The sequence below is a fragment of the Lithobates pipiens genome, unplaced genomic scaffold (assembly GCF_037356315.1).
Source record: "Lithobates pipiens isolate NorthernLeopardFrog02 unplaced genomic scaffold, aLitPip1_a1.2 Scaffold_16, whole genome shotgun sequence".
NCBI classification, from domain to species: domain Eukaryota; kingdom Metazoa; phylum Chordata; class Amphibia; order Anura; family Ranidae; genus Lithobates; species Lithobates pipiens.
Window position 1 is genome coordinate 286,245,491 of NW_027507748.1, and position 144,179 is coordinate 286,389,669.

Here is a 144,179-nt window from a genome sequence, read left to right on the forward strand (position 1 = left end):
GGAGTCTGGTGGCTCAAAAAGAGGTGAATCGCATACTTGTCTGGGCAGAGAAGCATGTTCCGTGTCTTTCTGCAGTCTTCATCCCAGGAGTGGAAAATTGGCAGGCGGATTTTCTCAGCCGCCAGCAGTTGTGCCCAGGAGAATGGGCTCTGCACCCCGATGTGTTTCAGAACATATGTCACAAGTGGGGTACTCCGGACGTAGACCTGTTTGCATCCAGGTTCAACAGGAGGCTGGACAAATTTGTGTCAAGGACAAGAGATGCACTTGCTCAGGGGTCAGATGCTCTGACAGTTCCCTGGGATCAGTACAATCTGATCTATGCCTTCCCTCCGAGCCCGCTTCTGTTGCGGTTCCTGGGAAGAGTCAAGAGGGAGACAAAGTCGGTCCTTTTGGTGGCCTCAGCTTGGCCCAGGCGACCATGGTACGTGGAAATCATGAAGTTGGCAGTAGGCAGGCCATGGACCCTCCCTCTCCGGCCAGATCTGCTCTCACAGGGTCCAATCTACCATCCTGCTTTACGCAGTCTGAATTTGACGGTTTGACTGCTGAGACCCACATTCTGAGAGACCGTGGCCTTTCGGGGCCAGTCCTTTCTACTCTGGTCAATGCCAGAAAGCCGGCCTCCAGGCTTATTTATTACAAGATCTGGAGGACATATGTTTCCTGGTGTGAACTCAGGAAATGGCATCCTAGAAAGTATGTCATTAACAGAATCTTGGCCTTTCTCCAGTCAGGCCTAGAAATGAATTTGGCCATAAGCACTATCAAGGTGCAGATTTCGGCCCTGTCAGTATTTTTTTCAAAAGCCGCTTGCATCACATTCCCTAGTACGGGCTTTATCCAGGGGGCCATGCGGACAAAACCGCCAGTTAAACCTCCGGTATGCCCATGGGATCTGAATTTGGTTCTCTCGGCCTTACAGGGGCAACCATTTGAACCTTTGCATCTGGCGTCTTTAGTTCTCCTGACTAAAAAGCTGGTCTTCTTAGTAGCCATATCTACGGCTAGAAGAGTATCAGAGTTGGCAGCTCTTTCCAGTAAGGAGCCGTATTTAATTATCCATAAGGACTGGGTGGTCATGCGTCCCAACAGGTCCTTTCTACCTGAGGTGGTTTCGGGTTTCCATTTGAATCAGGATGTAATCCTACCATCCTTTTTTCCGGACCCTCAGTCCACAGAAGAACAATCTTTACACACTTTGGATGTGGTTAGAGCAATCAGTATTTATCTTCAGGCAACTACTCAGATAAGGAAAACTGATTGCTTATTTATTCTGCCGGAAGGCCCTAGAAAGGGCCAGGCGGAGTCAAAATCCACTCTCTCAAGGTGGATCAGACAAGTTATTTCTCAGGCCTATGGTTTAAAGGGGAAGATTCCTCCTTTTCGGGTGAAGGCGCACTCTACTAGGGCTGTTAGTGCTTCTTGGGCAGTGCATCACCAGGCCTCCCTGGCTCAGATCTGTAAGGCTGCGACTTGGTCATCAGTCCACACATTCACCAGATTCTATCAGGTGGATGTCAGAGGGCAAGAGGATATCGCCTTCGGGCGCAGTGTACTGCAGGCTGCAGTTTAGGTCCTCCGGTCCCTGGCGGTCTATATTTATGATCTGTGTCTCCCTCCCCTCAATCTGAGCATTGCTATGGGACATCCCACTATGTAATGAGCTCCTGTGTCCCGTGATGTATGATCAAGAAAATGGGATTTTTATATACAGCTTACCTGTAAAATCCTTTTCTTGAGAGTACATCACGGGACACAGGGCTCCCGCCCCTCTTGGGTTTTTTACGTGGTTTCTTATTGCTTTGCTACAAAACTGAGGTGCCTCCCAGATGGGAGGGGTTATATAGGGGAGGAATTCTCCTTAATTGGGGTCAACCAGTGTCCAATCACCAGAGGTGCCTATATAACCCACTATGTAATGAAGCTCCTGTGTCCCGTGATGTACTCTCAAGAAAAGGATTTTACAGGTAAGCTGTATATAAAAATCCCATTTTTTTTAATTCTTTATCTATAATGTAATCTTTTTTCCCCCTCTAGAACTTGGCCGGGATAAATAGATATCTGAGGAGTAAGCAAATATGGTATACATTACATCTTTAATGAAGGATACCAAAGATCATCATTGAATGGGAATCCATATATTCTTTATATGTATAAGATGTGATTATTTTTGGATGTAGGCTTATAATGAAGGGGTTAACATTAAATTATTGTGATTACATTGATTAGGTGATCTGGGCCATACAAATGAGCGGTATACCCTTGATTGTTGTATTTATGTTATTGTGTGTAGTAGGATATTACACAAGCCAGATTCAGCCTGACAAATAGCAGTTGCTTGCTCTGAACTGTACAGTGGCTACTGCTATTACTGCTATGTAATTATTCCTTAAATTGCATTAAAAGAAGATTTTGCATTGTAAGCACGAGTCCCATCATTTTTTCTTATACTGGCCGCTATGTAAGCAGCCTTATATAGTGTAAGGTGTGGACTTAGTCCCCCTGAGCCATGATTGGCCAAAGGCACCCTGTCTTTGGCCAATCATAGCGCGCTCTGTTGAGAGAGCCATAATTGGCCAAAGCATGCAGATCGGGTGTATGCTTTGGCCAATCGCCATACAGAAATCCACTGCGATCTTGCATTGCTTTATGGGGTGCGCTGCGGCACTCAAATTTCCTGCGAACGTCCCATAATGTTCGCTGTTCTGCGAACAGGCGAACACCTGATGTTCGAGTTGAGCTGTTGCCAGTCGTAACCGTTGGCAACAAACGTGAGTATACCCCTAAGTAAAAATGTCCAAATGTGGCCCAATTAGCCATTTTACCTCCCCGGTGTCATGTGACCCATTAGTGTTACAAGGTCTCAGGTGTGAATGGGGAACAGGTGTGGCACCTCATAGCACAGAACTGAGGATCTGAAAAAAATTATTTTTGCTCTACATAATGTTGGCCTAGGCTATAAGAAGTTTTCCAAGACCCTGAAACTGAGATGCAGGACGGTGGCCAAGACCATATAGCAGTTTAACAGGACAGGTTCCACTCAGAACAGTCCTCACCATGGTCAACCAAAGATGTTAAGTGCATGTGCTCCATTGCTGCAGAGGTTGAAGAAGTGGGGGGGTCAGCCTGTCAGTGCTCAGAACTTATGCCACACACTGCATCAAATTGGTCTGCATGGCTGTCGTCCCAGAAGGAAATTTTTCAACCAAAACACTGCGCTATTCTTATATATATATAAAAGATATGAAAACAGCTGCTAACACACCACCAAGGTATAAAGTGTGACGTGATAAATGTTATATAAAAGTGTAGCGCTTCAAAAATGTGGCGTTTTTTCTGCCAACCTTATAAAAATATATATGTATTCAGTAAATATTCCCAGTGTGAAATAGTGCACACACCATACAAAATCTCATGTGGATATTACTTGCTATATATACAAATATATAGCTGAAAATTATTTCTATAAAGAAAAGAAAACAACGAAAAAATAGATCAAGAAATTAGGAAATCCAAATGTGGAAATAGCAAAGTCTCTTATATATAATGTCCGTGTATAATCCACAAATGTGTAGAAAAGATCCTACACCTCCTTCATAGAAAATCGTGCAGTCACCACGTGATGTTCCCTCCACCTAGCGAAATGGACGCTTACCGGATTTAGTGGATCCACTCAAATTTATATTTGGAGGATCACACATGGGACTTCACTGCAGCCTTGTTTTATACCGAAAAGCGCTTAGTCTTCTGTACACATGTGAGTTCAATATTTTTTATTAAATTTTTTATACGAAACGGAATTACACTATTGTGGTGCCTGCTTTTCTTTATATGTGCTCTACTATCCCTGTGGACCTGTATGGCTGGAGATAAGTTACCTCTTAATATATGAATGGAGTAACCATATTTGAAATCCCTCTGGAAAACACACTGTTGAAGGAGTCTGCATATATATATGAGCCTATGTGATCCTCCAAACATAAATATGAGTGGATCCACTAAATCCGGTAAGCGTCCATTTCGCTTGGTGGAGGGAACATCACGTGGTGACTGCACGATTTTCTATGAAGGAGGTGTAGGATCTTTTCTACACATTTGTGGATTATACACGGACATTATATATAAGAGACTTTGCTATTTCCACGTTTGGATTTCCTCATTTCTTGATCTATTTTTTCGTTGTTTTCTTTTCTTTCTAGAAATGATTTTCAGCTATATATTTGTATATAGCAAGTAATATCCACATGAGATTTTGTATGGTGTGTGCACTATTTCACACTGGGAATATTTACTGAATACATATATATTTTTATAAGGTTGGCAGAAAATACGCCACATTTTTGAAGCGCTACACTTTTATATAACATTTGTCCCAGAAGGAAGCCTAAAGATGATGCACAAGAAAGCCCGCAAAAAGGTTGATGAAAACAAGCAGACTAAGGACATGGATTACTGGAACTATGTTCTGTGGTCTGATGAGACCAAGATAAATGTATTTTGTTCAGATTGTGTCAAGCATGTGTGGTGGCAACCAGGTGAGGAGTACAAAGATAAGTGTGTCTTCCCTACAGTCATGCATTGTGGTGGGAGTGTTATGATCTGGGGCTGCATGAGTGCTTCCGGCACTGGGGAGTTACAGTTCATTGAGGGAACCATGAATGCCAACATGTACTGTGACATACTGAAGCAGAGCATGATCCCCTCCCTTTGAAAACTGGGAAGCAGGGCAATATTCCAACATGATACTGACCATAAACACACCTCCAAGACAACACTGCCTTGCTAAAGAAGCTGAGGGTAAAGGTGATGGACTGGTCAAGCATTTCTCCAGAACTAAACCCTATTGAGCATCTGTAAGGCATCCACAAACAGAAGGTGGAGAAGCGCAAGGTCTCTAACATCCACCAGCACTGTGATGTCGTTATGGAGGAGTGGAAGAGGACTCCAGTGGAAACCTGTGAAGCTCTGGTGAGCTCCATGCCCAAGAGGGTAAAGGGAGTGCTGGAAAATAATGGTGGCCACACAAATATTGACACTTTGGGCCCAATTTGGACATTTTCACTTAAGAGTGTACTCACTTTTGTTGCCAGCGGTTTAGACATTAATGGCAGTGTGTTGAGTTATTTTGAAGGGACAGCAAATTTACACTGTTATACAAGCTACACGTTCTTAAAAGACCTCCCCATAGGAAAAATCCCGGCAGACTCAGCCACAAAGTATTATAAGCTATTTGCAGAGATGCTCCAATCTTCATTTCTCAAAGCATTTAATTTGCTTTCCCCCTCAAACACACTTACGCAAGGATTTCTGGAGGTATAGAATCTACCCCTTCATCCCAAGGGATTGCTGGAGATGCCACAAAGAAAAGGGAACCCTTTTACATATTTGGTCGATGTCGAATCACATCTCAAGTGACCTCCTATGACCTTGACCTCTCCCAAACCCAGTTCCTCCTCCATCACTCCCCTCGACCACACAGCACATATCATAAATCCTGACAATGCATATGATCAATGCTGCAAAATAATGTATCCCCATGCACTGGGGTACCACCCAAGTACCCACAATCAGAGAGTGGCTACACAAAATAAACAAAACTGCAGGGAGGGAGGAGTTACATTCACAAGACACATCTTCTAAATTTTTTGAAAAAATGGACATGCTGGACACACTACCGGACTACACCTGCATATTCCAGAGTTCTCGGACCTTCACTATAAGGTAACGGGGACAATGAAGATAAACTCCACATGCCTCCCCAAATAGGAATGAGATACAACAAACAAGAGGAGAGGAGATTGAATCGAGAAAGAAGACAAGGGGCTAACAATAAAACGACGCACAAAATCCAACCCACTCTCTCGATCTCCTCTCAAACTTGACCAGTTGTACGTGACACCAAACACAGGAACAGAAACTTCCACTTTCCCCCAAAATGGAGGGGAGGAGTCAGAAACAGATAACCGCCCCCTCTTTCTCCCCCTTTTTTTCCCCCTCCACCCACCTCTTCCTTCCCTCCTGTCCCTACCTCCCTCCTACCCCTCAACCTCCCTCCTACCCCTTTAACCTTCCCCACCCTCCCCAAAATAAAAAATAAAATAAAAAATTACTACCTCGACCCCTCATTTTTACATACCCCCATAGAACAACAACCTCAATTACGCACAGATTCTCTACAAGACAGCACTTCGCAGCTCCAGTCTCTCTACCGAACTCGATTAGGCTCACTATTGAGTATGGGACTTAATACCCTAAGCATCCTAAGCGTGTTTAGCCCACACTGACCACACATAACAGAAGCCCTTCCAACTACCCGTAACAGTCTCCCTCTACAGGCAGACATCCGGAGAAACCAGAGCTAGATTAAAACTATACCTAGACCCTACCCCAAAAGAGAGCACGACAAAACATATTGGATCCTCTCACAGGGTTGGAGAAACCGAGAGACTTGTTGATGGTTCGGCATAATCTATGTAGAAATGATAATACTTATCTGTGTAACACAGTTTTTGCTGTTCTGATACCTGTATGTATAAATATGTCATCTAAGATTTATGTGCAAGTTATTATCACAAAATAAAATAAAAAGAATTAAAAAAAATACAGTTGGAAGCTAGCATCATCAAGATTGAGGAGGAATAAGATAGGCAGTCTCCAAGGAACCCCACATCCATAGCAAATTCAATCAGTTTCATCAGCATCAGGTGCTTGATAGCTGCTGATACAGGACTGATTATTTTTTATAAATGTGAGCCTATCAACGGAGTCTGTGGACAGGCGCACTCTTTGATCCATTCCAAAACCCTCCAGCATGCTGGATGCCAGACAGACCAGTAGATCGATTGCGTATTGAGCAAGTTCTGTCCAATGGTCCATCCTCAAGACCCAGAAACCCAGTGGATGTTCTGTTGGAAAGGTCTCCAAGTCTGCTCTTGCCCCTAGATATTCCTGCACCATATAATGCATATGATGGCAATGGTTGCTTGAAGCAATCAGACCTTGGCACTGATTACTGAATTTTTTTTAAAGGCATCAATCAGCCAGCCACCTTCTCAACCGCTCTTCCTCTGACTGAACAAAGCCTCGGCAACATGTTGTCCAGCACCAAGAAAGGGTAACCTCCCAGGGTCTGGAAATGCGTTACACAAATCTTTCTTCAAGACCTCCTGAAGATGTTTCATTTTCTGTTCCCTCTGTGAAGGCAGGATGAATTCTGCAACTTTACCCTTGTAACATGAAACAAGAAGAGTTGCCAGCCAGTATTGATCCCTCTCCTTGATACCACAAATCCTAGGGTCCTTTCGCAGGGTTTGCAAAATTAGGGAGGCCATGCAGCGTAAGTTTGCAGAGGCATTCTATTCTGAGTCCTCTAGGTCACTAAGGATCACATGATCCATAACTACCTCCTCCCAGCCATGTTCAACTCCTTGGATTTCTGGGGACTGAAACCCATCCCTTGAAGACTGCTGCTGACTGCTGCTGACACAATCCTACTCCTCCTCCTCTTCTTCCTGTGTGTTCGGTGGGCCCACAGGAATGCTATCTGGATAAAAGGGGCCTTGAGAGGAAAGGAAGTCCTCTTCCTCTCGCTGTTCTGCCTTAAGTGCCCTGTACATGATTCCACGAAGCATGTGCTCCAGCAGGAAGACTAGAGGGACAGTGTCACTGATGCATGCATTGTCGCTGCTCACCATTCTTTTGGCCTCCTCAAATGGTGACAAGACAGTGCGTGCATCCTTGATCAGTAGCCACTGCCATGGCAAAATGAAGCCAAGCTCCAATGACCCTGTCTTGGTGCCATATTTGCACAGGTAATCATTGATGGCCCTCTGCTGTGTGTGCAGCTGCTGCAGCATTGCTAATGGTGAGTTCCACCTGGTGGGCATGTAAAAAATGAGGCAGTTGGTGGGCAGGTGGCATTCCCTTTGAATGTCAGCCAGCCGAGCACTGGCATTGTATGACCGACGGAAATGACCACAGACTTTTCTGGCCTGCCTCAGGAGATCTTGTAAGTCCAAATTCAGGACATGTGCCAAACATGGGTTATGTGTCCCTGTCGGAGGAGAGAGAGAAGATTGGTGCCATTGTTGCATTTAACCATTCCTAGCTGAAGCTGGCATGGCGTCAACCACCTCTGAGCCTGACCCTGCAGAGCTGATAGAATCTCTGCCCCAGTATGGCTTCTGTCCCCTAGGCAAACCAACTGGAGGTGGAACAAGCTCCAACAACACTGAACACTCTGCTGGCAGCTGGGAAGGATGCAGGGCAGTTACCCAGTGCGCTGTGAAAGAAAGGTAACGTCCCTGTCCATGCCTACAGTGAGAAGATTTTTAGGATCATTAAAAAACACCGGCCCTTGTTAAAGAGATCTTATCCTCAGATTGAAATCTTTCAACATACCCCTATGAAGGCTTATCGACACAATAAGACCCTGCGGGACTGGCTTGTTAAATCCAAATTCAGGGGTATCAATGAATCACCTAAGATGACATTTCTTGGTAGTAAAAGAAATGGCTGATATCCTTGTTTGAACTATATACAATGTAACTTACTTCTCAAAGGTGATTGCTTCATACATTCTGGATGTGGAGATAAAGTCATAATTAATGGCTTTTATACATGCCAATCGTCTTACGTTATTTACATTCTTTTGTGCCCATGTGGCCTGATATACGCTGAAGAAATAACCCAGAAAATCAAAGATAGAATAGCGCAGGTGGGTTTACCAGTATCTAAGCATTTTGCTGAGAAAGGACATAGTGACTCTGAACTAAGGTTCGTGGTCTTGGAAGAAATCACCCGGGATAGACGAGGAGGTGACAGGATCATGAGGCTGAAAAAGAGGGAGGTTTGGTGGATTAACAGATTAGATTCATTAAGCCCGAACGGTATGAATAAGGATTATGACTTTTATCTGTTTCTCTGATGCACTGGTCATGATTAGCTCATTTTTATTTTTTAATTCTTTATCTATAATGTAATCTTTTTCCCCCTCTAGAACTTGGCTTGGATAAATAGATATCTGAGGAGTAAGCAAATATGGTATACATTACATCTTTAATGAAGGATACCAAAGATCATCATTGAATGGGAATCCATATATTCCTTTTATGTATAAGATGTGATTATTTTTGGATGTAGGCTTATAATAAGGGGGTTAACATTAAATTATTGTGATTACATTGATTAGGTGATCTGGGCCATACAAATGAGCGGTATACCCTTGATTGTTGTATTTATGTTATTGTGTGTAGTAGGATATTACACAAGCCAGATTCAGCCTGACAAATAGCAGTTGCTTGCTCTGAACTGTACAGTGGCTACTGCTATTACTGCTATGTAATTATTCCTTAAATTGCATTAAAAGAAGATTTTGCATTGTAAGCACGAGTCCCATCATTTTTTCTTATACTGGCCGCTATGTAAGCAGCCTTATATAGTGTAAGGTGTGGACTTAGTCCCCCTGAGCCATGATTGGCCAAAGGCACCCTGTCTTTGGCCAATTATGGCTCTCTCAACAGAGCGCACTGTGATTGGCCAAAGCATGCAGGTCGGGTGTATGCTTTGGCCAATCGCCATACAGAAATCCACTGCGATCTTGCATTGCTTTATGGGGTGCTCTGTGGCACTCAAATTTCCTGCGAACGTCCCATAACGTTCGCTGTTCTGCGAACAGGCGAACACCTGATGTTCGAGTTGAGCTGTGGCCAGTTGTAACCGTTGGCAACAAACGTGAGTATACCCCTAAGTAAAAATGTCCAAATGTGGCCCAATTAGCAATTTTACCTCCCCGGTGTCATGTGACCCATTAGTGTTACAAGGTCTCAGGTGTGAATGGGGAACAGGTGTGGCACCTCATAGCACAGAACTGAGGATCTGAAAAAAATTATTTTTGCTCTACATAATGTTGGCCTAGGCTATAAGAAGTTTGCTAAGACCCTGAAACTGAGATGCAGGACGGTGGCCAAGACCATATAGCAGTTTAACAGGACAGGTTCCACTCAGAACAGTCCTCACCATGGTCAACCAAAGAAGTTAAGTGCATGTGCTCCATTGCTGAGGAGGTTGAAGAAGTGGGGGGGTCAGCCTGTCAGTGCTCAGAACTTATGCCACACACTGCATCAAATTGGTCTGCATGGCTGTCGTCCCAGAAGGAAGCCTAAAGATGATGCACAAGAAAGCCCGCAAAAAGGTTGATGAAAACAAGCAGACTAAGGACATGGATTACTGGAACTATGTTCTGTGGTCTGATGAGACCAAGATAAATGTATTTTGTTCAGATTGTGTCAAGCATGTGTGGCGGCAACCAGGTGAGGAGTACAAAGATAAGTGTGTCTTCCCTACAGTCAAGCATTGTGGTGGGAGTGTTATGATCTGGGGCTGCATGAGTGCTTCCGGCACTGGGGAGTTACAGTTCATTGAGGGAACCATGAATGCCAACATGTACTGTGACATACTGAAGCAGAGCATGATCCCCTCCCTTTGAAAACTGGGAAGCAGGGCAATATTCCAACATGATACTGACCATAAACACACCTCCAAGACAACACTGCCTTGCTAAAGAAGCTGAGGGTAAAGGTGATGGACTGGTCAAGCATTTCTCCAGAACTAAACCCTAATGAGCATCTGTAAGGCATCCACAAAAAGAAGTTGGAGAAGCGCAAGGTCTCTAATATCCACCAGCTCTGTGATGTCGTTATGGAGGAGTGGAAGAGGACTCCAGTGGAAACCTGTGAAGCTCTGGTGAGCTCCATGCCCAAGAGGGTAAAGGGAGTGCTGGAAAATAATGGTGGCCACACAAATATTGACACTTTGGGCCCAATTTGGACATTTTCACTTAAGAGTGTACTTACTTTTGTTGCCAGCGGTTTAGACATTAATGGCAGTGTGTTGAGTTATTTTGAAGGGACAGCAAATTTACACTGTTATACAAGCTGTATACTCACTACTTTACATAGCAGAAAAGTGTAATTTCTTCAGTGTTGTTACATAGTTACAAAGTTACATAGTAGGCGAGGTTGAAAAAAGACACAAGTCCATCAAGTCCAACCTATGTGTGTGATTATATGTCAGTATTACATTGTATATCCCTGTATGTTGTGGTCGTTCAGGTACTTATCTAATCTAAACTATTGATGTTCCTTGCTGAGACCACAGCCTGTGGAAGGGAATTCCACATTCTTTCCGCTCTTATAATAAAGAACCCTCTACATAGTTTAAGGTTAAACCTCTTTTTTTTTATTTTAATGAGTGGCCATGTGTCTTGTTAAACTCCCCACAATAGGGATAAAAAGTTGTATCCCTATTGTGAGGTCACCAGTATGGTATTTGTAAATTGAAATCATATCCCCTCTCAAGCATCTCTTCTCCAAAGAGAATAAGTTCAGTGCTTGCAACCTTTCCTCATAACTAATATCCTCCAGACCCTTTATAAGCTTTGTTGCCCTTATTGTTACTTGCTCCATTTCCAGTACATCCTTCCTGAGGACTGGTGCCCAGAACTTGACAACATACTATATAGGTGCGACCAGACCAGAATCTTGTAGTTGATCCCCTTTTTAATGCTTGGCAATATTCTGTTTGCTTTGTTAGCAGCAGCTTGGATGCCATTGCTGAGCCTATAATCTACTAGGGCCCCCAGGTTATTTTCCATCCTAGATTCCCCCAGAGGTTCTTCCCCCAGTGTATAGATTAGATTCATATTTTTGCCACCCAAATGCATTATTTTACATTTTTCTACATTAAACCTCATTTGCCATGTAGTTGCCCACCCCATTATTATTTATTATTTGGAGAAGTTTTGCCCTGCTTAGCTTAGTACCATCTGCAAAGGCAGAGCTTGAACTGTTAACTCCATCCTCCAGGTTGTTTATGAACAAATTAAATAGAATTCGTCATATGAAAAGATATAATAAACTATTTACAAAAATGTGAGGGGTATACTCACTTTTGTGAGATACTGTACATACAATAGAAGATTGCAAAAAACATTGCCTGTTCTGATGAGTCTCGATTTCAGCTGCGACATTTAGATGGTAGGGTAAAAATTTGGCATAAACAACATGAAAGCATGAATCCATCCTACCTTGTATCAACGGTTCAGGGTGGTGGTGGTGGTGTAATAGTGTGGGGAATATTTTTTTGGCACACGTTGGCCCTTTAGTACCAATTGAGCATTGTTTAAAAGACACAGCCTACCTGAGTATTGTTTGTTGCTAACCATGTCCACCCCCTTATGACTACAGTTTACCCATCTTCTAAAGGCTACTTCCATCAGGATAATGTGCATGTCACAAAGCTAAAATCATCTCAAACTGGTTTATTGAACATGACAATGAGTTTACTGTACTTCAATGGCCTCCGACAGTCACCAGATCTCAATCCGACAGAGCACCTTTAGGATGTAGTGGAATGTGAGATTCGCAGCATAAATATAAAGCCAACAAATCTGCAGGTACTGCATGATGCTATCATGCCAATATGGACTAAAATCTCTAAACAATGTTTCTAACACCTCGTTGAATCTATGCCATGAAGAATTAATGCAGTTCTGAAGGAAAAAGGGGGTCCAAACCGATACTACCTAATAAAGTGACCAGTGTGGGTGTGTGAATATACATACATATACATACATATATATATATATATATATATATATATATATATATATATATATATATATATATATATATATATATATATATATATATATATATATATATATATATATATATACAGTATATGCGCAATTTGAATGAATTTGTGAACAAACACTTCTCCATATTTACTGTCTTTTAATTCTGCCTGCAGTTCACCTTTGAATGCACACATGTATCCATACATCTGACATTATACCTTGGTTAGGATACCAATTGGGAGACACAGCCTCCCAGTAGAATTCTTTGTTTTTGACAGCAATTTTTCAAAGTTTTGTACAAGCACAAAAAGTTATATATTTCTGGACTGGGAGAGGCATCTTATATTTTGTGCATATACAGTAAATCTTGTCCTCGGTTTTTGTTAGTTGAATATGCATATACTTCAGTATGATTTATTTTCAAATCCTTCAAGAACATTTTCAGGCTATACATTTTTTTTTTTTGTAAATGCTGATTAAAGTTTAAGATCTCCATTCAAAAAATTGGATTTTTATATACAGCTTACCTGTAAAATCCTTTTCTTGAGAGTACATCACGGGACACAGGAGCTTCATTACATAGTGGGTTATATAGGCACCTCTGGTGATTGGACACTGGTTAACCCCAATTAAGGAGAATTCCTCCCCTATATAACCCCTCCCATATGGGAGGCACCTCAGTTTTGTAGCAAAGAAATAAGAAACCACGTAAAACCCAAGAGGGGCGTGATGTACTCTCAAGAAAAGGATTTTACAGGTACGCTGTATATAAAAATCCCATTTTTTGAATGGAGATCTTAAACTTTAATCAGCATTTACAAAAAAAAAATTTCTTGATCAAACATCACGGGACACAGGAGCTTCATTACATAGTTGGATGTCCCAAAGCAATGCTCAGATTGACGGGAGGGAGACACAGATCATAATTATAGACCGCCAGGGACAGGAGGACCTAAACTGCAGCCTGCAGTACACTGCGCCCGAAGGCGATATCCTCTTGCCCTCTGACATCCACCTGATAGAATCTGGTGAATGTGTGGACTGATGACCAAGTCGCAGCCTTACAGATCTGAGCCAGGGAGGCCTGGTGATGCACTGCCCAAGAAGCACTTACAGCCCTAGTAGAGTGTGCTTTCACTTGAAAAGGAGGAATCTTTACACTATAGGCCTGAGAAATAGCCTGTCTAATCCACCTTGAGAGAGTGGATTTTGACGCCGCCTGGCCCTTCCTAGGGCCTTCCGGCAAAATAAACAAGCAATCAGTTTTCCTTATCTGAGCAGTTGCCGAAGATATATACTGATTGCTCTAACCACATCCAAAGTGTGCAAAGATTCTTCTTCTGCGGACTGTGGGTCCGGAAAAAAGGATGGTAGGATTACGTCTTGATTCAAATAGAATCCCGAAACCACCTTATGTAGAAAGGACCTGTTGGGAAGCATGACCACCCGGTCCTTATGAATAATTAGATACGGCTCCTTGCTGGAAAGAGCTGCTAGCTCTGATACTCTTCTAGCCGTAGATATGGCTACTAAGAAGACCAATTTTTTAGTCAGGAGAACTAATGAAGCCAGATGCAAAGGTTCAAATGGTTGCCCCTGCAAAGCGAGAGAACCAAATTCAGATCCCATGGGCATACCGGAGGTTTGACTGGCGGTCTCATCCGCATGGCCCCCTGGATGAAAGCCCGCACCAGGGAATGCGATGCAAGTGGCTTCTGAAAAAATACTGACAGGGCCGAAATCTGCACCTTGATAGTGCTTATGGCCAAATTCATTTCTAGGCCTGACTGGAGAAAGGCCAAGATCCTGCTAATGACATACTTTCTAGGATGCCATTTCCTGAGTTCACACCAGGAAACATATGCCCTCCAGATTTTGTAATAAATAAGCCTGGAGGCCGGCTTTCTGGCATTGACCAGAGTAGAAAGGACTGGCCCCGAAAGGCCACGGTCTCTCAGAATGTGGGTCTCAGCAGCCAAACTGTCAAATTCAGACTGCGTAAAGCAGGATGGTAAATTGAACCCTGTGAGAGCAGATCTGGCCGGAGAGGGAGGATCCATGGCCTGCCTACTGCCAACTTCATGATCTCTGCGTACCACGGTCGCCTGGGCCAAGCCGGGGCCACCAAAAGGACTGATTTTGTCTCCCTCTTGACTCTTCCCAGGAACCGCGACAGAAGTGGGCTCGGGGGGAAGGCATAGATCAGATTGTACTGATCCCAGGGAACTGTCAGAGCATCTGACCCCTGAGCAAGTGTATCTCTTGTCCTTGACACAAAATTGTCCAGTTTCCTGTTGAACCTGGATGCAAACAGATCTACGTCTGGAGTACCCCACCTGTGACATATGTTCCGAAACACATCGGGGTGCAGAGCCCATTCTCCTGGGCACAACTGCTGGTGGCTCAGAAAATCCACCTGCCAATTTTCCACTCCTGGAACGAAGACTGCAGAAAGACACAGAACATGCTTTTCTGCCCAGACAAGTATGCGATTTACCTCTTTTTGGGCCACCAGACTCCTGGTACCGCCCTGGTGATTGATATAGGCATTGTCGGACTGAACCCGAACAGGGAGACCTCTTAGTCTGTAAGACCACTTTATGAGAGCCATATAAATTGCCCAGATCTCCAGGAAATTTATGGGCAATAGCTTCTCGATCGCAGACCATTTCCCATCCGAGCACGTCTCCTCCAACACTGCTCCCCAGCCTGTCAGGCTGGCATCTGTCGTGATAATCTTCCATGGAAGAGGAAGAAAAGTTTTGCCCTTCAGCAAATTCTTGGTTTGTAACCACCAGATGAGACTCCTGCGTGTCCCTGGGGATAGACGCATAGGAAGATCCAAGGATTGGGGCTTCCTGTTCCAAGCCGCAAGGATGCATCTTTGCAGAGGCCTTGAGTGGAACTGGGTGAATGGGACGGCCTTGAAGGAGGCGACCACTTTCCCTAACAGTCTCATGCACAACCGAATGGGGAAGATCTTCTGCCCAGAATTAGGTGCACCTGATCCCTGAGCGGTGTCGATGATCATACCCAGGTATTCCAACCTGGTGGCAGGCTGTAGGGACGACTTTTCTAGGATTATGATCCAACCTAGGCGTTCCAGGTGTTCTAGCGTTCTAGTGATGCTGTGGTTCAGGAACGCTACTGTTTTCTCCATGAGAAGCAAATCGTCTAGATAAGCCATGACGGCTATACCCTGAGCTCTTAGGTTTGCCAAGAGAGGGTCCAGAATCTTTGTGAAGACTCGAGGGGCCGTAGCAAGCCCGAACGGCAAGGCCACAAATTGAAAATGGCGGCCTTCTACTGTGACCCTTAGAAATTTCTGGTGTGTGGGAAAAATTGGCACATGGAGATATGCATCCTTGAAATCTATTGATGCCATAAACTCTCCCCCTTGCAGGGAGGAGATCACAGTGCGGATTGACTGCATTCAGAAGGACCGGATGTGTAAAAACCAGTTCAGATCCTTCAAATCTAGGATAGGTCTGACACTTCCATTTAGCTTTGGAACGGTGAAGAGATTTGAGTAAAACCCTGAACCCTATTCTTTTGGGTCCACTTCTACTATCACCCCCTGGGATAGTAAGTGATCTAAGGCCAGAAATAGCGGTTTTTGCTTTACTGGATCCCTGGGGATCCTTGACCTTAGAAAGCGAGAAGGTGGAATCTCCTGAAACTCTAGCCTGTAGCCCAGAGATACAGAAGAGATCACCCACTTGTCCCGGATCTCTTCCCGCCAGGCTCCTTCCCCCCACTCGGCCGAGCGGGGGCGCCCCTTCACAAAGAAGCTTTTGGGCTCTGCTTGGCAGGCTTTCGCCCCCAAGTCTTTTTCTGCCCCTGGGCCCGGCCCTGAGCCTTTCCTGTAGAGGAGGGTTGAGAAGGCCGTCGCCACTGCTTAGAGCTTGATGCTCCGGGAGAGAGAGCACGCCTGAATGAAGGACGTTTGCTCCTTTTGACTGGAAGGAGAGTAGATTTACCCCCTGAAATTTTTTGGACGAATTTATCTAATTCTTCTCCAACCAAACGTTCCCCTTTAAACGAGAACCCAATCAAATGCTTTTTGCATGACAGCTCAGCTGCCCAATTCTTTAGCCATAGGGCCCTTCGCATGTGTACCAACATGAGGGACAAACGTGATGCTTGTTGGACAGAATCCAAAATCGCATCAATCATGAAACACAGAATATGAGGCATCTCTGCATACTTCTCTACTTCCTCGCTGGGAAGGAGCCCAAGCATCTGCTTAACCTGTTACTTGAGGAACTGGCACAACCCCACGGCTGCGACTGTAGGTTGCACTACAGCGCTAGCCATGGAAAAAGAGGCTTTTAATAAGGTTTCCAGCTTCTTATCAGTTGGATCTTTAAATACCTGCGCATTATCCAAAGGACAAGTCAGGTTTTTACATCCCGATAAACTGTTTGCTCCTCCTAAAAGGTTTTCTATGCATTATCCTCTGGAGGAAAGTTTCACCAAGAAGTGGGGGGTTCCACTTCTTGGTGAAACTTTCCTCCAGAGGATAATGGATAGAAAACCTTTTAGGAGGAGCAAACAGTTTATCGGGATGTCCCCAATCCTCATACAACAATTCATCCATTAAGGGATGAATTGGAAAGGAATAGGCAGTCTGTGGGGCTTTCCTGACTCCCAGGGAAGAAACAGGGGCCGTAGCGACTTCAGCAGTAGGCATTCTGAATGTGGTACGCATCAATTCAGTATAATACTGCACCTGTTTTCTGAGCGCCTGGGAGGAGGGGACTCTCTCCTCTTCCTCTGAATCATCCGACTGCTCCTGATCCCTGTCCCAAGACAGGGATCTCTCCTCATTTTCAGAAGAATCATCTGAGAGAGGAAATCCAGCAGAGGGAGGGGATCTACCCCTTTTCCTGCTATCTTTCAGGGAAGCAGAAATAAAATTCATTATTCTCCCTTCAAAACCCTCCAATGTAGCCCTAAGGGAGTCCTCAGTGACATAAACCGGGGCTGAGACATTAGGAGAGGCTGCAAAACCTGACAGGAGCACTGACTTGGCTTGAGAGGCTGGCTCCAGTCTTGCAGGGGGAGATGGTAACTTACAGGCACTTTTAGAACCCCTGGACCTAGGCGGTGATTTACCAGTGCCTTTGCTACCTTAGCTACAAGTGCAATCACTGTTGTGCTTAAAGTCTCACAATAAATATATATGCTTAAACTGCACAACCTGATGCTGAGTAGGTGTCTAAGGTTTGCCTGGATCCAATCCCCTCGGATGCTTACTGCCCACAGCTCCTATGTCTCGCACTCACAGTCCCCTGACGCTCTGGGCTTTTTAAATCTGCCGCCTGGCACCTGCGCAGTACAGCACTGTGCACACTGACGTGCTCGGCTCACAACCACACTCCCCCCTCCTCCATTAGGCCGGGAACACACCCAGCGCGCGTGCACACGCGTGTGCACGAGGACCGCGGGATCCAGGGGGGGAAAGGAGAACTCCACTGGAGCTGCGTAGGACCCCCAGACTATGTGGGACCCCTGTTTTACCTTGATGTGGCAGGGACTGCAGTGGAGACGTGAGACAGCTGGAAAACCAGGCTTCACTGAGCGTGTGTACTAAAAAGGCATGCAAGTATGCATCAGGCTGCTCTTACTCCCTCTAGTGGTGGAAACCAGGTAAGACATACAACTACTCAAAATGAAGAAATCCATCATAAAATTATATATAGAGGATTAACTTCCCTTACCTGTCCTCACCGCAGGAATTGCTGAAACAGACAAATTCCAGCCTTCACCCATTACGGCGGGCAGTGTTAGCCAACCTTCAGGTTTATCTGGGGCTCTTTCTCGGAAGAGCCTCTTACCTGGACCATGTAAAAGACTCTGCCAGAAACTTTTGTGCGCTCTCTATAAACAGTACACCAAGTCTGGTTTTCCCAGAGCCCAGTCTTCCAATAGGAGAGGACTTACAGGCCAAACCTCGTTTCTTCGGCCGACGAGGCCCGGGTACCATACCATCTTGGGAGTCAGATATCGGCCCGAGGTATGGATCCGGTTTGTTGTAGCCCTTAGGCCCCCGCAGGGACCTGCACAGAGCTAAAGTTTTACCTGACCAACCACCATAGACACTGGCGAAAAAACTGAGGTGCCTCCCATATGGGAGGGGTTATATAGGGGAGAAATTCTCCTTAATTGGGGTTAACCAGTGTCCAATCACCAGAGGTGCCTATATAACCCACTATGTAATGAAGCTCCTGTGTCCCGTGATGTATGATCAAGAAAGACTTTTTCTGATTTTTATGTCTGGGATCTTGCCGTGTCCTAGACATCTGTACATCTGCAGTAATGACGGGCATCATAAGGATTACATTCAAACTATTTAGCATACTTGGCATATATTTCTTCATAACAAATTAGAAATTTAAATGAGGAGAACCTAATAAATTATATGAGTTCCAGTATCTCCTAAATTTTATGTGTGTGCCTATTCAACTATAATGCACCAAAAAAGAAGGAAGCTAAAAAAAGGCATGATTCTTCCAGCAAGATGCTATTAAAGATATAACCCTTTGCCACATAAAATCTAAAAGTGTTGTCAAAATATCCCCAGAAAGAGCAGTACCTACAGTATGTACACAATATAAATTATCACCATCTGTATATGATACTGCTCAGGCTCAGGTTCCGTGGCAACATGGTGTGCCGCAAAGAGTCCTCAAGGGTGCCACAGCAAAACTAGAAAGCTCTGCTTCCAAAATTGCAACAAGTAACAGGCAGAGAGAGACAGAGCTCTCAGATCCATGCCAAAGATGTGTGTGTGTAAAATAGGCCAGTGATTCAGTGAAACTCTCCTCTCCCATGCTTTATACCTTTAAGAAGCCACAGTGGCAGCTGGTGAAGTTTTAAGATGGTGGTGCGTCAGACCCCGACCTTCCTTTTTGACCCCTCCCTCTTCTCAGAGGCCCTACCCACTCCTTATAGTCTCCACCCACTCCGTTCCAACTTTCTTTTTTCTGTGTATCTGATGCCAGGTCACCAGGCTGAGGGTGACGAGTTTCAATAGCAGCCTTACTGAATATGGGGCATCTTTTAACTTTTGAATAAATAAATGTCCAGCTTAAAAAAAAAAAAAAAAAAAAAAAATTATGGGTTATAATAATAGGGAAAGCTCTTAAGATGCAAACAATTAGTATCACTACTAGATTTAGTTTTAATGACATTCCTTCCTAATAATGCTCTTTTATAGCCTATCAAAAAAGTTTTTGTTTTTTTGTTTTTTTTTAAAGCTGGACACTTATTCATTCAAAAGTTAACATGCCATATTCAGTAAGGCTAGGCAGGCTGCTATGCTATTGAAACAAATATTTTTTATAACATTCAATTACAATATGACTTGATTAGCAATTGTTATTTTTTTTTATTTGCCATTGTTTTTCTCATGAAATTGGTGTTACACTTTTAGTGATCATATTAGATTTTTGTCACATTTTCAACTCATTTTACATTATCTTACATTTTGCACATATTTTTAATATTGATATACTTAATGTACATTATGATTATTATAATAACCCCCATTTAGTATCACCACAACTACAAACTACTAATATGGACCCCCACCCTGCAACCATCTAAAAATATATACATGCCAATATTATAAATGTATAAAATAAAAAATACATACATTTTTCAAGAATATTATATATATATATATATATATATATATATATATATATATATATATATATATATATATAATATTCTTAAAAAATGTATGTATATAAAGTGTAACGCCACTCTCATGAGAAAAACAATATTATATATATATATATATATATATATATATCCACACACACACACACACACATGTGTATGTTGCACTGACCCCCGAAGGAGCTGCTAATTTTAATTCTTTTACGTCTAACGTTACTATTCCAACGTGTCCGTCACAGGGGTCCCATTGGAAAGTTGTTCACAGATGTCAGCTCCAAACACTTAGTCTTTTTCTTCCAATGCTTTTATTAACAAAATCAAATAGAGGGATGGCTGGTTAGGGGAGATTTGGGTACCTTGCATTGCAGATCATGGGTACTTCTTTGATCCAGAGGCAACAACTTCCACAAACTGGATCTAGCAACCACCGGATAGGCATCTCTCATTGACCTAGCAACCGGTGTGATGCTCGGTCATAGTCTCTGCTACAGACTTAGCAGTACAGAGTACAGTAGAATCGTTGTACAATCCTCTGTTATAGGATTGTGTAACCAATAATTTTTGCAAAGTCAAAGTACAGTCACACAGTACAAGTTTCTTTCAGCCAAGCTGGCAATACTGTGAGGTAGATGACTCAGGATGCGTGCTCCAATTGAGTCTCCAGGCTCTTCTTGAGATACCAGCCTTGTTGCTCGATCCTCTCCAAGAAAAGTCCTCTCCTGGTTTCTCCAATTGCTTGGCTTCTCCCTGCAGGCAAGACAGCACAAGACCACCCCTGGACCAGTAGGCCCCAGAACTCCTGGGACTACCTTCAGGGACGAGGCCTCAGGCCAGCTGGCCCTGAGACAATCAAACTGCTATGGCACACCTTAGGCCAGGAGGACCATCAGGTCAGAGAACTCCGGACAACGGTGTCTGTCCCTTAAGTACCCTGTTCCAGAATGCCCAGCAGGTAAAACACTCCCACTGGGCTGTTTTCCAGGCAAAGAGGTAATCAATACACACAGCCTTTTGCATTTCCAACACTGAACGATGATGAGAGCGCCACCCACGGCCAAGTGGAAAACTACACAACCCAGCTGAACTGGAACAGAAACCTGAAGTTTAAGACAATAAGTCTGAGCTACAGCTCAGACAAACCCAAATTTACACCTATAGCGTCTGCCCATTAGGAGCAGGGCGCTATACATACACACACACACACACACACACACACACACACACTATCCCACAAAAGTGAGTACACCCCTAACATTTTTGTAAATATTTTTATTATATCTTTTCATGTGACAACACTGAAGAAATGACACTTTGCTACAACGTAAAATAGTGAGTGTACAGCTTGTATAACAGTGTAACAGTGTAAATTTGCTGTCCCCTCAAAATAACTCTTTATTTTATATATATATATATATATATATATATATATATATATATATATGACCTATTAACTGTTATATTCCTTTGTAATGCAAACTTAGACTAACAATGTACCCTGTGCCTCTTGGAAAACAAACCATGCTGTTTGAAAACTATGAGTATCAAACATTATCCCTGTATAACAACACATACGGCCATAAAGAATTATATCATACAGAATAATACATTGTCCAAAATAAAACAGTCCGAATATGTGTAATAAATAATCTATTTATATCTTTCTTAGAACAAAAAAAACCTTCACCACCCTCTGCGATCCTCTGAATTTTCCATATTCTGTCTTTTAAGAAAAAAAGTGCAGCAAGCAATATCCACCTGCTATATATACACACATATATTTTAAGTGTATGTCCAGAATTAGAAACCCCTGTGATAGAGAGTTGGAAACAAAACAATATAATTGCATCAGATTAAGGCTGGGTTCACATATATACAAATTGGATGTGTTTTAAACTGCATCCATCTCACATGATATGTGAATGTGACCGGCACTCAATGGAGCCATTTTACACATGTCCGGGGTGACAGCAATGTGGTTTCAAAAAAAGTCCTGTGCATTTTTGGGTCCGGTTCAGGTGAGAATTCAGGCAAAATTCTGAAACTGAATCCCACCTGAACTGGTGAACAGGAACGCACCGGACCCCGTACTGCAAACCGTAGCCACACATACTGCATGTAAACCTGACCTAAGTCGCCATGTTCTGTGGTGTAACAAAAGGTTACATCGGGTAAATTAATTTACAAGTGTCAATAAATATGTTAAGCCCAGCAAAAACATTTGGCAGTTAATGGGAGTATAGGAGGGGAAAGATAAGACTAGCAAATGCATGGTTGCAGTGTTTTAAAAAAAAAAAAAAAAAAGATCTGTCACTTAGGACTTTTAAGGTTTTTTTTCACAGGAGTCTCAATTCACTTGGGTGGACCACAGCTAATGATTCCCTAGAAGGTAGGGCAAAAAAACAGGATATAGGTGGTTTCTTCAAATTCCTACTGCATAAGGCAGAGAACACTCGGGAAAGAATATTGGTGTCCAAGTGTATTACTGTAGGTCCCAACCAAGACAATCCAATGCCATTGCTCCAAAAAAATACATCACACTATGCATGCCTTACATCACACGTTTCATTTGTTATCTCTATGCTGCCTCCCACTGCTTTTCCTCCCATTTTATATGTGGTTAAGTGACTAGAAGAATCCTTGTACTCTTTGATGCGTATGCCACATAGTTCTGTGGTTTGCTGTCTTTGTAGCTTCTCATTTATCACTATTATGTGTAGCTATTTTGTCACTAGAAGCTGGGACTCTCTATTGACGTTAAATAAAAACCGATGTGTATTTTTAGGGAACACATATTTATTTTTGCCATTGTTTACTTTACAGGCACTTTTAACATGCTGGGCTCTATTCACAAAGTAGTATCTACCGCTTTAAGAAATGCAGCAATATACCGCATATCGGTTTTCCAAAAAAAGGTTTTCATCCACTAAAAAACGCTTCTGAAATACCACATGCAGTATTTTCACAAAATATGCTGGATTTATCCTATCTGAAAAAGTTAATGGTATCACAGTATATATTGATCTTTCCGCGGACACTCTTAACACCAGACGAGACAAGATATCTTTCTAATGGGGTCACCCTACTGAATTGATTATCATTTACCAAGGAACATATGGTGCATTCTTTTGACACAGGCATAAAACTCCTGAAAGACTGGAACATTCTGTTGCCAGATGCTCTGATACCAAACAAACCAGCCCCAGCTAAAATATCAGATCTTAATCCAGGTTTATCAGGTCTTAATCCAGGCTACACACCATTACCTCTTTTAACTTTATACCTGGAGAACCTCACACCTCTGGTTCTACCTCACCAATGGTGCTTGAAAGGACCCCTCAGCGGACTGTATTCCTTTTTTTTCCTTACTCCCTCGCCTTGCAATAGAGTTTCCTATTGCACATGGCTTGGTTTTTGCTCTGAGTTTTTTATTTTGTTTTTTAAAGTTTTTTTGAACCATCTTTTTTTAAAACCTTCCTAGCTTCTCTACGGCACATTACTACCAAGGCTGAACTTCATGATGTACTGTACCGTGTCAAGCTCTAAATTATGGAAGCACTTCCTTTACATTTATTATCATCCAGTACAAAACTTGGACATTCATGATACCTTGGTTCCAACATACATCAGGGAGAGATATTTATTGCATCTCTCTTTGGTATGGGAACACAGGGATATCATATTTCTTCGAGACCCCACTTCCTTAAGCAGTCTCCTCCGAAACTCTGCCTTAAACACTTTCAATAAATATTTATGGCTAATGCGGACAAGAAGAAAGCAAGTGTGATGATAGCCATGAAGGACTCTTACATTCCAGCTTAAATCTTCCCTAATTGATAGCAATGGTACATTTATTATTTTGCCTTGTGATATTGATAATGTGTTATATACCTTGGTTAATATTTATGCTCCCACTGTGAAGCAGACTGCCTTCTTGAGAAAGCTTATCAAACAAATTGACCTATGCCATGCAAGTTATTTAATTATGGTGGGTGAATTTAACGCTGTTGCTGATCCCTCTATTGACATCAATTCTAAATCTAGAAGGCCCTCCATCTGTCTGAATGCACCTTTTCATGAGCACGGTCTGTTTGACACTTGGAGATGTCCACATGGTGCTGAGAGAGACTAATCCTTTTTGTCCACCTCACATTGTTTACTTTCAATAGATTTTTATTAACTTTATCAAAGATAACATGTTGACACTGGTACAGAAAAACTGGTGAAGACATAAAAGAAGGTTAATAACAAATAACAGTTGCCAAAAACTCTGTATTATATGTCAAAGTCCCACATGTTCTTGATGGAGTGTCTATCACAACCTCATAAAAGGGAGGAAGAGATGACACCCCCTTTCTAGCACCTCTTAAGGGATCTATCTGTGCCTGTGCCTATCTGTGTCTATCTCTAGAGGGAGTCAACCCCCCCTAAAGATGGTAAATTAAGAAATAGGATTGATATTGGTTTTAATTTAGTTTAAAACATTTTATTGAGTTTTGAGAAACAGAACAGAAATAAACAATTGTGGACGCAGCCGCCAGATGTAGTTTACAACAAAAACGTATCCAAGGTCAGGAACATTCAGGTAAGAAAATGACAATCAAGGCACGTAAATTAGGTTAAGTAGTATAAGTTACAGTTATCTAGTGATATATATATATATATTATGCAGTAACGATAACATTTGTATTTATTTCCGTATTTATAACACATATCAGAGTGGATAGGGTGCCTTAAGTTATATGACAACATGGGATTCATTCTGAATACTTGTATATTCCGTTACTGACAGGCATATTGTGTGGGTTCCTATAATCTGGGACGAATAGCAAGAGGCTGTAGAACCTCTTGTACAACCTTATTTTGTCAGTGTATGGACTAGGCAATCCTTGAGTGTTTTATTAGACCCATCATGGTAGAGAATAAAACAGAACTTCTACTCCTATGGGCTATTAAGTGGAGATTCGGGACCCTGGGATTCCACTCCCCCTCCCTCTCACCCCTACTGGGATCTGACTGTGAGAGGGGTTGGGAGCCCCAAAAAAATTATAAGGTATATAAATAATTACCTCGTCCCATTGTTAGTGAATAATGACAGCCCATCCGTCAACTAAAGATTGTGACATGAAAGGTTTGATTGTAACTATGTCAGTGAAGTTTAGAGACAATATAAGGGTTATCCAGAGTTGCTGCCAATTGTTAAGTATGAGGGAGGGTATAGGAGGCTGGTTATAGGGAATATAAAATAGTGAGGTACAGATGTCAAATAAGCATATCCTGAAGCAGGTAAGTATGGGGGGATCACCCCCCAGGTCAAGCTATTGGTTATGTAGAAGTGTTTTGTATTCCTCCGATTGTTGAATCTGCAGCCAGCAGGCCCGTGTATTTTGGAATTTATGTGAGGTTTCTTTGGCTTGGTGTATTAGGGCTTCCATCTCTGCAATTCTGGATACCCTCTGCAACCATACTGCGACGCTAGGAGGGGTGGTTGATTTCCAGTGCATAGGGATGCAAAGTTTTGCTGCATTAATTAAGTGGTGCACGAGGGACTTCCTGTATTGTCTTTGGGGTAAAGAGGTGTGGTGAAGCAAGAATTGAGCTGGAGTAAACGCTGGCGCGTATGTCGTGATTTTCGTGATGAGGCGGTTAACTGCGACCCAAAAGGGTTGGATTCGGTTGCATTCCCACCAGATGTGTAAGAGAGTTCCCCTGGCTCCCTCACACCTCCAACAAGTGGGTGGGACCTGGGGATAACATTTGTGTAGCGATCGGGGGTTCTGTACCAACGTGAGTATATTTTGTAACCGTTTTCTTGTATCGACACGTTTAATGAGCCTTTGTGTATATTTAGCCAAATATTATCCCAATCCTCTTGAGTTAATGTTATGTTTAGGTCTTGTTGCCATCTCTGGACGTAAGGGTTTTCCGATTTAGAGGGCGTTGGGGATAGCATGGTGTATAGTTGGGAGATGAGATGTTTAACAGGGTCCCTGCTATTGCACATGGTTTCAAATGGGGTGAAATCTCTGCTCCATTGTTGTGATGTGGACGTCTGAAGTAAAAAGTGGCGGATTTGAAGGAATTGAAAAAAAGATAATTGCCATTCTGGAAATCGGGATGTGAGGGTGGAGAAGGGGATCAATTCCCCCTTGTCGAAGAAAGCTCCTGCCTTCCTGGCGGTGAATGCCTTATCAAGAGTAGTTGGACAATTATGCAAGCCCGGAGGAAAATCTGGGTTTCCATCCAGCGGGGTCATTGAACCAGGAGTTTGAGCAATGCGCGTCTTCTGGCAGATACGACTAAAGGTGTGTATAGTTGGGCCTATTAGGGGGTGTTGTAAGGTGTCTGAACGAAAGTTGATCCAGGGTAGGTGGTATATTGGAATTGAGGAAAAAGCACTCTCCAGTCTCACCCAAGCTTTAAAGCGGAAGTAAACCCATCGATCTAACAGTTTGAAAAAACAGTTACATTCCCGGCATGCCGGAAATGTTAACTGTCACATTGGTTGTGCTCTCAACCAAACTGTCAAACCATCCAATGGCTGGTGTCATAACTGATCACATGTGCAGCTTCATGGCAGTAAAAGATTAAAGAGAGGCCAAGATGGCAGCTTCCTTGGCTGAAAACGATAGGAGGGTTTACTTCCACTTTAATGTCAGCATGTACGTGCCAGTCAACTATTCTGGACAAGAGGCACGCCCAGTGATACTTCTGTAGATCTGGTAGCCCTATTCCCCCCTGCCCAATGGGTTTTACTAAGGTGTCCCATTTGATGCGGGGAGGCTTGTCCGCCCACAAGAATTTTAAGCAAATACTTTTGTACGTGGAAAAAAATGTTAGGGGAAGTTTAATAGGGATTGTCTGTAGAAGGTATAAGAGTCTGGGAAGGGCGTTCATTTTCAGAATCGCCGCTCTACCAAACCAGGAAAATGATTGTTTATGCCAGAGTTCGAGGTCCTGTCTGAGGGTGTTAAGAAGTGGTAAAAAGTTTCTGGGGTATAAGTCACCCAACTTGGCCGGAAGCTGTATACCCAGATATGTGATGGAATACGACTCCCAACTAAAAGGAAAATTGGCTTTACATAACTGTACAGTATCTTCTGATAGAGTGATATTAAGGGCTTTAGATTTGTTGATTTGGAGATTGGAAATTTCTTTGAACAGGGAAAAGTCCTGTAATAAATTGGGTATTGTGGTGATCGGTTCTGTGAGGAACAGGAGCACATCATCGGCGAATGCCACTACTTTGTGTTGGATATCTTTAACCTGTACCCCTTTGACAGGTGGATTTTCCCTGATTCTTTGGAGCATTGGTTCCATGGTGAGGACGAAAAGTATGGGGGAGAGAGGAGATATTGGTTTTAATTTAAGACAGTATCAGAATAGACCAGTATTGATTACAAAGTGTATGTGGGTTGGTTCTGAAAGTGGATGTTCTAGAGTCGGGTCAAGAGACCCAACCAGCTAGAAATAACTTGTATTAATTGTGATGTAAATCACAGGTGTGATGGAAACTGTGCCCATATTAAAAGGACGTAGGTGCACTCCATGTGACAGCAATACTCAGGCGCCCCGACTGTCTGCTGTGAACCAGAGGAGGTCGTTTATGTAGGTGTCTATTGGTTAGAAGGTGTTAAGCTGAAATTCAGGGCACTGGTCAAACCGCGGACCCAAAGGGATAATATAATCTTCAGTGACGGTGCGATACCCGGTCCCCTACATGGATCCATGGGAGGGAGAGAGGACAGGTGGCAGCGATATTTATTTAGTCCAAGGTTCCCATATAGGGTCATGTTTGGCAACAGTATCCAAAAGGATGCTTGTTGTCTTTTCCTGAGTCATTATCCATGAAATTTTCCATTTGCCCAAGCCTGCAAGCAAACTTCAGTATCTTTCACCTTGGTTAATCGTCAATTTGGTTCCAACTAGGATAACATTGTGACGTGGAATACTCTATTCCAGAGTCCTCTGATCTTGGGACAGTCTCACCATGTGTGTAGCATCAACCCAATGTGTCCGCTATTTTCGGATATAGAGCCCCCTGTCCAGCCACCACTGAAATGCCATGATGTCTACACCCAGGGGAAAAAGGTGGTTTCGAAAAATGGGTGAAAGTGGTTGCCAATGTAAAATTAGGAGTGGGTTCTTTTTGAGGGAGTCCCATAGATTAATGGGTGGGACAGTGTAGGAGCCATAAGGGCAGGTTTGTCTTTGGTAGGACACCAGAGGAGAAAATCTAGAGTGTATTGAGGAATTGCCTGGCGCTCCATATGTACCCAGTCTGGGTGTGCTATTTCAAAGTAAATGACAGAGATTTGAGTAAACTGAGCTGCTTGATGGTACCAAATAAGGTCCAGCAATCCAATTCCTCCCTGAACCCTGATTTGAAAAAGGGTCCTCTTGGCAACCCTATGCCCTTTATTGCCCCACACAAAGAGGAGTATCTTGGATGCAAATTGCTTGATCTGATCCCTAGGGATCTGGATGGGTAGTGACCTAAACAAGTATAGAATGCATGGTAATAGGGTCATTATAGCAGATTCCACTAACAACCTAGAAGGCCCAATTTCTCAAAAGAAATGGGACATTGTAATAAAACAAATAAAATCAGACAAAAGCCCTGGCCCAGATTGCCTCTCAGCTGTCTACGACAAAACTTTTGCGCAAACACTTAGCTCCCCCTTCCTGAAGGCCTTCAACTCCAATCCCCTCATGCATGCTTGAATGCTTGAACGGTCACCCCCAAAGAAGGAAAACACCCCTCACAAGCTGCAAACTATAAACCGATATCGTTACTTAGTATTGACATCAAATGCTATTGCCACTCCTTAAGTAGAAACAGAATCACACTTACAGTAATCATATGGCAGTCTGTCCGCTGATAGCAGTTTCCAGGTCCTAGAGGGAGGACGTACAGACTGCTGCTTGCTGACGCATTTCAAAGGTATCCCTTCTTCCTCAGAAGGCTCTGTGGAAGAAGGGATACCTTTGAAATGCATCAGTGGGCAGCGGTTCATACATCTTCTCTCTAGGACCTGGAAACTGCTATCTGTCAGAAACCATGAAACAGACTGAGACAGAAGTACAATAAAATCACACTTGTTTATTATTAAAAATAAAAAGGTAAATAGAAAAAAGCGTAGTCAAGCATAGCCAGAGTCCAGTAGCCAGATCGGGTAGTCAGCCAGTCCAAAGTTCATTAACCAGATCGAGTAATTAGCCAGGCCAGAAGTCAGGGATCCAAGGAGAGCAACTGCAAGCAGGATAAGAAGCCAGGAGGGATTTCAGCAAGCCAGACTTGAAACAAACAGCAGGAGATGGTTCCTGGTGATGTGAGCAACATGAAGGCAAAGGAAAAAGTGAGCTGGAAGGCTTTAAATAGGCAGGTCAGACGAGCATCATCGGGAACAGCTGGTAACTGTGGAAAGAGAAGAGAGCTGTCAGTTAGCTGACAGCTGAGCGGCCAGCCCAAAGGAGGAAGGGCTAAGCCAGCCCTGACACTATCAATGGACAGACTGCCATATGATTACTATAAGTGTGATTCTGTTTCTACTTTTGTGAGTAGTTTTTAACTATGTTTTTTGAAGAAATATACTAAAGGATAATGCACTAGGCTGGAGCGCCCCCTCTCGTTTTGTTCTCTGTTTGACTACTAGGATATCCCTATCCTGGAGGGCAGCAAAGTCAAAATGCATTGTCCATTGTGAACCTTTGGATCATCTAGTTAACACACCTGAGCGCAAGAGTATTTGTTTTTGTTGTATTTCCACTCCTTCCTTCAATTATTTCCCATGACCAAGTAGGCTTTATCCCTGGTGAAGCTGGGGACAACACCATAAAAGCTATTATTCTACATCACCAGATAACATCATCAAACCAAAAAGGCTTCTTTCTCTCCCTGGATGTGGAGAAGGCATTCAACATGGTGGTATGGGACTCCCTGAAAGTTGTTCTACAGACCATGGGCATAGGTCCATACATGCTCATTCTATCTTTGTATACTAATCCCACAGCCAGAATAAGAGTTAATAATACGCCGTTGAATGCCTTCCCCATCCACAACGGGATGAGACAGGGCTGCCCCTTATCTCCCATTCTCTTCATACTGACTCTTGAACTGTTTCTCTGCAACTTAAGAAATAACCCTAATATCCAAGAGATCCAGGCTAGTAAGAAAGAATTCAAACTCGTAGTCTTCGCAGTAGATATTTTAGTATTCCTCACTAAACCACTCACCACACTACCCGTCCTACTAGAGGAATTCTAACACTTTAAAATTAAAAAAAACACTCTCCAATCTCAAAATTAACTTTTCTAAGTCCTTTGCTCTAAATATATATCTACCACAACACCTAGTGGACAAATGCAAAGATAACTTCCCATTCCACTGGAAATCAGGCTTGATCACATACCTAGGAATCCCCGCCAAACTAGCTGATCTGTACACAAAAAAAAAAAAATTTTAATCCTAAACAAGCTGACAATGGACTTTAAAACCTTGACCAATGTTCCCCTGGTTGGCAGGACAGCAATATTAAAAATGAAGGCCTTATCAAGAATGCTGTACATAATACAGACGGTACCTATACACATACCACCAGCCTTCTTCAAAACTTACAAAAGCCTTGGCTCTAAATTTCTCTGGGGAGGACACAAACCTAGGATAAGCTACGCACAGCTCTCTTTACCCAAAAACCCAGGAGGGATAGGTCTCCCAGATCTTCTAAACTACTACATAGCAGTATACCTGACCAGAATAATTGACTGGAATATCCATGCACCCAACAAAGACTGGATCGGTCTAGAAGCATCTTTTACAGGCTATTCCCTTAAGTCTCTACCATGGACACTAGAATGTCATAGCCCTCTTGTGTAAACACAACTCTGTATGATCCGTACCAGGCCCACTGACCCTGATAAAAATTAACCCAGATTTCTCCCCAGGCATGAATAATCATTTATTAACAGAGTACTGGTCAGATGACCAAATTTTTGCCTAAGTGGATAAACCCACCATTCCCCCATGGATGTACCTATTGCCCTTACATTACCTAGGATACTTGGACAAAAATTCTTCCTGCTCAAGACAGCTTACATCTTTCGAAAGGCTTTGTGCACAAAATCCCCCCCCCCCCCCCCATAACCTCATATCCATCATTCACATCTATCCATCATTCACATCTATATATGTAAGAGATAAGGGACCTATCCTTATCTCTTACATCGGAAGAGTGGGAATAAATGTACCTTAATATCCATAAGGGCTCTGTTAATGTTTCCACACAAGAAAATGGATACAAAATCCAATCGCGTTGGTATCGCACACCAGCCCTATTGCACAAATTTACACCAACAATTCCAGAAGTTTGCTGGAGATGTCACAAAGACCTGCCCACGTATCCAAACCTTCTGGAAGGAAGTACAACGTATCACCTCTCAGATGACGTTCTATGATTTTGAATTATCTCCAGCTCAGTTTTTTCTACACTACTCTCCTCTACCACACAAATCCTACCACAAATCACAAGCAATGCAGCAAAGCAATGCATCCCAATACACTGGAGATCTCCCAACACTCCCTCAATCAAAGAATGGTTTAGTAGAATAAAAGAGATTGCTGAAATGAAAGAACTGATTCATATTGCACGGGATACCCCTAATATATTTGGAAACAAATGGGCGTGCTGGATACACTTCCAGACAAAAGTGTAATTCTCTCAATTAAATACTTAACCTACCTAAACATTGGAGTTTCCCTACTCTATACCCGGCTAACCAGAGTAGATGCTTATAATTTGAAAATAAAACATGTAATCCCACTCCCTTAAGGGCCGTCCCCCTCCGTGGAAATAAATAAGTTCCCGGGGGGAACTATACACAAAGAATCTATCCTCGAGGAGGAAAGAAAGAGACGGCCAAACTTAACCACCCTCTCTTTTTTTCTCTTTTCCTTCTTTTTTCTTCTTCTCCCTTTTCTTCTTCTCCCCTCCAAGCTATTTTGGGAAAAACACCTTGCATATTCCATATAAGATCCTCTTCCCATACTCCACATACACCCTGACCTTCACAGGAACCTGCCCTCCTAGTTTAACCAACTTCATACTTCATTAGACTCTTACATGTGCATTAATCTTTCAAAGGAAATTGACTATAGTCTATATTAGGGATGAGCGCGGTGTTTGACTCGAACGCATGTTCGACTCGAACATCGGCCATTCGTCTGTTTGGCAAATTCAAAACTTTGTGGACCGTTCGTGCCACACGAATTTGGTGCGAACTGTCCACAATGCACTACGCCATCGCAGTGCATTTCTGGCTCATGATTGGCCAAGCATGCACTGTGACCCCGCATGCTTGGCCAATCACAGAGCCGACAGTGAGGAGAGCCATGTCCCACACTAAATAAGGCCACCAGCGCAGTGGCCTTGTGTAATGTGTTCCAGCATGCAGGGAAACAGCAAGATAGGCAGGGACATTGTGTTCTTTTCTCAGGCATTTGCAGGAGTTAAAGTGGGTGTTGTGTGCCTCCAGCACAGTGTACACTATAGCTACCCTTTTGTGCTTGTGTTCTCTAATACAGGCATCTGCAGGAGTTAGTGGGTGTTGTGTGCCTCCAGCACAGTATACACCTATATCTACCCTTTTTTGTTGGTGTTCTCTAATGCAGGTATCTGCAGAAGTTAGTGGGTGTTGTGTGCCTCCAGCACAGTATACATCTGTATCTACCCTTTTATGCTGGTGTTCTCTAATACAGGCATCTGCAGGAGTTAAAGTGGGTGTTGTGTGCCTCCAGCACAGTATACACCTGAAGATACCCCTTATTTCTTGTGTTGTCTGTTGCATATCTTGCATATTAGCCTTTAAAATTAGCACTTTTGATTTCGAATGTTCAAGTCCCATAGACTTTAATAGGGTTCTAAAGTTTGTACAAATTTTCGGTCCATTCAAAGGTTCTGGTGCGAACCGAATCGGGGGGTGTTCGGCTCATCCCTAGTCTATATAATTAGATCAGACTGAATTTCCAAAGGAGCGGACCTGCCCATAGACAGGCGGATTAGGTCCGCCGGACTATGGCGGGAGTCCGCCATACTTTTGAAATGAGCGGACTTGCCCACACACAGAGAAAAGTCGGTCAATTTTGAACGCGGCTCCAGGTAGACGGGACTAGCGAAGGAAGTCAATGTCGCCGCATTTGGCGGCAAGATTGAGAAGTTGCTGCCCATGTCTCCTGGTATGGACTTAAAGGGGAAGCCCTATGCCGAAAAAACGGTGTGGGGGTACCCCCCAAGGTCCATATAAGACCCTTATCCGAGCATGCAACCCAGCTGGTCAGGAAAGGGGGTGGGGACGAGCGAGCAGCCCCGCCTCCTGAGCCGTAACAGGCCGTCTGCCCTCAACATGGGGGGTGCTTTGGGGAAAGCGGGGCCCTGCGGCCCCCCCACCCCAAAGCACCTTGTCCCCATGTTGATGAGGACAAGGGCCTCTTCCCGACAACCCTGGCCGTTGGTTGTCGGGGGCTGCGGGCGGGGGGCTTATCAGAATCCGGGAGCCCCCTTTAATAAGTACAATGTACCCCAACCCATTCACCTGGTGAAAAAAAAAAAAACACACACAAGGGTTTAAAATAATTTATTGCACAGCTCCGGGGGTCTTCTTCCATCTTGGGGGGTCTTCTCGATGGGCTCCTCTGCTATTTCCTGCTCTTTTGCTAGCTCTTTTACTAGCGGAGGAGCCCCGCTTTCTTCTCCGTCGCCACCCGGGGGTCTTCTTCCGACTTCGGGGGTCTTGTCCCCCTCTTCGGTTGTTCTTGTCGGGTTGCCGGGCCCTTGCTCGTGTCCTCGTCAACATGGGGACAATCTGCTTTGGGGTAGGGGGGCCGCATGGCCTCCCTTCCCCAAAGCTCCTCCTCATGTTGAGGGCACCCGGCCTGGTATTGCTCAGGAGGGGGCGCTCGTTCGTCCCCCACCCCCTTTCCTGACCGCCCGGGTTGCGTGCTCGGATAAGCGTCTGTTATGGACCTTGGACGTAGGGTCTGATACGGACCTTCGGCGTAGGGCTTCCCCTTTAAGTCCATACCAGGTGATGGGGCCAGCGACGTATCAATCTCACCGCCAAAGGCGGCGACATTGACTTCCTTCGCTAGTCCCGGCTACCTGGAGCTGCGCTAAAAATGAACGGACTTTTATCTGTGTGCGGGAAAGTCCGTTCATTTCAAAAGTCCGGTGGACTAGCACACAGACGGCCGGATTGTTCGCTGGACTCGCAGTCCGGCGGACAATTTTTGAGTCAAAACTATTTTCTAAGTCCGCCAGACTTTTGGGAAAAAAAGTCCGCCGGAGCCCACACACGGGCGGATTGCCCGGTGGACTCTGGTCTGATCGCGTGTATGTGGCATAAGTAAGACACAATCTATGTACCTCCCAGTATACTTATCTCAAATGTTATCCTGTAGGCATGAGCCATTTAATTTGTGGCAGGACTTGAGACTAGATTTATTGAGATAAGGTTTATGCATTGTCAATTGGATTATAACTTTACGTTTGCCTTATTCTACTTATTTTCGTTGTACAATCTCTGTTTGAACTACATGTACATTACTTGTTATTTTATTGCATAAATAAAAACATTTGTGAAAAAATATATATACATATCAGACTCATATCCTCGATGAGGGTCTGGATTGTTAGTCAAAGGAGACCCCATGTAAAAACACAAAAGAAAGATCACAGGATCCTCCTCAAAAATCTTTACCTGACTCTTATCCAAGCATGCAGCCTGGCTGGCCAGGAAAGGTGGGCACGAGTGTACAACCTCCGCTGAACACAATACCAGGCTGCATACCCTCAACATGGGGGATACCTTGCCAGGGAGATGTTGTTGAGACCAAAGTTCTCTTCCCCACATCCCTGGTCTGGTGGCTATGGGGGTCTGCAGGAAGGAGCTTTAACAATAAGCTTTAATGATAAGGGGGCCCCAAATATATATCGCCTTCCCAAAAGTAAAATATTAATGAAGACATTTGCAAAGTTTTTGAAAATTTCTGTTTGAAAAAAAATGCAAAAAGGTTTTTTACAATGTAATCCATCATCATTTATGTCAACCAACAGTGCAAGATCCAGCTCCAAAAGAATTTCACTGACTGATGGTCCTGTCTGATCTTGTTGCTAACTGGAATCAACTGACATCTCCCAAGTAAAAAGTAAACAAAGGGAGGGGGTCTCCAGGTTTCAATCAACTTCTGTTGAAGGAGTCAAGTGGAAAATTGTAGGCCTAATAATAAATGCATCCAATCAGATGCACTCGCTGTTTGGGTATTCTGACAGCTGCAGGTGCCAGTTCTCAGAATACAATAACCAACAGAGTAGATTCCTCCATCTGTGCTGTTTAGAGTGGATAAAGGAAATCTTTTAAATGTCTCCTGCTCTGCCCATGTGTATGGGTAATAGAGATGATCTGGGTTGAGATTCACTCTTGGTCTGAACTCACCATCCGCGGAATGCTGTTTCATGATCACATCCCCACTAGCCCAATGAGCTGCAGGTAGAAGATTCCTGCCCCATAGCTTCACATATACAATTGGGTAGGGATATTAGGGTAATTTATATGTGAGCTCATTGGCCATGCAATACAGCTAACTTCTAGGTTGAGACTGAACTGTTGATGGCCAACTAAAAACACCATTAGCATGCTGTAAATCCATAGCAAGAGGAGAAAAAGTATACAAGAGAACAAATAAGATAGTCAATGTCAATAAATTAGCTTACTCCATCAAGGGGACAACAGAACTCAACAGTACTTGTCAAGTGTTCTCCCAGACTAGCACCACATTGTGCTAACCATGCGAGGGATTGAGATGGCACCTGTTGCAACATCACTGTGCCGCTTTAACTGCCAATTGTGCGGTCGTGCGACATGGCTCCCAAACAAAATTGACGTCCTTTTTTTCCCACAAATAGAGCTTTCTTTTGGTGGTATTTGATCACCGCTATGGTTTTTACTTTTTGCGCTATAAACAAAAAAAGAGCGACAATTTTGAAAAAAAAGTGTATTTTTACATTTTGCTATAATAAAGATCCCCCAAAAATGTATACATTTTTTTCCCTCAGTTTAGGCAGATAAGTATTCTTCTACTTATTTTTGGTAAAAAATAAAATAAAAATCACAATAAGCGTTTATTGATTGGTTTGAGCAAAAGTTATCACGTCTCTCACGTATCTCGTGATACGTGTCACGTATCTCTAGCCGTAAATCAGACTCATGTTGCTGCTTTTCAAGGTTGAGCACTCTATGATCTACTGCCACTACATCGACGCTTACCTCCTCAATCTCCTCTCTCAATGTACCTGTTATAATGAGCAAAAGTTTTTCTATATCATTTTTAGAGGTAAGAGCCTGGATGAGCTGTCGGATTTCCAGCTCACTTCATTATGCATTATGCAAGCATACCTGCTCCTCCTTGCTGGCGGCCACCCAAATAGGTATGGGGGGGTTCCCCTCCCCTCGCTTCTGCCTGTGCCCCAGTCAGTGGCATGGAGACCACCGGCGCTTTTAGCGATATTTCCAGAAGTGTCTCTCTTATCGAGACCATACCAGTGCTAGTGTCCACAGGCTGTGTCTTCTCTCTCCTCACCATCAGGTAACGAGTGATGTACGAGTCGCTGGGAGTGTACGGCACTCCTGTGCTCTTTCCCCACCTCGGCATGTACTGTATGAACTGTATCAGGTTTCCAAGTGCTGGTGGTCTGCTAGAGGGTGCACTGCGATACCGCTATGCCCTAGTCTGCATTGTTCTCAGCTTGCCATAATTGACCACTCCTCCCGGTCATGTGAGGTTTCCATCTAAAAGTTCTATTGACACAAGAGGGCTCTTTGCTTTTACCCATCATGAGATGTTTGTTGTGTGACACCTTGGTAATGAGATACCTTTTTATAGGCCATCGGTTGAGGCTGAGCCAGCTGATATTAATTTGTACTGACAAGGAGCAGGATTACTTTCTAGAGTTGGGTGAACAGTTCAGGCCGAGCAAAAGTTCAGCCTGTATATTGCCTGTTCGCCCATTGGGGAAACACCCAAATTTGAAGGCCACTACACAATGCCTTATAAGCCCTGATTGGGCAAAGCTTCACCAAATCAGGGCATAGTGAATAGCTGGTTGTTAAGGAGTGGGCCAGGAAACTGGCCATGGGGTGCTTAACAACTGATGAGTCATCAGCTGTAAACGGGCTTCCCTACTGACAGCTGAATAAAATATAAACATTGCCGGCAATAAAGGTCTAGTATTATTTTAAGGGAAAACCCACGGCAAAATGAAACAAAAAAACAAATGGCATGGGGCCCCCCGCAAAATGCATACTAGACCCTCATTGGAGCATGCAGGGAAGGGGGGTGAGCGAACACCCATCCCCTCCTGAACCATACCAGGCCACCTGCCCTCAATGTGGGGGGTTGGGTGTTTTGGGGCGGGGGGTTTCTGCCCTGACCAGTGCATGCTGGGTCAGTGACATCACAAGGGGGCAGTGCCACTAGGTGACATCGCCAGATGGCCCTGCCCTTACCTATATAAGACCTGTCAAATAGCACATGTAGAAATATAGTTACTTAGAAAAATAGTGAAACGTTCAATACTTATTTTACTCACTATATATGTATATACCGTAAACATACACACACACACACAATGTTTTATGTGTGTTTCAGATCCCATGATACACTTGTATCATTAACCTAAAATAGCAATAACATAACTAAAAGAAAGAGTGAGTATTAGTGAAAAGCGAGGAGGAGGAGGGGACAATGGAGCAGACACCATGCTGAGGAGAGTTCTGCTGTTAAGCATGATCGGGTCTGAGGCTCCTATGAGAGTGATACATGCATCACTGGTGTCCCTTAACAGGCTGAACCGTTGAGCTGGCTTATACCCAGGCCTGGCCCCAGCAGGAGGGGGAGCACTGCAATGGAAGGGGCAGTCTGTAATATCAATGGACTCTGATGGGGAGTCTGGAGTGGGGGGGGGGATCTGTGATGGAGAGGGGTCTATGATGGGGGGATCTGTGATTGAGAGAACTCTATGATGGGGGTGAAATCTGTGATGAGGGGGGTATTTGTGATGAAGAGGGGTCTGTGATGGGAGTTGTATTTGTGTTGGGATGGTCAGTGATAAGGGGAGTCTGTGATAAGGGGGGATCTGTAATGAAGGGAGTCTGTGATAGTGGATGATCTGTGATGAGGGGAGTCTGCGATGAGAGGGAGGTCTGTGATTGTGAGGGGTCTGTGATGATAGGAATCTGTGATGGGGATCTGTGATGAGGATAGTTTGAGGGGGGTGGGATCTGTGATCGGGAGTCTGTGATGAAGGGGGATTTGTGATGGGATGGTCTGTGATAAGAGGAGTCTGTGGGAGGGGGGATCTGTGATGGAGAGGGGTCTGTTAAGAGGGGAGTCTGATGGGGGATCTGTGATGGGGGACTCTGTGATTAGGGGGGACTTGTCATGGGATGGTCTGTGATGGGAGGATCTGTGATGTGGGGAGTCTGAATGGGGGGGAATCTGAAGAGGGGAGTCTGTGATGGGGGGGGGATCTGTGATGGAGAGGGGTCTATGATGAGATAGACTGTGATGAGGGGAGTCTGTGATGGGAGTATATGATTGAATGGTCTGTGATGATTGGAGCCTGAGGTTTGGAATTGAACATAATGGTAAGACATATTCATTTTCCATATAGATAAGGTACTGTTGCATGTAAATCTAACTTCCTGATAAATTTTAGTTTAGTTTTAATGATGTAAAATAATGGATGTAGGGATCTTTTGGTAAGGGTGATTTTTTATTTTTTTGGGAGGGGGGGGGCAGCATTCCATTCTTGGACCCAGGCAGCACAATGTCTTGGGCCAGCCCTGCTTACACATGAAGTGAGGAGTCAATACTCACTAATGTGTGTATAGGCCTTGAAAGGTCTTATTATCTGGTATGAAGATATTTTTGCCTTATCTATCCCTTGGAGAGCACAAGGTGATACACCTGCCATTAATTGGAAGGACACTACCCTTTTTTCACCTAAGGATTAACTGCTATTTGCACACTTTCATCACTTTAAACATTTAATGTGTTTTGGATTATGTGAAGGACTTTAACGGTTCATATCCTCTAATGAGACATTGAGGAAAGACTTTATAATATATATCAAAATTTTGACAGCGCAACATTTTTTCTTTATTGAATGAAATATGTTTAATACGTATCTTTTCTTTTTATTATTTAATAAATTATAAAATGCAGAATAATTTGCAGTGTTGCTGAAGAAAGATTCACAGATGATTTCCCATGCTGCTCATTTTTGTAGAAGTTGGAATGAAAATACAATAATTGCCACTGTATTGTGTGAATAGAGCAGAGTGAAACTGCAATAATATCTAACACATTTTCCAAATTAAAAAAAGCCAGTTAGTAAAGAAAAAAAAAGATAAAAAATAGTTAACTTGAGCAACAGTTAAGAAATGCTTAATTACACTTATGGTTATCCCACTTGTTTATGATTTTATCACAAGAGGCAGAGTGAAATGTCATGTATTTATTTGATTGTTTATTTATGCCCTAGACTGTTGAAAGGGTATGTGCTCCTGGGACTTCTTATATCTCTACTGTACCTTTTAAAGTGAATGTAAATTTTTAAGTAACTAAAGTAGGAGTGAGAGCAATTAGCTGACACCAAAAGACCTAGCACACACATTTCCAAGTGAAACCCATATCCTCGTTGGAAAAATATACTCACACATTTACACTATATTTTACTTCCAGTGCTGTTCTTTAAACTGCTTACAGGTTTGATTTAAAAAGAACTCTAATAAAATTAACTAATAATAAATATAAAGACATATGATGTGACAAGTAGTACAAGAATCAATCAGTCCAATTATTGTAAAATTCAGTACTAAAACAGTGCTGTAAATAAAGTCCAAAATAGAACCATATAACAATGATAAAAGTTCTTAATGTGCAGAAAGGGTGATAGTAGTTGTTTAATCAGTGTTGCAGGGTGATAACGGTATTTATTCCAAGTGCTATTAGTATGTCATCCAAACAATACATCACAAAAAACAAAATTACTTTAGTAATTGAAGCAAGCATTTGCAGGGTCCGTAACAATAAATGATGGCCATGCTGGGTGCTCTGGAGGTGGCGTAAACCTTGGTTAATTATAGGGATAATCAGTGTTTTTATCTCCCTCCTGCCCACTGATAAGTGAAAACAGGTCCTAATAAACATTTTTATTTTCCTTTAACCAATTATGGTGGATGACTGCTTTTGAATGCATTTGTACTTTGTTTAATAAAGACATATGAGCTGTAAAAAAAAAAATTACCTAGAGGTGTATTTCAAAAGGCCTATAATACACCGCTCAGCGCCAGATTCAGCAAACCAAAAATCCAAAAATATATATCATATATGCGTGTCCCATCCAGTTACTAAAAAAGTACAAAAGAGGGTGACAGGTAGGCAGTCGTTTAAAAAGAAAAAATTATGTGACAAGTAGTACAAGAATCAATCAGTCCAATTACTGTAAAATTCAGTACTAAAACAGCGCTGTAAATAAAGTCCAAAATAGAACCATATAACAACGATAAAAGTTCTTAATGTGCAGAAAAGGTGATAGTAGTGGTTTAATCAGTGTTGCAGGGTGATAACAGTGTTTATTCCAAGTGCTATTAGTATGCCATCCACCAGATTTTCACAGGATTTCACCACATGTAGCACATCCCCCTGGGGGGTTAAACTCACCAGACAAAGCTGAAAAAAGCACCTTTAAGGAGGTATTCCCTCTCTAGGTTTACCACATTTCCATTACCATCCACTAGGTTGCAGCTGTCAAAAGTGCTCCATACACGTCATAGAATACAAAGAAGAGTATGCACATAGCGTAATTCTGTTTTATTTAAACGTTAGTCACACAAGCTAAAAAGACCCCCCTATAGTAATCTGCGTACATTAATCAGAAAATAATTCAGCATTTAAAAGAATAAGTGTTTTGTCACCGTTTTCCCAACGCCAGCGCGTCCACATGTGTCTCCTTGCTGACACTGTGATACACTTCCTGGACCTGGTTAGCGATGGAACGCAATCGTCACTTCCGGGAACGTTGTGTAGGCCACGCCCTGACACGTTTCGTCACTTCTGACTTCAACAGAGGGCGTGGCTACACGATTGAAGAGGCAGGTTTATATCCCTATGTCCACCTGTGCGAGAGCCAATAGATAGTCAACCAGCCCACATGACACGTTACATTGCCATGGTAACTAGACGCAATTAGCTCTATACACAGCGGGGGATGGAGGGAATAGATACAAATAATCTGGTGCCGCAATGAATACTTAATAACCACTGTGGCAGTGGCGGAGTACACACATTCAGAGCAACACACAAAACAAAACATCAAGAAGACATAATGTATAAAACCAACATTAAAACTTAATAAAAGAAAGAGTGGATACATTCTCCTTGGAAGAAGGACCGATTTGAAGACACATAGAAAATTAGAAAAGGATCCCACTATGAATATGAAAACGAGTTGAAATCACTGGTAAAGTTCGGGGCCTCAACGGGAGTCTTATCTGACAAAGAAACAAAGTATCTGACACCAAGCAGCAGCAGGATTCCCACCATTTACACCTTGCCGAAAATCCATAAAGATATACAACGTCCACCTGGGAGACCTATCGTAAATGGAATTGGATCTATTACGTCAAGAATGGGACAGTACTTGGACCTTTTTCTGCAGAAAAGTGTACTACAAACAAAAGCATATCTTCAGGATACAAAGAACCTCTTGCAACTGCTAGAAGGGGTGGATCTAACGGATAAAGAAGAAATATACCTAGTTACGGCAGATGTTGCATCTTTATATACCATCATACAACATGATGACGCCATTTTAGCCCTGAATTGGGCATTGTGTCAGAGGGATGATCTGACACACAATCAAAAGATTTTTCTACAAAATGCTCTTGACTTTTGTTTGAGCCATAATTATTTTTGGTATGGTGAAAACTTCTACTCCCAAAGACGAGGCGTAGCTATGGGTGCTAAATTCGCACTGAGTATAGCAAATCTCTTTATGGGAGAATGGGAGGACAAAAAGATCTTCTTGGTTAAAAGGCAACAATTACTATTATACAGGCGATACATTGATGACCTGATTTTTATATGGTCAGGATCACGGATGTCCCTCAATGAGTTTCTCGAGGAATTGAATAGTAATACTAGTCATATTAAATTGACAAGTGAAGTGAGCATGGAGAACATCAATTTTCTTGATGTTAATATATATAGACAGGGCGACAAATTGTGCACTAAGGTCTACTTCAAGCCCACAGACTCAAACAGCTATTTACCCATACAAAGTGAACACCATCCTATGTGGCTGAAGAACATCCCTAAAGGACAAGTAACTAGAATAAGAAGGAATTGTTCAAACAATGATGACTTTAATTCCCAGGCAAGAATTAGGAAGAAAAAATTCATGGAAAAGGGCTACTTGGATAAACAACTTGAAAAAATCATTGAAGGGGTAGCCTCGGTACCAAGGGAAGAATACTTAAAGGATATTACCTCCAATCAGACCACTAATAGTCATGAATGGAGCTTCATTTCGTGATTTCATGCACAGTATAGAGAAGTGGAGGACATTTTTTCAACACACTGGCACATTCTCTTGATGGATAGAACACTCCAAACCATGCTTCCCTCAAAACCAAGTTTTTTCTATAGGAGGGCTCCTAACTATGCAGATAAAATAGTAAAAAAAAGTGTTAGATCCCCATCCAACCCTCCCACTTTTTGGGAGAAAGATGGGTTCTATGCCTGCAGAAAATGCCAGGCCTCTAAGGACCATTGACAGGTTTGTGTCTACATCAAATAAAGAATTTAGAATCAAAGAGTTTATCACATGTAACACCTCATATGTAGTCTATGCTATGCAGTGCCCATGTGGGTTGATTTATATTGGTCGTACAAAAAGATTATTAAGTATCCATATAGCAGAGCATATTACCAATGTTAAATTAGGCTTTAAGGATCATAATGTATCTTTACACTTTAAGATCTACCACAATCAGGACCCATCAGGGTTAAAGTTTTGGGGCATTGAACACATGAAACCCTTCTGGAGAGGTTCAAATCAAGTGCGTGAACTTTCAAAACGCGAAACTGAATGAATATATTTAGTAGACACACTAGCACCAAAATGGTTAAACGTCGATTTAGACATAAATTGCTTTATCAGTGACTACTAATTCCCTTCTTTTTTTTGGGGGGGATATGGGTTATGTTATGTTTTAAATCATCAATACTCAGTTATTGGATATATTTCAGGGGTTGAGCACTGTATAAAATAATAGTATCCAAGATTTAGTTCATTTTTATTTGCATCGCATGTTTATGTTCATCTTTATTTTTATTTTTATTTTCATTTTTATTTTTTTTTTATTTTTTTTTGTACTAGTGTTTGTATATACAGTACTATTCTCTCCTCTGTGCTTGTTATGATATGCAGTATGCACGTGTTGTGACATTTAATATGCTCTGAAAGTTAGAGGCTTCTTTTATAATCAATTTTAGCTACCTGCTTTTTATATATAAAAAAAATCCCTGATATGGGTACTTACATATTCTTTGACACATTACCCTAAATTTATGTTTGACCAAATATTCCAGGTCACAAGTAGCCCTACACATTTATAATTAGATATGGGCTGATATGGAATACATTTGGGTTTTTATAATTTTGATCTATCTGTATATTTCCGGATCATTAACGCATGAAGAATACTTTCTTTTATTATGAATATGTATATACCCATTTTTAGATTAGAGCGGAGCTCAATGTCTGTTGCTGACATTTTTGCCTTCTATAGATATTGCCGCTATTTGTATGTGGTATATGTTGGGCTTTTATGATATGCACTCTCTTTGAGGAAATCAGTCCTTCTTCCAAGGAGAATGTATTCACTCTTTCTTTTATTAAGTTTTAATGTTGGTTTTATACATTATGTCTTCTTGATGTTTTGTTTTGTGTATTGCTCTGAATGTGTGTACTCCGCCACTGCGGTTGTTAAGTATTATTGCAGCACCGGATCATTTGTATCTATTCCCTCCATCCCCCGCTGTGTATAGAGCTAATTGCGTCTAGTTACCATGACAATGTACCGTGTCATGTGGGCTGGTTGACTATCTATTGGCTCCCGCACCAGTGGACGTAGGGATATAAACCTGCCTCTTCAGTCGTGTAGCCACGCCCTCTGTTGAAGTCGGAAGTGACGAAACGTGTCAGGGCGTGGCCTACACAACGTTCCTGGAAGTGACGATTGCGTTCCACCGCTAACCAGGAAGTGTATCACAGTGTCAGCAAGTAGACACATATGGACGCGCTGGGCGTTGGGAAAACGGTGACAAAACACTTATTCTTTTAAATGCTGAATTATTTTCTGATTAATGTACGCAGATTACTATAGGGGGGTCTTTTTAGCTTGTGTGGCTAACGTTTAAATAAAACAGAATTACGCTATGTGCATACTCTTCTTTGTATTCTATGACGTGTATGGAGCACTTTTGACAGCTGCAACCTAGTGGATGGTAATGGAAATGTGGTAAACCTAGAGAGGGAATACCTCCTTAAAGGTGCTTTTTTCAGCTTTGTCTGGTGAGTTTAACCCCCCAGGGGGATGTGCTACATGTGGTGAAATCCTGTGAAAATCTGGTGGATGGCATACTAATAGCACTTGGAATAAACACTGTTATCACCCTGCAAACACTGATTAAACCACTACTATCACCTTTTCTGCACATTAAGAACTTTTATCGTTGTTATATGGTTCTATTTTGGACTTTATTTACAGCACTGTTTTAGTACTGAATTTTACAATAATTGGACTGATTGATTCTTGTACTACTTGTCACATAATTTTTTCTTTTTAAACGACTGCCTACCTGTCACCCTCTTTTGTACTTTTTTAGTAACTGGATGGGACACGCATATATGATATATATTTTTGGATTTTTGGTTTGCTGAATCTGGCGCTGAGCGGTGTATTATAGGCCTTTTGAAATACACCTCTAGGTAATTTTTTTTTTACAGCTCATATGTCTTTATTAAACAAAGTACAAATGCATTCAAAAGCAGTCATCCACCATAATTGGTTAAAGGAAAATAAAAATGTTTATTAGGACCTGTTTTCACTTATCAGTGGGCAGGAGGGAGATAAAAACACTGATTATCCCTATAATTAACCAAGGTTTACGCCACCACCAGAGCACCCAGCATGGCCATCATTTATTGTTACGGACCCTGCAAATGCTTGCTTCAATTACTAAAGTAATTTTGTTTTTTGTGATGTATTGTTTGCAAATGAATATGCTTAAAAATAATATCTCTGCCAAGCTGTAATTATGCTTGCTGTGTTAATGTTCAGTAATATATATATAGGTGGGGGACAACTAGGCAGAGCGGAATGGCCGATTGACTCCTCTGCTCAGTCCTGAAGGGAGACTTTCAGTGGCTGTATTGCAGAGAGATCATCACGCTGCATCCAACCGATAACACAGACCCCAGGGGACATGTCCAAGAAGAAGTTCAAGCCTTCTGTCCCACACAGACTGACTGAATTCTTCTCCCAGCCGGCGATAGAGAACCAATATGGCTTCAATCCCAAGGACACCACACGATCACAGCTGCCACTGACTCTCTGGAACAGTCTGAGATGAAATCTACAGCATTGGGAGACCAGTTCTGCCTCTCTCCTCACACCACTGACAGGCACAAGGGAGCTGCTGATTCATCTGCTCATTCTCTCAAGGCACCTGTGAGTAGAAAGCACATGGTGATGATGTTTCTGCAGCCTGTCTGGAGGAGTATGATTTGGGATCTCTTGCCTCTATACCAGCTTCCAGTAATCCAGTGTCTCAATTTTTTAAAATGTATGCTCCTGACCCTTCATAAAGGCTTTCAGGTAGAATTCGTTCCTCCATTTCACATGTTCACAATAGAATTGACCATGTAGAAGAACGTACTGATCACATTGAGAGGCAAATGGAGGATTATATTACAACCTATAATGAATTGGTTGATGCCCTCACTGGCCACACAGAGGAGCTTCAATACCTAAAAGCCAAAATTGCAAACCTGGAAGATTGTTCTAGATGGAACAACATTAAATTCAGAGGCATCCCTGAAACTGTCAAAAATAAGGATCTGGTTGCATATCTCCAACAGCTCTTCCTCAAACTTATTCAGTCTTTCTCTTCATCTGATCTCCTAATAGATTGGAGATGTAGAATCTAAAAATCCAAGCACCTACCTGCATCCATACCAAGAAATGTGCTTGCCCATACTCATTATTTCACTTTAAGGTCAGCTGATGAAAGACAACAGAACCATGTGTACCCTTCCTCATCCCAACTCAAAGATATTTTTATTCTCAGATATCTCTGCAGCAACTGCGCAGAAATTAAAATAATTCTCTGCCGTTACCAAATCCCTCTTAGGTCACAACATCCATGTCCCCTGGGGCAGGACCCAGGTCCCCAAACACTTTTTAGGACAGTAACTTGCATATTAGCCTTTAAAATTAGCACTTTAGATTGTGAACGTTCGAGTCCCATAGACTTTAATAGGGTTCAAAAGTTCATACAATGTTTATGTCTGTTCGCAGGTTCTGGTGCGAACCGAACAGGGGGGTGTTAGGCTCATCCTTATTAATTAGCACCAGACGGTGGTTGTTAAATGAGGCTGAAAGTATTTGAAAGCAGCTGTTGGGATCAGGATCAAAACTATGCAATTGGAAGGAGATTGATTTGTGGATAGCTATCATCACTCATTTATTTTTGTAGTCTGCAGAAGCAATGGGGGTATGTATTATTATGACAGATTGGGCTTTCCCTGTGGTCTCTTGTACACATACTCTTTCCACCTTTTGGGATAGCGCCTTTGGGATAGAGACGTTTTGGTACGCCCATAAAGAGACTATACTCAATCCATCCACTTCTAAATGGTTTTTAGTTGACATGTACATATAGAGTGACACAAGATAGAACTGAACAAATTGCAAAAGTCCAAGCAACAAAACACTGAATAATGAATATAACAACAGTTAACAGAGTAGTATGCATAGCACACTAGTAAACTGGGGTGTGGAGTAGCATGTGGTGGCTGCCCATTCAGGAGATAAATTAGCTAAAGTGAATGTGAGTAGATGTCTGATGTTTGGTAGGTATGCTTGCAAATTTGACCAACTGAGGACCAGGACCCAGTCATTTTTGGAGGAGCAGAGCCTACATTAGGGCAGTGAGAAGAGGCTATGGGGATACGGTTTGGAACTGTTTTTAACCTTGGGTGTTTGCAGCTGCACTATCTGGTTCTGATAGTTTACCAAATGTTTGGTAGGGTATCGCTATTGGTTGTAACGCAGGTTTCCGTTACATCAGAGGGGGCGGGGTCACCCATACGTCATTAGGGAATCCCTGGCTCCCCTCACCAGCGTCAGAGGGTGCGGGGTCAGGTGACGGATGGCCCCGCCCTCCTAATATAAGAAACGTCAGCGCTGGGATCCCCACAGTGTCTCCACAGTGGAGACAGAAGACGGATGTATGGACAGCGCTGGACTGAGAGATCCCCCCGTCGCTGGATATGATCATCCATCGCTGGATAGCAAGAGTGGATCAGCACCGCTGGAATCTTTTTTTTTTTTTTTTTTTTTTTTAATAAAGGAATTTTTCAAAAGTGTGTTTGTCTTATTTAACCATTTTTACACTTTCTTTGTGAAATGGTAGGGGTACTTTTTGTACTCCTTTACCATTTCAAACAGGGAGGGGTGGGATCTGGGGATCCCCTTGTTAAAGGGTGCTTCCAGATTCTGATAAGCCCCCCGCGCGCAGACCCCCACAACCACCGCTCAGGGTTGTGGGGATGAGGCCCTTCTCCACATCAACATAGGGACATGGTGCTTTGAGGGGTCACAGACCCCCAAAGCATCCTCCCAATGTTGAGGGCATGTGGCCTGGTATGGTTCAGGAGGGGGGCGCTCTCTTGTCCCCCCCTCTTTTCCTGCGGCCTGCCAGGTTGCGTGCCCAGATAAAGGGTCTGGTATGGATTTTTAGGGGGACCCCCACGTAAAAAAAAAATTTAATTTGATGCGGGGTTCCCCTTAATATCCATACCAGACCTGAAGGGCCTGGTAATTAAATTTAGGGGAACCCCCACGCTTTAAAAAAAAAAATGTTATCAGTGAATGAATTGTCAGCTAATTGAGTGTTCTCTGTATTACGGGAGCCGACAATATAGCCGACAATATAGCCGCAAGTGATTTTAAAATACTTATTTTCCTGCAAAAATGACACTTTGTGCAGGGACAGTTCTAAGCACGGGAAACATGCGCCCCTTCACAGCCATACTATAGACACCCCCCAGGTACGAAATTTAAAGGAATATTACACTTTTATTGTTTCACTTTAATCATTATTAAAATCACTGCTCCTGAAAAAACAGCCTTTTTTAAAACTTTTTTTTGCATTGATCCATGTCCCCTGGGGCAAGACCAAGGTCCCCAAACACTTTTTAGGACAGTAACTTGCTTATTAGCCTTTAAAATTAGCACTTTAGATTTCTCCCATAGACTTATACAGGGTGTTCCGGCTTTTCGAATTTGCTGCGAACAGCCCAAATTGTTCACTGTTCGCTGAACAGGCGAACAGGCAATGTTCGAGTCGAACATGAGTTCGACTCGAACTCGAAGCTCATCCCTACTAATTAATATATACGCTTCCAATGAGTGTCACTAACTCATCTAACTCATACTAATTCTCTTGCAAAAGAGACTTTGTCCCTATCCAAAATTCCAAATTATAATATGCAGGGATTTTAATACAGTCATAGACCACTCTTTGAACTTGTCTAACAAAAGTAGAATACGATTCACTGCACTTTCCTATTATGTATAACTTGAAGCTCTCTATGACCCATGGAGAGATGTTTACATGCCTCAGAAAGAGACTACATATTCTATTCCTCCACAAAAAAAATAATACTCCAGGCTTGATCTCTTCCTAGTCAATAAACATCTTCTACAATCACACATGCACAGTTCGGATAGATCACTTGCTCTGACCCTGCTCCAGTTTCTCTCTAACTATAGGCTACCCCAAATAAGAACCCACAATCAATCTGAAGATTTAACCCTTACCTTCTTTTCCATCCATCTTACCAGGAAAAGGTCAAATCTGAGATTCAACACTACTTTGATGTCAAAGGAAAAGATCCATAAGCTGCACATGATGAAACAGTCCCATGTGCATGAATTGAGATGAATGGCAGTCTCAGACCAGACTCCAGCCAGGCCACACCCCCAACACATTTTTCCCCACCCCTTGGAGCTTAATCACAGGGATGGGAGTTCTGAGCATAAGAGGGTGCTTATAAGAGCATCATTGGCTGTCATGTGATAGACATGGATAACTGACAGGTGCTCAAGCAAGCAATCAAGTGGATAAAAACAGCCACATACATCAAAGCTGGTCACAAACATCACAATTGCGATACAGCAGATATACTGTATTTAAAAGGAAAAATGTAATAACAAAACTGCAAAAAAAATGCAAAACAATATTGTTGAGTTATTCATTTAACTACTTCAGACCCAGAAGGAGTTACCCCCTTAATGGCCAGGCCATTTTTTCGTGAGGTGGCACTGCATCGCTTTAACTGACAATTGCGCGGTCATGTGATGTTGTATCCAAACAAAACTGATGTCCTATTTTTGCCATAAATAGAGCTTTCTTTTGGTGGTATTTGAACACCATAATAATGTAATTATTATTAATACATTATTCATTTAATGTGACCAATGTATTTATCCACATAGAATTTTTTTTTTAAGTGTACCTACATGTGTTAGCCTAGTGAGCATGAATAAAGCCAACAAAGTTTATTGAAGAAAAAATGAAAAACAATGAATGTATATGCTCTAGAACAGAATCAAAAGGAATAAAAAATCAAGACACCCCAAACCAGAAACCACTCACCTAATGGGAGCTCATTAGCGATTGGTTTGCAACTATGTACCATCAATGATTTAAGGCTGTAATCAGCTGTGTCCAATCACAGCTGATCACATGTAAACAAGGAAATGCAGATTATCGGCTTTCACGTCTCCTCACACTGACAGAGCGGCATTTCCTCACAGGGGAGACCTGCACAGATAATCAGGGCAGTGATGATCAGTGCCCTGATTATCAGTTCAGCCCCATCAGTGCCCATCAGTGATGCCAGTCAGTGCCTAGCAGTGATGCCAGTCAGTGTCCATCAGTGCCCCCTTTCAGTGCCCATCAGTGATGCCAATCAATGCTGCCTTTCAGTTCCCATCAGTGCCTGTTCATCAGTGCCCACCAGTGCTGCTAATCAGTGCCCATCATTGCTGCCTATCAGTGCTGCACATCAGTGCCACCTATCAGTGACCATCAGTGCTCCATATTTACGCCTCCCCATTAGTGCCACCTCATTAGTGCCACCTCATCAGTGCCGCCTCATTAGTGCCCATCGGTGCAATCTCATAAGCACACATCAGTGACGGAGAAAGATTATTTATTTACAACATTTGATTGTGGAATGATTTTCTTCCAATGTGAATCTCAGATTAAGGGGATTTTTGTGTATCTCAAAAATTCAATTGTGCGTGTGTCATATTTGACAATGAAAATCAGATCATCTACTGTATGTAGAGAAAATAGGTCACAATGAAAACCCTAAATGGGTTATTGGTGCTATAAACATATAATTCCTCCCACCACCCCATATACAAGTTAGCGTAGGTGGGAGAGAAGCGAGTGCCCATAGATGCCCCCTGTTTTTGAATGTGCCATGGGGAGACCCAAGTCATAAGGAATGATGGAATATAAGTATCTGATATCATAGGTTAGCTATTTCATGTTTTCAGCCCATTGTAAGCCTTCAAACGCTTTTACACTATGTTTGGTGTCACATATGTGCAATGGCATTCTACTTACCAAGGCTTGTAACAGAGTGTCCAAAAAATTACCTAGTGGTTCTCCCAGGGAAACAATGCTTGCCACAACCTATGGGTGGAATGTCTGTCTTGTGAGTCTATATAAGATGATGGAAAATGAGGTGGCATCAGTTTCTTGGACCCCAAGTCTTTCCTATAGATTCCTATAGGTACAGCCTAACTAATAAAGAAATTAAGTTGTTCTTTGTAAAGAGAGGTAAGGTCAGAAGGGGGACATGCATACGTGTCTTTTTCAGAGAGTTGTCACAGAGCTTCATTAAGATAATCTGAAGAGTTTAATATGACGGCAGTTCCTCCCTTATCTGATCACTTGATTAAAATCGAGGAGTCAATGGGGCGTGGCTACGGCATGCATGAGTGAATACGTGCTCTCCCTGAGCTCCGTGTGAGCCGTGCCTTCACAAGCCTAAACGGCGGCTCCCCAGGGGGGAAAACTATATAAAAAGATGCAGCCGAAGTGCAGGACACCGGTCTGAATCGCTGGATAACTATTTTGGGACCCGCAGAGATCCGGCAAGTACAATCAAAATGGCACCCAGCGCCCACGCGACCAGGTCTGCATCCCCCATCAGCTCCCCACACATGCCTGTGCTGTCCCTGCCTCCCCTTTCTCTCCCTCTGGTTCCGACAGCATTGAGGAGCCCACACACAGGAGTGATCCCTGGGAGGATAAAGATATCCGATCCCATATCTTATCTCTCCCCACTAAGGCTTATCTAGAGCGGTTTGCTCACAGAGTGGAGAAGGCCCTGAGACAAGATATTGAGAACTTTCAGGCAGACACAGCACACTTGGGAGGTAGAGCGGAGACCCTAGAGACACAATGGGTTGAGACTGCCCCTACCCTGCAAGCTCTTACCGACCACTGCAAAATGCAAGATTGCAGGCTTGAGACCCTGCTAGATCAAATAGACGATTTTGAAAACAGGAGCTGCAGAATTAACATCCGCATTAGAGGCTTGCCTGAAGCAAAAGGCCCAAGGGACATCATACCCACCCTGCAAGGGGTCTTTAAGCAAATACTAGGTCAGCAGGCACCCAAGCACATTGAAGTAGACTGGGCCCACAGAGCCATGCGGCCCCCCTCTAATGACCCAGACAAGCCCAGAGACATTATCTGCAAGTTGCACAAATACTTGCTTAAAGAATGCATCATGAACCAAGTCAGAGGAGTCAGACATGTCGACTTTGATGGCGCCAAACTAACTTTCTTCACGGATCTATCCAGACGCACACTGATGCAACACCGTGCGCTTAAGCCATTGCTGGTAACCTTACAAGATGCTCAACTGCCCTACAGGTGGGATGTCCTGTTTAGCCTTTCAGCTACTAAGAATGGCAAGCAATCTACCCTGCGAAACAAAGCTGACCTACCCCGCTTCCTGGAATCCCTCCATCAAGTGGACATCCCAGACTGGAGGACATTACCAGACATACCTCTCCCCACACGCCCTCAACCATGGCAACCAGGACGCCGCAGACGCCGACGCGGATCCAGGAGAGGCCCCTCTGGACCCATACCACCATCTCCTCCACCACAGGAACAGTTGAACAGTTGTCCACCCCACTGATGGCCCCTGAGCTGTTTCACGGACACTATTTGACCCCCCCAACAGCTTTACTTTTTCACTTTTCTTCCCTATGTGTGTCTGTTTGTGGGTAGATTAAGCAGTTCATACCGGCCGCGGGTCCTCCAGCAGACTCGCTCTTAGTGCCTTACCACTTCTCCTCAGTAGGACAACTCCTTGGAGTTATGCTCCCTTTTTGGGGACTGCTTCTGCTCGCTGGCCTCCACCGTCCCCTCACTATGGGGGAGTAGAGACTCCTGACCAGGGGTGAAGTTGCACTATGTTGTGTCCTTTGGACCTTTTGTTTTTTTCTATGTTTTTGTTTCCAATGTTTTTTAGGATCTATGTCTTTTACATCTGCTATAATCATGGTTTGATTTCTAGGCTCCTGCTTAAGCTTAATGTGCTCTCTATGCTCCTTGCTGTGGCCTTGAACATGCTGTTGGTATCATCTCCCTCCTGACACCTGTCTGCTGGCTCTACTCTGTAACTTCCTACCATGGCAGCCTTGAAGGTCGTATCCTATAACGTGCGTGGTCTAGGATCCCCATCAAAATGCAGTACATTGTGGCTGGAAATGAAACACATGGGGGCACACATAATTTTTTTCAGGAAACACAATGACTCGGTCCCCCATCTCCATACACACCTGTACACTTCATGGTATCTCAGCAATTCCCCTCCTTCTAAATTGGGGGGGGGGTTGCCATAGCAATTCACAAACACTGTCCCTTTATCATGACAGACCAACCGCTGGACCCAGAGGGCCGATTTGTATTTGTTAAGGTTAACATTTATAACCACAGGTTCACACTTGCAGCCATGTAAGCCCCGAACAGCAAACAGCTTACCTTCCTGGACTCTACCTTGGAATCCCTCTCTGCCTTCCAGGAGGGCCAGCTCACCTTGGGGGGAGACTTTAATGTTAGCCCCGAGCCTCATATAGACACGTCCTCAGGCCGCTCAGCTCACTCCTTTCTAGCTTTCTCAGCACATTTGGTACAGGTTTTTCATACAATTATGTGTAATATTGGAATTGATATGCATGGCATTAGGGATTTTTTCTATATTATATTTACACTATTATATTTTTAGTATTATTCTTTCTTTTGTTTTTAGGTAATTATTTTATTTTGGTTGATTTATATTGTAAAAACTGCTCCCAGTATGGTCATTATTGAATATAACCCGTTTCATATATGGTATTAATCATATATACAAAAATTGGATTTTTGAAAAAATTCCCCCTCTTTTTTTTTTTCTGTAGGTGGAATTGGGATGGCAATGTGCGGCCAGAAAGCGCCGCTATTGTTGGCCTACTTGGCTGACTAGGCGCGCTACCTAGCTCCAGGATGGGATGTCTGTCCTGTAGTCTAGGTTTTCCCATGATTTCGGAAGTTCCCAGGTGCCGGAGGGGCTGGGGCGTGGTCTGCCGCGGGGCTTTGTTCAGTGCATGATGGGTGATGGCTAGGCGGGTTTATCTCCCACTGTCCTCCGATGTTTGCACTGACCCCAGGACCGCCCACTCCTGTCCATAATGCTCGGGGCACGTGGGGTGCTGATGTCAGTCGATGGGAAATGGCCGAGCTAGTGAACGTCACTTCCGCTGTTTGCGGAGTGACGTCACTACCAGGACGGCTGTGCATAAGACGGACGCAGTGGGCCAGCGTCTTCTCACAGCAGCCCCGGTGTGTGGCTAGGATAGCATTGGTTGTTCGTTTTTTCTTTTCTTTTTTTTTCTTGTCTTCTTTCTTTCACATCACTGAAATTAATTAATTATATAAAATATAAATTAATAATAATATATTAAAAAACTCTTATCATTTACTTATTATATATAAATATAGATTTTTTTTTTAACACGGTACTGGGTTTATGTATTTATATAAAGACAGGTGGCCCAATAAATAAATAAAAATATCACACACTTTTTATTTCATGTGATAAATTTAAAATTAAATAAATATATAAATAACAGCGAATACTATATACTTGAATAATAAATAATGAACAGGGATAGAATAAAATTAATTAAGTAATTATATATATGAGATGATCACAGTAAAACACTCTTTAGTAAGTAATACTAAATAAATTCTATAGAAATAGATAACTTATTATGTATGAATAAATTTTATATATAAAAAAAATTGGTGATTTTTTTGTACAGATTACGGGTTATACAATCCTTCTCCCTTTTTCCTGCCCTAAATTTCTGGAGTTCTCGCTTCCTTTTGTGCTTCTTTATATATGATACACTGGCTATACTACTGCTTTATCCCTGTAGAGACACCTTTTTTTCTTTTTGGCTTTCAATAGGGAATGTAAGTAATTATCAGTTTATAACATTAATTAATAATATATATATATATATATATTTTTTTTACATATCTTCCCCTTATGTATGTTCCCTCCTTTTTTGAATAATTTTTCAAGATATATATATATATATATATATATATATATATATATATATATATATATATATATATATATATATATATATATATATATTGTACAGGAACGCCAAGGTTGGGTCCTGGACGGGTGCTATGTAGCGCCTATTTTCGGGATGTGGTCCCTTTAAGGGAATCATGATAGGCCTCAGGGGGTCACCCAAAAATGGGTGACAAATTCCGGGGATAGTTTCGGGAGAAGACTGACTCGCGGTCCTCTCTATATTTTAAGTGAGATAGTTGGGACCCGGAATTTGAGAGGCTCTGAAGTGACATTTGGGTGGGAAAGAGCCTCCCTCCCTGACCACAGGGATTCGGCCCACAGGGGGTTAACGGCCTCCAGGAAGACAGACAGCCTATAAGACAGGAAGTAGTAGAGAGGTGGTGGTGAGGAGGAGAAGGAGATGAACACCTGTCTGGGGAGCTGTCTGGCTGTGTTGTTGTATTTGCTGTTTTGCTGTTTTGGAGGCTGCAAAAAGATCTCTGCAAGGACTCTAAAGAAACTTTTTGGTGAAGACCTTTCTACAGAACTGTAGGTGCTTTTCTTTTCGTATTATTTGTGCTGAAGATAAGCGGACTTTAATTTACGTTTTTTATATGCTGAAGAAAAGCTTTATTTTTGATTTAATTATAAATAAATATATTTTTGGTTTCACCTTATACCGGTTTATGCACTTAATCCCGCGGAGCTAGTATTCCCAAACTTCAATATATATATATATATATATATATATATATATATATATATTTCTTACTCTACTCATTTTCTAACTTTATGTTTGAGAATGTCACACCCATTCCCATGTTGCCCCCAATTCGCTAATAGTCCTACATAAGGTTTTTTTTTTTTCTCTCCCCCCTTGTTAACCCTGGGAGAAAGTTTATTATTATTATTTTTACTTGTATTTTTGTGTTTTAAAAATTTTGGGAATTATCTTTATAATTACTTTTATGGTTTATTATTTTTTCCTTTATAACAAACTATCTTAATGCTATGTTTTTCTATTTTTAGAAAAATTATAAGCTCCTGATGAAGCGTTGTGGTGAACGCGAAACATGTAGAGCATTTGAGTATCTCTGAGCTGATTCGTCTGTGATATACTGTCTATATAAACTATTTTCTGTATTTTTTGTTCTTTGATGTCCCCACATTGGATGCTTATGGGAATATATGTAGAATGTGATGTACTTACAATACGCTAGACAGTGAAGGAATATGCTCTGAGGCTAGGGATGAGCTTCGTGTTCGAGTCGAACATACGTTCGACTCGAACATCGGCTGTTCGTCCGTTCGGCGAAGTCCGAACATTTTGGTCTGTTCGCGCCAAATTCGTGTGGCGCTCACGGCCCACAATGCACTGCGATGGGGCAGTGCATTGCTGGCTCATGATTGGCCAAGCATGCACTGTGACCCCCGCATGCTTGGCCAATCGCAGCGCCAGCAGCGAGGAGAACCATGATTGGCCACAGGCAGGATGCCTGTGGCCAATCATAGCTCAGGCTGTGTAGTGCACGCCCCACACTATATAAGGCCGCCAGCGCTGCGGCCTTGTGTAGTGTGTTGGCGTCTGAAGCAGTGGGTGTTCTGTGTACCTTCAACACAGTACACACCGATCGTTTTCGGCCGATTTTCGATCTTGCTGTTGTGTAGTGGTTGTTGTCTGCGTGCCCTGACCGCAGTATACACCGCTATATTCACCTCACCTATATAGCTAGTGATCTATCTTTTATAATAGAGCTTGCAGTCAGTAGTGTTAGGAGCTAGTGCGTGCTGTCTGTGTGCTCTGTACCCAGTACATACCGCTATATCCACCTACATAGCTCTTCTCTATTTGAGACCACTTGCCATCTGCAGGAGTTATTGGAAGTTGTGTGTGCCTCCAGCACAGCACAGTATACATCTGTATATACCCCTTTATCTCTGGTGTTCTATAATAAAGGCATCTGCAGGAGTTAGTGGGTGTTGTGTGCCTCTAGCACAATATACACTACCCAACTGCTTTTTTACCCAACTCCCTTCAGGCCATTACCATGTCTGGAAGGCCAGCAAGGAGAGGCAGACAGGCGCGAGCCGATAAAAGAGGGCAAGCAGGCTCTGTGTCTAGAGACAACAGTGCTGGTCGTGGACGCGGTGCATTGTCATCAGCACGTGGCCATGGGACACGCTTGTCCTTCTTTTCAGCAGCTGGACATGTTGAGCCACAACATGCCAACGACTTGGTAGAGTGGATGACCAAGCCCTCTTCATCCTCCTCATCCTCTCTCACCCAGTCTCAGGGTACTAGCAAAGCAGCTGACAACGCATCGTCTTCCCTCCTCTCAATGTCATCATCAGTGACTCCTTCCCTAGACCCACCACGTCCTCCTGAGGAGTTTCCTGAACTCTTTGAGCACAGTGTTGGGTACATGCTCCAGGAGGATGCCCAGTGTTTTGTGGCCTCTGATGATGACACTCAGCTAGAGGAAGGCAGTAGCGTGAGCGCAGAGAGAGGGGATGCTCTAGAAGGACAGCAATCTGGCAGTCATGTTCCACAAGCTGCAGCATACTGCCAGGTTTGCTACAGCGATGAAGAGGGAGGGGATGATGAGGGCACTGACTCCACGTGGGTGCCTGGAAGGAGAGAGGAGGAGGAGGCACATGTCTAACGAGGCAGGATGCCCTCCGGGGGCCAGCTTAGGGGCAGCACACTGACTGAATCACACCGCAGAGCTCCGCCTGTGCAGGGCGCTGCCTCTGCGCGTTATTCTAAAAGTTCTTTGGTGTGGGCCTTTTTTGAGACGAGTGCATCAGATCGCACCGCTGCTATTTGCAACATATGTCTCAAGCGTATCTCGCATGGCCAAAACATCAGCCGCTTGGGCACCACATGCTTGACCAGACATATGTTGACCTGCCATGCAGCTCATTGGCAAGCGTACCTCAAAGACCCACACAAAAGAACAAAGCGGACCTCTCCTTGCTCCTCATCAGCTGGCATCTCCAACCCCACTAGACCTTCAGTCCTCTCTGAAACCTGCTCTGAGAGGAATGAAGGTGTAGAATTAGGTGTGTCACAGCCAAGTGCTTCCGGGAACTCTGCTAGCGGTACACCCACGTCCGATTATAGCAGGCAAATGTCCCTGCCCCAGCTGCTGGACCGGCGAAAGAAGTTCACTCCCAGCCATCCACATGCCCAGCGGTTGAATGCTAGCTTGGCTAAATTGCTAGCACTTCAACTGCTGCCTTTTCAGTTGGTAGACTCGGCCCCCTTCCGTGAGTTTGTACAATGTGCAGGTCCTCAGTGGCAGGTCCCCAAACGCCACTTTTTCTCACGGAAGGCGATTCCGGCTCTCTACCGGCATGTGGAAGGCAATGTCCTTGCCTCGCTGGACAGGGCGGTCAGCGGTAAGGTGCATATTACCGCTGACTCATGGTCCAGCAGGCATGGACAGGGACATTACCTGTCTTTCACGGCCCATTGGGTCACTCTTCTGGCAGCTGGGAAGGATGCAGGACAAGGTGCAGTAGTGTTGGAGGTTTTTCCGCCACCACGCCTCCAAAATGCTACTATTGGTTGTGACACACCTCTCTCCTCCACCCCCTCCTCTTCTTCTTCCTCCATGGCCTCTTCCAGTGCTCTGTCCTCAGAACCAGCGGTGCTTCGTAGGTGTTCCAGGGGCTACGCAAGTACGCAGGCAAAACGATGCCATGCCGTGCTTGCGCTGGTTTGTTTGGGGGACAGGAGCCACACTGGGGCGGATGTTTTGTCAGCTCTGCAGGGGCAGGCCGAGAGGTGGTTGACGCCACGCCAGCTTAAGCCAGGAATGGTGGTTTGTGACAATGGCACCAACCTCCTCTCCGCCCTCCGACAGGGACAACTGACCCATGTGCCCTGTGTAGCTCACGTCCTTAACCTGGTGGTGCAGCGGTTCTTGGGCAGGTACCCCGGCTTACAGGATGTCCTGAAGCAGGCCAGGAAAGTCTGTGTGCATTTCCGCCGATCATTTAATGCCTGTGCTCGGCTGGCTGAGCTCCAAAAGGAGTTGAACCTGCCCAAGAACCGCCTTATATGTGACATGCCCACCAGATGGAACTCAACGTTGGCCATGCTGCAGCGGCTGCACACGCAGCAGAGGGCCATCAATGAGTACCTGTGCGACTACGGCACCAGGACAGGGTCAGGGGAGCTCGGTTTTTTCTCACTACGCCAGTGGGGCATGATCAGGGATGCATGCACTGTCCTGTCACCGTTTGAGGAGGCCACAAGGATGGTGAGCAGTGACAGTGCATGCATCAGTGACACTGTACCTCTTGTCCACCTCTTGGAGCATACGCTGCGTGGAATAATGGACAGGGCACTTGAGGCAGAACAGAGGCAGGAAGAGGAGGACTTCCTTGCCTCTCAAGGCCCCCTTTATCCAGACAGTGTTCCTGCTGTGCCACCCATCACACAGGAAGAGGATGAGGAGGAGGAAGAGGAGGAGGAGGATGATTGTGTCAGCATGGAGGTGGAGGCTGGCACTCAGCATCAGCAGCAGCAGCAGCAGCAGTCTTGTAGGGATGATTTACAGTCCCAAGAAACACGTGGACTTGTACGTGGCTGGGAGGAGGTAGCTGCGGATCATGTTGTCCTTAGTGACCCAGAGGACTCCGGACCGAATGCCTCAGCTAACCTATGCTGCATGGCCTCCCTGATCCTGCAAAGCCTGCGGAAGGATTCTCGTATACTTTTTTTTTTTTTTTAATTGTATTTTTTATTAAATTTCAAAGCAAGTACAAAATAATCAAGCAATGAAATGATCAGTAAGCAGAAATAAACATAGATTATAACGTAAACGTTAACCATAGAAGTCAGATAATTAATGTCCATAGATGCAGGCACAAAAGTGAACTGCATACCTGTTTCAGTTAAAATAAATAACATACAGTTTATGAAAAACAAAAGTCGGTGCGACAATAGGCCGGAGGCCATAGGTAGATAAAGCAACAAAACAACCATAAGAACATCATGACAATTCTCAGGGGAAGGAGAGAAAGATACCCGGACTGATACATATAGAAAGTTAATGGGAGGGGGAAAGGTGGGCGCGAAGGCCGAAAAGAAGGCACTACCATCGGCGACTGGAGCCGTTAAGGGTGTACAGACCAGGGGGACCCAAATTCCGACCGATCCCAGGGTTCCCAGACTTTATCAAACTGGGAAACCAAATCATGTACTGAGGCGGTCAGGTACTCCATTCTCCATATTTCGGACACCAATTGGAGAAATCTAGGCCAGGGAGGGGTTGCGCCAGACAACCAGCATAGCGGTATGAGCCTCTTAGCAGCTAAAAGAATATATGAGATCAGCCGGTTGGTATTTTTAGATAGGCCTGGGAGAGGGAGACCCAACAAACAGTGTAGGGGGTCGATCGGAAGGGACACCCCCGTCACCTCCATCACCAACGACCCCACCTCCAACCAAAAAGGACGTATCAGGGAGCACTTCCAGAAGATGTGGAACAATGACCCGACGTCAAGCCCACATCTCCAGCATCGTGGCGAGACTGAGGGATCAAATTTGTGGATGACATCGGGGGTCCTGTACCAGAACATGAGGATTTTAATTGCCGTTTCCCTTTGCGTGACACACTTAGAGGACTTAAAAGTAGAGGCCCAGATCTTATCCCAGGTCTGTAGGGGGATGGGTTTGTCTAACAACTGAGACCATTTACTCATGTACAGGTGCGTAATTTCATTTAAGGGGGTTGACTCATGGAGGATTTGGTGAATAGAAGAGATTAGATGTAATTGGTGGGGACCCTGGGCGCAAAGGTGTTCAAAGGCCGTGGGGTTTGCAAGGGTTAAGGTCGGAGATTTGGAGCTAAAAAAGTGCCTAACCTGTAGGTAAAAGTAAAACAAGTGCTTGGGGATATCATATTTGGCACGTAGGGTTTCAAAGGTGTGAAGTCTACGCGAGATGGGGTGCACCAGGTTTCTAAGTTGGAAAAGGGGAGGGGCTAGCCACGTGAAGATCCTGCCCAAAGACAGGCCATCCGGAATACTGGGGTTGAACAACACATTCGTAAGGGGGGGGGGCAGAGCAAAGAAAGGGAATATTTTTTGTTGCATCTTTGCCATATGTCCAGGGTAAAGGACATTGGGGCCATACATTGGCTCCTGAGGTTAGGATGCAGGGGGGAAGAGGCACCCCAGATCAAGGAGCATGGGTGCACCGGATACAGGACCCCCTTCTCAATGGCAACCCACTGACTCGTGGCGTTAAGAGAGGACCAAGAGGTAATAATTTGTAAATGGGTAGCATGATAATATTTTACGATATCCGGGGCTCCCAGACCTCCTCGAGCTCGAGGTGCAAATACTACTGAACTGGCAAGGCGGTGAGATCTGTCAGCCCATATAAATTTTAAAAACCGTCTCTGGAGAAGTTTAAGCTGGGCGGTTGGAAGGGCGACGGGCAGTGTCTCAAAATGATAGAGCAACCTGGGCAAAACTGACATTTTAAGCACGTTAATTCTGCCCAAGAGGGATAGAGGGTATTTGGACCAGGTCAGTAGGGAGTTATTGATATCTTGGAATAGGGGGGGAAAGTTAGCACGGAACAGGTGGGAATATGAAGGAGTCAAAAAAACACCCAAATATTTGAGTGAGTCCGTGCACCATCTATAAGGATACGTTTCCTTAAGCCTGGAGAGTTGAGTAGCGGGTATGTGTATGGGTAGAGCTTCAGTCTTTGAGGTGTTCACTTTGTAACCAGAGATCCCCCCAAAGGTTGAAAGTAATTTGTGTAGTGAGGGGAGAGAGACCAGTGGGTTGGTAATGGTTAGCAAGATGTCATCCGCGAAGAGTGATAATTTATACTCCCCCTGTCGCATTACCACCCCGCGAATATCTGGATGAGAACGTATGGACTCGGCTAGGGGTTCTAGGCATAAAATAAATAACAACGGTGATAAAGGGCACCCCTGCCGAGTTCCATTCATCAGGGGGAAGCAAGGCGACAAGAAGGACGACATCTGAACCTGGGCAGTGACTGTGGAGTATAAAGCTTCGAGTGCGTTTAAAAAAGGGCCAGTAAAGCCGTAGACTTTAAGCGTAGCGAACATATAAGGCCAACAGAGCCTATCAAAGGCCTTCTGTGCGTCTAGACTAAGTAGCAATGCTGATTTGTTGGTCCTATCCAGAAGGTCCACTAAGTTGATTGTACGTCGGGTGTTGTCCCCGGCATGCCTGCCAGGCACAAACCCCACCTGGTCTCTGTGGATAAGTTTGGGGGCCAGGACTGACAATCTAGAGGCGAGAATTTTCGTAAAAATCTTGTAGTCCGAATTTAGAAGGGCTATAGGCCTATAATTGTCTGGGATAGAGGGATCCTTACCCGGTTTGGGGATCACCGAGATGTAGGAATGTGAAAAATGGGGGTGGGGGGGGTGCCCCCCAGCAGAGAATCAAATAGAGTGAGCATGTGCGGACCCAAAATATCCAGATAGGTTTTGTAATAGAAATAGGGGAGGCCATCAGGGCCAGGCGCTTTATGCGAAGGGAGCTCCCGTATGATGGCCGAGAGCTCGTCTGCAGTTACAGATTTGTTCAAAGTTTCTAAATCAGTTGTTGAAAGCTTGGGAAGTTTCAGGGTAGAGAAGAAGGACTTGAATTTCTCTTGTGTGAAATGAAAATGGTTTTCTGGGGATAAACAGTTATATAGTTTGCGGTAAAATTCGCCAAAGGTGTTGGAGATTTCACGAGGACAGTGGGTCTTGGAACCGTCAGGACGGGAGAGAAACTCAGGGAAGGAGTTGAATGGGCGCGGTCGTAATTTATTAACTAACATTTTATGGGGTTTATTGGAAAATTCGTAAAATTTCTGCTTCGTCCAAAGCAATGATTTAGCAGCCCGGTCAAGCTGGGCAGTTTTAATCTGTTCCCTGAGTAGAGTGACTCTCCGCAGTCTATCCACCGTGGGGGAACCCAGAAGCCTCCGCTCCGCCGAGAGAAGAGCAGAAGTCAGAGAACGAATATATTCGGCTCTGTCTCTCTTCAATCTGGAGCTCTCTGCTATACAAGCACCTCTAAAAACGGCTTTGTGGGCTTCCCACAGGGTGGAAAAATCTGAGACCGACCCCGTGTTTAGCTGGAAAAATTCTGCAAGATTCCGCGCAAGGACAGAGCGGGAGCCTTCAGACTGTAAGAGATGGTTATTAAGCCGCCAGTGACAGGATCTGGGGTAGGCCTGAGTGAGCAGGAGGTCTAGGGTAATGGGGGCATGATCCGACCAGGTTATCGGCATCACCTCAGAGTCAACTACCAATGGGATAAGCGGGGCAGATATAAAGAAGTGATCGAGCCGCGAGTACATTTTATGAGCAGGTGAATAGAAGGTAAATTGCTGAGCTGTGGGGTGTTTAATCCTCCATGAGTCAAAAAGGCGGTGGGATCTAATAAGCTGCCGGAAGGAGGTAGCTTGAGAGGCAAGCTTCTTGGAGGGTGTGGAAGAGAACAGTGTTTTTCTATCCCTAGTGGGGGACATAACCAAATTGAAGTCCCCGCCAACTATCATAAAAGGCTGAGAAGGATAGTGGGAGGAGTCAAACAGGCCATTAAGGAAATCAATCTGACCAACATTGGGGGCATACAAGTTGACAAGGGTCAGAGAGGTGTTAAAGTATTGGCAGTCTAGGATTAGGTATGGGGTAGTGCTTGGAGGCAAACTTAAGGGAGCCATCCACTTTAAAGTGCGTTTCTTGCAACATAATCACGTCTGCACCAGAGGACCTGAATTCCTTCAGGGCCACCCAGCGCTTACGTATAGAACCTAGGCCCTTCACATTATATGACAGGAGCTTTAAAGCCATAAGGGCAGTCTAGGTAGGTATGCGTATGTAAGAGTCAGGAGGTTGTAATACAGCAGAGAATAAATAACAAAGGACCAGAACCCTAGTCGACGTAAAGGGTCATTAGCGTCAGGTATGCCTAGGCGATGGGGAAGAAGTAGGTATACCCAGAGCCAGGATAACCTGAGGCCAAGTCGGCATGTACAGTGCATAAGTAAACAATAAAACTGATCTATATGAATGGACACAATAGAACAAAAAACCTTAAAAAGGAACATTAACAGAAGCGTCAGAAAAATAAAAAAGGAAAGAAAAACAAAATAAAAAAAAAACAGATCTTGAGAGCCTGAGGGGAACATATACCTCAGGGGACCTAGGGCAAATACCCAGGCCAGGAGGGTCGTGGCCAGACGATCACCGGAGGAGGTAACAGTGGAAATGGGAGGGCCGTCCACTCTCCTTATGAGCTCGGAAAATAACAAAAGAGTATGAAGAACATATAGACATTTGTAGAAACAAGAGAAACAGAGGAGGAGGTAACCAACCTCAACGGGACTTTTACCGGTATCAAACATTTCATATATTAACCAAAAGGTCAAGTAGCAATCACTCAAAGAGATTTTTTAAGAGAGAAAAAATGTTTTTTTCAAAAAGAATTTTTTTATTATACAAAAAATATCAAATTTTTGTTAAAACAACACAATAAATACATAATTATATCCATACAATACATTCGGATCAGGAAAGATCGCTAGTACACTAAGTCAATGTAGTAAGATGCTCGACATGTTTCACTCATAAAGCGAGTTTCTTCAGGAGCTTTGGGTATTATTGACAAGGGTAAAACTGCATGGATAAACACATACACAAAGTGATGGTTAAATAATACATGTGCCATTATTTAAAATAAAATAGAAAAAGACAAATAATTTAATCTGATTGCTACGATAAATATAGATATATATGTGGATGAAATATAGAAGGGGGGGACAATACATTTGGGTTGTTCAATAATCTAGGAGACTGAGGGATCATACACTCACCTACTGTGTGTTCGCACACCTCAAAAAGATCACGTATTGCAATAGAGTATGAAGATCCTCAATAAAAATAGGAAAAATAGGAAAAAAGGACATCCAGGCTGTGGAAGCTTGCAAGGAGGTGCTTCAAATAATAGTTTACATATATGCTAATAAAGGAAAAGAGAAAGATTTCCAATATGGGTTAGGAAATCTTACATATACGCTACAAAAAGTCGCTCTAATTTTGCAACTTAAAAAAGAAGCTGCATGGGTTAAAATTAGTTTTAAATAATATATTGAAAATCAATTACCTGATAAGATCCACACTAGAGAGCCTGAACCAGTATTTAGGGATCAGGAGCTACCACAGATAAATCACGATATCCAGGGTAAACAGGGGAGATATCCTCCTAGCCACTTTCATACCAAGTAGGAATGGGCTTAATATTCCCATAGGGCTATCGAATCTGGTGTGCATACAAGAAAGAAACAGACCAGCAGACAATACCAAGAATTAGTTACAATGTATTGCTGAGTAAAGGTTCAGTGTCCAGAATAAGGATTGAGCTAAATATCACAGAGAATCCATCAACATACCTGATAACACAAACAAACTTGCAAGTATCCAGTCCTCCACTGAATGAGAAAAAGGCAGACAGCTGCTGCCTTATGAAGCCCTCCTCCCAACTCGGCGGCGTCTGGAAACGCCCCCGGTGGGCGGGCGAAAATATTTCCACACTAAGTCTCGGAAAAAACCGAGGGGTGTGCCGCGCATGCGCGGCGTGACATAAACCGTCGTCACCCGCGCACGGCGGCCATTTTGGAAAATCCAAATCGCCACCCACAGTACTGGCAAAACGGAAACTTCCCAAAATGCACCTACCTGCATCTGTGTGAAGCCATAAACACAGAATATGCCAAATACGCTGGGGGAATCTATGATGATGTTTTAAATAAATATTGGTACCTGCTACGTGCAGATCCCAAAATATGTAAGTTTGTTGGGGATGGCCCATCCATTACTTACAGACGGCCTCAATCCCTTCGCGACAAGCTGGTCCGGAGTCATTACACTCCGGTAGCCAGGATAATAAAAAATAAGGACATGGGCAGTAGGCCTTGTCATAGATGCAATTACTGCCGTTTCTTATTTGCTTCCAGACATATACTGCTGCCTAATGGTCAAGTCTACAAACCAAAATTTTTAGCAACTTGCCAGTCGATCGGCATTGTATACCTTATGATGTGCAACTGTGGGGCTTATTATGTAGGTAAGACCAAACGTCCCTTTTTTTGCCGAATTAGGGACCATGTATCCCTTGTTCGTGCTAAGAAAATGGAGACACCAATTAGTAGGCATATGGGTCTCTTCCATGCATTTGACGAGACTTGTATGCATTTCTTTGCATTGGAATCGTATCCCCCAGGCGAGAGGGGTGGTAACTTTGACCGTATACTTTTACAAAAAGAGGCCCGATGGATATATACCTTAGGGGCCACTTGTGCCCCTGGTTTGAATGACTCATTGAGCTATAAACCTTTTCTCTAAGGACTACCCCTTTATTATTTTTTTCTCTTTTTCCCTTTTCTTTTTCTTTTTTAACATTTCATTATTCTTTTGTTCTTTTTCTTTATTCCTTTTTCTATTGAATAGATGCGCATTTGCGCACTTATGTGTTGATCCATATGCTTTAATGGTCGATTAGTCAGGAGACTGCGGTATCCATATATACTCACCTCGCTACAATCTTGTTATTTAAAAATGAGAATAAACTCAATATATAAATTCTTTCTATTCTATTTTATTTCAGCTCTAATTTGTTCAGCTGTATATTCTATCTTTGAAGAAAACCTCTAAACTATAACTTTAGGAGCAGTAGGATGAGACACCTCAGGACTGAAGCTTGTACGGGCGCTCTGGGCCTTATTACAGTCTCGCACTAATTTGATCCTTTGGAACGCGGCTGTATTTATGTAAGTCCCCTTTCGTTCCAGCACTTTGTTGGCTAACATATGCCTTATATTATAGGATTATCTCCCCTCCATATAGAAGCAGCTATGCCTGCTCCTCAATGAAGGTTGATTTACATCCTTCGCTGTGACAGATTAATGAGCAGATTGGTTGAACACCGGCACTGTTCCTTTCCACTGATGTTAGTATCAGAGCCTAGTGATGTTACACTCTCATTACCGGTTTTTCTCCTCACTGCCCTTCCATTCTAATCTATGCACAGTTCCTCATAGATTCCCCCAGCGTATTTGGCATATTCTGTGTTTATGGCTTCACACAGATGCAGCTAGGTGCATTTTGGGAAGTTTCCGTTTTGCCAGTACTGTGGGTGGCGATTTGGATTTTCCAAAATGGCCGCCGTGCGCGGGTGACGACGGTTTACGTCACGCCGCGCATGCGCGGCACACCCCTCGGTTTTTTCCGAGACTTATGTGTGGAAATATTTTCGCCCGCCCACCGGGGGCGTTTCCAGACGCCGCCGAGTTGGGAGGAGGGCTTCATAAGGCAGCAGCTGTCTGCCTTTTTCTCATTCAGTGGAGGACTGGATACTTGCAAGTTTGTTTGTGTTATCAGGTATGTTGATGGATTCTCTGTGATATTTAGCTCAATCCTTATTCTGGACACTGAACCTTTACTCAGCAATACATTGTAACTAATTCTTGGTATTGTCTGCTGGTCTGTTTCTTTCTTGTATGCACACCAGATTCGATAGCCCTATGGGAATATTAAGCCCATTCCTACTTGGTATGAAAGTGGCTAGGAGGATATCTCCCCTGTTTACCCTGGATATCGTGATTTATCTGTGGTAGCTCCTGATCCCTAAATACTGGTTCAGGCTCTCTAGTGTGGATCTTATCAGGTAATTGATTTTCAATATATTATTTAAAACTAATTTTAACCCATGCAGCTTCTTTTTTAAGTTGCAAAATTAGAGCGACTTTTTGTAGCGTATATGTAAGATTTCCTAACCCATATTGGAAATCTTTCTCTTTTCCTTTATTAGCATATATGTAAACTATTATTTGAAGCACCTCCTTGCAAGCTTCCACAGCCTGGATGTCCTTTTTTCCTATTTTTCCTATTTTTATTGAGGATCTTCATACTCTATTGCAATACGTGATCTTTTTGAGGTGTGCGAACACACAGTAGGTGAGTGTATGATCCCTCAGTCTCCTAGATTATTGAACAACCCAAATGTATTGTCCCCCCCCTTCTATATTTCATCCACATATATATCTATATTTATCGTAGCAATCAGATTAAATTGTTTGTCTTTTTCTATTTTATTTTAAATAATGGCACATGTATTATTTAACCATCACTTTGTGTATGTGTTTATCCATGCAGTTTTACCCTTGTCAATAATACCCAAAGCTCCTTAAGAAACTCGCTTTATGAGTGAAACATGTCGAGCATCTTACTACATTGACTTAGTGTACTAGCGATCTTTCCTGATCCGAATGTATTGTATGGATATAATTATGTATTTATTGTGTTGTTTTAACAAAAATTTGATATTTTTTGTATAATAAAAAAATTCTTTTTGAAAAAAACATTTTTTCTCTCTTAAAAAATCTCTTTGAGTGATTGCTACTTGACCTTTTGGTTAATATATGAAATGTTTGATACCGGTAAAAGTCCCGTTGAGGTTGGTTACCTCCCCCTCTGTTTCTCTTTTCAAATTTGAATTTTGGGATGTGGTATCATCTTGTTTGGTTGGCTTCCCTTCATTTTCTAAATTTGTAGAAACAAAAACCCCCATGGGAAGGGGAAAAAAAGTCCCAGCTTGAACCGTCAAGACAAAGGACATACTTGAAGCAACCATTGCAACAGGATCTTTTCCGTTCAATTCACGGAGGCAAGGGAAAAGATGGGGAAGTATGAGGAACATACATAAATGAGCCATATGGGATATGGCAGGGGGAATCAGGGAGGTTGTTTGGAGAATCGTGTGCATTGAGGTGTAGAGAGATGCCTTCTGGATTTGCTCCTCACAGGTGTCCAGATGCGGCTAGGAGTATTGGGAAGAGGTCGGGTCTGGGCTTCAACCGGATGCATGTCTTCCTCAGGCAGGGGAGGGAGCCCGAGGCTCTTTAGAAAGGATTCACTCTCCGGAAGATCACGAAGGGTATGCTGGGTTCCATTTTTGGACACAAGCAGACGGAAGGGAAAGCCCCAATAATATGGGACCTTGTGATGCTGCAAGTAAGAGGTAATTGGCCGCAGGTTCCTGCGTTTAGCCAAGGTGATGGGGGAGAGGTCACTAAAAATTTGTAACTTCGCTCCTTTGTATACAATTTGAGGGTTATTGCGCGTGGATTGAATCAGTGCCTCTTTGCTTTCAAAGAAGTGGAACCGGACAATAACATCCCTGGGCCTAGCCCCTGCAGGAGGCCTGGGGGCCAGGGAGCGATGAGCCCTGTCAAGGCGCCAGTCTATGTCCACTACCGTGGGGGCCAGGGTGTTAAAGAGGCCTAACAGGTAGGCACGTAAATCACAGTCTCCCACCGTCTCCGGGATACCTCTGAAGCGAAGATTCTGGCGTCTTTCTCTATTTTCCAGATCCTCCTGTTGGAGCTGCAGTTGAGACACTGAGAGGCGAAGGTTGTGGTTATCCTCCTCAACAGCCTGAACATAGCTGACCATCTCATCGAATTTATTTTCAAGCGTGTCTGTGCGGTCACCGAGCTGGTTGATTTCCTTTCGCAATTCCACCGCAAGTTTGTTCACCTCGGCCGAGACATTGGTTGTAATTTGTTGAAGCAAGAGATGTAACTTAGCATCCAGTTTGGCATCCAATATGTCAGGGGTAAGGATCCCCTGCGGGGGTGGCAGACCCGAGTCGGAGGTTTGGGGAACAATAACTGGGGGGGTGCCAGAACCCTCCATTCCCAGAGGTAAGTCCATATTGGAGAAAGGGTCCGGGGGGGAATGGGAGGGAGGCGGCTGAGATCTGGTAACAAAGCGGTCCATAATAGGCCCCGTCTGCTGATCAGGGACGTGTTTGTAATATTCCTGTTGCTGACCAATTTTTCCCATGGGGTGCTTTAGGACTGCAATGGAGAGGATTGCTTACCCCCGGAGCACTTAGTGGCTAATGTGGCGGTGCGGGGGTCATGGGGAGCAGACTGGCCCTTTAACTCATTCAAAAGTCATATTGGTCGGTATCAGTGAGACACATGACGATGGCTGAAGACAGGATTAAAAGATTGCAGGAGACTCCACTCCCCCTCCACACCAGCAGAGTGTAAAATTAGGAACAATAGGCAGTTGGGTGTAGCAAGATGGCTGCCCACAGCCAGCACAGGCCGGGACCAGGGCCAGGCCCGATGGAAGATGCAGTGCGGGGGTTTGAGAGGCAGTTGCTGTCCAGGGGGGGACCCTGCGGTCGGATGAGCTCTCTCCTGAATTTTCGCAGGGTAGCAGACCGGGCGCGGTGCTCCTCCGCGGGCGTCCGCCGTAGGAAAGGCCGGGGATCCACAGGCCTCACTAGGCCGCACTAGGCCGGACCCGGCCGCGGCCTCCCCGCACACCCCCGAGGCTCAAACGGGCCACCGGAGCACACAGGGGGGAGAGATCAGTAAGGTTGAAGGGTAGATGGCAGTCCCCTACCTCCCGATGCGGCCTAAATCCCGGGAGTCTGCAAGGCCTCCGAAGCGGCAAGATGGCCGCCGCGAGTCCCCGGTGTCGTCCGTCCCGCAGCCGAATGGAGGGGTAAGTACTCGAAATATGGGCACCGGACGCTGCAGGGCACCCCAGGGAGTAGCCGACCGTTGTTTCAGGTGCTATTTTGGGCTTAATCCGCAAGGATGGCAATGGATGGAGCTCAGAGTACACGGAGCTCTAAGAGAAAGCGTCCTCCTCCGATCACTTCCGGACACGCCCCCCCCTCGTATTCTTTGGATCAAGAAGAGGGACCATTACTGGCTGGCCACTCTCCTTGATCCACGGTACAAGGGTAAGGTTGCCGACCTTATCTTGTCATCGCAGAGGGAGCAGAGGATGAGACATCTCCGGGAGGCCTTGCAGAAAGGTCTGTGCAACGTGTTCCCAGAGACTGGGAGGTTACAAACTCCTGGTCCTGGACAACGTGTTGCTGAAGCATCGGTCAGAAGGAGCGGTGGAGAAGGTGGCCGTCTGACTGATGCTTTCAGACAATTTTTTAGTCCGCAGCCCCAAGGTATGATCGGTTCCAGCACCCATCGCCAGCGTCTGATTTACATGGTGCAGGAATACCTAGGGGCAAGGTCAGACTTGGACACCTTTCCCACCGAAAATCCTCTGGCTTACTGGGTCTTGAGGATGGATCACTGGCCAGAGCTTGCACAGTATGCAATTGAGCTACTGGCCTGTCCTGCATTCAGCGTTCTTTCGGAACGCACCTTCAGTGCTGCTGGTGGCTTTGTTACTGATCACAGGGTGCGCCTGTCCACCGAATCAGTTGATCGACTGACCTTCATCAAGATGAATCAGTCTTGGATCACCCACAGCTACCAAGCACCTGAAGCTGATGTAACAGAATAATTTTTTTTGAAATATCACATCCCTTCAAGACTGCCTATGCTGATGCTGAGTGACTGTCCTGTAATGTTGATTGTCTATCCTCTTCCTCCTCCGCTGATATGTTGGAAGAACATTTCTGGTTCTGGTTGATGCCATCAGCACAATTTTTCTGCCCCTGTTTAACAGGGGCGTTTAAGTACAATTTTTGATGCAATGCTTTGCAGCAGGGCTAATTCCTGCAATAAAACTAGAGTATATGGAAGAGGTTGCAGTGTGGTGGCACCAGTGCCTAAGGCCCAATTTTTCTGCCCCTGTTTAACAGGGGCGTTTAAGTACAATTTTTGATGCAATGCTTTGCAGCAGGGCTAATTCCTGCAATAAAACTAGAGTATATGGAAGAGGTTGCAGTGTGGTGGCACCAGCACCAGTGCCTAAGGCCCAATTTTTCTGCCCCTGTTTAACAGGGGCTTTTAATTACAATTTTTGATGCAATGCTTTGCAGCAGGGCTAATTCCTGCAATAAAACTAGAGTATATGGAAGAGGTTGCAGTGTGGTGGCACCAGCACCAGTGCCTAAGGCCCAATTTTTCTGCCCCTGTTTAACAGGGGCGTTTAATTACAATTTATGATGCAATGCTTTGCAGCAGGGCTAATTCCTGCACTAAAACTAGAGTATATGGAAGAGGTTGCAGTGTGGTGGCACCAGCAGCAGTGCCTAAGGCCCAATTTTTCTGCCCCTGTTTAACAGGGGCGTTTAGGTACAATTTTTGATGCAATGCTTTGCAGCAGGGCTAATTCCTGCACTAAAACTAGAGTATATGGGAGAGGTTGCAGTGTGGTGGCACCAGCAGCAGTGCCTAAGGCCCAATTTTTCTGCCCCTGTTTAACAGGGACCTGTAATTACAATTCTTGATATAATATTTCACAGGAGGGCCCCTTCCTGTGCCCACCCAGAGTAACGGTGAGGACTTATAGTGTTGTGGCACCAGCACCACAACCACCAAAGGTCAATTTTTCTACCACTGTTCAACAATGGAATGTAATTACAATTCTTGATATAATCGTTCACAGCAGGGCGCTCGAGCGCCCACCAAGAGTCACTTTGAGGGCTTACAATGTTGTGGCAAAACCAACACCTTATTCCGCCATTTCTGCAGAGCATATAGGGCAGGCCCCTACTTTCAAACATCCAATTTACAAACATCTCCTACTTGCAAAAGGAAGGAGACAACTGCAAGTGAGATGAAAAAAGATGGACGACAAAACAAATTATACAGGGGTGATAACCCTTCCCTATGTTTTCCAAAAAGCTTAAAAATAGTTTTTTTGACTGGAGCTACACTTTAAAAATGTACCAGTTGAAAATTACAAACAGATTCAACTTAACACAACAAACCTACACAGTCCCTGTCTTGTTTGCACCGCCTGTATACTGCTGTTCTGAGTATATAGGGCCTGGGGGCCACACGCATTTCCTTTTTTTAATATGGGTACAGGGTTCCCCTTAATATGCGTACAAGACCCAAATAGGCTGGTAATGGGCAGGGAGGGCTACCTATGCCATTTTTCTCACTGATTTTCAACCATATTGCAGGAACCAGATATAACATTAAAACCGCAAGCAGTTTTAAATGGTGTTATTTCCGTTTAATGTAATTTTGTGCAGGGACTGTTCTAAACACGGGAAACACGTGGCACTTCACAGGCATACTACAGACACCCCCCAGGCACCATATTTAAAGGAATATTTTACTTTTTTTTCACTTTAATCGTCATTAAAATCATTGCTCCCGCCAAAACGGCCATTTTTAAAAACATTTTAGGCATTGACCCATGTCCCCTGGGGCAGGAGCCAGGTCCCCAAACCCTTTTTAGGACAGTATCTTGCATATTAGCCGTTATAATTAGCACTTTTAATTTCGAACGTTCGAGTCCCATAGACTTCAATGGGGTTCTAAAGTTATTTCGAATTTGGGGTCCGTTCGAAAGTTCTGGTGCTCATCCCTATCTGAGGCATTGAGATTTTGTTTGTTGCTTTTTTAGAAATAAAAATTGTTTTAAATTTATCTTCCCTCTTTTTGTTATATCTATATTTATGCCTAAAAAGTCCATTATTGTCAACATTTTTCGTTGAGTTTCTTAGTAAAGTCACTCCTTTCTAAAGCATTTTAGGAAATCCCTGCAGGCACACCATTTGGTCGACTGCTGGAGAATACTTCACCCGACGGCCAGGGACTACAGCTATTTTTCAAGCTCTCACAATGTCTATACTCATATAGACCTTTTGATGATGGACCAGTTCTCCCTTGACTCCCTAGCGGGTGCCTCCATTGGTTCCATTACCATCTTATATCATGCGCCGGTCTCTATCTCCCTGAGTCCTCTCACAATGGAGGCACTGACATGGAGCTGGTGCTTGAATGAGAGCATCTTGGATGATGCGTCACTCTAAAACAAGTATCGGATATCATTTCTATGTACTTTGCGGAAAATAAACCAGGCGAGGTAGGCATGGGCTCTGTATGGAAGGGCCATAAAGCAGTTGTTCGAAAGGAGCTGATATCCCCGGGGGGCGAGACTGAAGAAAACCAGGGAGGGAGAATTACAGAGTGTCCTAGCCAAAATACACACAGCAGAACTTACACACAAGAAAAGCGTCACCCCTGCAATGGCGGAAGAACTGCACTCCCTTCAACAGGAATTAGCTACACTACTAGACTCCAAAATTAAAGCATGTTTACGTCATTTAACGCACAAATTCCATGAATTTGGCAACAAATGTGGACAGGCTACTGGCAAGAGCCCTCAAACGCCAACGTAACACAGGACACATACACAAACTCACTTCCACAGCGAGGGCATCAGTTGTCCATTCCTTGAAAATAGCCAATATGTTCAAGGAATACTATGCTCAGCTATACCATCTTCCAGACACTCTGGCTCTACAGAACCCCAACAGGTTCACCATATTCTCCAATACCTCGCAGAGGCCCAATTCCCACAGCTGGAGGCCAGTTGGCAAACAGCTAGATACTCCCATTACCCTATCGGAAATTCAAGCGGTAGTGAGAGACCTCCCCAATGGGAAAAGCACCGGCCCAGATAGCTACACTAATGCCTACTACAAGAAATACTCTGAGGTGCTTTTTGCTCCCATATGTAGCTATTTCACGGCTTTAGCCCAAGGCACAGCAATGCCCCCTGAGGCGCTAATGGCGTACATCACAGTACTCCCAAAGGAGGGGAAAGATCATACTCTACCCGGAAATTATAGGCCCATATTGCTCTTGAATGTGGACATTGAGTCTGTTGGCCAATATCTTAAACCGATCCTCCCGACAGTGATTCATCCTGACTAGACGGGATTTATTATGGGCAGAGAAGCCCCGGGATAACTGTAATAGGGCACTTCAACTGATATACTGGGTGGAATCCCAGGGGACGACGCACCCCTGTCTCTTGCTTTCCACCGATGCCGAGAAGGCATTTGACAGGGGGGATTGAACCTATATGAGAACGGTGCTGACTAGGCTTGGACTGGGCCCCAACATGCTGGCCTGGATATCCTCCCTGTATAGCTCCCCGACCGCCAGAGTGAAGGTGAATGGGCTATTGTCTGATGTCTTTCCGATTAGCAATGGGACACGCCAGGGGTGTCCACTATCACCCCTAATTTTTGCTCTAACCCTCGAGCCACTGCTCAATAGGATCCGCCTCAATGACAATATAAAAGGCTTCAAAGTAGGCCTGACAGAACATAAACTTTCCGCTTACATGGACGATGTCCTTTTTTATGTCTCCGATACCCTCATATTGCTGTCTAACTTTATGGCAGAGCTGAAGGAATTTAACCTACTGTCCAACTTTAAGATGAATTATAACAAATTAGAGATCCTATCCTTGAATGTCCACATGGGCTTGCATACACGGCTGCAATCTGCCTTATCATTTACATGGTGCCCTACCTCCCTAAAATACTTAGGGGTCTATCTGTCCACAAGTTGCTCTGTGCTCTATGAGAACAACTATACGCTGCTACTCTCCGCCATCAGAATGGACCTGAAAAGGTAGGACATGGTTACATTTCCGTGGATGGGCCAAGTCAGTGTTCTTAAAATGAATGTGTTACCTACCTATTATTTTTCCTGCAGATGGTGCCAATCACCTTACATAGGACTCTCTTCTCAACTCTTAACAGCCTGTTTATACAATACATATGGTGTGGGAAATGCCCCCGGTTAGCACATTACAGCGTCCTAAGTCGAAGGGAAGTATGGGGGTCCCTGTAATCGGCAGATATTACGAGGCTGTATCTCTACAACGTATTTTGGATTGGTACCACAATGCCTCTTACAAATGCTGGGTACCCCTGAACAAGTTCTTAGCTGGCCGCAACCTATCAGATGCCCCATGGGTTCCTCAGGAGCATAGAGGTCTCTTCGGAGCTGGTCTCTGGCGACATGGGACACCCTAAATAGGGGTGGAAGGCTTGCTCAGCCGACCTCCCCCTTGGCACCCCTAAGCGGCTTCACTTGGTTCATTCCAGGGGAACACCCCTCTTTCTTTCGGACCTGGATGGCCGACGGGGAATCCAGATGTGGCAGATTTGTCCAGGACCAAGGTCTGCTAACGCTGGCCACACTAAGGGAACAGTACGGCCCCTTCCTAATGGACGAATGGCACTATAGACAGCTTCAGCACTTCATCACTAGCCTACCCCAGAGCGTCTGGTCACCTACCTTGGCCTCACCCTTTGAACGACTATGTATGTCGACCTCGGCTATGTATGTCAACTTCTCCCATGCCATTTCAGTACTCTATGACCTATTGCAGGCCGTGCAAGCTGAAGGAAAGCCAGGTTTTATTAAGGAATGGGAGAGGGAACTTCAGCGCATCTTTACCGAGCCTCAGCTGGACCATCTGTTCAAGCTTACACATTTGAGCACAGTAGGAAAATGCAGGAGAATAGTTACAAGATTCTAACTAGACCTTCCAAGCTCACCAATATATACCCTTACCTATCAGACACATGCTGGAGAGAATGCGGCCTCAGGGGCTCATTCCTTCACATCTGGTGGGAATGTCCCAAGTTACGGCCCTTCTGGCTGGACATTCATGAACCGATCAAAATAATACTAGTTCTGGAGCTCCCAGATGGAATCCCTGCTGCACTTTCCCACCACCCCTCTTAGCCAATACCGCAAATATGTACTTCCCCACCTGCTCAACGCAACCCGGCGGCTAATCCCAATCCACTGGAAGACACTTTGAGTGCCTACCCGTATAGAATGGATGACTTTAGTCAACAATATTATGGTGACTGAGGAGTGGATGGCAAAGTGTAAAGACAGATACGAGTAATTCTATGCTATGTGGGCCACCTGGATAAACTATGCTACCTCAGGGCCCTCGTTGGCAGTGGCCCCCTCTGTATGATGGGGTCGGGTTGGGGAGGGCCCGAGACACCGAGAACCTAATGGTATGTAGAAGTTGAATGCCGGCAGGATTGCCACAGCTTAAACCAGCTTTTACATTTATTGTTATTGTGTCACCTTAAATTTTATTTTACTTTATTGTATCTCTTTTTTTTTTTCTCCCCCCAATTTAATTTATCTCCTCTACAATATTTCTTTTGAGTTTACGGACCTGATTCCAGAAGTGCAGTCTGAACCTTATCGCTGAATGGAGGCTCACACCTTCCACATAGAGACACCAGACAGGGACGATAGGGGTGACCCATTTCTGTTTGAATTCATATCATGGGTGTAATATGTTGATAACTAATTCCCCCAGATCGGTGCCCATAGAGTGTACATCCTTAAGTAACCTTCCTGCTGACCACTTGCACCATGTGCAAAACCTTACATGTCATGTAATAACTTTTTCTACCTATATATTTTTTGTTAAATGTTTACTTGTTTGTTGTCTAAAAATTTCTCTTCAAAATAAAGAATACATACAAAAAAAAAAATAGAGGAGTTATCCTGTTAGGATTTTAAAACAGTCCTTTCCGATATGATGCGTTTATGATGGTGTATGGAGGGGTCATTAGTTGACTATGCCAAATTCACCAAATCTTGTTCTACTAATTTCTGGAAGGTGCTTAATTGTTTCCCTCTATTGTGTATGGGGTAAAATTCTGATTTAAAAGAAGAGTTGGCAAAATGGTCTGGTGGCTTCATCTTATCATGTAAATGAATCCCGAAATAACCCAAGGTGCTCATATTGTATATAAAACAAAAATCTTTAAAATCAAAAATCATATGTGAAAAAAAATGGTCAGATGAAGAATCCTGAGGTAAATAAAGCAGTATTTCAATATTTTAAAAAATGCTTCCTCAGAGTGAGTCGACGAGCAAAATAATTAATGTCTATAATTGTGAAAATAAGATTAAAATCAGTTGTAGGTGCAAAATTCTGTCATTTAGAAAGAATATTGATTTCTTCTTGTGCCAAAATGCGGTTAGAAAAATTCAGGCATTGTGATTAAAGTTTTCCATCTATATACAGTCCCTTCAGTGTAATCTAATTTTATCTCTGAGAAACTTACATCTTTTAAACTGTGTGATATCATCTTTCGAGTGTTTCCATGGTTTTCAAGAGATGCTCTTCCTTATGTCAACACTGGTACTTTATCTGATGATGCACTGCTCTGGAATGTGCACAAAGACTTCATCAGAGTCCTTTTGATCAAATTTGGTGCACAAGAGAACAAATATTTTAAGCATGTTTCCTTTAAACTTAAAGAAGACATTAGAGAAGCTGAGCTGTCTCACAAATTCAATCCCAATCCCAAAGATGAGGGATAAATTGCATAATTGAGAAATCAATTGCACTTGCGCATGTGCAGTAGGGAATCAGCAGTGAAGCCGAAATGGCAGAAGTAGCACCTGGGAGTCAAGCTGAAGATCGGCCGGGGTGCCATCAGCACGTTCTCCCTGGACAGGTAAGTGCCCTAACAGTAAAAGTCAGCAGCGCAGTATTTGTAATTTTTTTTCACCCGGGCTGGACCAACTCTTTAAAAACTCTTCTTAGACCCCCAGCTGCCATTCTGGAAATTCTATCCTCTATAAACTTGCTGTCCCTGGAACCTGACCAACTAAATGATCTTTCTAAACCCTTTATAACCTCTGAGATTGTCAAAACAATATCCAAATGACCTCTGCACGAAGTCCCAGGCCCAGATCGGTTTAGTAATGTATATTACAAATCTTTTGGTGACCTTTTGTCACCCTATCCCCAAAAAAACGTTACTAGTTTCACTACCACTGGTAAGTTCCCTAGAGAATCTTTAGAAGCTCTTGTGAAAATTCCTAAACCAGGCAAAGCCATAGATAACCAGGCAAAATACTGGCCCATCTTACTGTTGAATTTGGATAATAAATCCTTTGCAAAGATACTGGCATCTAGGCTTTCCAAATATATCCCAAATCTTGTCCACAAAGATCAAGGTTTTGTAGCAGGGCTTCAGGCCTCTGATGGGACAAGACACTTTGTGGGCCAAGTGTCATTTAAGGTTTTCTCTGTTTTTATCTTAACACAGAGAAGGCCTTTGACAGGGTACATTGGACTTACCTGCAGGAGGTCCTATTATTTTTGCCCTAATCATGGAACCCCTGGCGGCATCAGTCAGACCAAACCCTCAAATCTCAGGCATATCAGTTGACTCCAAGGAATTTAAAATAGGCCTATATGCAGATGATGTCCCCCTATCCTTATCTAATTCTCTAGTATCTCTTCCTGCAGTACAACATATACTGGAGACTTTGGGCTCTGTTTCCTTATAAAAAACAAATGACTCTAAGTCTAGCATGGTTAACATAAACTTAGATGCTACCCTTAAAACCCAGATCTCTAACTTAACTCCTTTCACCTGGGCACCAAATAACTCCTTAACTTACTTATGAGTCCAACTAGTGGCGCCTTCTTGCAATACTTTTACCAATAACTATAATTGTTTTATTGAAAAACTAGTTAGCATATGTCAGGATATGCATCAAATGCTTCATGGGCTGGGCGTATTGCCCTAAGATGTGTCTGCTACCTCACATACTCTTTTTCTTTGGACTCTACCCCATCAGTTGCTCTCAGTGCACGATGATGTACGTCGACAGAAGGGCACGGGCAGGCATATGGGCGTACCTGTACGTCCCTGCCTTCCCGCGGGTGGGGGGCCCGATCGGGCCCCCCCCGGTGCCTGCGGCGGTCGGTATTCGTTCGGGAGCGATCAGGGATGAGGGGGCGGCCATTCATTCATGGCCACCCCCTCGCGATCGCTCCCGACGAATGAAAATGCTCCGTGACATCACTTCCTCTCCTGTAATGTAAACACAGGAGAGGAAGTGATGTAATCTCTCCTCCGTGTCGGTATTTTTAGTTCCGACACCGAGGACAGAGGATCGGTGAGTTGCACCAACACGACACTACGCAGTAGAACATGCCAGGCACACTTACACCCCCCGATCACCCCCCCAATTACCCCTGCCCCCCAGTCACAGTGACACCAATGTCATTTTTTTTTTTTTGCATTGGTGTCATTTGTGACTGTAATAACTGTTAGGGCAGTTAGGGTTAGCCCCCTTTAGTTCTAATGTACCCCCCTAACCCCCCCAATAAAGGTTTAACTCCGTGATCACCCCCCGTCGCCAGTGTCACTAAGGCTGGGTTCACATTGCAGCGGTTTATGAGAACGAATGTGATTCGCACCGCACTGCAGTGCAAATCACATCCGATCTCTGTGCGATTCGAGTTCAGCCATACAGATAGTATGGCTGAATTCGCGCCGCACCCGCCGCAAATTCGCACGGGACCCTTTTTTTGGTCCGCAGCAGAATCGGATCGCATGGGTGTTCACACCATGCGATCCGAGTTTGCAGATCGCACTGCGATATGCAAACTGATCTGGGGGTGTCATTAACATTTCACTGACACTCCCAGCAGTTCGCATAGGGCAGTGTGAACTGCCGCCAGGAGGCATGCGATGCGGGAACCCGCCGCGGATTCGTGGCGTTCCCGCATCGCTCCAGTGTGAACCCAGCCTAATAAGCGATCGTTTTTCTGATCGCTGTATTAGTGTCACAGGTGACGCTAGTTAGGCAGGTAGGTATTTAGGTTCGCCGCAGCTTTTTATAGCGCCAGGGACCCCCATATACTACCGCATAAAGCCCCCTGATTGCCCCCTAGTTAACCCTTTCACCAGTGATCACCATATAACTGTTACAGGTGACGCTGGTTGGTTAGTTATTTTTTTATAGTTTCAGGGCACCCGCCATTTATTACCTAGTCTCACTAGTGTACCCCTAAATTTAGGGGTGTCTACTTTCCAAAATGGGGTCATTTGGGGGGGGGTTTGTGCCATCTTGGCATTTTATGGCCTTCAAAACTGTAACGCCCTTAGAAAGCCTGAAGGCGGTGCTTGGTTTTCGGGGCCCCGTACGCGGCTAGGCTCCCAAAAAGTCCCACATATGTGGTATCCCCGTACTCAGGAGAAGCAGCAGAATTTATTTTGGGGTGTCATTTCACATATGCCCATGGCATGCGTGAGCAATATATCATTTAGTGACAACTTTGTGAAAAAAAAAATTAAAGTTTGTAATTTTCCCGCAACTTGTGGCAAAATATAAAATATTCCATGGACTCAACATGCCTCTCAGCAAATAGCTTGGGGTGTCTACTTTCTAAAATGGGGTCATTTGTGGGGGTTTTGTGCCATCTTGGCATTTTATGGCCTTCAAAACTGTAATAGGTAGTGAGAAGTGAAATCAAAAATTTACGCCCTTAGAAAGCCTGAAGGCGGTGCATGGTTTTCGGGGCCCCGTACGCGGCTAGGCTCCCAAAAAGTCCCACATATGTGGTATCCCCGTACTCAGGAGAAGCAGCAGAATTTATTTTGGGGTGTCATTTCACATATGCCCATAGCATGTGTGAGCAATATATCATTTAGTGACAACTTTGTGTAAAAAAAAAAAAATTTTTTTTTTGTCATTATTCAATCGCTTGAGGCAAAAAAATAAAATATTCAATGGGCTCAACATGCCACTTATCAATTTCCTTAGGGGGTCTACTTTCCAAAATGGGGTCATTTGGGGGGGTTTTGTACTGCCCTGCCATTTTAGCACCTCAAATTCCAGAAAACGTACCTTAGTTTGTAGATGTGACAAACCAATAAATATACAGTTATTGACTTTTTTTTTACCAAAGACATGTGGCTGAATACATTTTGGCCTAAATGTATGACTAAAATTTAGTTTATTGGATTTTTTTAATAACAAAAAGTAGAAAATATCATTTTTTTTCAAAATATGCGGTCTTTTTACGTTTATATCGCAAAAAATAAAAATCGCAGAGGCAATCAAATACCATCAAAAGAAAGCTCTATTTGTGGGAAGAAAAGGACGCAAATTTTGTTTGGGTACAACATTGCATGACTGCGCAATTACCAGTTAAAGCAGCGCAGTGCCAAATTGTAAAAAGACCTCTGGTCATTGACCAGCAAAATGGTCCGGTCTGAAAGTGGTTAAGAAAATTACAATCTATTTCAAACTCCTTTATCTGGAATAAAAAGCATCCCCATAATAATACTTCACTTCTGTGCACCCCCACTAAATGGGCTGGCCTCGGGACACCGGCTATATCAGTCTATTACAGAAGAGTGGTTTTAGAACAGACGAAACATTGGTGGCTTTCCTCCAACCCCCCTGCATGGATCCAGATTGAAAGATCTGCTCTCTAGTCCTCACTTCGGATAATACTCTTAGCAATAGCACTCCACTACAAGCCACCCCATTCTTACCTTAGCATAGTTTTAGCTACTCTATGCAATTGGTCCTCAGTAGCAAAACCAGCCACATTGTCAGGGAACAAGTTGGAGGACAGTTATTCACAGATCTGGCACAGTAGCCAATTCCCATTATGGCCACACAAATACACGTACACGTATTGCGAACGCACTTTTGCCATGGTGACCACGTGTGTGTGTCGGGGCATGGAATGGACATCAGATCCGGACTCCCACAGGCCTTTAAAAGGATGACTGTGGCACATGGACATTGCTGAATGGTCTTCAGCTTCCTGTTTCTTGTTTTTGTGTTTGCTGCTGTTTCTAATCACCTGTTACCAACCCAGCTTGCCCTTGGATATGTCTTGTCTTGCTTCCAGCTCTTTCCTTGGATTGCCCACAGATCTTCTATTGTCTTCTGTCCTGTGTATGGCCCTGATTTGCCTGACCACAATACTGAAACCTGATCTGCTAACCACTGGTTTCCTGACCTCTGCTATCATCCCTGACTACACCTTCTGTTGTGCCCTGTCTGCTGTGATCCACCTTGTTGCCTACCTGCTGTACCAAGCCTGCAGTACCTATCTAGAGTACTCACCTGTTTTTCCATCCTGTAGCACTTACCTACTGTATTCAACTTGCTGCACTAACCATTTCAACCTGCTTCCTGCTGTGTGCAGTCTGCACCACCTTCAGCTCTCCTGGGTCCTACTGCACACCTCATGTTGAATCCACATGCAGAGAGATCTGCACACCACCATCTCTCATCTGTGCCACAGCTGGAAAGCCCTGCTTTTTTGGGGTTTCATGTCCCCTGTTATCACCTTCAGGGGCACCGAGCACTTAGCCACAAGGAGAGCCCTCTCAGCATTTCGCAGCATGACCACCCACATACTTGGACTCCCCCCCTCTCAAATCAATAGAGCTATTATCACTGGATCAAAGTTCAACAACTTTTTCAACTATTTACACATCAGATCAATCCTCCAATCCATCATATTAAATGATAACAACCTTCTCTGGGATGTACTGACCTTCTATGAATCTTCCACTCCAGGTCGGAAAGCTATTTCCTTCCTCTATCTTCTACTCCTGAAACAGCCTGCCCAACTTAAATCCTCATCCATGTCATACTGGGAGCAACTACTTCCTTTCTCAATACTTCTATGCCAATGACACCTGTCCCTACAAATACCTTTAAAACACTCCAAATGTATTTCACATTGGTATTCAATGCACAAAATATTCTATAAATGATATTATACTCTGAACAGGATTGCCTCTATATTTCCTGATAATGCAACAATATGGACACCACATATGGTGGGACAGTTCAATTATATCCACTTATTGGTCAGAGGTCTCAGGCTTCATGGCTTCCATGGCACACACCTTTGCCCCTTTGACTAAAAACATATCTTCTAGGGGTGGGAATCCTAGCACCCCCCCCCCCCCAAACTGAGGGTATTTATCTCACATACCCTTATAGCAGCACAGCTAGTTATTGAACGCAACTGTCAGAGGACAGCCTCTCCTCCCATGCAGGAAGTTATCCAGATCAATAATACTGATCATGGTATAGCAGACACATATCAGGAATGTGAAGTGTTGGGGTAACCAATGCTTTAAGTTCACGTAACGTAACATGTTACACCTATATTTAGGGTGTAACATGCATCATGTTCCAGTGTCCCAACCCTTAAGCTCTGTATGACCACGTCTTTCACTCAAAGGGATCTGTTAATGAATAAACTTCAAGTCCTGTCTACCAGCGCAGCAGTAAACAAAAAAGAAAAAGAGGAGTAATAGCATGTCTAACATAATTTAGCAGTGTTAAGTGCTGGAGCCCCAACTTTACACTCAGGAGATGACCTTAACTCCCTGGGACAAATCCAGGGATTATTATTACCATTGCAGGTTAATGAGTACTATCATTAAAGCATCAATTTACACAGCAATTTACATACAGTATATATACTGTATATACTGTACATTCACATGCGTCCCTCCCCTCAAGGAGCTTACAATCTAAGGTCCCTAACTCACATTCATACATACACATACTAGTAATTACTAGTTAGTACAAATTAGACAAGAGACAATTATCCTACCAGCATGTCTTTGGAGTGTGGGAATATACTAGAGTACCCAGAGGAAATTCACGCAGGCACAGGGTGAACATGAAAAAAAAAAGCAGGGAGAACATGCAAACTCAACGCAAGTAGTGCCATGGTTGGGATTCAAACCATTGACGCTAGTGCTGCTAGTTGAAGTTCTAACTATTTAGTCACTGTGGGAATGTCCATTTCCCAGGGCCAGACACGTCACCATGGGGAAAGTCCCCAGGAATGGTAAAGATTGCCCCACTCACATATACTGGGGCATGGCGGTCTAGTACGTGATCTGACATTTCTGGGCCTGGGGAGCATGCCTGCACCGCCAGAACAAGCTACCACTTTGATTATACTCAACGGAAGCCAAGCGGCGAGTACCGTGGACTCAACATCCACCGGAACCCAACGATTATACAGTACAGAAACAAGGCAGATTATCGTTCTGTCAGATGTGAAGGTATTGATTCTGTGCTCCTGCTAAGCAGAAACATGGATCTTGCCTTCCCCTAGTCAAAGCACCTCCCCCACAGTTAATAAGGACAACTTGGACATGCATTTAACCCTTTGATAGTCTCTGATCTTAACCCCTTCCCTGCCTGTGTCATTCGGTATTCGATATTTTTTTAGCACTGGTCCTTGTATTAGTGACACTGGTCACCAAAAAAGTGTCAAATGTGTCAGATATGTGTGCAATTTGTCCTCCTCAATATCGCAGTCCTGCTGTAAGTCACTGATCACCACCATAGTAAAATAAATAAATAAATAAATCCCATAGTTTGTAGAACTGATCGGGCTGGCCTGTACTGCGTCCGGGGGTTACTGGCTGTGGAGTTGCATTGTAGATGGATACAACTAACAAACACAAGTTCCCACGTACTGCTCATAGTGGAGGCTCACCTTTTAATTGGCTTACCCACACCCAGGGAGGCAAGGGCATGATCCCATAGACGGTCAAGGCACATACTTATGGCATATATTTATGCCCATGAGGTGAGAGCACTGAGAGCACAACAGTGGAATTACAGTCAACGTTTTGCAGTGGGAATCTTGCCATAAATAATATATGCATTTGCAACTACAGCATTGAATACTCATTGCACTTTTTTGCACTTTTTTTTTTTCCATTCAAGAAAGTTTTATTAGCAAATAAAAGCACATATTACAAGAGTATGCAAAAAGACACTGCAAAAAACAATTATGCTTAACAAGATTGAATTTGTGTCAATAACATTTCTAGTTGGCTATAATAGGGGTATGTGAAAAACAGTGCAGCGCTTAATGTGTAACACGTGACTAAATATAGTAAAACAATAAATCAGGAAAAAACTTTCAAAGATGGTGTTTCCAAAAAGTAAAACATCAATGATAAACAATACACATGTGAAGATTGTGCAATAAACAAAAAATGGGTTAATAAACCGAAAAAAGAGTAAAAAAAACCCTTTTAGAGGGACAGAAAAATAATTATTTAAACTGCAGCTTGGTGCTGTGAAGCACAAACTTGTGATTAAGTGAAAAAAACAAACAACAAAATTGAAAAACAAATCAAAACAAGTCCCATGCTTTGGATAAATGAAGTGATTTACAAGGCCCCATAAATGTGAAGATATAAGTTCATTAGATGGAACGTGAATGGAACTTTATGGTTGAACGTGAATGAAGCTTTAAAACTGGTCCCAGGTGTCACTGGTATAAGTGCTTGACCACGTAAATTCTTTCACTCTACAGTTTAAGTAAGTAGTAAAGGCTTACCAGAACCACCTTTAGTATGCGCAAATACGAACTCCCCAAGTGTTGGGATCGGACAAGATCGTTCCTCCGACGCTCCTCGTGTGAATGGATGGCTCGAATCACCTTTCCGGATAGGAAGGAAAAGAATGACCCACACCTTCGGGTGTTCCTTGAACGTCGTCCGTTCCGGTCCGTTCGAAAAATGTTGGCGTGTCACCAAATGGATGAGAAAGGAAAAAAGCGCCCAATCGTGTGATAAAGTCTAAAACATATGTACTTTATTTTCCAACCAAATAGGCGTTGAAAGATACAAATGACTCAATGGAGTCGTATAAAATTGAACGAAAAAAATTGCTAGCAAAAATGTAAAATAAAACGGATAAAAATTAGCACGAGGTGTAGACGTATCTACCCGACGATCGTTTCGTCACAGATTGACGTCATCAGGGGTACGCCCACACCCTCGTGCTTAAGGTTTAAATAGCCTATGGGTTATGGCTATTTAAACCTTAAGCACGAGGGTGTGGGCGTACCCCTGATGACGTCAATCTGTGACGAAACGATCGTCGGGTAGATACGTCTACACCTCGTGCTAATTTTTATCCGTTTTATTTTACATTTTTGCTAGCAATTTTTTTCGTTCAATTTTATACGACTCCATTGAGTCATTTGTATCTTTCAACGCCTATTTGGTTGGAAAATAAAGTACATATGTTTTAGACTTTATCACACGATTGGGCGCTTTTTTCCTTTCTCATCCATTTGGTGACACGCCAACATTTTTCGAACGGACCGGAACGGACGACGTTCAAGGAACACCCGAAGGTGTGGGTCATTCTTTTCCTTCCTATCCGGAAAGGTGATTCGAGCCATCCATTCACACGAGGAGCGTCGGAGGAACGATCTTGTCCGATCCCAACACTTGGGGAGTTCGTATTTGCGCATACTAAAGGTGGTTCTGGTAAGCCTTTACTACTTACTTAAACTGTAGAGTGAAAGAATTTACGTGGTCAAGCACTTATACCAGTGACACCTGGGACCAGTTTTAAAGCTTCATTCACGTTCAACCATAAAGTTCCATTCACGTTCCATCTAATGAACTTATATCTTCACATTTATGGGGCCTTGTAAATCACTTCATTTATCCAAAGCATGGGACTTGTTTTGATTTGTTTTTCAATTTTGTTGTTTGTTTTTTTCACTTAATCACAAGTTTGTGCTTCACAGCACCAAGCTGCAGTTTAAATAATTATTTTTCTGTCCCTCTAAAAGGGTTTTTTTGACTCTTTTTTCGGTTTATTAACCCATTTTTTGTTTATTGCACAATCTTCACATGTGTATTGTTTATCATTGATGTTTTACTTTTTGGAAACACCATCTTTGAAAGTTTTTTCCTGATTTATTGTTTTACTATATTTAGTCACGTGTTACACATTAAGCGCTGCACTGTTTTTCACATTTCTGTTAGTTGGACCTAGTATCTGGTTTTTTGTGCTCAGCTGCTATTATCTTAATTGATTTTTCTCATATCAATTATTTCTTTACCAAGCGCAAGTTTTACTCCTTTTATAATAGGGGTATCATCAAAACATCAGATCCTTCCATTGCGAGCCCTACCGGACTTAGAAGGGTGATTCATTATCCAACCCCAGATTCCCTCAGGAACCCATCAAGCTCAATGTACATCTAGAGAACATATCATAAGAACTATTAATTTAGTAAAGAAGTCAAGTATAGAAATATATAAAGTTAGAAATAGAGAGTAAAGACAAACGGGGAGAAAGGGAGGAGAAATTCGCCTTGTTCCGAATGCTCTAGCTCATGGTCAAGAGCTGTGTTTGTATGGTATAAATTAGTGATTGACTAGTTGTCTGGACCCCACCACTCTTCAGGCCATCAGGCCGCTGCCCATGATGTCCCCAAAGGATTTGGAGTATTTAAAGGCAAACCACGGAGACCATGTTCTGTGATAACCCTCTACACGCTCATTCGATTGGGCTGCCGTGTCTTCCATCTCACAGATAGAAGCAATTTTAAGCAGCCATTCTCTTATGGTAGGTGTAGTTTTGGATTTCCAGTATAGTGGAATTAGAGAGTTGGCTGCATTTATCATATGTCTGGTGAGCGACTTTTTATATCTTTTGAATGAGGTGTTGGCAACTTGCCGCATCCAACCTCAGACTGGTCTCCGTGATCTGCCCAATCAGCTCCTTCACCCCCGACCAATAACGCTGTAATTGGTCGCATTGCCACCAAATGTGGAATAGAGTGCCCTCCTCCCGTTCACACCTCCAGCATCTATCCGAAGAGTGAGGATACCATTTGTGAATTCTTTCTGGGGTAGCATACCAATGGGTCAACAGTTTGTAGGACGTTTCTTGCATTTTCGTGCTTAGGGAGCATTTGTGTGATAGAATACATGCCCTATCCCACTGATCGTCAGATTTTTTGCACTTTTTATGCACTTTATGAATTTTGACTTGCACTTTATGGACTGATTAGCACTTTTTATTGGAGTGCAGTTGATTCACTTTACATTATTCAGACCTATATGGTCATTACACATTTATATTTTGTCATATGTGGCATGTGTTATTTTGTTTACAGGCTATCTCACCCACATCATTGTTATGATATTCTAATTACTGAGCTTACGCACACACTCAGCATTGTTTTGCACATGTTTTTATGCCCATAGTTTGTAGACTCTATAACTTTTGTGCAAACCAATCAATATACGCTTATTGGGATTTTTTTTTTCTACCATAAATATGTAGCAGAATGCATATTGGCCTAAATTGATGAAGGAATTTGATTTTTTTTTTAATATTGGGTATGTTTTATAACAGAAAGTAAAAAAAAAGGTTTTTTTTTTTTCAAAATTGTCTGTCTTTTTTTGTTCATAGTGTAAAAAATAAAAACCACAGAGGTGATCAAATGCCACTTAAAGAAAGCTCTATTTGTGGGAAAAAGGGACAAAAAATTGTATTTGGGTACAGTGTTGCACAACTGTGCAATTGTCAGTTAACCCCCCTGGCGGTATTCCTGAGTCTGGCTCGGGGTGAAAATTTAGTACCATTAGCGGTAACCCCGAGCCAGATCGCATCGCTGGATCCAGGAAGAGCTTACTTACCTTGTCCCCTGGTTTCAGCGATGTCCCCCCGCTGTATGAGCGAGCCATCCTCCGCTCGATCTATCACATCGCCGAGCTTCGTTCCCTGTAAACTTTGTGACGCACGGGGATGGAGAATGGTGCCAAATTCAAAAAGTAAAACACACACATTACATAGAGTATAATGTAATCTTACAGATTATATTACTGTATGTAATTATTTCACATCCCTTTGTCCCTAGTGGTCTGTCCAGTGTACTGCATGCAGTTTTATATTATAAAAATTGTTCTTTATGCCTGGAAACTGGAAATTGTCCATAGTAACCAAAACTGTCCCTTTACATCAAAAATGGTTTTAGACCAGCTAGAAAACAGTGATAATAAATTGGAATCACTCGCAGAATTGAGCAATAGCGATTTGTGGGGAGATCCGTCATCAAATACTGAAAAGTAATGACAGTGACAATTCTGCAACTGAGCAAATTTCAGTGTTTTTTGATTTGATTACATTATTGAATATTTTTTTATTATTGTCATATTATTATTTGGTATAATTATTTATAGTTATTCATTATATTATAATTTATGATTTCATTTTTCAAACTTTATCATACCCGGGATGTTTACTAGACTCTGGTTTGGACAGATTTAAGTGAGTTATTCCTAAGAATTACAGACCTACAATATAAAACACCAAATTTTCATGCAAAATAATGGTACCGCTTTCAGCACCTAAAATCTGAAATAATCATACTGCCAGGGAGGTTAAAGTAATGGAGTGTCATATCGCAAAAAAATGAGCCTGTCATGAAGTGGAGTAAACCTTCTGGAGCTGAAGTGGTTAATGAAATGTTAGGATAGGGCAACAAATAGAAGACAACATACAAACTTTTTTTATAACTTAAGAGCAGTAGGATAAACATTATGTGTGGTACCTTGACAGTGCTGGAGCAACATGATAAGCCTCACGCACTGAGGCACGATCCAAGAATGAGCCTACATAAAAAAAAATCTAAAATTTTGCAGCTCAGAAGCAACTATGGAAACACTAGATGTGGCACTCTGACATGACCAAAGCAACATAATACAATGCAAATGTTATGTAGGCATAAACCTACAGAAAGAAATTTACCAAATTTGGTGAGCTAGGGAGCACCTGGAAAAGTTAGTTGTGGCACTGTGACAGTGATAAAATGATGCAGCTGAATTAGAGCAGCAGTACAGGCAGGGCAAGATGGTAATACTGACAGGCCTGCTGTGGTGGCAGGAGATGGTAATGGTGACAGGCCTTCTGCAGTGGCAGCAGATGGTAACAGTGATAGGATGATGGAGTTGATAAAGGTGGCATGCCAACAGGGGATGGTCATGCTCTGTGGTATAATAATGTTTTCGGGCCAGGTTCTAAGAAAAGGTGATGCGGTCAACTGTGTTTTATGACAGAAAAAAATGATTTGCCTGTGCACAAAGAAATCACGGTGGTAAAATTATTTTCTTAAAGCACATTAGCTGCAGCCCAATGTGCAATGTGCAAGTTCAGGCCAGTAGTCCATATTTAACCCCCAGTAGTCAAGGGGGTTGTTTGGTCTAATGGCAGATAAACATTATTCATATGGGATAGTTGCTTCCTATGACAGCTGACAGCAGCCAAGCCTGGACATAGCATAGTGAAGAAGGATTTGAAAGCAGCCACCACTACCACTACTGCTTTTTCTTTCGCTGATCTGAGTGTTGGCCATGAAGGTGTATCTTTCCCCCTCATATTTTTCACTCTCCCTGTGATGGCAGAATGAACTCTGGCATTTTCCCTTGGTAACCTGTATCTAAAAGGGTGGCCAATAATAATGGTCTCTCTACCTGATGGCCTGATTCCTGTGGTCCTTTTGCAGACACTGCAGCAATAATGAGCCCAATCATCACAAATTTTCAGTATCAGAATCCTTGATGTTAGTAAGGGCAACAATGTCCCTGTTATGATGCCCCTAGTGCCTGGTCTACAACATGCAGTGTTTGCTTCAGCAGGAACGCAAGAGGGATTGCGATTCCTACCTCCTCACAGCTCAGCATTCTGCTCACCTCTTCATATGGTGACAACACAGTACATGCATTTATGAGGCATGAGAAGCCAATGCTGTAGTGAAAACACCCAAATCCCCAGAACTAGTTCTTGCCCTGTATTCACACAAATTCTCATTGATGGCCAACTGATCCAAATGCAGCTGCTGCAGCATGAGGTCACATTCCAAACTGTGTTATGTCACATATGAAATGTTGGCATGCAGGTTGTGTTGCTGCTGAATTTTAGTTAAGCAAGAACTGGTTTGGTATGCCCACCTAAAGTGTCTGAATGCTTTTCTGGCCTGCCTTGGGACATCATTAATGCCAGAGTGCACAACTATGAGTGTTCCTTTGCCAGGTATGGGATGTGTGCCAGGCAAGGCAAGGTGAATTTACCTGTAGATCAGTTGCATACAACCTCTCCTAGCACATAATGGCATGGGGCTAACCACCTCCTATCCTGCCCCTAAAAGGCTAACAGAATATCTGCTTCAGTATGACTCCCCAGCAAACTAGTTGAAAAACAGTAAGGCCATGTTATTTTCTTGGTCATTGTATAGCCTCTGAGTTCCTTGATCATGACTGGTGGTTTTGACCTAGCTGTCACCATGCAAGAAATAAGGTGGGACCATATGCTCCAGTGGTGTACCCCATCCTGCTTTCTTCTCTGTTGCCAGTAAATTTACTCAGTGGGATGGGAAGGATATGTTATGTTACTGCCCATGCTGGCTGGACCATGTGTCTTTGGACATGTAGACTCAGAAATACTTAGAAATTACCTAGCGTATGCTGATGAATGGAATGGATTGCCTTCTGGTTAAAAATTGTGGCTGGGTACCTGGAATGAAAGCCGCTCTAAAGTCATTAATTTTTCTAAGTTAATATTGAGATACCTGGCATGGAGCTGACTAGTTGTATATTTTTTATAGGGTGGCTGCCACCTCCACATCCTGGCAAGTTGTCCCTGGATAACATGCTGATGTTGTGCTTATCTCTACCTTTCCTTCTTTACAGTATCAAGCATCTGGGTACATCAATATATTCCTCAAGCTCAGCCTCTCAAAGGAACAGCAAGAATGAATCTCATTGCAAAGCACACATGCCCTTCTACTGAGCAGTTCCCCTGCCACTAACTGTTTCGTGATGCACAGGACAAAGGGATTTTCTGGAAATCTCAGAATAGGAAACTCCAGGAATCTGGGGCATTTGGGTGGTATGCTGAATTAACTCCATATCTATCACTTAGGAATAAAAAGCATATTAAAACAATATTGACTATTTCAGAAAATGAAGGAGAATATTAAACACTAAAATTCAAACATGGTCCATATTCATGAGATCTCTTGGCACTGAATAAGCAGTCAAAAACATCAGTAGAAATTCTGATGAAACATAAGTAGCTTAAATGTGGGTCAGAGAATATTTTGCTTGCTCAGGCTTATGTTTTAAGTTGGATTTTTGCAATATGTACCATCTGTGTCAGTGCGATTTGTGTTATTTGTCCTACTTTAACATCTTTTTTTTCCCCACTGTAAATTCAGAAATATATTCTTGGAAACCTTCTTGATTCACTAACAACTTTATTAATCTTTTTTTATCTACAGTTTTATAACAGTCTGACAAAGTGTCAGTTATGTATTGTTAGTTTTATATGAATATTATCTATAGAGGGCATTATATATCTGTTTATAGTATTTAGGGGAGGCCTGAACGTGGCTTTTATCGTAACCCAGCCTGTATGCAGCTCAATGTTATATTTGGCCAATTATGCTGTCTGAACATCCTGCTGATGTTTGTAAATAAAGATCGGCCTATAATCTGTTATTTAGCCAAGGTACCACTACCACTGATAAATTACATGACAGAACCCCAGTGGCTTCTGTTTGTAAATAAGCACCAGGGATCCTGGGTGATGACATCACTCAGGATCTCCCCTACATTTTCCATACAGAAGCTGGCCAGGATCTGTAATTTGTGATGGGATTAGCAGTGGATGAAGATCATCAGGAACGGGGCATTGTGATGGCGGTGGGTAAACATCGCCAGGTAGCACTCATTGTGATTGAAGCAGATCTATATCTCAGGAGGATGTAAATACCAGATCAGCAGGGCATTGTATAAGAGACAGTAGGACAGAGGATAGGGTCAGAAGCTTGTAGCAAAAGAGGAGGATCACCAATGCATAGTTCAGACCACAAAAGGGCTGCTCACAAGCTTGAGGACCAAATGAGAAACAGGTAAGAGATTAAAAACAGAATAAAAAACAGTGACTTTTTGCTACACTGATGCCTTCCACTGTTTTTTTTTTTTCACATAATAGGTGTGCCATGCTTTTAGTCTTTTATCAGACATTTGTCATTTGTATAGAGGCCATTAGTTTGTAGGACAGTGTACACGCAGGGTCAGCAGGGCAGTGGGTCAGCAGGGCAGTGTAAAGGGGGTCAGTAAGTCAGAGGATGGGAGGTTAGCAGGGGAGTGTAGAAGAATCAGTGGGGCAGATTATAGGGGTCAGCAAGGCAGAAGACAGGGGTCAGCAGGGCAGTGTACAAGGGTCAATAGGGCAGAAAAATAGGATTTTTACGTCATACTTACCTGTAAAATAATTTTCTTTGAGTACATCATGGGACACAGAGTCAGGCTAATATTCATTACCTGCTGGGTTATACTTCATCATTAGGTGAAAGGACACTGATAGACCAAAGGTCTTCAGAAAGGAAATGATCCCCTATATAACTCCTCCCCTACAGGAAGTACTTTAGTTTTGTAGCAAGCACTAAATCCTCAAAAAAGGGGGGAGGGATCTATGTGTCTCATGATGTACTCAAAGAAAATTATTTTACAGGTAAGTATGATGTAAAAATCCTATTTTCTTTTTCATACATCATGGGACACAGAGTCAGGCTAATATTCATTACCTGCTGGGACGTCCCATAGCAATTGCCTTGAGGGGTAGGACACACCCTGCCAAACAATAGCCATCACAATTTATACGGCAGCCTGAAGTACACTGCAGCCGAAAGCTGAATCCTGGGCCGCTCGAACATCCACTTGATAAAATTTTGTGAACGCATGCACTGAAAACCAGGTAGCAGCCTTACAAATCTGAGCCTCAAATACCTGATGGCAAAAAAGCCCAGGAGGTTCCCAAACCCCTGGTAGAATGAGCTATCACCCTAGGGAGGAGCTTTATGTTTCAGACCATAGGCCTGAATGACCAATTGACGGATCCAATTGGCAATGGAAGCTTTGGAAGCTGCCCGCCCCTTCTTGGGTCCTTTTGGTAAAAACAAAAAAAGAGTCCTATCCTTGGATCTCCACAGATCTATACAAATAAACCTTGACTGCATTCTTTGGATGTTGTCCAGGCAGTCGTCTCTCTTCCGCCAAACGAGGCTGAGAGAATAAAGAAGGCAAAATAATGTCTTGATTTAAATGAAAGGCTGACACCACTTTTGGCAAAAAGGATGGAACAGATTGTAACACGACTCTTTCTTAGTGAAGGATAGGGATGAGCCCCATGTTCAAGTCAAACATAAGTTCGACTTGAACATCAGGTATTCACCTGTTCGCCGAATAGCAAACAATTTGGGGTGTTTGCGGCAAATTCGAAAACTGCGGAACACCCTTTAAAAGTCTATGGGAGAAAGCAAAAGTGCTAATTTTAAAGGCTTATATGCATGGTATTGTCATAAAAAGTGTTTGGAGACCTGGGTCCTGCCCCAGGGAACATGTATCAATGCAAAAAAAAGTTTTAAAAATGGCCATTTTTTCGGGAGCAGTGATTTTAATAATGCTTAAAGTGAAACAATAGACTCTATAGTATGCCTGTAAAGTGGCGCGTGTTTCCGTGTTTAGAAATGTCATTTTGTTCAGGGACTGTTGTAAAGGTCACCAGGTGGCCCCACCCCCTCTGACTCTACTGAGAAGCCATAGGGATGTCCCTGTGCATCAGAGGGGGGCAGGGTTACCCAGCGACGTCACTGTCACCCCGCCCTCAGTTATAAAAGAGCTGTCACCTGATGGGGGGTTATTACGGTGGGTGCCTCCCATGGAGGCGGATCGGTGGTGGCGTGCATTTTTTTTCTTTTTCAGTCTGTTGTTGGAGCAAAAGAAGAAGAATAAGACTTCGTGGGACAGTTTTATTTTTTTAAAAAGGACGTGTCCCCAAGCCGTGTCATGTCATTTTTACCATTTTCACACTTTTTTGTGAAATGGTACACGGGGGGGGGGGGGGAGGCCGGGATCTGGGGGTCCCCTTGTTAAAGTGCGCTTCTAGATTCCGATAAGCCCCCCGCCTACAGACCCCACAACCACCGGGCAAGGGTTGTGGGAATGAGGCCCTTGTCCGCATCAACATGGGGACACCGTGCTTTGGCTACCCCAAAGCAGCCTCCTCATTTTGAGGGCATGTGGCCTGGTACGGTTCAGGAGGGGGGCTGTTCTCTCATCCCCCTTCTTTTCCTGTGGCCTGCTAGGTTGAGTGTTATGAATTTTGAGGGGGACCCCCACACCATTTTTTTTTTTTTTTGCCACGGGGTTCCCCTTAATATCCATACCAGACCTGAAGGGCCTGTTATGGAATTTGGGGGACCTCCCCCACACACAATTTTTTTTTTTTTTTTTGGTTCGGGTTTCCCCTTAATATTCATACCAGACCCAAAGGGCCTGGTAATGGACTGTGGGGGAATCCCATGTCGTTTTTTGCAATGACTTTTATGTGTATTTCCGGAACCGACAATTAATTTATGGGAAACATGCGTAACTTTACAGGCATACTATAGACATCTCCCAGGTATGAAATTTAAAGGAATATTTCACTTTTATTGTTTCACTTTAAGCATTATTAAAATCACTGCTCCCGAGAAAACGGCTGTTTTTTAAAACTTTTTTTTGCATTGATACATGTCCCCTGGGGCAGGACTCCCCAAATACTTTTTATGACAATAACTTGCATATAAGCCTTTAAAATTAGCACTTTTGATTTTTCATGTTTGTATCCCATAGACTTTAAAGGTGTTCGCGTGTTGAAACAAATTTTTTGCTGTTTGCATGTTCTGCTGAGAACCGAACCGGGGGTGTGTTCAGTTCATCCCTAGTCAAGGATCAAGTACGGTTCCCTGCATGAAAGGGCTACCAACTCCGACAGCTAGCTTGTGTGACAGCAAGTCTAATGGAATTTCCTTAATAGGTTCAAATGGTTGTTTCTGTAACACAGACAGCACCAAGTTCAAGTCCCAGGGACACATAGGTGACTTAATGGGGGGAAGCAAGTGAGTTGACACCCTGCATAAAGGTTTGAATCAGTGAATGGGAGGCTAAAGGCCTTTGGAAGAATACTGATAGGGCCGAAACTTGACCTATGATTGTACTCAAAGCCAAGCTGGTGACTGTAGAAAATTGAGAATTCTCCCAATCACATATTTATTTTTCTGGGTTCACACCAAGCAATATAAGTCTTCTAGACCTTATGATAAATATAAATCTTCCTGGTGACAGTTTTTCTAGCATGCAGTAGAGTAGACACCACTGCTTCCGAGATGCCACGGTCCTTTTTTTTTTTTTTTCCTCAAATAGGTTTTTATTCGTGAAATACAGATTACAAGGATAATACAATTAACATATTTCTAGTGCAATCATCCATGACAGAGGTTCATAAAGGTAAATCAAGACATGTTTGTACAATTTGGGTCATGGGAGAAAAAAAAAAAAGAAGTTGTTGGGTTCCTTATCTTTTACAAGAGCCTTGGAGCGGGTAAACATATTAATTAAACCAATACTTGTATACATAAGTTAAGACACTACGAATGTAAGAGGTGTTGTAGTGACTGGTTGCTCAATGAGGGTATTAACCTTGCTGTAGGGATGAGGTAGGGTTTTTTTGTGTCTCTAGCAGAGGGAAGCGTTTTGTATTGGCAGGTTTGGCAGTGTGATGGACTGCAGGTAGAGTGGGGGTTAGGGGAAGAAAGCTATATGAGTGGGTAGGTTGGGAGAGAGGGGAAAGAGTAGGAGATAGGGGGAGGAAGGGCGCAGCTAGAGGGGAAGGTGGGGGGTGCAGGAAAGGACAGGAATAGGTAGGGTTGGTGGGGGCTGTCCCTCAGCTCGGTCCCCAAGGTTCTTTCATAAGCTGTTTGGGATGGGTCTGTACAGACCTAGATTCTCATATCATCGAGGAAAGGAGGACTTATACTGTACTGTAGTTATGAAGTGTGTCCAACAGGCCCAGGTGATATTAAATTTCTGTATGCGGTCTTGTGTCATGTAAATTAGTTCCTCCATCTCCTCAATCTTTGCAATCCTGATCAGCCATTCCCTGATGGTTAGGATGTCTGTTGAGCGCCAATGGGCAGGAATACAGAGCCTGGCCGCATCCACCATGTGCATGGCTAACATTTATGATAGAGTCGGTTAGGCTGGTTTGTATGATGGAGGAGATATTGGGCCGGATTGTAATCTAATTTGTAGGTGGTAACTTGTGTGATTATGGAATGTATTTCCTTCCAGAAGGGTTGGAGTGTAGTGCACTCCCACCAGATGTGGAGCATCGAGCCGATATCTTGTTTACATCTCCAACAGAGGTTCGGAATTGAGGGTGAGAATTTGTGTAGGCGAGAGGGAGTTCTGTACCATTTTGTGAGTATTTTATAGCCATTTTCCTGAACTGCTAAATTCATTGATTCTTTTTGTGCCCGGGTGTATATGGGTTAGTGCTTAATATCTTTCAATAGATTGGGTAATGAAAGGCAAGGTGATTGTAGTGTGAGTAGATTATCATCTGCAAAACCAGTTACTTTGAATTCCTTATCATGTATGGGGATTCCCTGTATGTCTGGATTATCCTGAATCCTGTTCAAGAGGGGTTCTAATGATAGGACAAAGATCAGGGGGGATAGTGGGTAGCCTTGCCGGGTGCCATTGCTGATAGAGAAAGCGTTTGATAGTAGACCGTTCACTTTGACTCTCGCTGAGGGGTTGGTATATAGTGCATTGATGTGGGCAAACATGTGAGGCAAGAGGCCAATGCCTTTCAGTACCTCCTGCATGTAGTCCCAGGCCACCCTGTCAAATGCCTTCTCAGCATCAAGTGACAGAAGGAATCCTTTGGTGTTTGACATGGTAAGCCAGTGGTGAATGTTCAGGGTGCAAATGGTGTTGTCCCTGGCCTCCCTGCCCGGGACAAAACCTACTTGGTCAGACATGATCAGATCCGGGATAAAGGGTAGAAGCCTATCATCTTTGCGTAAAGTTTGATGTCTGCATTAAGAAGAGAGATGGGTCTGTAATTTGACGCTTGTGAGGGGTCTTTGCCTTCTTTAGGAATGACTGCTATGTGGGCTTTTAGCATATTGCCTAAGGGGGTAAGTGGAGTTGCCAGGGAGTTAAATGCCGTCAACATTTTAGGTGAAAGGGAGTCTAAGAAGCATTTATAATAGATTAAGGGAAGCCCATCGGGGCCAGGCTTTTTCCTACCTTCATTTGAGGGTGATAGGGAAGAGGGGAGTTCAGGTGGGAAGGGGGGGGGGGGCGGGAAGCGAGGGGGGGGGGGAATCAGCTTGTGTTTTATAGGAGTTGGACCACAGTGAGAGAATTGGGTCACTACTTTGTTCCCGTCCCCCCCCTACTTTGAAGGGGGGGCGGGAAGCGAGGGGGGGAATCAGTTTGTGTTTTATTGGAGTTGGACCACAGTGAGAGAATTGGGTCACTACTTTGTTTTGGATTCAGAGGTGGCCGTAGGTATACCTACCCACCTGGTAGGGGGAGTCCGGTAAGTCAGCTTTAGTCCAGACGGACTGCTGGGTGGAAGCTGTAAGCTAGGAAGAGACCTTGTGAGGTCACACTGCTGAAGAGGAAAAGGTTATACAGCTAAATCAAAGGATATAGATTTATGTGTAGAGGCAAAAGGCATAGGCAGATGTGATAAGAGAGAATTTCCTGTTTCCCTTCTTAAATGCCGGTTAGGGATAAAGTTTAAGGTATGGTGTGGGGTACATCGGGGATGATTGGCAGTCATTTGGCTGCAAGGTTGAACAATGCAAAACAATAATAAAATGGAAAAGAAACATAACCAAAGTCAAAGATTACTTAAAGCGATTAACTTCCGTTAAGGAAGTAATACAAACAGATGAATAAACATTTCAATATCCATTATGATATGTAACTTTGGATACCTTTTTATATAGGGTCCCAATCCAACTAGGTACTGTTGGAAATCATCAAGTTCTAATGTCAACCCAATTTACAGTCCTCCCTCCCCCCACGGATCCCCTCGTGTGGGCGTTGTGCTTGGGGGGTCTCTTGTAATAAGTCGTGTGTGAGCTGTCATAGTAGAGGCGTAAGTGAGCATGTGTATGTTGTGGTGATACTCAGATGTTCAACAAGTTTATTTGTCATCGGTGGGGGTATGTAGTAAGTGGTTCATGCTATGCCCAGGTCACTTATAGCATTGAATGATACTATTTGGTCACTTAGGTTCCTGGGTTCTGCGTCAGTGGTTTTGGGTGAGTGTGCGTATTATCTCTAGGAAGTCAGTGTTGTTGTGTTGTTGTTGTTGTGAGGATTGTTGTTGTTGTTGTGAGGATTGTCGTGTTCATAAAGGTGGCAAGAGGTCTGGAAGGTTGAGGACCCAATTCTGTTCCTCTCTGTGGAGTGAGTGTGGTCTGGGGAAGTGTCTCAAAATGGTTCTAGGATGAGTGTTGTCTACCCCACCCCACAGTCAGAGAACTATGGAATCCTGTAGAATCAACCTCTAACCCCTTAGCAGTTGTAAAAACTTTCTAGATACTGTAGAGGAGCTTGATAAGAACAAGGTTAACATGGCAAAATTTTTCCACGTCAAGCTCTCCTGGCTTATTAAATATTAGCGACTGAAAAACAGTTATGCCCATGTTAGAAGTACCTGAGCCTCGACAGGTTGGACTATATCTGCGAGGATATGACCGAGACCTTTGCTGTGGGGTTCTCTGTGGGATGTCAAGTGTCCCCAGAGAACCATTATCTTCTGTTGGTTAAATGAAGTTCCATGTCTTCCTTAGAGACCTTTGGGAGGTATGGAGTGCGGTGTAACACAGGCAAGCAGGGTATATCAAGTCTCTGTGGAGATTGTCTATCTTGCAATGTTAGTTTGCACAAAAAACAGACTATGGTAATAGTCCCGGGTGGGTTGAGGGAGGTCCTGGGGGGGACCAGGGGAATCAAGAAAGATCTGCAGTATGGAAGTCTATGGGTTGAGGGGCCTTGGGATGGTAGTCTGATATCAGGAGAATATAGGACCGTGCATGATTAGCCTACTGATGGAAAAACTCTTCATCAGAGGGGGTCATTTGAGGACCCTCTTTCAGTATGGGATTGGAGATGCATGGGGTGTGGGGGTTTCAACGGCAGTTCAGGATAAACAGGAGAAAACAAAACAGATTGATGGGTACAAAAAATACTGAGACCAGGAATTTAACTTACTTCGCCTGGTATGCAGGATAAGGTGGGGATCTTTTACATTTCTGATTGACGATTTCCCCGATGTGGGGTGTCAGCCAGGTTTGGGTTGTGTGAGGGAAAATCCCTTCTCGATGGACGATCACTGGGTGATGATGGGTCCAGTCTGTGGTGCCTGGATCTTTGATGCTGGGTTTTAGGTGAAGAGTTGCGGGAGACTGGGTTCCACGGCTCAGTGGGGAAGTAGAAGGAGTGCCACTCTGGAATATCAACTGGGGGAATGTCCAGGTGTTCACAAAAGATGGGAAGATCTTCCGGGGTGTGTAGCCTCTGCAGGATGCAGATAGACAAAACATAAATTTCCATCTGTATGGAATTTTGTGAGCGCGTAAGGCATCCAGTAGGGGGCGTTTTTGTAGCGTTATCTGTGATAGGTATTAGTATTAGAATAATTAGATGTCAATGCCATTGAATATAATGCGACTGCGGTCTCTTGCTTTCTTTAGAATTTCCTCCTTGAGGGGAAAATTTACTATACAGCAGACAATATCTCTTTTTTTTTTTTTTTTTTACTTTATATCTTTATTAATTTGTTTTCAATTTAACATAGCATACAACATTCCCATATAAAACAAACAGAGACACAATACAGGTTTTATATAACCCTTTTACGCCCTTCCATTCCCCGCCTTCGCCTCCTTCCTCCACTCACACAAGCCCACTCCTTACACTATTTCTTAACTAACATCCCTTCCACTTTTAACTACAGTATAAACACCATCATTCATTTTCTCACACCACAACTTCCATATCTTGTCGAATTTTTTTTTTTTTTTTTGATACCTCCCTGCCTTATATATGCTACCCTTTCTTTAAGGATAACCCTATTCATATTTTGCACCCACTCTCCACTAGTAGGAGGTGTAGAGGACTGCCATTTCTGGGCTATGAGTTTCCTAGCTTGGAAGAGGCACCTTAGTTTTGCCAATTTACTATCTTTAGGGTCACTACCTCCCTAAATCCAACCCAGTACACACCCCAAAGGTTCCATTTCTACTACCGTCTCGAATACTTGAATGATTATCGTCACTACCTCCCTCCAATACCGATATAGCTTAGGGCATCTCCAGAACATATGTATCATATCTCCTTCTGTCCTTCCACACCTAAGGCAAGCAGCATCACTCCTTCTACCAAACTGAAAGAGCCTCTTAGGGGTATAATATTCTCTATACAGAAAAAATAAGTGAGAAAGCTTTTGAGATGGAGAAAGGGACACTCAGGGTGCCAGCTCAAAGATCCTCTCCCACTGTTCTTCCGAGATGCTTCCCACATCTATTTACAATTTTTTCCTATTCATTTGCACCTGCGTTCTTACCTGGGACTTCTTACACAGATTTACATAGACTTTGGATATTAGCCCTTTCCCCGGTTCTACTCGCAGTATATCCTTAATTACTGGCATCTCGCACCATTCTATTGCAACCTCTCCAAACTGTTTTTCCAGAGCATGCCTAACCTGCAGATATCTAAAAAAATGACTTTTTCGGGGTTGCAAACTGATCTCTTAACCCTTTTGAATTGTTTCAACTTGCCATTCTGGTAAATCTGGTGGATAAACTTTATACCACTTCTTTCCCATTCCCTTATTTGTCCTATTTTTAGTATCTCATCCAACTTATTAGTAGCCCATAGGGGGGAGTACTCCGTAAATCCCCTGTATCCCAGTATTCTTTTAGTTGTTTCCCACACCTTTGTCATCAACCCTAGAGTAGGAATACCTCACATAGAGATCCCTGACTCTAATGCCACTACCAACGATCTACCGAGAAGTTGTTCAAGGGGAGCACCCTTTTTCCGTCCATCCCCCTCTAAGCCCTCTCCCGCCAAATGTTGTAGCTGAGCCGCTAAAAAATAGTTAAATGGGTGTGGGAGTGCAACTCCCCCTCCATTACTTGGAAGTTACAAAATCTTTAAGCTGATACGGGCTTGGCCCCCTTTCCAAATCCTCTAAATATGGAATCCACCTTATAAAAGCATTTCTTGTAGGTCCATACTGGAGAATTATGTAAAACATACAAAAGTTGCGGCAGAAATATTATTTTAATTAAGTTACATCGGCCCGCTACCGATAAAGGTAATTTCTTCCAGATATTAATTTTATGTTTAAACTTAGATAGCAATGGAACCAAATTATTCGTAATGTACTGTTTGGGGTTTTTAGTAATGCAAATACCCAGATATTTCATTTGGCTCACTATCTGGATATGTGCAGCTTCACAAGGTAAAGGGCTATCCAAGGGATCAATAGGCAATATACAGGATTTATCCCAATTTATCTTTAATCCCACGAGATGTCCAAAGTTTTTAATTCTGTACATTACTTCCCCTATTGAGTGCTGTACATCTCCAAGAAGCAGAAGGAGGTCATCTGCAAATAATACTATTTTTTCTTCCTCCTCCCCTCTCCTGAATCCTTTTATCCCCATGTTTGATCTAAGGGACACGGCCAAGGGTTCGATCGCCATAGCAAACAAGAGGGGAGACAGAGGGCATCCCTGCCTCGTACCTCTCTTTAATCGAATCCCGGCCGAACTGTCGTTATTTATTCTTATCCTTGCTTCCGGGGGTTTTTTCCAGCATTTTTACCCATTTTATAAATACCGGACCCACATGGAATTCCTTCAAAACTCTCCACAAATAACTCCACTCAAGAGTGTCAAAGGCCTTAGCGGCATCCAAAGAGAGGACAGCTCTCTGGCCATCTCCATCCGCTGGTATTTGAAGATTTAAGAAGACCTGCCTTATGTTTATACTTGTGGATCTACCAGGAATAAAACCTGATTGATCAGGATGGATAAGCTTTTCTATCACTCTGTTTAGTCTAGCCGCCAAGACCTTTGCTAAGATCTTTACATCCAGATTCAACAAGGATATAGGTCTATATGATGAGGGGTTAAGGAGGTCTTTGTTTTCTTTCAGTATCACTATTATAGTTGATTCCATCATTGAAGACGGAAGCTCCCCTGTTCTTATCGCCCAATTAAAAACTTTTAGCAGTTCCGGGATTAACACCTCGCCAAAATGGTGATAAACCTCCACCGGGAGGCCATCTGGACCTGGGGCTTTTTGTCCTGCCATTTCCTGCACAATACGCTGAATCTCTTGTAGCGTTATAGAGCCATCAAGGATATCCCTATCTTCCTTAGAGAGGCAAGGAATTGTCAATGCTCTAAAAAATGCGTCCATTTCTACCCCCTTCTCGGCCTGGTTATAGTGATATAAGTCCTCTTAATAGGCTCTAAATCTCTCTAATATGTCTAACTTATTTGTGGATATCCTACCCTCTGCCATACTAATCCTTGGTACCATAGATGGTGTTGAGTTTACTTTCACCAGGTGCGCTAGCATCCGACCAACCATTTCACCTTCTCCAAATGCTAGTTGTTTCTGGAATATATATTTGTTTTCAGCTTTCTCTAACATTATATAACGGTATTCCTGCTGCGCTTTTAACCATTATCCCTGATTATCGGGTGTTGGGGCCTTTATATACTGGATCTCTGAATTTACCACTCTCTTTGAAGCAAGTTCTTCCCTTTCCCCAGACTGTTTTTTAATTTTAGAGATCTGTTGTATCAGAACGCCTCGAAGATAGGCCTTTAATGTATCCCATACAATCCCCGGCGAGGCCGTACCTGTATTCAAATCTACATATTCTTTTAATGCATCTAGTACTTCCTTTGGTTCTCTCATAAGCTCCAACCATGGGGGGCTAAATCTCCACCCTCGTTGCTGATTTCCCTCCCCTATATCCAAGGAGGCCATCATTGCTGAGTGGTCAGATAGGCTTCCTGGCATATATTTTATTTTGCTTACTGATGCAACTGCCTCATCATTCTCCAAGATCATGTCTATCCTTGACAAGGTTGAGTGTGTAGTAGAAAAGCACGAGAATCCAGATGTGTGGCACAGAGAGAGACAGCATATAAAGTCCTACTGTTCTGGTATAGGACCCCCGAGGTTATTCATCGGTATGATGCCTCTCTTTCTCCCATGTGCTGGAGGTGTGGGAGAACCAAGGGAACGCATTATCACATCTTTTGGCAATGCGCACTAATTACTCCTTTCTGGTCCATGGTATCTCACATGCTCCAGCAAATTTTTGACACCCCCATTCCATTGGATCCTGTCCACCTTCTCCTAGGCCTTCCCTTCCCGGAGTTGGGGAAGGCAGCTAATAAATTAGCTTCCTATGTGCTGCTTGCTGCTAAAAGAGCTATCCCCTCTAATTGGCTGTCTACTCAGCCCCCAATCCAGACTCAGCTGATACAAACCGTCAGGGACATACGCAGGATGGAACATTTGACAGCTATGGTGGAGGATGGGATTGACCGGTTTGGCGTGATTTGGGCCCCCTGGGATGCCTCGATTTTTGGGCTCCCACAGGCGCCCTTGGTATCCCTAGCCACCCGGTCGGTGTCCGTCCCCTAGTGTTCCCTGACCTTCTGGCTCCCTGATGTTTTGTATCTGGTCAGTACTTTAAGTCTGTTTCTGCTGGCCCAACGGCCGTTTGAAGCTCACCTTGCCTCCTGAGGAAATTTATAGTGGTATGTAGCCCTCTTTTGTCAGGTATTAGTCACGTTATTGAAGCACCTGCTCAAGACCCCAACCCCTGCATTACGACATATGTTTTCTCTCAGCCTTCTTAATTTAATAATGTTTCACGTAATACTTTTCTGTTGTTTATTTCCTTTCTGCATTTTATTTTGCTTTGTTTTCTTTTAGTTATCTATTTTTATCCTTCCATTGCTACTGTCTGTCTGTAGTCACCATGAGGTTATATCAGTTTTTCCGATATGGTATGCTCCAGATTTTCTTTGAATATTGTCAGTTCTGTATCTTTTCATTTTCTGTTAAAAAAATTCTCTCAATAAAAATTACAATTTAAAAAAAAAAGAAAAGCACGAGAAAGACCGGTATTTTGGGTTCTGAATTCTCCAAAGGTCCTTCAGACCCATTTCTTCCATAAACTGTGATAGGTGGCTTTCAATTATGCCCCCTTGTTGTATCCTCCCGTTGGGGAACCTATCCATTATTTTATCAATAACCATATTAAAACCCCCCATTACTATCAATGGGACTCCTGGCTTGTCCAACACAAACTCAACCAGTGCATATAAAATATCCATAGAAGAGGGTGGTGGTATATAAACATTGGCCAAAATCATAATCTTTTCCTCTATTTTACCATATAGAAAAATATACCTCCCCTGCTCATCAATCTTAGCCTGGAAAAAGTTAAAGGGAGTCCCTCCTTTGATCAAAATACTAACTCCCCTAGAAAAGGAGGTGTAAACTGAACGATATTGAATAGGGTACTCCCCCCAACCCAGCTGTGAAATTGAAGCATTTGTGAAGTGTGTCTCCTGTAGACAAAGGAGCATTACCCCATGAGACCTAGCCATTAGCCTGACCGCTGTCCTCTTCTTCAAATCTCCCAAACCTCTGACGTTCCAAGAATATAGGGTGAGACTTCTCCCTTTTAACCCTGTAAATTCACTCATTTATACTTATAGTGCCAATACCTATTATAAAGTTTGTGTAACTCATCTTTGTTATTCAATTTTATGTGGCTATCTTTTACCCATTGTTTCATTGTAATTAAATGTGCTTTATATAGTGCTCTTCTGATTAAAATTTGTTTCTTCCACACTTCTCCACTTTCTACATACCAACCAACCCATCTATACCCTACCCTCCCTTCTTTCCAATCATACCCATCACCCAACTCACACACTTCTCCCATTGCCTCTCTAGGCACCTCCTGGGGCCTTCTACTGTGACCTTCCCATACACACCTTAACTGTAAATTTTTCCACATCATTCTTCTGTGAATTAATCCCTTCCCTCGCTCCCTCCCCTCCACCCCCCACCCCAAAAACCCCCAAACCCAAAATGTACCCCATACAACAAGCATCAAAGGAGAGCAACCGCTAAAAAAGGGGTATCCTGCGTGCCGCTCCCCCCCCTTTCTCTGTCTCGCCCTCCCCTCTCCCCCCTCTCCCCCACCAGTAATAGAAACAACATCTTACCAATTATCCCCCCTCCCCCCTCCACCAAAGCAAAAAATGAACCCATATTTTTCTCCCTCCCCCCCCCCAAAACAGGGAAAGGAGAGGGAGGGGGGGGGGAAACCCGAAGAAGAGGACAAACACAACAGTCCGCCACTACTATAGTCTCTGAGAATGGGACTCCAACCACTCCTCCACACCTCTAGGGTTATCAAATATTATGGTCCCTTCGGGGGCATTTAACCGTAATCTTGCTGGTTATAATAAAGCATAAGTCACGTTTGTTTGACGAAGTTTCCGCTTTACTTCCCCAAATTTGGCTCTTCTATTTGGAGATCTGGAGAGAAGTCTGGAAAAATCGATACTCGAGAGCCATTATATACAATCTTGCCCATTTCTCTAGCTTTACGGGTAATAATCTCTTTATCTTTATAAAACAGTAGCTTGGCCAAAAATGGTCTTGGGGTGGCTCCAGTTTGTGGAGGTCTCGCGGGAACTCTATGTGCCCTTTCAAGAGCAAAGAGTGGTGAAAAAGTATCCTGACCAAACATGTCTCTAAGCCATTTCTCTAGAAAAGCTATGGGGTCTGATCCTTCGCAATATTCTGGCAAGCCCACTATCCGGATATTCTTCCTCCTCATCTTGTTCTTCGTTTCATCTAATTTATTTTCCTGTTTGGTTAGCTGTTCTTGCATCAACCTAATTTCCCGTACCAAAGGAGCCAGGCCGTCTTCAACCCAACCAACCCGGCCCTCTAGGGCTGTAGTCCTTTCCTGAACCTTTTGAATATCCTGTCTAACGTAGGATAGTTCCTCCTGGATGGTAATAAGTTGAGTACTCATTCCTCCTAGGGATTCTCTACATAAATTGGCTGCCATCAGAACCTCTTTTAACGTTGGCTCAGGTTCGGGTTCCAACACTCCTTGAGGCCCCTCCTTGAGTGGCCCAAGTGCCCCCTCTAAACTTATAGCAGTAATCTGGCCCTGGGTGTTTGCCATATCTTCACCTCCTTCCAATGCCATCGGGGAATGGTTTAACCCGTGGCTTTTCCTAGTGCCCTTAGCACCTGATAACCTGTTGGTTTGATTTTGCTGACCTTGTTGAAGACCCTTCGGGGGTGTCTGGCTAAGCCCCTGACCAGGATTATGCGCATATTTTTCTAATTTTGCGGCCGCAGCTGCTTGGCTTGCTTTAGTCGCACGATGCGACGGCATAATGACTTTACCTTTATTCAGGAATAAAATTCAAGATAAATATATATACTTAGTTTTCTTCTCAGGCCCAAGTCCAGCCAGATAATATACCAACTGTCCAAAAAAAAAAAGGGAGGAGGGAGGGAGGGGGAGGGGAGTGAAGGAGGGCATACACAATAAGGCAGATATCTTTTCTTCGCCTTTATCTTCTCCAAGCAAATAATAACTTGTCTATTTAGCTCGTGGTGGCTTTAATAACCTGCCTATTTGTCCCATAATAGATCAAGCCCTAGGGGAGGACAATGCCTCTATAAGTTCAAGTGAGTCCAGTTAGAGACGACTCCAGCCAGTGCTTTACAGTGGTGTGAAAAAGTGTTTGCCCCCTTCCTCATTTCCTGTTCCTTTGCATGTTTGTCACACTTAAGTGTTTCGGAACATCAAACCAATTTAAACAATAGTCAAGGACAACACAAGTAAACACAAAATGCAATTTGTAAATGAAGGTGTTTATTATTAAAGGTGAAAAAAAATCCAAACCATCATGGCCCTGTGTGAAAAAGTGATTGCCCCCCTTGTTAAAACATACTATAACTGTGGTTGTCCACACCTGAGTTTAATTTCTCTAGCCACACCCAGGCCTGATTATTGCCACACCTGTTCACAATCAAGGCATCACTTAAATAGGAGCTGCTTGACACAGTAAGGTCCACCAGAAGATCCTTAAAAGCTACACATCATGCCGAGACCCAAAGAAATTCAGGAACAATTGAGAAAGAAAGTAATTGAGATCTATCAGTCTGGAAAGGGTTATAAAGCCATTTCCAAAGCTTTGGGAATCCAGCGAACCACAGTGAGAGCCATTATCCACAAATGGCGAAGACATGGAACAGTGGTGAACCTTCCCAGGAGTGGCCGGCCACCCAAAATTACCCCAAGAGCGCAGCGACGACTCATCCAAGAGGTCACAAAAGACCCCACAACAACGTCCAAGGAACTGCAGGCCTCACTTGCCTCAGTTAAGGTCAGCGTTCATGCCTCCACCATCAGGAAAAGACTGGGCAAAAATGGCCTGCATGGCAGAGTTCCAAGGAGAAAACCACTGCTGAGCAAAAAGAACATCAAAGCTCGTCTCAATTTCTCCACAACACATCTTGATGACCCCCAAGACTTTTGGGACAACATTCTGTGGACCGATGAGACAAAAGTGGAACTCTTTGGAAGATGTGTGTCCAAGTATATCTGGCGTAGAAGGAACACTGCATTTCATAAAAAGAACATTATACCAACCGTAAAATATGGTGGTGGTAGTGTGATGGTCTGGGGCTGTTTTGCTGCTTCAGGACCTGGAAGACTTGCCGTGATAAAAGGAACTATGAATTCTGCTGTCTACCAAGAGATCCTGAAGGAGAATGTCCGACCATCTGTTCGTGTACTCAAGCTGAAACGAACTTGGGTTCTGCAGCAGGACAATGATCCTAAACACACCAGCAAGTCCACCACCGAATGGCTGAAGAAAAACAAAATGAAGACTTTGGAGTGGCCTAGCCAAAGTCCTGACCTGAATCCTATTGAGATGTTGTGGTATGACCTTAAAAAGGCCGTTCATGCTCGAAAAACCCTCTAATGTAACTGAATTAGGACAATTCTGCAAAGATGAGTGGGCCAAAATTCCTCCAGGACGCTGTAAAAGCCTCATTGCACGTTATCGCAAACGCTTGGTTGCAGTTGTTGCTGCTAAGGGTGGCCCAACCAGTTATTAGGTTTAGGGGGCAATCACTTTTTCACACAGGGCCATGATGGTTTGGATTTTTTTTCACCTTTAATAATAAACACCTTCATTTACAAATTGCATTTTGTGTTTACTTGTGTTGTCCTTGACTATTGTTTAAATTGGTTTGATGTTCCGAAACACTTAAGTGTGACAATCATGCAAAGGAACAGGAAATGAGGAAGGGGGCAAACACTTTTTCACACCACTGTAAGTACAAACAAGCTCTTTAAATCGGGTTAGCATCCCTTCCAAAAAATGTAGTTTTCAATATTATCTCAATCTTATCTCTTGAGCAAATATTCTTAGATGTCAGGCCGCGTACACACGCGGGGACTGTCTGCCGAAACTAAGTTCGTCAAACAGTCCGCTCAAACTTTTGAATGAACGAACACGCCCACACACGGCACTTTTTGAGCGGACAAATACGGCAAACTTTGTTCGTCGTACTAAGTCCGCGCAACTTTTGAAATGAACGGACTCGCCCACACACGAGGCAACAGTCCGCTCATTTCGAGCGCGTGTGCAGGTAGGCGGGGCCCGCGACGGAGACGTCGCGGGCTCCGCCGACTGAAATGTACTTAAAGGGGAACCCCAACGCCGAAAAAAATCGGCGTGGGGGTCCCCCCAAAGTCCACAACAGACCCTTGTCCGAGCACGCTACCCGGCCGGCCAGGAAAGGGGGGCGAGCGAGCGCGCCCCCCTCCCGAGCCGTACCAGGCCGCGTTCCCTCAACATGGGGGGTGCCTTGGGGAAGGGGGGGCCACGCGGCCCCCCCACCCCAAAGCACCTTGTCCCCATGTTGATGAGGACAAGGGCCTCTTCCCGACAACCCTGGCCGTTGGTTGTCGGGGTCTGCGGGCGGGGGGCTTATCGGAATCCGGGAGCCCCCTTTAATAAGGGGGCCCCCGGATACCGGCCCCCCACCCTATGTGAATGAGTATGGGGTACAATGTACCCCTACCCATTCACCTGTAAAATAAAAGTACCCAAAAAAAAAACACAACACACGAGATAAAATATTTTATTGCACAGCTCCGGGGGTCTTCCGTCTTCGGGGGTCTTTCTCGCCGGACTCCTCCGCTATCTTCTTGTAGCTCTTTTGCTAGCGGAGGAGTCCGGCTTTCTTCCTCCCCGCCGCCGGCCTCTTCTCCCGACTTCGGGGGTCTTGTCCCCCTCTTCGGTTCTTCTGCCGGGCCACCGCGCCTTCTTATAGCTCTTTTGCAGGCGGTGGCCCGGTCTTCTGTCGCCGCCGCCTTCCGTTCTTCTGCCGGGCCACCGCGCCTTCTTATAGCTCTTTTAGAGGCGGTGGCCCGGTCTTCTGTCGCCGTTGTCGCCTTCCGGTCGCCTTCCGTTCTTCTTCTTGTTCTTCTTCTTGTTCTTCTCCAGGAGATGTTGACACGTCGCTCTCTCCGGCCGGAATGCCAGAGCCGCGCTGTGCGGCCACTTATATAGTGACAATGGGGCGGTGTCACATGGTATATGTCACATGGGTTGGTCACATGGTGACCCCGCCCCCTTACGATGTCATAGTCCCCATGTGACATCAACCCATGTGACCAACCCATGTGACATATACCATGTGACACCGCCCCATTGTCACTATATAAGTGGCCGCACAGCGCGGCTCTGGCATTCCGGCCGGAGAGAGCGACGTGTCAACATCTCCTGGAGAAGAAGAAGAAGAAGAACAAGAAGAAGAACGGAAGGCGACCGGAAGGCGACAGCGGCGACAGAAGACCGGGCCACCGCCTGCAAAAGAGCTATAAGAAGGCGCGGTGGCCCGGCAGAAGAACCGAAGAGGGGGACAAGACCCCCGAAGTCGGGAGAAGAGGCCGGCGGCGGGGAGGAAGAAAGCCGGACTCCTCCGCTAGCAAAAGAGCTACAAGAAGATAGCGGAGGAGTCCGGCGAGAAGACCCCCGAAGACGGAAGACCCCCGGAGCTGTGCAATAAAATATTTTATCTCGTGTGTTGTGTTTTTTTTTGGGTACTTTTATTTTACAGGTGAATGGGTAGGGGATACATTGTACCCCATACTCATTCACATAGGGTGGGGGGCCGGTATCCGGGGGCCCCCTTATTAAAGGGGGCTCCCGGATTCCGATAAGCCCCCTGCCCGCAGACCCCGACAACCAATGGCCAGGGTTGTCGGGAAGAGGCCCTTGTCCTCATCAACATGGGGACAAGGTGCTTTGGGGTGGGGGGCCGCACGGCCCCCCCTTCCCCAAGGCACCCCCCCATGTTGAGGGCACGCGGCCTGGTACGGCTCGGGAGGGGCCCCCTTTCCTGGCCGGCCGGGTAGCGTGCTCGGACAAGGGTCTGTTGTGGACTTTGGGGGGACCCCCACGCCGATTTTTTTTCGGCGTTGGGGTTCCCCTTTAAGTCCATACCAGGCGGCGGGGCCCGCGACGTCTCCTTCGCGGGCCCCGCCTACCTGGAGACGCGCTCGAAATGAGCAGGCTTTCCTCCGAGCGGGAACAGTTTGCTCATTTCGAAAGTGGCCTACACACGGGCGGACTGTCCGCTCAAACCAAGTTTCAGCGGACAGTTTTTCGGAATTTCCGAAAAACTTTGTTCGTCAAACTGTCCGCTGAAACTGTCCGCTGAAGCCCCACACACGAGCGGACTGTCCGCTGAAACACTGTTCAGCGGACAAAGTTGAGCGAACAGTCCGCCCGTGTGTACGCGGCCTCAGAGTTGGGACAGAGGAGAGGCACCAAGCAAGCAGGTATATAGGGTGGGAGTTTATAAATCTATTCAGCCTCCTTCCACAGCATGTAGTATCACAGTTCACAGTGCACAGTTCATTAGATGATACACACTCACCACCCTGCTTAAAGCATTCCAATTCACTCAGCTCCTTCTCACCACAGTTTCTTGTAATCGCCTGTATGCTTCTCCTGTTATGTTTCTATGGTCTCAGCATTCAGGTCCCAGGTCTCCTTGATCGCCAGATCTAGCCACTCAGCGGGAAGCAGGATGAATCCCGATCTCCGCCGCATGGCAGGATGATAGGTGGGGGGAGGGTAAATGTCCACTCAGCGAGGCATCCACTTCTCGAGTTGCTATCCGTCAACGTGGAGGCTGGGTTGGCGGGGAAAAACACTGCTCATTGCGATAACATGGAGGGGAGAGCAAGACGCCGGCTTGCTCACACACACACAGCCTCCTCCTCCTCCATCCGGTCACGCCCCCAGCAACAACAAACTTAGTTCCCCTCAGACAATATCTCTAGGGGGTTCAGAGTAAATGGAGGGGGGTTTCAAATTGCGGTGGATACACTCCAACCCAATTGGGGAATCCGCAGGACGATCCAATAACTTGTTAAAAATGGAGCATACTATCTGTGGCATTGTGCTCTGATCCACATTCTCGGGGACCCCCTCACCCTGATGTTATGTCTGCGACCCCTATTATCCAGGTCTTCCACTTGTCTGTGTAGCTCAAATAAATGTGGCAGCTGCATATCATATGATATTTGTACTTGCCTGATAGCTGCTGCCTACATTTGGGAGGTTTCTTCCACGTCTGTGATGCGTTTGTTCATTATCTGGATATCAGTTTTTAAATCTGAAATCGCTGATGTTAAGGTATTTTTAATGTCTAGGGTGACATTCTGCAGGTCCCTCTGTAGGTCGATGAGACTCAAGGTCACCGTCGTGGGTCCGCTCAGTAACGAGTCGGCAGCGCTCCTAGGCGAGTCTGGGGATGAGGCCTCTGTGTCCATGTGCTGGCCTGGAAGTCAATTATGGAACATCTCCGGTATGTTGTTAGATAGCTGGGTCCCGTTTTCTTTCACGGTGTGGGGCGTTGAGGTGCTCCTGTTGGATCTACCCATGATGTATATTGCCTATAGATCCTTCAAAGAAAGGCTTAGTTCGTCCTCTTTGTGCAAAGCTCTTGTCTTAGGCAGCCATCTCGGGTCCCTTCCAAGCCACTCCCCTCCACGGTTCTTTAACACCCTGGCTTTAATAGCCATGCTGTCAAATTTAGAGATTGTAAATTGGGGTGGAATACAGGTCCTTGAGACAGTAGATCGGGATGCTGTGGAAATGTCCATGGCCCGTCTATTGTCAGTCTCACAATCTCTAGGAACCAGGCTGGTGCCACCAGAATGAATGGAACCCCCCTCTCTCCGAATCCTGTGCAACAAATGTGGAAGGAGAGGGATTGGAGGGAAAGCATAAACTAGGTAGTACTTGCTCCATGGAACTATCAGAGCATCTGCTCCAAATGCCAGAGGATCTCTTGTTCGAGACACAAACTGCTGTAGCTTGTTGTTGAACCTGGATGCCAGTAGGTCAACCTCTGGCCATCCCCAAGGTTGGCAAATTTCCTTTAACACCCCTGGGTCAGGTGTAAGGACCATTCTCCTGGGCAGATTTGCTGGTGGCTGAGGTAAACTGCCTTCCAGTTCTCTATTCCTGGGATATGGACTGCTGATATAATTGGATTGGCACATGTCCCTCTGCCCAAGATAGTATATAGTTTGCCTCCTTCAGAGCTGAACCACTCCTAGTACTGCCTTAGTGGTTTATATAGACCACTGCCATGGCATTTTCTGGCTGAACCCTGATGGGGCAGTTCTGAAGCTCCACCGCCCAGAACCGTAGGGCCAAACATACTGCCCATAATTCTAGGACGATGATGGTCAGGGTCTGCTCTGTCCCTGCCAATTTTTCCTGAGCTGTGAGGAGCCCATCTAGGGTTGCTCCCCAGCTTGAGAGACTTAAACTGTAGTCAGTACTCTCCAAGTTACTGGGAGAAAGTATTTTCCCTTTTGTAGGTTCTAATTCTGCAATCACCAGGTTAGGCTTAAGCATGCCTGAGGAGATAAGCACATTGGATAATACAAGGCTTTTATTCCTCTGTTCCAAGCCAACAAGATGTCTTGTTGTAAGGGCCTGGAATGGAACTGGGCATAGGACACTGTCTCGAAGAAGGATACCATCCTCCCTAGAAGACTCATGCAGAGCCGGATGGTGGGTTGTCTGGTGCCCCTTATCTGACACAGCTAATGCTTCAGGGCACAGATCCGTACGGGTGGCAAGAATATTCTTGCTTGGACTGTGTTTAGGATCAGACCTAAATACTTTAGACTTTGAGCTGGTCTCAAGGCTGACTTTTCGGTATTTATGATCCAGCCTAAGCTTTTCAAATACTGCACTGTATATATTATGCTCTGTTCTAGAGCCTGTACTGAGTTATCACTGAGCAGAAGGTTGTCCAGATACCTGAGCACCAGAATCCCTTTGGCCCTTAAAAAAGACCTAGTACTTGTGCTAGGACCTTTGTGAACAACCGGGGAGCTGTAGCAAGCCCGAAGGGTAGAGCCACAAACCAAAAATGACGGTCCTCTACTGCAAAACGTAGGAACCTTTGATGAGGCTGGAAGATAGGTTTGTGTAAATACGCATCCTTTATATCGATAGAGGCTAGAAAGTCTCCCCTCTGGAGTGAGATTACTACTGAGCAGACAGAATCCATGTGAAAGGACATTATCAATAGATACTTGTTCAGGTAACTTATGTCCAAAATGGGCCTTGTGTCCACAAACCATAAACAGGTTTGAGTAAAACCCTGTGCCCCTTTTGAATACAGGAACCTCTGCAATCACTCCTTGATTCACTAGATGATGTAGTACCTGAAGCAATAGGTTTCTTTTTAGAGGAACCGGGGGAATGCTGGATTTTAGAAACCTCTGAGGGGGAACCCCCCATAACTCCAGCTTGTAATCGCGAGATATAATTGAGATTAACTAATCATCCTGAAATGTTGTTTTTCTAAATGTCCGCAAAGTGCAGCAGCCTTCCCACCACTCGATGAAGTGGGGGCGTCCCCTCAAAAGGAGGCTTGGTGCTGGGTTTTTAAAGAATTTTGGACCCAAGGCCTTTTCTGGCCCTGGTCCTGTGCCTTGCCCCTGGCTCTAGTGCCCTGTTGGCAGCGGAACTGCCCTGACGCTGAGACATTTGAGGAAGCAGTCCCTGGGATTTTAAATGAGGGACGCCTGGTGCTTTTCTTCCCTGGAAGTAGAGAACTCTTCCTTCCAGAAATCTTTTGGATATATTTGTCCAACTGATTACTGAATAAACGTTCCCCATGAAACAGGAAACCTGGCAATAACTTTTTACAAGGAAGCTCGGCTGACCAGTTCTTAAAGGGGTTTTAAAGGGGGCATGGCCTTTACCGACATGGTGTGAGGAGTGTAGATCGGGAGCTCTGCTTGCCCAAATTTCATAGATGCAAATCCTGGGGCTAATAATACCAGCCACACCTTTCAATGAAGCCCACAACAGCTTGTACCAACAGAGAGCCTACGACGGAGACTGCCTCGAAATTGGCTAAATATCGCCATCAGGACAAGGGGGCCGAGGAGGAAAAAGGCACTGGCTCGCCTCCCCCTGTGGATCTGGCCGCAGAGGACACCGCCCGCATGCTCAAAGCAATTTCAGACTGCAAAAGCACCCTCACTTGTAAAATTGAGGAGGTAAAGATAGATGTCTCCTTAATCCGCCAAGACCTGCAGAAACTGAGGGACCGGGTCACTGAGACGGAGACTCCCATTAGCCAGGTTGAGGATGAAATACCGCCACTACAAAACACAACCAAATGGCTACAATACCAGCTGAATGCAGTGCTCGCTAAACAAGACAATATGGAAAACAGATTGAGGAGGTGCAATCTGAGATTTGTGGGGATGCCTGAGGGTGTTGAGGGCTCCAACCCCACCTCTTTTCTGGAAAATCTGCTCATAACTACATTCGGCTGGGCCAAGTTCTCCACATCATTTGTTGTGGAGAGGGCACACAGGCTGGCTGCCAAACCCCCCCCCCCCCCCCCAAGACGCACCACCTGGGAAATTCATTGCCAAACTGCTCAATTTTAGGGACCGAGATACTGTCCTGCGTGTCACCAGACTCAAGGGCAATATCCCTTTCCAAAATAGCGAGATCAAGGTATTCCCAGACTTCTCTGCAGAGGTCCAGAAGAAGGGAGCTCACTTTGCTGAAGCTAAGCGCCAGCTGAGGATCCACCACTACTATGCTCTTCCTGGCCAGACTTCATGCTACCGGTGAAGATAGGGTGCGTTTCTTTGACACGCCTGAAGCTGTCTTCGCCTGGCTGGAAAACAAAGCAGAGAACCCACTTAACACCTCGGCCCATGGAAGTCGGACTCGTAACGCAAGATGTATCCTAACCTAATCTCATCCTCTATAAGGAACTTAAGACTACTCCTCCTGAAGGTACTGTGCTCCCCCTTTCCTTTTTTTTCTTTTGCCCACATTTTCCCTTGTCTTGCTCTGACAGGAATCCCCTAACCAAACCCGCCTGACTCTTACCCTTCTGTCTTCAAACTACCTATGATGCCTCCTCTGTTTTTCACCCACCCTTCCACCTCCACCACACCCATGTTTTCTGCTGTTGGGCATGAACTGTAGCCCCAAACCCCAGATCCTCGATGCAAGCTACCACCTGCCATGACACCTGGAATGTGGACTCAAATCCCCATATCCTCTCGTTCTCCCTATAAATGTTATCCTGGAGTTCCCAGACTAGGAGTCCCGCTCCTTATACTGCTGCTCGCTCTGCAGCGAATAACCTCTCCCCTAGCTACGGGAGTCCCCACGGATCCTGTTACCCCCTTTACCAAATGTAACGTTGGCCATATGGCACAAGTAAGGTTTCCCTGGCCTGTCCAGCCTCAGCAAGTTGCACGTGCTATATACTTGGTGCACTGCCTAACCGGACACGCTAGCGTGTTGGTTCAGTTTTATCTCAAGTGTTATTGCTGTTTTGATGTTCGGTTCCTATTGTATGTACAGAAGAGTATTGGATGTAGGTGCTTAACAAATGCTATGTTTGATATACAGTGCAATGGTTCCTTGTGTGCTAACAAACTGCTAGAAGTGCAATGGCTCATGTTACAATGTTCTATCCTGGCCACCCTTGGCTCTGGGGGCGACGTCACGGGCCCTCCCATTTTGTTGGATGGTCTGGGATGTGGACACGAGATCTGAAAGTGGGGAGCAAGGATATAAGCTATCTGCTAACGTGCCTAGTGTGAAATGCATAACATGGAATGTACGTGGCATTAGAGCAAAGCCTAAGCGAAATGCTGTTTTGTCCTACCTTGAGGCACAACATGCAGAGCTTATGGTGCTGGTGGAGACACATCTCACGGGCCAATGTTTGCTGATTTTTAAGAAACCCTGGGTGGGATGGCTTTATCAAGCCCCCTACACAGCGAACTCTAGGGGTGTTGCCATACTGGTGGCCAAAACAGTGCAATTTGTACTAATGACGCTTAAGTCTGACCCATAGGGCAGATTTTTATTTTTACATGCTAAAATAAATGGCCTAGAGCTTCTGTTATTAGCTATTTATATTCCTCCCATCTTCCAATTTAACCGAAAACCTAACCGAAGGTATAGCATTTATGTCTCAATTCCCCACTGTCCCCGCAATTTGGCTAGGAGACTTTAACAATGTCATGAATAGGGACCTAGACAGACGGACAATGACACCTCCTGATAACTTCCCTCACTCTTATATCAGGTTTGGTAGGCTCCTCACTGATCTCTCACTTGTAGACACATGGAGACAAAGATACCGCCAGGATAGGGCATTCTCATGCTTCTCAACGACACGTAACTCCATGTCACAAATTGATCTTATATTAATCTCTCGATCTCTTCTTCCCATGCTAGGTAAAGTTGGGTTCAACCCATGAGTCCTTTCTGATCATACCCCATACTGGGTCAAACTTCGCTTTCAAATCTCCCCCACAACATACACCTGGAAGCTAAATACTTTCTGGTTGACGGCTATCCCTTGGACCTGTACAGCACCCTGCAGGAAATGCCTTAGCGCTATAGTGTCCAGGATTTCTACTCCACAGGGTCCAGTGCCCGGAGGCCAACATTACAGGCAAAACCTTTCAGGATCTTGAGTCTTCTTTGCGAGGCTTGGGTACAATTTATCATGCATGTGTCAAATGGATCGGATCGGTAAATCCCTTGATTCATTTTGGAACTGTTTGTGGGACTAGAAACCTGGAGCTTAGAGAGCTCAAACAAACCATGCCATCCACCTTGCAGGCACTGGTTAAAAAACTAAAGTACTTCCTGCAGGGGATGTGTTATATAGGGGATCACTTTCTGTCTGAAGACCTTTGGTCTACCAGTGTCCATTCAACTAATGATGAATATATAACCCAGCAGGTAATGAATTTTAGCCTGACTCTGATTTCCCATGATGTATAAAAAAGAAACAGGAAAGGAAAGGAGAGAAACAGAGCCAGGGGTCAGCAGAATGGAGGACAGGGGACAGCAGTGCAGAGGATAGGGGTCAATGGGGCAGAGGACCGGGTCAGTATGGAAGAGAACAGGGATCACAAGGGCAGAAGACAGGGATCAGCAGGGATGAGAAAAGGATGTTAGTAGGGAAGTGTACAGGGGTTAGCAGTGCAGAGGATAGGGGCCAGTATGGCAGAGAACAGGGGTCATAAGGCCGGAGGACAGAGATCAGCAGGATGGAGAAGAGAGGTCAGGGCAGAAGACACTTGCAACCCAAAACTTACAGGTGGGAACTCTAAAGGAAAAGTGATAGTGGGAGGAGGTAAGGGCTGTACTGTGCTCTCCTCCCTCCTGTCAGAGCAACAATCCTCTATAAAACAGATGACATAGGATCATTCTCAGTTGGAACAGTTTGCAGTTTGATTACCCATCTGATCAAAGAGAAATCGTGTGTCATCTGCTCTATGGAGGAGCACTGTTCTGAATTTCCCCCTATGAAGTCACGTGACCCTGTGACAAAACATGTAGGTGCGAGACTATTCTGGGTTACATCATCATGCACAGAGTGCCAAGGAGGAATGCTATCTGTGTAAATATATTTATGTGAATGAAGGAGAGACCAAAATATATATATATGCATGTAATTGTCGGTGGCATCTTGGACCTGTTAAATGTGAGTTTTATTCTGGTGGAGTGTGTGAATAAACTGGTTATAAGATGAAGCACTATGTAGTGCTGTTCTTTTTTATGTGGGGGGTTAAATGAAGAGGATCAGATATAGTAGAGATGGTTTTAAAGGCAAAGCACTGTAGAATCCTGTGGAGATCTTGATGTTATAATTCAGTTTACAAGGTGATGTCCAGCTTGGAAACGATTGCTGATGGTGGTACAGAGTGTGTAAAGATCCCAATTAATGGGGACACAAGCCTTATATGACCCTACATTTACATGTAGGTCATATACAACAGATAAGAATACATCTGGTGGAAGGGAAGCACTAAGGTATGGAGGAGTGGTGGTGTGCATTAAAGTGGAGGAAAAGTAAAGAGAAGCACAACAAGTTTTCGATGAAAGAAAATTATTTCATTTTTTTTTTTATTATTATTATTTATTTTGAGATATAAAAACACAAGGTGGCATATTATAAAAACTGGAGTAGTAAATGTTCTACACTGTTTGTGGATAATATTTTCTCACAATACATCAAGTGCCATTTGATGGAAGCAGCTACAGAATTTGGGTTTGTGAATGCCCATATCAGTAAACTTTTAAAATACTATTATCTATTAAAATAATAGATTATGGCCCTCCCCCAAGAGATTTGGCTCCCTACAGGTGAGGTAATGTAAATAGTAAATAAAAACACCCTACAAAAAAAAACTATGTAAAGATTTAGACAATGTAAGGCAATATTTCCATGTCAATCACAATGTTGACATGATGATACAACAACACACAGAACCTAACAAGCATGCCTGCGATAACTCCATCACAAAAGACAGATTCTTGGCCAGCTGCTGTGTGTTAACTAATCAAATATAACCGAATATAGTCCAAGTTTGGTCAATTACATTATCTAGGTTACCTGACCATCTTGTGTACAAACCAAAATAAACCACTCACCCTTTTATCTATTAGTGATAGCAGTACCTCTATGCTAACATTAGTGCTACTGCCCTGCTAATGCTATTGCTATAAAAGTGATAGTGTTATTTGTTATTACTATGTATTATTATAAAGGATTTATATAGTGCTAGCGGTTTGCACAGTGCTTTACAACATGAGGGCAGACAGTACAGTTACGATACAATTCAATACAGGAGCAATCAGAGGGCCCTGCTCATTAGAGCTTACAATATAAAAGGGAGGCTCAAATTATACAAAAGGTAATAACTGTGGGGGGTGAGCTGATTTTAAGGTGAAAGCGGGATGGGCTTCTCTGAAGAAAAAGGGTTTTTATGGATTGTCTGCAAGTAGACCAAGTAGGAGATAGCCAGACATATTGGGGTACGGAGTTCCATAGAATGGGAGAGGCTCAGGAAAAGTCCTGGAGGTGAGCATGGGAGGGGGTGACAAGGGAGCTAGAGAGCAGGAAGTCTTAGGAGGAATGAAGAGAATTATATGATTGGTATTTTTATCTTTCAATAATTTTTATTGATATTTCATATAGAAAGGAAGAATTCCTTGCAAGGAAATGTAATATTGACAATAATGGTCAAACATATTCGCAAACATCGTACATATCTATAACTAAGTGACCATTACAAATAATTTAAATTCTCAGAATAATATAAATTTGAGAAATATAACTCAAAATAAAGGAATTAAGAAATACATAAAAAGGGGAAGGGGAAAGGAAGAGTATATCTTATACAAGTAATATAATATTGATTCACAAACAATTTGATAAATAATCTATCCAAGGGTTCCATGTTTCATCAAAAGAACTTTGTTTATCCAGTAAAATTGCTGTAAGGCCGCGTACACACGGGCGGACTGTTCGCCCAACTTAGTTCGTCAAACAATCCGACAAACAGTCCGTTCAAAATTAGCATGAACGGACTTGACCACACACGATGAACGAACAGTCCGCTGAAAACTTGCGTGATGACGTGTACAGCACGTACGACGGGACTAGAAAAACGACGTCCTATACACTGCAATGCAACCTTCGGCCGTGTAAACCCTTTCTGAGCATGCGCAATACTTAGTCCGTCCAACTTGCCTACACACGAGCGGACTGTCCGCTGAAACCAAGTTTGGACGGACAAAATCAAGTTTGAACGGACTGTCTTACGGAAATTCCGTAAGACTTTGTTCGTCAGACTGTCCGCTGAAACAGTCCGCTGAAGCCCACACACGAGCGGACTGTCCGCTGAAACACTGTTCAGCGGACTAAGTTGGGCGAACAGTCCGCCCGTGTGTACGCGGCCTAAGACGTTCATTGACCTTTATAAATGATAATTTATTTTTAACTAACTGAATGGGAACAGGGGAAGATTTCCAAGATTTGGCTATTGCAATTCTAGAAGCGGTAAATATTAATGCTATAAGCTTTTTTATGTTTCCGAGAATGTTCAATAGGGTATCCTAATAACGCTTGTTTAGGAAATTTTAATAAAGAAATATCAGTCAAAGAATACATTAAATCATAATTTAGCATCCAGATTTTTTTTTTATTATAGGACACATCCACCAAATATGGAACATGGTGCCATTCATTCCACATTCTCTGAAACATAATGATGATGCTTCAGGGATATATTTTGCTAATCTAATTGGAACCTTATACCACCTAAGTAATACTTTATAATTAGCTTCTATTAGGTTAATATTAAGAAAGGATTTAGAGGCAGATTGCGCCATTTATCAGTCTAAATATTTTCATTGAGATCTTTTTCCCATTTATGCATATAAGATAATTTTTCAGAATTCGAAATTAAAATAGAATACATTTTTGATATGTAACTAGAATGTTTTTCAAAAGAGGAACATAAACATTCCATTGAAGTGGAAGAAATTAAGTTAAATGAATGTTGTAACGATTTTATATAATCTGAAATTTGGGAATAATGTTGTAATTCAGAATCTGGAAATTGAGCGTATTCATTGTTAAAACACCCTTATGGTCATAAAAATCGTCAATTCGTAAAAAACCTTTATTCATCCACCAAGAAAACGCTTGCGGATTAAGACCTGGGATGAAGGTAGGATTACCTATTAAAGGAGCAAAAGGAACATGGGGAGAAATACATTTATAAGCCTTGCTCAACCTATCCTACTTAAAGAAAAAGAGAGTGTAGGACACATTATGGGTGGTCTATTTTTCTTTTGCAATCATAAGAGATGGCTAATAGGACTTGATGGACAATGAGAAGATTACATTTTCATCCACGAGGTTGTGACGATAGTGAATGAAAACAAATCAGTTGTGCTAATTGTGTTGCATGAAAGTACTTAGTTAAATCAGGTAATCCTAAACCACCTTGTGATCTAGGTGCATGTAGAGTGCATGCATTTACTCAAGATCTTTTATTCATCCAAATAAAGTTGGATATCTTTCTTTGGAACAATTTAGGTTCCAGCATATGTATTGAAATAGGTAATGTTCTGAATAGATATAATAATCTTGGTAAGATGTTCATTTTTATTGTATATAATCTACCAAACCATGACGGTGGAGAATGTGTCCAGCGTATAAGGTCTAACAATTTTTTTTTTTATATACTGGTGGGTAATTGGCTTTATAAAGAGTATGAAGTGAAGGTGTAAGAAAAATTCCCAGATTTTTCAGACTCTCTTTTTGCCATTTAAAAGGAAAGTAATTTTGTAATTTTTGGATCATATCAATACTAATATTTAGGTTTTAGGCTTCTGATGTTGAATAATTGAGTTTAAGACCAGAAATGTTAGTAAAGTATCTCATTGTGCAGTATAGATTGGGTAGTGAGATTATTGGTGAAGATAGGATCATCAGAATATCGTCTGCAAAAAGGACTCATTTATGTATTCTGTCACCACAATAAATTCCCTTGATATCAGGATGATTTCTGATTTTTTATTGACAAGTGTTCCAAAGCTAAGACATATAATATAATAATATTGGTAAAAGAGGACATCATTGTCATGTACCTCTACAAATATTCATACTTTTTGAGCTATAACCTTTTACAATAATTTTTGCAGTGGACATATTGTATAAGGCTTTTAGAATAGTCAAGAAATTGTGACCAAATCAATATTTTTCTAATACATAAATTAAGTAATCCCATGACACAGAATCAAAGGCCTTATGAAGGTCCAATGATAATAGCATTCCTTGTCTCATACCACAGTTGTCCCAATTATAATATAATGCTGAAATGATATTAATCAATCTCCTAGTTTGATCTGGAGATTGTCTATTCGGAACAAATCCAACATGATCTGGATGAATATATCAAGAAAAAAATGAGTTCAGTCTGGTTGCTAATACTTTGGTTATTATCTTAAGATCCACATTGATAAGTGAAATTGGGTGAACATTTTCACAATTACTAAGATCTTTTCCCGATTTAGGTATAACATGAATAAAATCTGCATTTTCATGAGGGGGCAAAAGAGAATATTTTTAAGTTATTGAAATAAGAGCATAAATGAGGCAGTAATAAATATGAAAATTTTCTTTAATAGTGACCTGAAAATCCATCTGGACTGGGTGCTTTAGAGGGATTTAAACGTGTAATTGCTTTTTTAATTTTGTATTCAGTAAAATCACTATCCATTAAATCTGTATGATCTCTTGTTATTTTTGGGAGTGAAAGATCTTGAAAGAATTTATCAGCATGAATAGTGGAAAATGAATCCAAAGGAGAGTAAAGTTTAGAATAAAAATCAAAAACTTCTTGGACTCTAATCTGTGGATTTTGTGACAAATTACCATTTTTAAAGGGTAAGGTAGGATTAGAAGAACGAGGATTAAATTTTTTTGCTAATAATGTAGATGATTTGTCTCCATTAGAATAGAATCTATGTTTAGACCATCTCAAAGATTTTTCCGCTTTGGTAGTAAGGGTAATATTCAGGATTGCACGTGCTGCATCAATCTTATGTCTGATATCTAAATGAGGATGCAATTTTTGTTCAGAAATAATATTTTGTAATTCGGTTTTTTGTTGTAGTATTTTTTTGCAACGATTCCTTTTTAATCTGGATGCTATCTGAATCAATTTGCCTCAAATGGTGGCTTTATGAGCTGCCCAAAGAACATTTGGTGAAATAATATGTGAGAGGTTATTTTCAAACTAATGTTTAATGGCTGATTCTACTTCAATATAGGTAGACGGATCATTAAGTCGCCAAGAAGAGGGATTAGGTTTAAACCATATATCCCATAGAGTGAAATGTACTGGGGAATGATCAGACTAAGGCACATTAAGAATGGTAGCAGAAGTAATTAAAGGAAGTAATGATGATAATGAAAATAAATGATGTATTCTAGAATAAGTTTTGTGTACTGGAGAATAAAAAGTAAAATCACGAGTAGCGGGATTAAGATCTCTCCAAATGTCTGAGATCATAAGAGTTTAATAAATGAGCCAATTTATTGCTCTGTTTTGGAATGTGTTTCAAAGTGGATCGAAGTGTATCAGATTTATCAAGTGTCTGATCTAGAGGCATGTTACTATCTCCTCATAAAATAATATGACCATTTATGTGGGCCATTAATACATTTAGCAGTGATTTGAAAAACTGTAATTGTCCGATATTTGGAGCATAATAGGAGATTAGAGTAATAGGTTGTTCAAAGATGTCCCCAACTACCATGACATATCTTTCATCGTCATCCCTAAGTATTAAAGTAGGATTAAAAGGAACATGTTTAGCTATACAGATTGCCACACCTCTCTTCTTTTTTGACCCATTAGCAAGATAGTAAGTGGGGTATTTGCTGTGTAAATATTTAGGTGCAGAAGTTTGGGAAAAGTCTCTTGCAGGAACAAAAAAATCTATATTCAGCCGTTGATAATATTGAAATGTGGTAGTGTGTTTAATCGGGGAATTAAATCCTTGTACATGGTGTGTTAATACATTGAATTTAGGATGAGCAGTTAACATGAGAGTATAACAGGTTTTACTTGTAAAATTTTGATCAACATAAGTAAAATTGGAATTATAGATCTTGGATAAAAATACAATAAAGATGATATACTCTATTAAAGAAAACATAGGGCAAGAAAAAAGGGAAAAAAAGGAGGAAAAAAATAGTAAAAGAATAAAGAAAAGTAAGTAAACATTACTTTTTTAGTGTAATAAAAAGTGTAAAGAAATAAAACTTACAAATTTGGGGGAAAAAAAAGATCCCACGAATTGGTATGAGGTTACCATATTTAAACTAAACATAGTAAGCTCATTAAGAAATGGCATGTGCGTCCACACCGAACTTATTCTGTTAGAAAATGAATAAAGAAACAAACGCATTTCCGGAACATGTATAATCTAGAAATGAGAAAATATAACTATGTTAAACATAAGAATAACATTGTAATAACAGTGAATAAGCCGAAAAATAAATAAAACAGTAATTTATGCTTCAAACATGGTGACTCCTAGAGAATCAGAAGAAAAAATTGAAAAATAAATGAATATTCAAATCAGCCTGTATGAGGAGGAACTATTTTTGATGAAGGACCACTTTTTTTAGACCATAGGGGTGAGAGTGGTCTAGCCTGATTCGCAGAAGAATCTTTGGAGATTAGACCCAAGCTGAACAAAATATCTTCTCCTTCTTGAAATGTAGTAAATGAGTAAGATTTGCCCATGTAGGAAAAGGATAAGTAGAAAGGAAACAACCATCGATATTTCACTCAATGATCGGCCAAATGAACAAGTAAAGGTTTCATCAATCTTCTTTTTTGAATAGTAATTTGAGAAATATCTGCAAATATCTGGATGTCATGACCTAGGAGTTTAACCACTTGAGACCCGCGCTATAGCCGAATGACGGCTACAGCACGATCTCCTTTTCTGGGACTACGTCTATTGACGTAGTCCCGTGCACGAGCGGCCTGCGCGGCCCCTGAGGGGCACGAGCGGCCTGCGCGGCCCCTGAGGGGCGCGCGCGGCGCGCTCTGTGATCAGTGAGTCTACGAGACTCGCCTGATCACCGATCCGTGCAAGGGGTCGATCCCGACCCCTTATCACGTGATCAGCTGTCAGCCAATGACAGCTGATCATGTGATATAACGGAGCCAGTAATCAGCTATTATTCCTCCTCGCGCTGACAGCGCGAGGAGAAAAAAAAAAGCCGATCACCGGCGGCCGTGATCGGGACATCAGTCCCGATCACGGCCAGCTCTGCCAGTGCCCACCTGCCCCCTGCCAGTGCCCACCTGCCCCCTGCTTTGCCTGCCTGAATAAAAAATGTGTCCCCCCTGTCAGTGCCACCCAGCAGTGCTCATAGTGCCACCCAGCAGTGCCCACAGTGCCACCCAGCAGTGCCACACAGCAGTGCCCACAGTGCCACCCAGCAGTGCCCACAGTCTGCCTCAACAAAGGTGCTGCACCCCAGTGCCACATATCCGTGCCCAGCAGTGCCGCCCATCAGTGCCCATCAGTGCCCAGCAGTGCCGCCCATCAGTGCCCAGCAGTGGCACCTATCAGAGCCACCTATCAGTGCCACCTATCATTGCCCATCAGTCTCAACTATCAGTGGTACCTATCAGTGCCCCTTAGTGCCACCCATCCGTGCCACCCATCTGTGCCACCCATCCGTGCCATCTTATCTGTGCCCATCTTTGCCCATCAGTGCCGCCTTATCTGTGCCCATCGGTGCTGCCTTATCTGTGCCTATTAGTGCCGCCTTAACTATGCCTATCAGTGCCCACCAGTGCAGCCTATCAGTGCCCACCAATGCAGCCTATCAGTGCCCACCAATGCAGCCTATCAGTGTCCACCAGTGCAGCCTATCAGTGCCCACCAGTGCAGCCTATCAGTGCCGCCTCATCAGCGCACTTCAATGAAGGAGAAAAATGACCTGTTTGCAAAATTTTATAACAAACTATTAAACATGATTTTTATTTTTTTTTTGCATCTTTTTTTGTTTGTTTAGCAAAAAATAAAACTCCCAGCTGTGATTAAATACCACCGAAAGAAAGCTCTATTTGTGGGACGAAAATGATAAAAATTTCATTTGGGTACAGTGTTGTATGCCCGCGCAATTGTCATTCAAAGTGCATCAGCGCCGAAAGCTGAAGATTGGTCTGGGACTGAGGGGGGTTTAAGTGCCCAGTAAGCAAGTGGTTAATGTTACTTTTGAGTCTAGCAGCAGACATTAATTTCTCTTTAATTCTGTAAAAATGCAATTTTACTATAGCATCCCTGGGTAAGCCATCAGATCTAGGGGCCATTAGGGAATGATGCAATCTGTCAATTTCAAGGTGATAAGGTAATATATCTGTTATCAAATCCTGCAGCAATATATGTTTCTTCCAAATTTATTACCAATTCAGACAATCCTTATACGCTAACATTTTGATGTCTAGAACGATTTTCTAAATCTTCAATTTTAATATTGGCCAAATCTAGTTGTTCCTGTAAAGATGAAATTACGTTGACGTTTTGATTGACACACTGTACTGTGTTGTCCATTTAAGATTCAATTTTATCGAAACGCTCACCAATATCTTGTAAATCTGACTTTAATTCAGTTGTGATAATATTACAAGCTTTAGTCAATTTTCTGTGTAAAAGTGTAGAAAATTTATGAAATAACACTGTGTCACCAGAAGAGGGAGCAGGTTGAGAAGAAGAGAAATTTTCCATAGTAGCTAAATTAGCTATGTCGTAATGCATACAGGAAGCATTAGAGGCAGCATTTAAATTGACACATTCCTAGAATACTGAAGAAGAAAACTGGATCGTATCAGCATTAACATCCTGAGGAGGATTAATCACAGAAAATGAAGATAAAGTACTTTGGTGAGTGTGAGAACTATTAGATCAGTATCAGTGATACAGCTGCATGTGTCACCGCCATCTTAGTTGAGGGAGAATGTTGAGGTACAGAAGGCACAGGTTTAATTGAATTAGGCTTCTTTTTTTTACCATACTAGTATTTCTACTCTGCATAGCAAGATTCTCAGATTAAAAAGGGATATAATCCGCTGTTATGTGGTGTCTGAAGTACTGTGAAACGATGAATAGGGGTCAAAAGGAGAGTTAAGAGTCCAGCATTACACCTTGCGCCCTGGAATGGGGGAAGGGGTTGTTGGTTGTGGCATTGATCTTCAGAAGTCAGGGGAAGGGGCACGTGGAAAGGAAATATTATGAGCTTGGTTTTGGATAGATTGAGTTTGAGGAAGTGGTGTGACATTCAGACTGATATGTCAGTCAGTAAATTAGTGACTCATGAGTAGACTGATGTAGCCCAAGAACAGAACTGAAGGTCCAAGAACAGAACCTTGAGGGACCCTGGCAGAGAAAGGAAGAGGAGAGGAGGAAGTAGAATTGTAAGTAACACTGAAGGTGTGGTGGGATAGGTAAGATGACAATCAACGTAAAGTACCAAAAGAGCAAAAGAGCAAAAGAGTTTTTTTTTGAGGAGGGGGTGGTCAACTGTATCATCAAAGGTGGCTGAAAGGTCCAGAATTAGGAGTACAGAGAATAGTGTCCATTGGTTTTAGCTGTTAAATTGTTTGTACGTTTTAGGAGTACAGTTTTTGTGGAGTGTTGAGGGCAAAATCCAGACTGAAGGTGATCATGATGGTTATTCCTAGTGAGGTGGTCACTTAGTCGGTTGTAGACCAGGCGTTCAAGGAGTTTGGGGTAAAATGGGAGCAAGGAGATGGGGCGTAGGTTGTTAGATTCAAGAGGTCCAAGGAAGGCTTTTTAAGTATTGGGGTGACTAGTGCATGTTTTAGGGAGTTGGGGAAGATGCCAGAAGAGAGGGAGAGATTGAAGATGTGAGTTACTGTAGAAAGCGTAGAATAAAGCAAGAGGGTAACTGTGGTATTTAACAGGGTCCAGGGGCAAGTGGTTAGGTGGACATTAGAAAAAAGCTTAGCAACTTTTTCTTTAGGAGTGGGGTTGAATGAGGGAAGTGTTGAGTGTACCCGTGGACATAGGGTGTAAAGTGGGGGAGTAGAGAGTTAAAGGTAGAGAAGAGTTGACAGGGACTGGATGACGTTAATGAGAGTGATAAAATATGTCTGCTTGGCAGTCTTTCTGAGACTTCGTCTTTCCCCACTGAAGCTCAAACACAGCTACATTTTTGAGACATCTGGTGTCATCTGTTTGCCAGAGTTGTAGGGGTTTGGTCTTGATTCTGTGTGTAGTGAGTTTGACACTACATCAGCAACTTCACATGTGTGGTTAAAGCATCCTCAAAGCATGTTATTTAAAGGAGTTGCATATCTTTACCCCCCTTCCCATTGTTTTTTTTTTTTTTTTCCTGTTTACCCATGACATTGCCCAGCCAATCATTACCTTTGGTCTTGAAAAACATCAGGAAAAACATAACTAGATTTGACTCCCATAGACTTTAATGAAGTTGTGCAATATCCGTTGGTTTAGTGGATTTTTTCTAAGTTAGCCAAACTTCCTGAGGACTGAACTTTGTCTGGTTCACTCAACCCTGCTCTCAGCAATTGCGTTGGGTACGCATGCAAATTACTGTGAAATAGATTCTATATAATATATGGTGTTTAAAAGCTCTTTTTTTTGGAGAGTTGAAAGAAAACCAGGTGTCTAAATATTTTTGGCTATAAAATGGCAAAATGATCTCCTGCATTAACAGATTTGTTACCTATCAGAGGTATGGCATTTATTCTGTCAGTTTACTCTGCTCAATTAGCCTCTGTTTTGTTATTTTTAATCAGATGAGACATTTACTCAGTGTTTGTGTTTTTTGTTTGTTTAAATTCCCATCTCTATTTTTCTTGGGCCTCTTACTGAATACATATTCTATTTTGATAATAAGAAACAAGGAAAACAAGCAATTACAATGATTCAAAATTGTCTGTGTTTCCTAGGACAATGACTTGAGATGCAGGGAATAATTAAATAGGAAAAGTAAGTGATTTTCAATGATTACTATGCATATTAATCACCTGCAAATGAATTCTGTTGCTACCATGTTAATGACCAAATATTAATAACAACATTTAAATACTCACGCTATGTATTAAACTCAGTACATCCAACCTCGTGTGCTGTTGCTCAAAAAGTGCTATACCACACAATCTCAAATATCACCACAGCTTATACAGTGTAACCCACATCATAAACCAAAAAAAAAAGGAATTTTGTGTTAAATAAATGTATATAATAAAATGAATCAGTCCAAAAGAAAAAATTACAAACTTAAAAGTGATCCATTCCATGATCATCCATCTTCCTATAAAGTGCTCAGTGCTCAACAGTTCATTAATAAAGTGCTGATGTGGTCCAGATAAACAAAGTGTGGCACACATCCCTTGTGTGCCCCTACTCACCAGAGAAAGTGGAACCTCAGTTTTTCAGTCTGGGGGTCAAATTTACTTGTATCTGGTGAGGGGTACCACAAGTCTTCTTTTTCTTTGTATGCCTCCAACACGCTGGTTCTATATATAACTATCGCTTTACTCGTTTTTTGCCAGGCTCAATAGAAAGAGAGTTCTCATAGTATAGTATTTCAAATTTATTTAAATAAATGTAAATAAATTAAAATTATCCTTACAGAGCATCCAGTCAAATATCACTTTGCAAATTACAAGGGCTCTCCTGTGTTCGCTGCAGCTCAGCTTGTTTTCCAAGGGTAGAGGAAATTACGTAATTAGGGAACCTAACCTTTAGGTCCCTTTCACACGAATATTCTGATCCGGTTCACCTGTCTGTTTTTTAGGTGGACCCAACTGGAACCTCCATTCTCTTCTATAGAGCACCAGGTGTAAACAGACATGTGTCTGTTTACACCTGCCTACATCCAATCTGATCCAATCCACTAAAAACAAACAAATGAGGATCAGTTGCCTTCCATCTGACTGGATTGGAAGGCAGTCGGGTGTAAACGGACAGGAGACCTGTTTACATCCAACCACCCATAGAGGAGAGCGGCTGTGTCTGTGTTCGCTCTGCATAAGCGGAACAGACACATACATGTCATGCCCCTGCTCAGCAGGGATCAGCAGATAGGTCCCCTGCTGAGCAAGCGGATTGCAGAGTTTGCCCCATGTGAAAGTGGGATTTAAAGCTAAATTCTGTGAAGTGTTTGTGACTATCACAATCCAATGCAAGTCTGTAATTATTACCTTTTTGGTTAAGCCATGAAGTGGCTAACAAATGCAGTGCCATAAATTAGTAAAGAACTGCTTTCATCTCACACTAGTAATGTCATGAGTTTGCATTTCATAAAATGTCTGTGAAAATTGGGACAATTTTGGTAAGTGAGGTTTCTAAAGCCCCAAAATACTCAAGCTCAAAAGATCAAAACAGAAGGTGTTAAAAGACTTAAGCCTCATACACAAGATCATAATGTTGGCCAACAAAACCGTGTACTTTTGTCCAAAGGGTGTTGGCCCAAACCTGTTTTGCATACAAACGGCAAGGAATTGTCGGCCAACAAATACAAACGTAGTGACGTACTACATTGTTTTTCAGATCTTTAGTGCCACCCTTTGGGCTCCTGCTAATTTCCTGTTAGTAGAAGTTTGGTGAGTGTTGATTCGTGCTTTTCATTTCACACTTTTAATTTCGCACTTTTAATTTCGCACTTTTAATTTCACGCTTTTCATTTCGTGCTTTTCAGTTCATTTCTGAATGGCCGTTCGTCAACCAGCGATATTGCAGAATCAGAGGAGATAACATGTTATTTATTATTGGCCTTGGAGTTATTGCTTTGAGATTATTATTTTTTTTTTATTTTTGGTTGAAAACCATCTTTTTTTAATTTTTTTATTATTTTTAATAAAGGAAGTTTTCAAAAGTGTGTTTGTCTTATTTAACTATTTTTTACAATTTCTTTGTGAAATGGTAGGGGTACTTTTGTACCCCCTTACCATTTCAAACGGGGGGGCTGGGATCTGGGGGTCCCCTTGTTAAAGGGGGCTTCCAGATTCTGATAAGCCCCCCGCCCGCAGACCCCCACAACCACTGGCCGGGGTTGTGGGGATGAGGCCCTTCTCCGCATCATCATGGGGACAAGGTGCTTTGAGGGGTCACAGACCCCAAAGCATCCTCCCAATGTTGAGAGCATGTGGCCTGGTACGGTTCAGGAGGGAGGGGGGCCGCTCTCTCGTCCCCCCCTCTTTTCCTGCGGCCTGCCAGGTTGCGTGCTCGGATAAAGGGTCTGGTATTGATTTTTAGGGGGACCCCCACGTCAATTTTTTTTAAATTTGATGCGGGGTTCCCCTTAATATCCTTACCAGACCTGAAGTGTCTGGTATGGATATTTAGGGGGAACCCCACTTCCATTTTTTTTTATTTGATGCAGGGTAATTGAATTTGGGGGACCCCCACGCTTTTTAAAAAAAAAATTTTTTATCAATGACTTTCAATGAGTGTTCTCTGTATTACGGAGCCGACAATTCATAAAAGCTGCGAGTGATTTTAAAGGACTTTTTTTCCTGCATAAATGACACTTTGTGCAGGGACAGTTCTAAGCACGGGAAACATGCGCCCCTTCACAGGCATACTATAGACACCCCCCCCCGTACGAAATTTAAAAGGAATATTACACTTTTATTGTTTCACTTTAATCATTATTAAAATCACTGCTCCCGAAAAAACGGTAGTTTTTAAAACTTTTTTTTGCATTGATACATGTCCCCTGGGGCAGGACCTGGGTCTGTCAAGTCTTTTTTCTCTGTCGAATATTTTCTCTATATAATCTTGGACTAATAGAGGTAAGGTTAGGCACATTCGACCACAGGTTCTATAGACACAGATTGTTATTGTCAGAGTCACATTGAATCTCCTATTCTATATCGAACTGTTGTAACAACGAAAATGAAAATAAAGCATTTATTTATGTCGGATCTTTCGTTTTTCGGATTCTGTGCTTTCGTTATCGTTTGTTAAAACGAAAACTAAAATAGCTGAAATTCGGACGAAAATGCATTCGGACGAAAACGAATGCACATGTCTACAAAAAATGCATAGGTGTGAATCCAGCCTAAAGCCCCATACACGATCGGACATTGTACAAACTTTTAAAGGGTACAAAGGGCGTTGGCCGTAAATTTGTATTGCATACACACGATCAAACTTTTTAGGCAACAAACACAAACGTAGTGACGTTTCAACGTACTGACTTCAAAAGAGGACATTCAATTACTCCAGCGCCACCTTTGGTCAACTTCTGTATTGTTGTCTGATCTTTTGCATTGGTTCTGAGCATGCGTGTTTGTACTTTGTACAAAAGACCAATGGTTTTGTGTACACACGATCGGACTTTGCTCCATTGGACTTATGTTGTCAAAAAGTTTGTCCGTTCGCACATCCAACAAAAGTCAGATGAAAACCGAAAAAGTTTGTCAGATGGAGCGTACTCACAGTCAGATGTTGCTCCAAAACAGCTAATTTGCATGTTTGTTGTCAAAAAAGTCTGATTGTGTGTACGAGCCTTTACACTCTATTTTTTAGACCTAATTTTCCAATCCCCAGGGAGCATGCGCTTTGCTGATTGCATATAGGATTCACTTAGGCCTGGTTCACACCTATGCAGTTTGAATATTCCAGGTGCATTTGCATTTTTCAATACATGTTTTTGATCCATTGAAGTCTATGGAACCAAAAACCCCCAAAAATTCCCTGGCTCTTTTTATAAGGCTACTTTCACACTGGGGCACTCAGCGCGTTGGCGGTAAAGCGGCGCTATATTTAGCTGCGATTTACCATTGTTTTAGCTGCGCTGAACGGCCGCTTTGGTGGGGCAGTTTTAACACCCGCTAGCAGGTCGAAAAAGGGTTAAAACCGCCCGCTGCAGCGGCGCTTTTGAGGCGGGTTTGGAGTGCTGCCCCATTGTTTTCAATGGGAAGGTGCACTTTAAGAGCGGTAAATACACCACTCCTATAGCACTCCAAAGATGTGGCTTGCAGGACATTTTTGACCATCCTGCAAGTGCACCGCTCCAGTGTGAAAGCCCTCAGTGCACTGAGCGGCTCTTTCAGGGCACTTTGCAGGTGCTATTTTTAGCACTTTAGCATCAGTTACAGGGATGAGATAAACCATTTACTGACATGTATGCATACAATGATCAGTTTTCTTTATATAAAATCCTTATCCCAAAGCTGTAACTGCTTATAAAGTGAGCTGAAGCTTTGCTTCAATTTGTTAATGTATTTAAATCTGTTAGTGCATCTAAAACCACCCTGACCCTAGACAATGCTGCTGTCCAAAGGTGCCCCCTGTACTTATTCATCCAGAGAGGAGGCACTCTAGTAAAAGAGGTGTGTTACTGGCCAGATCACTAGTTGAAAAGAAACCTAATGCAGCCACCACATCTAATGACTGGTAAGCTGCAACATTTTTGCTTTCGGGCTTAATACCTCTTTAAGGTGATTATGTACAAAGATACACAGAAAACAAAAAAAAAAGTGGCTTGGTGAGTGAAATTGTTAGTTTTTCCATGAAAGCAGCAAAATTTTAATTTTTTGTGGCAAAATCAATTTCACCAAAATCACTCTACTCATGTCTCCTTAGGACATCATTGTTCGTCCTGCACCCAATGTAATCACATCTTCTGCTGAATATAACCTCATTGTTCACTCAATGCATCCACATATTCTATTTTTATGCAAACTCAACCTTCATTATCTTTCATCCTGCACTTAACACAACTTTATCTTGAATTTAATGCAAACTCATTAAGCCTGATATATTAAAGAACATATGCTCATGCCTGTGCATCAGTTGTTTGCAGACAGCAAAACTTTATCCTCAAGGTATTTGCTATGTGTCCTTGATGACGTTGGACACACTTCCCCAAGCTACAAATTCTACACGCTGACTCTAGTAATAAATATAGTTCAATATGTGCATACATCCCAAGAGGCCAAGTGTGAATTTCTGTAATGATTTAGGACCAACTGAAGCAAAACTCTGTTTTATTTCTTTATCTTTTTTTTTCTAATTTTTCACTTAAATTGGTCCCTAAACTGACAGTTTTAAATGTTGTGTATGTTATGCATGTGTAATGCCGCTTACACCGGACTTTTCAACGGACTAGGTCAGGCGGAATGAATCTGTCGGATATTACAATTGTGCATGGGCTCCAGCGGACTTTTTTTCCCCAAAAGTCCGACAGACCTAGAAATAAAACATGTTTCAAATCTTTCCGATCGAGTCTGGTCGAAAAATCAGTTCGTCTGTATGTTAGTGCGACGGACGAAAACCGACGCTAGGGCAGCTATTGGCTACTGGCTATGAACTTCCTTATTCTAGTCCAGTCGTACGCCATCACGTTCCAGTCCGTTAGACTTTGGTGTGCTTGTTTGTGGCCAAGCCCGTTTGTTCGGAAAGTCCATCAGAACTCCGCCAAAAGTCCATCAAAAGTCCATCAGGAAGACCGTCGGACCTAGTCCGTCGAAAAGTCCGGTCGTGTGTACATAGCATAAGTGTTTAAATCCAGGTTCACATCTACAGTCTTTACTTTCAATAAGTTTTTATTGGTTTTAAAATATAACATAACATATTATAGCATATTACTGATACATTGCTGTGGGTATGATAAGTCAAGATGTAGCTTTAAGATTAAACATTATACATAATACAATGGTATCATTACATACCAGATTCCAATCTCATACTCTATGTTTACTGGTTCAGCTGATCATTGTATCAGGATATTACCACAATCATTTCACGGTCTCTTCCAAAAGAGAGTGCAAAACCATGGGCTGCTAAAGAGTTAAGAGTACAGTTCAAAGAATGCTCTAATTGGAGTCCTGTGGTAGTAGGCTTGAGTTGCATTGAAGTAAACCTAAACTTAACAAATCAAAAGAAATGAAACAGAAAAAAAAACTGTTCATCGCATACAGGCTGCAGTTCGAATGTTGTGTTCTCAGAGGTGGTGGATTTTCCCCTTTTATCAGTGTATCCCTTATACCAGTCTAACCAAGACTTCCATTGCAGACTGACTAGGGGGAGACGGTTCTGTGAGGAAGCAAACATTAGTTCATATGTGGCATGCGTGTGGGTCATCGTTATTACTTCTTGCTGAGATGGAGATGTGTGTGTCATGGTTATACAATAGTTTGTCTGCTTACCTGTTCCCATGTGTTCATCTAGAGACCAGCCGACCCTCACCTGTCTGCTTTTGTAATCCATCCTCTGGCATGGCTCCACCCTAGCTCCTATCAGAGAGCTCTATATTAACCTGTGCACTGCAGGCCAGCCCTGCTGTTCAACGTTTGTGTGTTAGCTTCCTGTTACCTGCCGTGTGCTCTTCTGTTGTTCCATTACCGACTTTGGTGTGCCCTTGACTATCCCTGTTTGCCTGTGATCCTGACCTTTTGGTGTGTCCCTGACTATTCCCGTCTGCTTGTCGCCCCGACCTTGGCTTTGTCCCTCACTATCCCTATCCTTCTGTTGCCTACTGTGGGTGTGAGCTGGGGGACCCTGGGAGTCGCGACCTGGAGCCAGTTGCAGCCAAGTCCATCCTCAGCACTAGAGGCGCTGGTGAACATCTGCTGGCTCTTAGACTCCGCACCCTAGGGAATCGTACGCTCTAACCCCAGTGGGATCTGTCCCCCGTCTGCAGCAGTCAGCCGTAGGGTCCACAACCTTGCGGTGCACTCCTGATCCCTACGGTATGCATCTGTCACCTCGCCTCAAGGTACCCTGACAGTTTGATCAGCCATGGACCCGGCTGACGTGCCGCTTCCTACAGTCGATCCGTTGCAGGGCTTAGTTCGCAGACTTGAGACCCAAGAATCGCATTAGACCAATGATGCAGACAGGTGAGGGTCGGCTGGTCTCTGTCTGCTTACCTGTTCCCATGTGTTCATCTAAACTATTGCATGATGCGATTCCTTCAAGATCTGGCTTCCCGCTTTGAGCAGCTACAGGCTTCCTTGGGAACCCTGTACCTGCAGCCTCAAGTACAGTCAGCAGCTGCACCTATCGCACCAGTCGCATCCACGCATGCATTATTACTGCCAGCTCCATCCCGTTTCTCTGGGGACTCCAAGGCTTGCAGGGGGTACCTTAGCCAGTGCACAATTCATTTTGAACTTCAGCCCCAAAACTTCCTGTTCAATCGGGCAAAAGTAGCATATATCATATCCCTCCTGTCTGGCGAGGCGCTAGCTTGGGCTGCCCCTCTGTGGGAACTGAATGATCCAGTGGTTTTTAGCCTGTCTGATTTCTTGAAACTTTTTTGGAATATCTTCGAGGAACCAGGTCGTGTCTCCTCAGTGGCTAGCGCTCTTTTACGTCTCCGTCAAGAGTCCGCATCTGTGGGACAGTATGCTTTTCAGTTCCGTATCCTCACAGCTGAATTGAGCTGGAATAATGAGGCCCTAGTTGCAACCTTTTTACATGGCCTCTCTGATAGAGTGACAGATGAATTAGCATTCCTGCTGATCTGGACAGTGTCATCACCTTGTGTAACCAGATCGATATTCGCTTTCAGGAGAGGGCCCTGGAAAAAAGACTCCAGCACTCCCCGTTCTTTAGGCAGCCTAAGCCTCCAGTCCCTTCTCTTCGATCCGAGGAGCACCCCCTGCCTACCGAGAAACCTATGCAGTTGGGCTGGTCAAGTTATCTCCTGAAGAACGTGCTAGGCGCAGAACTCTGGGCCTATTCCTCTATTGTGGAGCCAAAGGTCATTTCCGTGACACTTGTTCTCTTCGTCCGGAAAAACGCTCAGGGCTAATACATCTGGAAGGTGGAGTATTAGACCCTGAAATATCACCTTCACCTTCTCGTCTTCTCCTTTCTGTGTTGCCTCATGTCGGTGCTTCCTCTCGTTCGGTCTCAGCACATCTGGATTCCGGAGCCGCTGCCAATTTCATGGATTGGGAAACTGCATCCTCCATGAGACTTACCCTTTTGCCCCTTACAATGCCATTGGTGGTCTTGGCAATTGATGGCATGGTTCTCCCAGGGGGCCCTATCCGCTTCCAGGCTCTTCCTGTTAAGATGTCAGTAGGGACACTCCACCAGGAGTTGATATCCTTCCTTGTCTTACCTAAGGCTTCATCTCCTATCATATTAGGTCTTCCTTGGTTACGGCTCCATTCTCCAGACGTTGACTGGTCTGCTGGACAGATCCTGGCTTGGGGTTCCTCCTGTTTCTCTTCCTGCCTACTCAAGGGTACCCCAACGGAGAGACTTCCTGTTACCACCATCCCAGTATCTTCTGCTCTTCCCGCTGTATATAGCGATCTCTGCAATACGTCCTGCAATAGTTGGACTGGTGCACTCTCTGGGTCATGTGGTACTCTGGATGAGGGGTCCACCTATGAACCTGAGTCGATCATTCACTCCAGTTCGCATAACCATTTACCTTTGCCTGTCCTTAATCTCCCTTGGACGCACAGCCAGGCTAACTTGTCTGCAAGTTCCACAGTTGCTATGCCCTGTGATGCAATTGAGATGGTCGCTACACCTGACAATACTACTCAGTCCGCCTCTGCACCAGTTATGCCAGTCCAGCCTATGCCCAACAAGCTTCCTGCTTCTTGTTCAGGACCTTCTGTGACCTGGCCTCACCCTACTGCTACTATGCCCATTCAAACCTGTTTGTTTAAGAGGTTCAATCCATCCTTTGGATAGAATACCTCATTCGGCCAGGAGGGGTTTTCAATCTTTTTCTCAGGGTTCTCTGAATTCTGTTTGTGTTTCAGCTATCCAGCTTGACTCTTGTGACATGTCACCTTCTAACCAACCTGACCTCAGGGATCCACTGACCTCTGCCCAGTCTGGTGGTTCTGTTATGGATGCCCAGCTCATCTTTAAGGGTCTGGGGGACCCTGCTCAGGCTCCTGATCTTCTCATGCCCTTACCCATTCCTAAGAAGCCTTTGGTCCTCAAGTCCTCTCATCCTCTCCCTACCTCAGTTCCAGTCTCTAAGGATAATCTAAAATACGAGGTTAGTCAAGTTTTGGATTCCCGGCTCCGTAAAGGCATTCTTCAGTACCTCGTACATTGGAAAGGGTTTGGCCCTGAGGAGAAGTCTTGGATCACTACATCTGAGGTCTTTGCTCCTAGCCTGTTGAGGAGGTTCCATCTGGAGTTTCCCTTTAAGCCTGGACCCAGGCCGGGGAGGGAGAGGCCTCGTAAGAGGGAGGGTACTGTCATGGTTATGCAATAGTTTGTCTGCTTACCTGTTCCCATGTGTTCATCTAGAGACCAGCCGACCCTCACCTGTCTCATCTGTCATCCTCTGGCATGGCTCCACCCTAGCTCCTATCAGAGAGCTCTATATTAACCTGTGCACTGCAGGCCAGCCCTGCTGATCAACCTTTGTGTGTTAGCTTCCTGTTACCTGCTCTTCTGTTGTTCCGTTACCGACTTTGGCGTGTCCTTGACTATACCTATTTGCCTGTGATCTGGACCTTTTGGCGTGTCCCTGACTATTCCCGTCTGCTTGTGGCCCCGACCTTGGCTTTGTCCCTCACTATCCCTATCCTCCTGTTGCCTACTGTGGGTGTGAGCTGGGGGACCCTGGGGGTCGCAACCTGGAGCCAGTTGCAGCCAAGTCCATCCTCACCACTAGAGGTGCTGGTGAACACCTGCTGGCTCTTAGACTCCGCGCCCCAGGGAATCTTACGCTCTAACCCCAGTGGGATCTGTCCCCCATCTGCAGCAGTCAGCCGTAAGGTCCACAACCTTGCGGTGCACTCCTGATTCCTACGGTGTGCATCTGTCACCTCGCCTCAAGGTGACCTAACAGTGTGGTCCTTCCAGTGCCGGGTTAGCACTAGTCTAGCACTCAATAGCATATGGGATAGTACTGTTCTGTATTTCCTCGGGATTGTCTCAATATTTATAGATAAAAGAACTAGTTCTGGGGAGAGAGATATTCAGATTTTTAAGACTTGTCTGATTAGCTGGGATATTTCTTTCCAATAGGATTTTATCACTGGGCAAGACCATAGAATGTGATAGAGAGTTCCAATTTCCCTACACTGTCTCCAACACAGAGTGGAGGAGCGAGGGGCGAATCTTGCAATTCTATGTGGGGGTCAAGTACCATCCGAGTGAGATTTTTTGGGTTAATTCCCATAAATTCACGCTCGTAGTTGATGTATAAGTTTCCTTGAAGGCTTTTTGCCATTGATCTGGACTGAAGGTAGTTCCTATTTCCCTTTCCCAGGTAGTCATTGCTAATGTTTTAACATACACATCTTTGTTATTGAGCATCTTATAAAACAGAGAAATACCCTTGGTTTGAGTATTTGTGTTAGCGTAGAATTGGGCTAGGTTCCATGGAATAGACACCTGAGTTGTCGGATGGGCATGAAGAAAGTGGATAATATGTAGGTAGGTATAGTTGTCTTGGGGGTTCAGTCCAAATTCTATTTGAAGGGATCGTAAGGTTTTTGGCGTTGGACCTATCATCAAGTCGTCTACTACTTTAATCCCTTTTTCTGTCCATTTTCCTATGGTTAAGTCAGGTATAATTGTAGTCAAGTTTTGTATAGATAGAGGTAGCATTACATTCTTGGTCTGTTGGAAAGGGAAGTTTATAAGTGTGTCCCAAGCTTGTAGGACGGCTGTTGGTGAAAAGGTTTGAATTGTTGGGACGGTATGGCGATGTGCGAGGAGTAAGTGATAAAAGTTATGGTCATGGATTTGGGAGCTCTCTATTTCAGTCCATCTATTCTTTTTGGAGTCAGGAAACCATAATTTAAGCTGGGTTAGTAAAGCTGCTATGTAATAGCCTTTTAAGTTTACCATCCCTATGCCTCCTACTTTCCTGGTCGTGACTAGTCTTGAAAGGGCACATCTTGCCCTCTTTCCTTGCCATATGTAATTGTTAATTAGCGACTGGGCTATATTAAAAAAGGAGTTAGATACAGGTATTGGAAGGGTTCTAAATATGTAGATTAGCTGGGGTAGTATAGTCATTTTGAAGGCCGCTAGTCTACCAGTCCAAGAGAGTTCGACTTTGGCTAAGTCTTGAAGATTCTTTTTTAGTTTATCTACAAATGGCGTGTAATTGGTCTTATATAAGTCGTCTATGTTGGGTGTTAGAGTGATACCAAGATATTTGATTCCTACCCTTTCCCATGTGTATGGATACATAGTGGCTAGTTTCTGTTGTATTGCATAAGATACATTCAGACCTAATATATAGGATTTGGATTCGTTCACTTTATAATAAGACATACGGCTAAACATTTGCAATGTGTGATGTACCGAAGCCAGGGAATTCTCCACATCCCTAACCATTAGAATAACATCATCAGTGAATAAGCTGATAGTGTGGGAAGTGTTGTGTATTTTAATCCCTGAGGTATGAGGATGGGTACGAATGTGACACGCCAGGAGTTCCATCAGTAGATTAAATATTAATGGCGAGAGGGAGCAGCCCTGACACGTCCCATTCCTTATATCAAATGGGGTTGAGAGCACTCCAGCAGTGTACACCTGTGCCGTGGTATTGGTATAGAGGGCCAATCTTCTTCAGCAGTTTGCTAAGAAATTTAATTTGTTGGGAGCTGGGTGTGTAGATATTTGCTATTGTGTACATAACGGAGTTGATGTCACATATTAAAATGAGATATCTGCCATTAGGGTCTTTGATTTCCTCATGAAGCTGGAAAGAGACCATGTCTCTAATTGCCGTTAGTACACCCCTTTTCTTTGATTCGGCATTAGCGGTAAATATGTAAGGGTAGTATTTGTGCAAGCATTTGGGTTGCGACCTGGCACAGAAATGTGTCTCCTGCACGCACAAGATGTCACTTTTGTATTGGGTTGCCTCAGTCCATAATGATTTTCGTTTGGCAGGGTGGTTGAGACCCTTTGTGTTAATGGTTAAATAGGTTACCCCCATGCAGACTGTGTGTATTTGTTTTGTTGCTGGTCCTTTAAAGAAGAAGAAGACGCACAGCTACATGGTGGGCAATTTCCTTTAAATGTGGGCAAGGAGTAGTGTCAATGTTGCCAAAGGTGCATGAGAGGTTTAGTCAATGTACTCACGTGTTGTTGAATCCTTGTGGGAGGGTACTTGGGTAGGAGGTTGCATCTCAGTGTAGGTCCTTCTTGTCCTCGTTTTGTCTCTTCTGGGACTAGGGAGAAGTTGAGTACAACCTTTGGGTAGTAGAGAATAGTTGGTGCAGCCAGCTGCGATGAACAGAGAACAAAACTGATACAAAACAAAACAAAATCAACAAATAAGAGGTAGAACATAACTGTAGTTCAGATTTCCAAAAGGGTAAGAACATCTTGAGCACTAGTGATTGTTCGGCTCAATATGGTCCACTGCCCATTTGAATGCAGCTAACTGCTATTCAAATATAGTTCAGGGGTCAAGATCGTGGTAAAGAGAATTGTCCTTCACATTATTGGGACTTTTGGTTTCCTGGGCATACCATTCCAGCTCAGGTGTGTTTCTTGGAGTTTTTAGCTGTGACGGTTTTCAGTTCTGTGTCTACCTGGACTATTTGCTATTCTTTGAGCAATGCTAGTCCTTTTTCTAGTGATGACACAATGAATGTGTTTCCATCCTTGGTGATGGTGATATTGGTTGGGTACCCCCACCGATAGGTAATCGGGGGGTTCCTGAGAGCCTTAGTTATTGTAGCCAGGCTCTCCTCTTTTTTAGTGTGTACTGTGATAAATCTGCGTAAAACTGCAAGTGTTGGTATTGGGCCTGGGATGCGGTCTTTGGTATGCATAACTGCCATCAGCTGCTCTTTGGCGTGGTAGAAGTGCAGTCTTAATGTCACGTCTCTTGGGGTTTGGTCAGGGAGATAGGATGGTTTGGGGAGACTATGAATCCTGTCTATGATAACACCCATTGTGGTGAGATCAGGGAGGAGGTCTGTAAACAGGGTAGTGGCATATGCTCTAAGGTCACTCTGCTGGATGGATTCTGGAATACCTCTAATTTTCATGTTATTCCTCCTGCTCCTGTCTTCCATATCCACCATTTTTTCCTTAATAACCTCCATCTCCTCTTCGCTTTCCTCCTGAGCATCTACCAGATCGTTTATCGTGGAATGCGAATCCCCCAATTTTGCATTCTATGTGGTCAACTCTATCCTCCATCTCCTATATATCTTGACATTTCTGCATGTAAGTCATCATGTCTGCTTGTATGGTGCTTCTTAGGGAGAGTGACATGTCCTTTAGGACAGTGTCCATGACAGGTTGATTTGTTGTGGGGAACTTTTCTATCCTGTCTGGGAGATCCCTTGTGTCTTTCCCAGAGTCAGCCTCCCGTCCACTTTCCGGGTT